This window comes from Peromyscus maniculatus, chromosome 1 (genome assembly GCF_049852395.1).
Source record: "Peromyscus maniculatus bairdii isolate BWxNUB_F1_BW_parent chromosome 1, HU_Pman_BW_mat_3.1, whole genome shotgun sequence".
Lineage (NCBI taxonomy): Eukaryota > Metazoa > Chordata > Mammalia > Rodentia > Cricetidae > Peromyscus > Peromyscus maniculatus.
Genome location: NC_134852.1, coordinates 109,181,523 through 109,313,254, shown reverse-complemented (window position 1 = coordinate 109,313,254; position 131,732 = coordinate 109,181,523). Strand labels below are relative to the sequence as shown.

Genomic DNA, 131,732 nt, shown 5'->3' with positions numbered 1-131,732 from the left:
TGCCTTTGGCTCCTGCAGAAGGCTTTATGTTAGCTTTGCTTGCTGGGCCCCCCTGTTGGGAACCCTGTGTGGAAAGCAGCCAGGGCTCTTCTAGGCCCACTAGCCGGTAGCCAGCCCATCTCCCTTCTCATGTATCAAGCTCTCCTTGACTGCTCCTCCTGGCCACAGCAGGTTCAATTGCAAGACCTCATCAGGAGATAGCTCTAGAAAAGATCCTGGTGTCTCAGAGGGCAGACGATTTCAGTGGTTATCCTTATTAGAATATATAAATACTATATAATGATTTAACCCGAAACATGATATAATATCGATCTAAGTATATTGGAAGATGGAGGAGAAGGTGGTATCAGAGAAATCTTTCATTGTTCAAAGTCAGTAGATAATGTTTGAACTTAAAATCAAGAAATAGTGTATATATCTCATTTGAAAAATGGAAGTACATTCCAAAAGACAGAGCTAAAAAAAAGTTAGTAGTTCATTGTCTCTGAGGAGCAAAGCTTAGCATGGGGAGGAATTGGACAGGAATTTATTTGTTCTTTTTATTATTTTTATTATTGTTGCTTATTTATTTATTATTTTTGTTAGTATTGTTGCTCTTATTTATTATTTATATTTATTATTATTGTTCTTTTATAAGTCTTAGAATTTTTAATATTTTATTTTGTTATTATTTTTTTTATTATTATTTAGTTTTTCAAGACAGGGTGTCCCTATGTAGCTTTGGAGCCTGTCCTGGATCTCGCTCTGTATACCAAGCTGGACTTAAACTCACAGAGATCCACCTGCCTCTGCCTCCTCAGTGTGGAGACTAAAGGTGTGCACCACCACTGCCCAGCAAGTCTTAGAATTTTGACCTTTGGAACACATGCATATTACTCTCCTTCACTATTATTATTTTGTTTTAAGAGACTGGTGCAGGAACCCTGGTGAGCAATGATGGCCAATGGTAATGCTAATGAGCCTGAGATATTCAGACTTAAAAATATTTAAAAGATTGTATTAATGCCGGGCAGTGGTGGCGCACGCCTTTAATCCCAGCACTCGGGAGGCAGAGCCAGGTGGATCTCTGTGAGTTCGAGGCCAGCCTGGGCTACCAAGTGAGTTCCAGGAAAGGCGCAAAGCTCTACAGAGAAACCCTGTCTCGAAAAACAAAAAACAAAAAACAAAAAAAAACAAAAAAAAAAAAAAAAAAAGATTGTATTAGTTACTTTTCTCATGGCTGTGACTAAATACCCTGACAAAATGGAGGAAAGAATGGCTTGATTTATGTCAGCTTATAGTTCCACAGAATGGAGTCGATCATTGAGGGGAGGCTTGGCAGTAGGCGCAGGAGGCAGCTAGTCACGTCTCACCCACAGTCAGGAAGTGGAGAGCAGCGAATGCCTGCACTCCGCTCATTTTCTTCTTTTTATTTAGGACCAGAATCCAGTGCATGAACCAGTACTGCCTGCATTGAAGGTGGGATCTTCCTGTGTCAATTAACCTAATCGAAATAATCCCTCCAAAGGTGTGATGGAGGACGAAGAGAAAGAGAACCACATAGACAGGAGCACATAGCTGGGGTTCGGGGATGATTGCCCCACAGTGAGCATTTGGATACCAAGAGTCCCTCCAGGCACCACACCCTGTAAGGGTGACTAACCCTCCTTGGGAGAAGTGGAAGGAGTTCATGGAGGGAGAGTGGTCGAACCAAGTCTTGGAGAAAGTACAAATGTTCTCAGTTCCACAGAGCTGAGCTCCAAGGTGGTGGTGGTGGGGGTCACAGAAGGGGATTCATACTACAGAAAGCATGTGACATGATGCTGTGGGGGTGGGGGAGTCAGTTGTTTTGAGACAGAGTGTCATTATGTAGCCCTGGCTGGCAGGAAACTTGCTATATAGACCAGGCTGGCCTCAGACTCACAGAGATCCATCTGCTTGCGCATCCTGAGTGTTGGGATTAAAAATGTGCGTCTGGTTCTTTAGTTGCTGACTCCTGGAAATTCTAAGATAGCATCAGGGATACTGAGAGAGCTTTGGGAGCTACTACTGACTGACTAGAGAGCTACTTCAACTGTTTAACTAATACGGTCTGATGTGACTAGCAGTCCTGTGAGCATTGTTCCTGTCTATATAAATGTACTTCTTAGTTGAGCTGTGTAGGGCTCTGTGATTTCAGTTCCATTCTCGTTCAGATTTTAGTTTTTCCTGGAGGTCATAATATCTTGTTTTCTTTTGTGTAGTTTCTATGTGCCCATCACTTAATCTTTCCCTAGACCCTTTGACAGAACAATGTGCTGACTGAATCTGTCAGGTAATTTATTATGTTCAGTTATATTGCAAGTACTATGCTGTGCTGGCTCTGGGGATTCGCCTGGGAGCAAGACATACATGGTCCCTACTTTCCCTGAGTTTATGGCATAGCGAGGGGTCAAGTATAAAGTATAGCATCCCTTGGTAGCCATGAGGGATTGGTACTAGAACCCCGACCCCAGACCTCAGCAGACACTTAAACCCACAGATGCTAAGATCATTTACTTAATATGGAATAACATTTACATATAATTCACACACACATCCTCCCACGTACTTCAAATCCTATCTAGAGTGCTTACAAAGCCTACCACAATGGAGGGACTGTGTAAACAGTTAGACTGTGTTGCGTAGGAACCAATGACAAGAAAACAATGTCTGTACATTTTCAGTGCGGATGTAGCTTTGTTCTCTGTCTGTCTTCAGTCCTTGATTGGCTGAACCTGTAGGGGTGGAACTCATAAACGTGAGAAAAAACAGAGACCATGTCTGTCTTGTTCATAGCTGAATTCCCAGTGCCAGCCTTGCGTATGACTGGAAATGATAAATTGCCCAACCGCTTCGGTCATCGTGTTGTTCTGTCAAAGGGCCAACCGTAGTTGTAATTAAGTGTTATAATGAGAGAATGTGTGGGTCCTCTGGGGACACGTAGCAGAAACACCTCACCCGGGGAGACAGGAAAGAGTGCATAATTGAAGAGTAGATGGGAACAATTTATTCGGGCAATGCAGTTATGGAGTGCCACTCGACCACTGAGAACACAGCACTTGACACAAGACAGCAAGCGACCTGCCTTCCTGGAGCTCGCATTCTAGTAAAGGGAGAGGGAAAAATCAACGCAGAGGATGGTTTTCAGCAGGAACAAAAGCAGTAAGCTTAACAGTGGTGTGATGGGGAATGGCTGAGCGGCGAGTGCGGACGGGCTCGTTTAGGCATGTTGGCAAGCTCATGTCATGGAAAGTCTTTCTGAGGAGAAAATGCTGCACATGGTATCTAAAACATGAAATCAGCTAGTCACACGAAGAGAGAGGGACCAGGAATGCAAGATCCTCGGGTGGTAGGACACAGTGAAAAGGCAAGAACATAATCAGCCCGGAGCAGTTTCTAGAGCGGAGGAAATGAATGTAAGCTCTAGGTTGCCTGTCCTAACAATGTCACTGATAAAACCCCTCCTCTGTAGGCTACTTGTCTATTTATTGTAAGATCCATCCCCGACAGCTCACGAGGGCCCCACGCCTCCCAGAAGAGCTATTGGCAGTTTAATGATTTCTGGGGGAGGGAGTCATTTTCTTCAGTGGTATAAGTACTGGTAAGTTGTTTATGTTCATTCAAGGAACCCTAAGTAAACTCAGGGGCCAGAGAGAGAGGTTGGGAAGAAAGGGTTCACTGCAAGTGGGAGAGGAATGAGAAAGAGTAATGGAGAGAATATGATCAAAATACATTACATACATGCATGAAGCTATCAAAGAATAAATAAAAATACTTAAAAGAAAAAATTCATTCCCGTTTTCTTTGTTCTCCTCCGTATTACAGGCAATGTAGAGAACTTGTAAATTAGAATTTTCCCCCCATATTCCCTTGCTAGATGGCAGTGTTGACAGGAGACTGGGAAACACACAGGCAGAAGAGGTTCTTGCTTTGTCTTGCTTTTTGGTGGTACCTCTGGAAACAGCAGCACCAGTAGAGCCCCGGGTCCTCCTAAAGTAGTAGTGGGGCCCAATGGACCAGTGTAACTGGAGGCTGGCTGGCTGGACAGGTGGGTGGATGAGTGGGTGGATGCACGGTGGCATCATCCACCCCACGTCACTCTTTTCTAGCCCAGCTAAGTCTTTTTTGGGCTCCTCCCACACACCCAGCATCTTTGAAAACAGGCTCCTGAATTAATTAATCTACAGCAGCACTATCCAGTAGGATGCTCTGTGGTGATAGAAACGGCCTAATTGCTGACCAGTACAGAGCATCCCAGCCAGATGTGGACAGTGAGCTCCTGGATTAAGTGGTTAGTGCAAGGAACTGACATTTCAGTTTCCTTTAGTAATTTAAATGTGAACAGCCACAGTGGCTGAGACAACACAATCCTACAACGATTTGTTGAGACAGACACTGGGTAGGTTAAGCAGGTGTGATGATCTGACCCACAAAGATAGGACTCTGAGAGAGCATCTGACTGGGGTTGCCTTCAGTGGTGACTTCACTGCCAATGTAAGATGAGATGCTGTGTTGGGGAGGAGCCTCCACCTCCTGAATAGATCAGGGAGCCCCAGCACACCAGGAGCTTAACCCAACTCAGCAGAGAATATTTTCTCTGCAGCACAATGGTCGGTAGGACCACTGCCGGGTAGAGCAGTCTCAATGCCTGCAAGTCCTAGAGGCCAATGCAATGGCTTCGATGGCAGTTTTCCATGTAGTGTGGGAGTGCCGGGCAGAGGAACCTCAGGCCATGAGCTTAGGTGCTTTTATGGCAAGCCATCAATCATCCTGTTTCCTTCCTCTAGGGGAGTGAACTGCTGGCACAGAAGTCATGTTATAGTCCCTTTCACCTACCTAATTCCTTTGTGACTAATTATAGAAATGACTCAGCCATAGAGTCTAGTTAAGTCTTACCCGTTTGGCACAGCTGCCAAGGACATACAGCAAACTTGGAGCTCTGTTGGATGGCATCTCTCAACAGCTAATGGTCTTTGGCATGCAAGGGGAAAGACTCGCTTAAACTACTGCTTATGAATACCTGGGACAAGATGCCTGGTGAAGACAAATTTTTGGGAGACTGAGTGATGGCTGGAAGTGACTTTAATTAATTAATTAATTTTTTGTTTTTTTGAGACAGGATTTCTTTGTTTAGCCTTAGCTGTCTTGGAACTCACTTTGTAGACCAGGCTGGCCTCGAACTCTAAGAAATCCCCCTGCCTCTGCCTCCCAAGAACTGGGATTAAAGGCCATCACCTCCCTACCTGGAAGGGACTTCAAAGATAGGGTTTTAAGGTGGATTGACTTTGACTGTTGAAAGTCTCACCAAAATAAAACTACAAGCGTAGAGTTCTAAAATCCCACCTCTAGGCGTGTTCAGAGAGCTGGAGCTTTGTTAGCAGTTCTGAGAACTCCTTTCTTTGCTCGTTTGTGGTGCTGTGGTTGAGGCCAGCGCCTTGCACAGAGTAGATGAGCTCTCTACCACGGAGCCACAAACCTAGCCCCAACTAATGTGTTTTTAAAAACATATAACATCTTTAGGATTAATACAACTGAAGCTCAGACCCTAACTTTGATCCTGCTGGCACAGCATTATTAAGGCTAGCAGAGCCACAGATGCCTCAGGTGCCTCATGTGAAAGGACAGGGAATGAGAAAGAATGGGACCTAAAATTATGAAATGAAGGCATTTAGTACAACTAAGCCAAACACAAGAATCTCGAAAGCCTAAATCCTGAAAAAAATGAGCATAAATACCTAGGGGGCAAACATGAAGTGTGATGCAGGCATTCATAAGTGTATGCATGTGTGTAGAGGATGTGTGCAATCAGAGGACAATCTCCTGTGTTGTTGGTCCTCAGGTACCTACTGAAACCTTTTGTCTGAAGCATTCTCTCTGACCTGGAACTTCGCCGTGTAAGCCAGAGTCACGGTCTCCGCCTGTCTCCAGCTCCCATCTCACCATTGCTAGGATACAGGCACACACCACTATGCTGGGCTTTACCCGTGGGTTCTAGGGATGTAACTCAAGTCTCACACTTGCAAACAAGCCCCCTTTCCAGAGATCATCAGAAGATGAATCTCTGCAAATTGGGGTGGGGCACAGGTGGGGGGCAGCGGGCCTACATAAGTGGGAGGCAGGGGACACGTGTACATTCTAGTAACTGTAATCCCAAAAGACTATTGGAATGTACAAACTCAGAATTCTTTCCAAGTGAAATGAATCTAGGTGTCCTACCTCCTCCAAATCATTCTGGCACTGTGTCCTGTCCTGTCTGCTAACTATTCTGGAGCAGGCAGGTCCATGTGGAAACACAAAATTCCCAGTCATAAATCTCGGGCTTTGAATGTCTTCTCAGCTTCTTGCCAAGTCTGATTCCAGTGCTCCTCCTGGGACCCCACATTTCCACCCCCTCATTCATTCCACGCTTTTATTATTTGTTTATTGAAACGCTCCACTGGCTGGGATAGTCTCTCCAGGAAGTAAGCCATCACGCTATTTTGCTATGGTTGGGATTCCAGGGGTGACTCTGGGGGCCCCACACAAGGCACACAGCAACTTCACTAGCGACTGCTGAGCCTCCCTTCACTGGTAAGAGCTCAGTGCTGTGACAGCACTTGGTGACTCCTGAGTCCTCTGAGAGCGAAGCAGTGACCTTGTGTTGGAGGGTGACCTTGTTCTTACTTCGAGGTCTCTCTATCTAGTGGTGAAGGCAGAAGCGTTAAACGGAGTTACAATCCCTGGAGTTCATTGCAAAGTTAGAACCAGCTGAATGGTATTCTAGGGTCCTTGTGCTGTGGGGAGGGCGTAAATCCTGAAGGGCTAGAGGGTCATCCAGGAGAGGAGGGCAGTGGGCTTGCCACTGATCCTGCAGAAGGAGAATGGCCAAGGGGAGAACTCCTCAGGTCATTCCAAGTCGCCGAAAGCTGGAGTGTGACGGGAAAGTGAGCAAAGATAAGGCTTACAGCTGTGGCAAAAGCTATTCGCAGACAGGCGAAGTGCTTTGCCTGGTGTCACGCTGCTCATAATGGTGGAGATGGGACAGCCACAGGATCTTGACCTGGACATAGTGGTGGCTGCTGCAGAGGAGCAGAGGAAACAAAAGATGCTTCCTGCCCACCCACCAAGAAATGAGAACTCCCGCTAAGATGGTTGGAGTTACTAGTCTTGGGCTCTCACAGGCTTCCCTAGGGGAAGCAGGATTGCCCCTTATGGCCTCTAGTAGCAAGGGCATCATGACAGTAGACCACCTTATAGAGGTCACCTTCTCACTGAGCCTCCTCTACAAAGGAAAAACTTTTGGGGATACACAACTGCAGGATTACAGGCTGGCAAACGAACAGCAGAATTGCAATTAGAGACGGGTAAGTAGGAAATGTTTCTTGTGATCATTCTTTTGAGATCCACAGGCAGGGGCCAACCCTAGGAATGTTTGTAGGAGCCTGCAGCTCAAGTACTCAGGCAACAATTAGATACAACTATGTTAAGTAGCTACTTACTAAGCACCAACAATTTTAAATGTCATCTAATTTAATCTTGTAACCTCCCCCAAAAGCAGTCATTCTTTTTTTTTTTTTTTTTTTTTAGGTCAGGTGGTGATGGCACACACCTTTAAGCCCAGTTCTCGGGAGGCAGAGGTAGGTGGATCTCTGTGAGTTTGAGGCCAGCCTGGACTACAGAGTGAGTTCCAAGACAGCTAAGGCTACACAGAGAAACCATGTCTCAAAAAACAAAAAAATTTTTTAAATATATTTATGTGAATGCGTATGTTTATGTACATGCATGGAGGAGGCCCTCCTCTGGCCTCCAACCCACAGGATTTATAGGCAGTTGTGAGCACTCAGCATGGGCGCTGGGAACCAAACTACAGTCCTCTGCAAGAGGAGTACACACTCTTAACTGCTGAGCCATCTCTTTGGTCCTTGTTTTTGTTTTTTACTTTTGTATTTTGAGACAGGATCTCGTGTAGTCCAGACTGGCCTTGAACTCAGTCGGAAGCTGGGGGTGACCTTTTCGGGTGCTGGGAATACAGGTGTGCAGCATTATACCGCCAGAGCAGATAATCTTGTCCCCATCTCTCAGGTGAAGCAATCAGGCCTTGGAAGATTTATCATCAATAAGTTCGAATAGTAAGAGTTCCTAATACATAGCTAACAGATAGTAATGTATTTATCACAAAGCTACATGTGTAACAGACACTGAAGGGGTTCTACCCCTTCGTTGCTAACCAAATCCTGGTTGCTCAGACATCCCTCTCTTGGGCGATGGACTTAGTCTCCGGTCTGACTAGCTAAGCTATCGTGGCAGTCTTGATTTCCCTTGTCAGTGGTTGGTTAAAGCGTGAGATGTTAGTCAGCTCTAGTTAAAGATATGGGGGCAAGAGAAAGATAAAGAGTCAGGGAGGGGCATCTAGGGAAGATTTCCTCACCTTTTTAAAAATGATTTTTTTTTGAGACAGTTTCTCTACGTAGTCCTGACTGTCCTAAGCAAGCTTCATGCTGAGGTTAGCAGAGCATAACATGCAAATAACCTGGGTCCTTGTGAACTCACTAGTCCTGAAACTCCCCTACTTCTTGTTATGAGAGATTATAAAATTTCCTTCATGGTTATAGCCATTTTGCGTCCTTGTTTATGCCTAGAAGCTGAAGACATCCTATCTGATGCACACACATTTTCTTACTTGTCACAAACCAGTGAGAACAGTGGTATTCCCTCTTTTTTTTTTCCCCCCAGGGCAAGGTTTCTCTGTGTAGTCCTGGCTGTCCTTGGAACTTGCTCTGTAGACCAGGCTGGCCTGGAACTCACAGAGTTCTACCTGCATCTGCCTCCCGAGTGCTGGGATTAAAGGCATGCGCCACCACCTCCCAGTGGCATTGCCTCTTTTACATACTATAAAATGAAGTCTCAGAGAAGTTGGATGATTTATCCAAAGTAACAAAGACAGGAAATCACAGACTACTATTGCGAACCATTCCTCAGCCACACCTTATCAGCTGCACAGTGAAAACAGTCCACCCACTTGGCTGGCTTCAAAGACCGCGATCTTTTGTTTACATTTCGTTGTCTCCCAATATCTGAGGAAAACTTTCAGATTCCTGCATCTTTGATGTGCGGCACTTAAACTATGACATGCCTCCCCTTTGAGAATGAAAAGGTACAGCCACAGAATACAGTGTAGCTATGGCAACAAGTGACACCACCGGCTGGCTTGGCTTTGGTCCCTCATTACCAGCAAGCTGGGCCTTTGCCATTTGGGCTTCAGAACACCTGGCAAAAAGGAAAAATCTACTCCATAAAGAGTAACTGTGGTGTCTGGGCACAGGAAATCCCTCTCTTGGTGCAGGCATTGGGTTCCACCTGCGTGGGCCTAGCCACTTTTCTATCCGTCCAGTGGGAAATGCCTCGGCACCATGTCCTCAGTGGGGATGTTCTAAAGAGATTCTTGTCCTCAAACACAAGAATGGATGAAACGATGCTTAAAAGCCATCCCTATGCTGAGGAGACTTAAGATGGCCTGAGAGATACCAGGAAGCCTTTTCTAAGTCTACCACAGGAGGATGGAGGGCACAATCCATTCATAGAAATATTTCGGAATACCTTGCATTTACTAGGCCCTGGTGTTCTAGACAAATAATGTCTGACCTCTGTGGTCTAGTCTCTAAAGCACATAACCAAATAGTTAAAGTAAATAGATGAAGTCGGGTGGTGGTGGTGCACACCTGTAATCCCAGCACTTGGGAGGCAAAGGCAGCCAGATGTCTGAGTTCGAGTCCAGCCTGGTCTACAGAGAGAGTTCTAGGACAGCCAGGGCTACACAGAGAAACCCTGTTTCAAAAAAACCAACCAACCAATTAACCAACCAACCAATCAACCAACCAACCAACCAAATAAATAAATATATAAATGATACCCAGGTGTGTGTGTGTGTGTGTGCGCATGCGCGCGCGCGCTCATATATGTGTATGGTTATATCTATCAGTCTCCACATTATTTGTTGTGGCAGAATCTCTCACTGAACCTAACCTGGAGCTCAAGGATTCAGCTAGTCTGGCTCGCCAGCTCGCCCCAGAAACACACCTGTCTCTGCCTCTCTAGCCCTGGGATTACAGGTTCACATGGGCTATACCTGGAAAGGGAGAAGCGGGGGAAGAGGTGGAGAGACCGAGCTCCTCGCCTGAAAACCACAGCAGGAACCATTCTAGCTGGAGCATTTGTTGTTGATAGTGAGAAGGAGGGAAGCCAGTAAAAAGCATTTTGGGGTCTTCTTGGGGGAAGGTACCACATGCCAATGCAGATAACTTGCTTTGAATATGGTAGAAAAGGGGAAGCCACTGAAGGATTTTGAAACGTGATGCATAGCATTGTGCTGTAATGCACGTGGTTTCTGCAGGCATAAGCAGAATGGTTGTAGAGGGAGATGGAGAGCAGGGATGTCAATCTGAAGGCTTAGGGGATCTCTTTTCCCTGATCCCCCCGTGAAAGCACTCTTTCTAAGACTAGTGGGTCCCAGGCGTCTGGCTTACTGCAGAAAGGCAGCCTGTGTGAGCTGGGCGGAAACTCACACTTCATTGAGGGTTGACGCCCAGCTGGGGGCTCACACATGTCAGAGTGTACACAGAAGAGGTGCTGACAGAACCAGAGGACTGGGATCAGTTACAGAGGGAGAGGACGCCAGGCTGCCAGAGCTGAGCTGTGGAGACTCATCGCTGAAGACAGGAGGTCCCCACGGAGCCTAAGGCAGCCTCCTCCGACCAGCTGTTCACAGAGTGTAAAAGCACGTCCCAGACTCTAGGAGAGCTGCAGGGCGTAGCTACTTAGAAGTGAAGGGCCGTGCTAGGATGTGAGGAGAGACGGCTAGCAGGTGAGTGGCCGGATCTAGCGACCTTCTTGCTGAATAGCTAGGCCAGCTAGTTCTCAAGCCCCTGCATGAAAAGTGCGTCTCAGTCTTTTGGCCCCGGATAGGGGTGTGGACGGATCTGTGCTGACATCTCCCCTGAGGTATTACTGGCCACAGAGAACTTCGGCCGTTGGCAGCCTTTGGGGCCTGGGCAAGCCCTTTTTCTGTGTGCTTTCAGTTTCTTTGTACTAGATTCATCCCTTACTTGAGGCTCCGAGAGTCAGTGCTGGCCTCTCTTCCACAGGCCCTGGCCAGACATGTCTCCTACACCTTTAAAACCAGCCCACCCTGCACATTTCTTCCTGATGGTCTGTGAGCACTTCGAGAATTCATGAAAGCGAGGTGGGCCTGTGAAGTCGTCACTCTATACAGCAGACCCTGCAGACGACCAATTGGAGGGAACAGGCAGAGGACGAAGGTGCTGTCTCCCCGAGGACCAGAGGCCTGCTCTTCCCTGTTTCCTGAAATGCCTGCTGTGGTGGTTTGACTGTGTGTCCCATTTTTTTATCGAGACACTGATACTAGGAAATATTTTTCTTCTTAACAAAAACCAAGAACACAAGCATGTGACAAAGGGTGTGGCGAGCTTGCCGAGTTACGAAACACTTGTGCCTAGCACTTAGGACAAACAACCCTCCGGACAACCAGAAGGACAGCCTAGGCGGGCCAGACCTGGATCTGAAAGAGCAGCCAAACAAAGCATTTCAAACCCGTATTTGGGGGCAAACAGAGTGCATAGGAGAAACCATGAAGGTGATTTACAGCCTCTGTTCTGCTGGGTGAATCTAAGCTCTTAGCTTGGAGCTGGAAGCTTTTACATTCTGACCTCAGGTCTTTTCCCTCGCTTACTTCCCCATCTTGTCAAGCGCTTCCCACGTCACCAACCTGCCTGCGGCCCCCTAGACTCTGTCTGCTCCCATCTCTACCCTCAGCATTGCTGGTCTCTATCTGCAGCAGATCCTCTCTCTGCCTGGGACCCTTCTGCAGTCTCACGGACCCAGGCCGTACACTTCCTTATGCTGCGTGCCCTGCCCTCCGCAAGGCCAGAGATGCTCTTCATGCTTTCTCTGCTCACACATTACTCTGGATCTGCCTTAGTCAGAACACCCTGGGCTCATCCTCAGCTTCTGTCATGAAGCACTCACAGTGCGCTCTTTGAGCTCATTTGCACCATCCCGGCTCCGGCGCTCGCCTCTGCTGGTAATTCACTAGCTGCTCTCAGTCCTGCTGCTTCAAATGCTCAAGCTCCAGCTCTGTCTTGTTTCCATTTCCATTTTCCCCTCCAATGAAATGGTTTCCGCTTGGTTGGCGTATTCCCTACCTAAGTTTTCAGGTCGGATACTACGAACGCCGTTCCTTTCAGGGCATCTCAGGTTGGTGAATGGGAAGGAAGCCACAAGTTTCAGATTCTGTGAAAGACATGATCAATGCTACACTAGAGAGGCATGGACCTGTGAAAGATGCTCCTCCTGGCTCACCAAGGCCCAGAAGAGGCAACTTCCATGTGGTCACACAGCTGGGAGCAGAACCTGGGTTAGAACCTAGCCTTTGCTCGGCTTTGGGGTGCCCCACCCCTGTAATTCCAGCTCTCAGGAGGCTGGGACAGGAGAAATCTGAGTCCGAGGCTAGCCTGGCCTAAGTTATTGAGGCCTAGTCTCAACTAATAAAAACAGCAGGACTATTTGAGGGATTCTCCTGATTACCAGTGGCTTCCAGCCAGCTGTTGGACATTTAGCTGTCAATCTACAGATTTCTACAGCCATCTCCACCAGTTTGTCTCTTGGAACCCCTTCTATGGAATCTGGGAGCTCGAATTCTGCTGGTATGACTGGCTGGGAATTCCACTGATCCCTGCTTCTCTCTACCTTTGGAGCAGGGTTTCCTCAGTCTACAACTGAAGACATCTGAATTCTTTGTTGTTGATGAGATTTTTATTTATTTTTAAATAAATGTGTGTATCTATATATGGGTTTGTTCAGGTGAGTGCAGGTGCCCTTGGAGATCCCCTAGAGCTAGAGTTAAGATGGTGAGCCATCCAGCGTGGATGCTGGGGACCAAACTTGGGCCCTCTATAAGAGCACAACACACTTTTATCTGCTAAACCATCTCTCCAGCCCCCAAAGTCTGAATTCTTAAAGTAAGCCCCATACATCTTAGCTCATAGTTGTTCTATTCCCATAGTTGAACACTATAATTTTCCCAATGAGGAAAATGATTTAGTGCACAGAACAATAGACTAAGATTAAAATTCTGGTTTCACCATTATCTCTTTAACTCCAGTGCCCTGAATTTAGAATTTCACAAAATGCTGGATGAATTGGATTGAGATTATTGATTACCTCCAGTTCTTCATTGTTACAAATGACTTCTGGGATTTATTTATTTATTTATTTATTTTTATATTATTTTATTTTTAAACGTGTGTGTGTGTGTGTGTGTGTGTGTGTGTGTGTGTGTGTGTGACAGCATGGACATTTTCTGGTGTCAATCCTCTCCTTCTACCTTGTTTGAGGCAGGGTCTCTCTGTTACTTGCTGCTGCGTGTGGCAGGCTAGCTGTCCCATCTTTGGAGGATTCTCCTCTCTTTAATCTTGCTGTAGGGGTGTTGGGATTACAGATGTGCATGCAACTTCGTCCTGCTTTTATGTGGATTCTGGGAATTTGAACTCAGGTCTTCATGCAGCAATGTTACCCACTGAGCCATCTCCCCAGTCCCTTATGTTTCTTGGTTCCGTTTCTTTTCCTAAGATCGATTCAAGGGTATAGATAGAGTCCTTTACGGCTGAGGCTCCGAGGTTTTAACCCAGGGCATCTGTTACGTTGCCTACATGTGTTCTTCATTGCTTGGAGTATAACAGATTTTTTTTTCTTCTGGCTTCAGTTTTTCCTCACTTTCAAGAGCCTTCTATACTGGGGAGGCAGGGAAAAAGAGAGAGAGAAAAAACTTCACTCTTGTGCATTTTTTCCAAGGAATGTATTTCATTCTGTAATCAGATCAGCAGAAAAAGATGTATCAGGTTACCCTTCCGGGAATAAGAATGTTCTCATGGGAATTATGGGAATGTTCTCTGGTCTGGTTAGGCTGGAAGTGGAAGAAACAAAGACATCTGGAAATAGAGGCTTTGAGTATTTGGGGCTGGATGGACAGCAATCAACTGTGAACCACTTAATTGTACGGAAATTTCTTCCTTGCTGCTTATACCATATTCAGGGCTTGTTGGGAGAAGATAGACATATTCATTTGTCTCCTGGAAAGCAGGATTAAGTGTTATTTCAATTAGACAATCATTCAGGAGATGCTGTTCCTAAAACAATTCCTGTGCTGTTATTCAAGGTCATCCCTTGAGACATGTTCGGCTTATCTAAGGGGATGGGTTCCAGGACCAGCCAGCCCATGGGAAGTCCCGGGAGGGTCTGGGGACAACTCAGTTCTGTCCCTGGCATGCCCATTAAAATGCCAGTCATGATGGCATTAGGGAGACAGAGACAGGGGGATCTTTGGGACTTGCTGACTAGTCAGTCCACCTAAATTGGTGGGCTTCAGGCTCAGTGACAGACCCTGTCCCATTTAAGGTGGGCGCAATACAAGAAGACAAATGGTGTTCACTTCTATCCTCTACAAGCAGAGGTACACACAGGCAGTATGGCATGCAAGATGAGGTCATTAAAGCAGCTAGAGTTCTGGAACAGAGGGAAGGCAATAACAGGTATGAAGAATGGACAGGTGGGGGGAGGGACTGACACTAAGCAAGCACTAAGCTGGGGGTTCATAAAGCAGTGGACAGAGCTAACATTACCCACTGACATATCCCACTCACCAAGCGAGGCGCTTTACATGGTTTATCACAGGATGTCTTTAAAAAAAATTCCATATGAAGGTATTGTGTAACACTATTTCTGAGGAGACACGAACAAATGTCTACCTACCTCAGATAAAGAGTGGATGACACACCAAAGTGAGGATACCACCAAAGCCCAGCTTCAAGACCCAAGGAGTTTTACTGGGGTTCCTTACAGAAACAGAAGTGACTCAAGACGGCTGTGTTACCAACCATCCCCTCCAGCACAGATGACGGTTCACAAAGCTGGAAACATGGCCTGCATCCCACAGCCTGCAGGTGGCTCCACAGGTTGGAGGGAGCCCTTTCCAGGGGGCTCAGTTGGTGCTAGCCTCTTCTAGACAGCATGGCTGGTCTTTGTTTCTTGAGGCAATTCTGCTGGTCTCTGCTTCTTCCAGGTGGCTGGGCTTGGCTGACAGTCTGTCTGGTGCTTGGTCTATCTGAGAGTGTCTCTCAGGAGTCTTGACTACTTACATACTCTTAGGGAGGGAGGGGCCTAGCGAATCTGGCCAGTTTCAGGGACTTCCTGAAACTATTTTGAGTTGTTACTTCCTGTCCCAATGAGCTTCGTAGGACGGAATGTTTTACCTCCCTTAGGACATCCCTTTGTTGTAGCCTCTCCTTTTTTTTCTTTGAGACAGGGTTTCTCTGTATAGCCCTGGCTGTCCTGGAACTTGCTCTGTAGGTTAGGCTGGCCTTGAACTCAAAGAGATACCCCTGCCTCTGCCTCCTGAGTGCTGGGATTAAAGGCAAACACCACCACTGCCTGGCTTGTTGTACCTTCTTGTAAACATTGTGTCCTAAAATACTCTGTTTCACTTCCTTTTACATCCTATGTCTTAAGAAGTTGCCTCTAAAATGGAAGGTTTTCATTTAGGAAGAAACAGCTACACACCGGAAGGGCAGGCACTGCATAACTCAGTGGTCTAGTGCTAGCCTAGTGTGTGAGGCCCTAGGTTCAGTCCCCAGCACAGAAAATTCTATACAGAGAAAACTAAGGTACCAAAGAAGTGATATAACTTGCTGGGGGGAAAAACCTATAAAGGAGGAGAATTTGGATTCAAATTCAGATCTCTTCTGATTTCCACGAACATTTTTTTATCCCCATTTGCACCTGGTACACACATTCATACTCATAAATTAAAATACTCTTTTTGAGATTTTTATTTTCATTTTACATGGATGATGCTTGCATGTATGTCTGTGCAGTTGTGGTGTGTAGTGCCTGCAGAGGCCAGAAGAGGGCGGTAAAACCTTTGGAACTGCAGTTAACAGCCGATGTGAGCCTCCATGGGGCTTCTTGGAACTGAACTCTGGTCCATGGGAATAGCAGTCAGTGTTCTGCGGACTGTTCATTCCCTCATATATTTTTCATAAAAAGAAAATTATTTTCAAAAGACTGAGTTGGACAACATGGAATTTTGTTTGTTTGTTTGTTTGTTTTTAACATACAATTGTTAGAAGCACAAACTGGTTTCAGTGTCGCAGAAAGGAACACACAAAGCAAAAGGAGTTCAACAGGGCAATTCTTTCTGCAAAAAGAGTACATCAGGCCGGGCGGTGGTGGCACACGCCTTTAATCCCAGCACTCGGGAGGCAGAGCCAGGCGGATCTCTGTGAGTTCGAGGCCAGCCTGGGCTACCAAGTGAGTCCCAGGAAAGGCGCAAAGCTACACAGAGAAACCCTGTCTCGAAAAACCAAAAAAAAAAAAAAAAAAAAAAAAAAAAAAAGAGTACATCAGAGCACGTTCCAGGCTAGCAGGCAAAGCTGGGCAGGAAGAGTACACCAGAGCATGTTCCAGGCTAGCAGGCAAAGCTGGGTAGCAAGTTCCCTTGGCTTTTGGTCTAAGGCAGTGGTCCAGTCTTCCTCCACTGGCTGGGATCCGACCTTGATGTCTTTCTCTATTGGTTCATTTGAAAAGAATCAGTGCAAAGGAACCGAAGGGAGTCGTTTCACTCAACAAAAGATTTACCGGGTGGGGGATTAAACATTTCATGAAAGTCTTCAAGGTGGGGGAGGTCAAAAGATTTGAATGCCTTGTTACAAAAGTTTTATAGCGTTCGACGGCAAAGACTAATATTTAATGTCTCTTAGACGGCAAAGACTAACATTTAATGTCTCTTAGACGGCAAAGACTAACATTTAATGTCTCTTAGACTTGAAAAGATAAGCACTTTGGGGGCGGGGGGGGGGGGAGGTGTTGCTGGTGGAGTCAGAATGGCAGGGGTGCAGCCACAGGCCAGAGGGAAGGTGCTAGGCTGCCTACAGGAAACGCAGGCGGAACGCTGTGACTGGAAATGCCTTCTCAGATTCAACATGACCTTCACTAATACAGTGATTCATTAATCTGAGCGAGATCCAGAGTTCCCAAAGCCTTAGGCTCCTCTCTCAATCTGTTTTGAGCTGGTGAAATAACTGTTATTAACACTGATTGCTTTGTGATGCTTCAGTGCAGGTCACGTGTGTGCGCACGTGTGTGTGTGTGTGTGTGTGTGTGTGTGTGTGTGTGTGTGTGTGTTTGCACATACTCAAGTGAACATGAGTTCATTTCCTTTGGTCCCTTCCCTTCCCACAACCAAGTCTCAATACACGCTCCCTGGGCTCTCCATAAGCGTGTGTTCCTTTATTACCTTAACCTTTAGTGAGGCATGGATTTGAACCACTGACCTTAAAGTGACAAGTTTAAAGCCCACAGCATCAGAACAAAGCCCCTTCAACCCACAGATGCCTGACCTGCTCTTTACTAGCTCACTTGGGAAACTACGATGCTCTCTGGGGTTTGCCAGGGAAAGACCTTAATTGGAACTGACAAGAAAAAGGACACCTTTCACCATTTCTCTGCAGACTTCATGAGTTCTCAGCATTTCTTGAAAGAGAATCTGCCTCCAAGCCTTTCCTCCAGCTGGCTGGAAAGAAGGGCTTTTTTTTTTTTTTTTTTTTTTTTTTGCATTTCATCTCTGACAAAGCCCAACAGAAGATCACAACAAGCGGCTGGAAACTCTGTGAGGTGAAGACAAGCTGACATTACGTTTGGAATTAGCATCCCCTCCCCCAAAGTAGCTGATTTTCACTTCTGACAGGGTTATTGTTTCCATCTTTAGGAACTACCTTGGACTTCGCTTTGGATAATTGCAGATTATCATCAGTCCCTCACCTGAGGCATTTTAGCACTTCTGTGAAACTCAAAAACTCCTACTCCCCCAATGAAATAGGGGGGAAAACTCAAATGTGTGAGATTATGTCTTTGTTTCTATTTTCATTTGCAATTCTCCTGGGCTGTCTGATAGTCAAGCCATTAATCAGTGTCAAGCCACGGTCTAGAGCACAGACAGTGCTTTTGCCACTTGGGGTCCAATGTGGCTTACATGGCAATGACTTGTGTCATTAAGTCTGGTACTCTGTCATGACGTACAGTGGAAATCACAGACTTAGAAACTGTTAGGGCAAAGACACCATCTCAGTGACCATCTGCGTCTTCTACCCGAGGTTGGACATCTGTTTTCTGACGTTCCAGAGTGCTCTCCACATTTTTCTGACTGGCACTCCTAGCTGAGGACTACTAAGGCTCTAACATCCCTCATTTTGCTTTTTAAAAAAGTTGCTAATCTTTATGTCTTTTGCCTCAAGATCCTGGATATTTTGTGGCTGGCTTGCAGCTTAGTTGGTAGAATGCTTGTCCAGCATGCACCAAGTCCTGAGTTGGATCCCCAGCATCGCACAACGCTGGGCATGGTGGCCCAAATGTAATCTCCTCACTCCGAAGTGGAGGTAGGAAGATCGGTGATTCACGGTCGTCCTCACCTATGTAGAAAGCACAAAGCTAGACTGGGCTAAATGAGATCCTATCCCAAATTCAAAGCAAAATGAAACCATCGGACTGCAAGCCCAGGATGGGGCTCAAGCCTGTAGTCTCAGCACTTAAGAGGCTGAGGCAGGAGGATCAGTAGTTCAAAGTTATCCTCAGCTACATATTTAGTTTGAGGCTAACCTTGTTGAATCGGAACTATGTTGATTAGGCTAGCTTCGTACTCAGAGATCCATATGCCTCAGCCTCCAGAGTGCTGGGATTAAAGGCATAAACTACCATGTATGGCCTCCACAGAATTTTTTTTTAATGGAGCCTGTGGCTGCTCTATTATGTGGCTTCTTTTCATATTAACCCTTTCTCTTTTAACGCTTCTGCAACAGATCATTTTGGTTTTTAAATTTAATATTCATCCATCCATCCAAGACAACTGTATCATACTGATACTGTAAAAAAGGCACGTGTTAACAGTTAGATCTGAGGGCCGGAGAAGTGGCTCAGTGGTTAAGAACACTGGCTGCTCTTCCAGAGGTCCTGAGTTCAATTCCCAGCAACCACATGGTGGCTCACAACCATCTGTAATGGGATTCAATTCCCTCTTCTGGTGTTCATGAAGACAGGTCATTCATATACATAAAATAAATAAGTATTAAAAAAAAAGAGTTGGAGCTGAGTTTAAATTCTGGTGTGATTGTTGACAATTTGTACTTTCCAGCTATGGCTAATATTCCTGCCAAGTCCTACTCACATTGCAGATTCGTGAGGGAAAATAAATCCTAGTGTTTTTTTGCCAGAAATTTTTGTGGTGATGTTATGTAGTAGTTGCTCAGCAGGTCAAATTTTGGGACCCAAAGTAGGATGATGCTATACCAGAACTGAAAGTGTGGTTTTGGTACTGGTGTTGGGGCTGACCTAACAAGTTTCAAAAAGACTGTCATCATAAGCCTGAGGTTTCTACAGAAAGCCATCTGTGAGAGATTAAAGGACAGCGAGGAAAATCTTGCTGGAAGCAGGAGGAATGTGAATCTTAAATGTGTAGTAGAGGAAACACTAAGGGTACTGCTACCAGGGATGATAGGGACATTTAGAAGGTACCTAATGAGCTAGCTAATTGAATTGATGTTTTCCAGGTAGTGTTAGAAGTGCTACCTGGCTTCTTGAGAAAGGAAAGAACAACCCATCAAGAACAAGAGACCAGGACTGGCTAATTTTTAAAATAAAGAGGCTTTTTGTTTTTGCTTTTTTTCCTTCCCAGCTTTCCAGATGCCAAATGATGTTAAAATTAAGAAACAGCTTGCAGGTAGAGATTAAATCTAGGGCTCTATCAGGATAACAAGGTCTAAAGACAAAGTTAAGGGCATGATTATAAAACTGTCTATAAAGACCTCAGATTGCTGGGCAGTGGTGGTGAATGCCTTTAATCCCAGCACTTAGGAGGCAGAGGCAGGCAGATCTCCGAGTTTGAGGCTAGCCTGGTCTACAGAGAGAGTTTCAGGACAGCCAGGGCTACACAGAGAAACCCTGTTTTGAAAAACCAAAACCAAACCAAACCAAACCAACAACAACAACAAAAACCTCTCAGGTTCACCATGGTGTTTCAACAGAAAACAGTCCCTTTAAACAAACATCTTAACAGTATGCTTCAACATCTTTAAAAGTGATAGAAATTTAGGGTTGGGGAGCACACCTGTAATCTCAGGAATTGGGTGGTAGAGGCAGGAGGAGCAGGAGTTCAAGGGCTAGCCTGAATTAGATGGGACCCTGTTCTCAAATAAATAAAAATTCTGTGACTATTAAGCTTATTATCCCACAGCAAGCTTACAGGAAAACTATGATAGAGAAGCGTTTCTTTGGATAAAACTTGTTGGAGCAGCTATATAAACGAGAATATAGATTCTTCAGAAACTTTTAAACATTTTAAAAAACAATCATATATTACAAATTTCGATGAAAACAGAGTGGTTAAAATGAAAATGGGCCTTTGCACCCCTGAACTTTGATGAGCAGGAAGCACGTGAAAAATCAATTGGCCTCAAGACAGCTTTTGTTTTGAAGTGGAAAAGAACGACTGGGAAAGCAGAATTCAGAAAGTCCTGAAGGTGGGGTCAGGAGCTGTGGAGAGTCACACCTAGGTCAAAACCTGAGCCTCAATCTGAGGGGCAGTTTGAGGGCGGGTGTGCTCAGCTAGCCTCAGCTGTGTGACAATCCTAACTCAGCTTTTCCAGTGTTGTCTTTGTGGCCTGTGCCACTGGTCCCAGCTCCTTTTTTTCCCGTTTGGAACAGAAGTTTATGGTGGCCATGCTATGCCAGTTTCTATCCTTGACTGTTAGACACACACGGAAAACTGTTTGCTACACTGTGTGTAAATGTGCCCCAGGAAATTTAGTTAGACCGGAGTAGGATGACAAACTTGTGGTCCTCAAGAGTAAGGCTGGGCTGGCAAGATGGCTCAGTAGGTATAAACACATTCTACATATGGCCGATGACCTTTGTTTGACCCCCAGAACCCAGGGTGAAGAGGTTATTCCCCAAAGTTGCCCTTTGGCATGCAGCTCTACACACACACACACACACACACACACACACAGTTTATTTATTCATTTTTTTTTTTTAAAAGAAAGAAACCAGAAACCTATTTTTATAATGAGGACAGCAGACTGGGAATTTTGCGTGAAGGATACAAGGGAGTGTGGGAGGGACGTGAGTTATTTTGGCTAGAAACCAGGATGTAAATAGTTATGGACCATGGAAGTTGATATTTTAAAACATGGCCAGTAATCATCCAGCTGCCAGTATTATTCCTGTAATCAGACCACTTGAAGCTGAAGTAGGAGGGTTGCCAAGAGATCCAGGCCAGCCTGGCTATGGAGTGAGATCCAGGCCAGCCTGGCTATGGAGTGAGATCCAGGCCAGCCTGGCTATGGAGTGAGATCCAGGCCAGCCTGGCTATGGAGTGAGATCCAGGCCAGCCTGGCTATGGAGTGAGATCCAGGCCAGCCTGGCTAGGTAGTGAGATCCAGGCCAGCCTGGCTAGATAGTGAGTTCCAGACCAGCCTGGCTAGGTAGTGAGTTCCAGACCAGCCTGGCTAGGTAGTGAGATCCAGGCCAACTGGCTATGGAGTGAGATCCAGGCCAGCCTGGCTAGGTAGTGAGTTCCAGGCCAGCCTGGCTAGGTAGTGAGATCCAGGCCAGCCTGGCTATGGAGTGAGATCCAGGCCAGCCTGGCCATGGAGTGAGTTCCAGGCCAGCCTGGCTATGAAGTGAGATCCAGGCCAGCCTGAATTACAGGAATGAGACCCTTTCTCAACCTTGCCTTCCTCCCAAAAATCACCCAGCTGAGCTACTTGTGATTTTGTCAGAAACTACAAACTGAGTTAAAACAAAAATATTTATTGTTTCAAGTCACTAGGGTTTGGGATAATTCATTAAGCACTAATGACTAATAAACACAGGAGAAAATTATGTAATGTTGAGGATTGTCTTAGGGTGGATAGGACAGAGACAAATGAGAACTGGTGAGAAGACCGAGTATCACATAAATGACTGTGGGGTTCAGAGTAGAAAGTAAACACAGGAAAAGGAAGCAGAGTTGAAGTGGATAACTGGAAGCCTGTAAATGTCACTCAGGTTGAACAGGTTTGGTCAGGGCGGAGGAATAAGCAACCCGGAGTAAAAAGCTTTGCTAGAATGTTGATAACTTGGTCACTGATTTCAATAGAACAACTTGAGAATGAAGTGCAAGACGTGGTCACAGAGTGAGTAGCTGACCAGCAGCAACGATGCTGAAAGGCCTTTATGATGGTGAGTGCAAGAGCAGAGGGACAATGAGGAGGAGGAAGAAGAGGGTTTGGGGAAAAAAAAACAACAACCAAAAAACCAAAACCAAAAACCAAAACCAAAAACCAAAAAACCCAAACCTATTCCACAGAGGTGCTCTCCAGAGGCAGAGGCAGGCAGATCTCTGAGTGTGAGGCCAGCATGGTCTACAGAGTGAGGACAGTCAGGTCTACACAGGTAGATCCTGTCTCAAAAAAAAAAAAAAAGAAGAGAGAGAGAGAGAGAGAGAGAGAGAGAGAGAGAGAGAGAAAGAAAGAGAGAGAGAAAGAGAGAAAGAGAGAGAAAGAGAGAGAAAGAAAGAGAGAGAAAGAGAGAAAGAAAGAGAGAAAGAGAAAGAAAGAGAGAAAGAGAGAAAGAAGGAAAGAAAGAGAGAGAGAGAGAAAGAGAGAAAGAAAGAAAGAGAAAAAGAAAGAGAGAGAAAGAAAGAGAGAGAGAGAAAGAAAGAAAGAGAGAGAGAGAGAGAGAGAGAGAAAGGAAGGAAGGAAGGAAGGAAGGAAGGAAGGAAGGAAGGAAGGAAGGAAGGAAGAAAGAAAACAAACAAACCACCACCACCACCAAAACCAAGGAAGCTAGCTATTCAGGAAGCAGAAAGTACTGAGGGTGAATGGCTGAAGTTGAGGTAGTGGCCAGATGTCTTACTGTCCTTTCTGGAGCCACTCTAGATTGTTCAAGCTCTTTTGGATGCTATTTGATTCCAGGAATGTTAATTCTAATGATCAATTACTTGTTGGCACTCTTTTTTGTCCCTAAATCCACTATCTTGATCTATTATTTCATAGTTTACTTATTTGGTTTTAGCTGATAGTCCAGTTTTCAGTACATCCCTTGGCTACATCAGAGTGGCAAACTTCTCAAGGCAAGAATCTAAGAGCAGCGTAGTACAGTGGAAAGAACTGTAGCCAGGAAGGCCACCCCTGGTCTAAAAGCCTCTTGAGACTTCCATTCCATTACTTCTTTGGACTCCTTTCTTCCTTAAATGTAGAAGTGAGCCAATTGGGGTTGGAGAGATGGCTCAGCAGTTAAGAGTGTTGACTGATCTCCTAGAGAATCAGAGTTCAGTTCCCGCGCTCCATATCCCGCAGTTTACACTTAGGTGTAACTCCAGCTCCAAGGGGCTCCATGCCCTCTGTTGACCTCCATCAGCACTGTAGTCATGTGCATAAATACACACACACACACACACACACACACACACACACACACACACATACACACACACCCATAATTAAAAACAGCCCCCCCCATTTTAGATTAATTTATGTGTATGAGTGTTTCGCCTATGTGCATGTATGTGAACCAGGAGGTCAGAAAAGGGTGTCAGATCCCCTGGAACTGGAGTTATGGACACTGTGAGCCACCATGTAGGTGTTGGGGATGGAACCCTGGTCCTCTGCAAGAACGACAAATGCTCTAAACCAATGAGCTATCTCTCTAGCCCCATGACAATCCTCTTACCTTGAAGAAATCAGTTTTAATACTTAGCTGCTTAGATAAACAAGGAATAGTTAAGGCATTTATTCTATCTACTCCTAAGCACTCTCCCAGACTAGGTGATTGTGATCCTTAAGGTCTAGCAGGGGAAATCTTCTCCTTCAGAAGTTAATCCATTTGAAATCATAGCTTTGCTCCTTTATTAATCTGTTATCTTATGCATGGTATTTAACCTGTGCCTTGTTTTATTTTCATCCACTAAAACATGGCTACTGTGATGGCTAGTCTTGGTTGTCAACTTGACTACATCTGGAATTAACTAAAACCCAAGTGGCTGGGTATATCCGTGAGGGATTTTTTTTTCCTTAACTGAATTGTTGGAAGTGGGAAGATTTACTTTTCATCTGGATCATCTGAGGTGAGTAGATCCATCTTTAATCTGAGCCACGTATTCCGCTGGCCGCCCGTAGGAAGGACACGGAAGAAGGAAGCTTGCTGTCTTTGCTTTACTTGCTCTTTCTGGCAAGTCTATTCCCTCACTGGCACAGAGCCTACTTGCTCAGGATTCCAGTGTGTACTCAAGACCAGCTGAGATACCCAATCTCATGGACTGAACAACTACTAGATTCTTGGACCTTCTGTTGGAAGACAGCCGTTGTTGGACTAGTTGGACTACAGCCTATAAGCCACTCCAGTAAATTCCATATATGTACGCATGTATGTATGTATGTATGTATGTATGTATTTATTCTATCAGTTTTGTTCCTATAGAGAACTATGACTAATGCAGTTAATATTAGGTTATAGTATGGATTAAGGAAGCTAACATACGGAACAGCACCTGAAATAGAGAAAGCTGCGAATATATTTTAGTTATTATTTTATTATGTGCTAGGCTCCCTTTCCATAAAGAGTTTGTTGTAGCTAGGAATTTCAAATAACCATAACTCTATGTTTTGAGCTCTGTAACATAAGTGTCAGGACATGGGAGTGTCTATCTCATGCTAGAGAGACTGGTAGGGCCAGAGTAAGTTTCACGAGATGTAAGGGAGAAGGGTAGTTTAAATATGATCCTTAAGAGAAAAGACCCTGGGAACATTTGGAAATACAAAGCAGTCAGAGATAACATAGAGAGGCTATGACAGCCTTAGCTACAAAATCAATATGTTTAAGAGCTAGGCACAGTGGCACAGACTTGTGATCCTAGCACTCAGGAGGCTGAGGCAGGAGGATCTCAAGTTTGAGGCCAGCCTAGAATACATGGTGAGATCTTGTCTCTAAAACAACAACAAAACACCAATGAATGAAAGGAAAAAGGGGGAAGATGTAAGATGGTATGAGCACTAGCATTGTTACTTGGGAGTTTGTTAGAACCAGGATCTGGCCCTAACTAGACAACCAGGAATTTGGCATTTTGCCAGGACTTGCATGCATTCTTGCTGAACATTAAGCTTGAGGACTACCATTGGCTGAAGGTGTAGACTCTGGATCCAAGCTGCCCAAATTTATAACAAATAAAGCTTCTCTCATTGGTGTGTATACATGCTGGAGGTCAGAGGAAAGTTTTGTGAAGATAGTTCTCCACTATCACATGAGTGGCTTCTGAAGATTGCATCCAGGTCACCAGGCTTGCAAAGCAAGTGTCTTTACTTGCTGAAACTTCTCGACAGCCCAGGCTGCTAAATTTAAAACCTTGCTTTGTCATTTACTTATGTGGGTCCTGCTTTTAAACCTGTATCAGGGACTTATTTTTAACTAGGGATATAGTTAGTAATTGTAAGGACTTATGTAAAAGATGGAGGATTAACTCCAACCGTTGTTACGCATATTTGACTTATCATAAAAGTCAGGTTTGTTTGTTTGTTTTTTTTGAGACAGGGCTTCACTATGTAACAGCCTTGGCTGTCCTGGAACTAGTTCTATAGACCAGTTCAAACTCAGAGAACCATCTGCCTCTGCCTCCCAAGTGCTGGGATCAAAGGTGTGTGCCATCACCAGCTGGCCAAGAGTTAGGTTTTTGTTGCCTTTTTAAGAATTTATTTTCTGCATATGGGTGTTTTGCCTGCATGTCTGTGCACTACATTCATGTTGTGACACTATATTCGTGTTGTGGACTACATCTGTGCAGCACCTGAGGAACTCCTGGATTATATATGGTTGTGAGCTACCTCATGGATGCTGGGAATAAAACCCAGCTCCTCTGGAAGAGGCCAGTGCTCTGAAATACTGAGCCATCTCTCCAGCCGTTTGTTACTGCCTTTTGAGACAGGGTACTACTATGTAGCCCTTGGTGTACCAGTTCCTGAACAGCTGTGCCTTCCCATTCACAGGATGGGCAAGTTAATTACACCCGCCTGGTGGAGATGCTGCAAGGGTCAAATCAAAGAAATGTCTGTTAAATTACAAAGTCTCCTATTAATATTTAATTTACTACTTTATAAGGTATTCTTAAGCAACTGACCTCACAGTGTACACCGGAAGATCAGGAGAGGCGTGTAGGAAATTTAAATGGTCCTTTTTATTCCTGACTAACCTACATCTCCATTCAAGAGAACGAAAAGACTCACATTCATGCAGTGGTCCACAATTTATTAAAAACAAAACCACAAAATAACAACAACAAAACCCAAAACGGTTTTGGTCACAGGGCCTCTTGCAGTCCAGGCTGAGTTTGAACTCCCGATCTTCCTTCTTCCACTTTCCCAGTGCTGGGATTACAAATGTAATTCATAGCGACCCATTTAGGAAAAGAACTTTCATTCACGTTGTGTATCTGAATATTTCCCAGAGTAGTTTTTGTCGTCACTCCCCTCGCCCGCTTCGTGCTAGGAATCAAATTCAGAGATACGGGTCTTGCGCATACTCTACATGCAACCTACCACTGAGCTAGATGTCCTTCCAGTGGTAACCCTAGTTTTCAAGGAAATTTGCTAACAGCAAGATGCATACTAACAATTCCTTTAGATTTGTGCACTTTCATTGCATCCGATGTTACCAGAGTTCTACATTTGGAGGGAGGACACTACACAATTTGATGGAATTTACCATACTAGAAACTAACTTTGATTTTTCGGATCGTTGTAACAATATATTGGGCCTCTTTCCATCTGTAAAACGGGGGACAAGACTTCCACAACATGGTGTGGTTAAATAATAACAAAGGCAGAACGCGAACCTACCATGTCGTAGTGCCTCAAGTAAATCCCTTCTTCCCTTTGGCAGATAGAGCACAAGATATCGCTATCTTTTCTATTTTGCACATGGCGTAACCCCAAGCCGAGAACGCTCGGATTCCCTTCTTCGACTTGCAACTCTCAACACCAAGAAGGGGGTACGGGCCACTGTGAGGTCCTCTCTCTCAGTTCTCGTAGCGTAAATAATTTCTCTTGAGGTGTCGTCTTGGTGGTGGAAGGACGCTGATGATTGCTCCAAAGAGTCTGAGAAACTGGACCTTAATCCTCAACCGTTCATCAGGGACCAAGCTGGGGTTCTTTTCACCCCTACCCTCGATAGAGTGAAGGTCGAAGCCCAGGTCCAATCACCGACGCCATTTTGGCCGGTACGTGTGACGCCACACGTTTAGCTGAAAGAGCAGCCGATTGGCTGGGAAAGGCCGGGAGGAGAGGCGCGCGAAGCTAGAGACCGGAGGGTAATGTAGAAGCCAAAAGGAACTACACTCCCAGACTTCCTTGCGTACGCGACCGGCAAGCCGCGACAGAAAGAGGACGGAGTTTGAGCTCGGACTACAACTCCCAGTAGGCCCCGCGACGCCCGTCCCTTTCTTTCGGACCGCGGTGGAAAAAGGACGACGGGGCGAATGGAGGCTTTTGAGTGCTCGTTTCTCAAAAGGCGGGAAAGGCGAACTACACCTCCCGACGAGCCGCGCGCGCTTGCGCCTGCGCTCTGGTATCTGTCGCCATCTTGCCCCTTCTGAGGCACCGCAAACAAACCTAATTCCTGGTGTCCCCTAGTCTTGGCGGAGGAGCCTTTTAGATGAGCCCCGAAAGGCCGGGCAGGTGGGTGTCTCTTAGGCGGGGTCCTGGGAAGAGCTGGCAGGCTATCCAGGGCACGGGGGCGCTGAGCCAGTCACTGGGAGCCCGGCTTGGGGCGGTCAGCCCCATCCTCCGTTGTTTCCTAACGGGATCGTGGGGCTCCCTCAAGTGGACCGAGGGGGACTCCGGCGCGCCTGGTGATGGGACACCGGAGGTCGAGGTCTGGGAACCCCGGGGCGAATCCGGACCGTCTGGCTGGCTGTCCGCATCCCTGCTTTCTCTCCGTTGTCCTCGGCACTGCGGAGAGCGCGAGGCGCGGACGCTGACCAAGGTTCCCGAGAGCCGCTGCTGGCCCCGGGGGCGCGGGCTTGACATTGGGACCGGCGCTGAGGCGCGCAGGCGGGGAGCCGGGCGGGCTGCTCGTGTTGTGGTGCGGTGAGGGAGTGCGTGTTTGGAGAGGGGGCGGGGCGGGCCGCCCGCTGACACTGGCGCGGGGCGCGGAGTCGCTGCGCCCCCGCTCCCCCGGGGCGCGCTCCGGCCCCCGGCTTTCCCTCGCTGTGCGGCCCCGCCGTGGGCTCCGCTAGAGGGGATGCTTTGGGATGCCGTGACGTGGTGCCTGATTCGGGCGGTCGCCGGCCGCCGCCGAGAGCCTATCGGGAGGCGGGGACTGGTTTGGGGAGCGAACGGATTCCTTTGGCTCTGCCCCTTCCTCCTCTCCACCCCCTTTCTTTATGTCATCCTGCCAGCTGGGGCGCGCCGTCCAGTTTGGCTGGCTCAGGGTTGGTTCTGAGCTCGGAGGACGATGGGAAATAGGGGGAAGGGGGCTCCACTTGAGGCTTAAGAGTTGGAGTTAGCAGCCCAGAGCCTGGAACGCAATAGAAGAGTTATATCGGTTTAGTGTTGGACTCTCAAGCTGGCTCATTCATTCATTCACCCTCCTCTCGTGCTAACAATCCATTTATCAGTTTAACAGATGTTCAAGGAAGGTCTACTGTGTGCTCAGCCAGTAATGTGTGAGCTACCGGTTCTGTGTCCTATTGTCCTCCAGATTAGGGAATTCTCAGTGCGAAATTCCAGGCATCTAAACTTTGGGTAACTTGTGGATTCCTGACTATTTTACTACCAAAACTTGAGAAGAGTTCTTTATTAAGTTCCATTTACCCCAAAAACATGCTCTACCCTTTGCTTATTTTATCTCATAACTTATTATTAAGGAAACTGGACACTGGTCCAAGGTTGCACAGGTGGCACAATCTATTTGGCAAGTTCTATGCCAGCCACTATGAAAGAACTTGACATGCCCTGTTTTCTAATACTAACACCAAACCGGGTGGGATTACTTTTTTTTTTTTTTCCATAAACGTGTACAAATAGGGTTCAGACAGGCCAGTTCACCAGGATGAAACAACTAATTATGTTGTAAAGCTGGAACTGGAACCAAGTGTTTGACTCTAAACCCCGTGGTTTTCAACTGTTAATCTGAGCTGAATCAGTGTGCTCAGATGGTGGTTTGACTATTTGTCAGAAACTGGCAAGCACGGTGATGAAAGAAGGTTGTGAGGTATTTTTTTCAGTTTTACTTCGTAGCCTGTGGATGGAGCTCCAAGTGAGTGGCCTTTTGCATATACTTTGGTAATTTGATTTGTTTTTCTTCTGATAGGGAGGACAAGCTCTTTGGGGCTACCAAGCAGAAGCAGCAATGCCTGTTGTGTGGCCAACCCTTCTGGATCTCAGCAGGGATGAATGCAAACGGATTCTCCGAAAATTGGGTATGAATTTTGTTGTTTTTGTTCTGAGCAGGGTCTCACTGTGTAGCGCAGACTGTCTTCAAAATGGCTTTCTCCTGCCTCAGCTTCCCAAGTGCTTGTACCACAGCTGTGCTCTGACATGCCTACCTAATGGTTTTATTTTTGTTATTTTATATTTTTCTGTAACCCTTTTCATTTTCTGTGTGGGTCATGGCTGTTGGTAGCATGCATGGTCCTCAGCTTTCTCACCGTTTTCCCAGGGCCTAGAATGATTTGTAAGTGAGATACAGGAATTATGATACAAGGAGCTATGATAAATGGGAAGCCTGGCCATTGTGGGTTCTTTTTTAAAAAATTAATTTATTTTTATTTTATTTGCATTGGTGTTTTGCCTTCATGAATGTCCGTGTGAGGGTGTCAGATCTTGGAGTTACAGACAGCTATGAGCTGTCATGTGGGTGCTGGGAATTGAACCCAGGTCCTCTGGAGGCGCAGTCATGCTCTTAACCACTGAGCCATCTCTCCAGCCCCCCCGTTGTGTATTATTAAAGTCAGCATCTCACATAATAGTCAAGCCCCAATAGATCTTCATTTTGTTTGGGTCCCCATTTTACATATGAAGTTTAAACCTAAGGTAATACTCATAGGAAGTTATGTAGTCAATATTTGACTATAGGCCAGTGGTTCTCAACCTTCCTAATGCTGTGACCCTTTAATACAGTTCCCCATGTCATGGTGACCCCCCAACCATAAAATTATTTTTGTTGCTACTTCATAACTGTATTTTTGCTACTGTTGTGAATCGTAATGTGAATATGATTCTGTGTTTTCCAGTGATCGTAGGCAACCCCTGTGAAAGGGTTGTTTGACCCCAAAAGGGGTCGAGACCCACAAGTTGAAAGATACTGCTCTAGGCAGTATTTTTGGTTTTGGTTTTTGTTTTTGGTCTCATATTAGCACACTACTAACTTTAATAGATGTGTATGTGTGAGTCATACCTTTTCTGGATTCTAAGTTTATGCAAGCTGCCTGTTTTCCCAATTAATTATTGTAATTGACAAAACACACATTATGCTTAAAGTTGATTATTTAATGTTTTTCTTTTTCCATTTATAGCAGCCCTTTTCAACGAGCATTTAGGGAGAGAAGCAAGCCCTAAGGCTAAGGCATGTGTTTTTTATAGTGAACTAACTTTTTCCTTATGTGTGAAAAATGGTATTAGTCACATGCCATTCTTGGGAATATTGAGATAAAAGAGTTACTCTAATCATTTGAATCGTTGGTTTAAAGTGAAAATCCATGAAAAATGCTATTATAGACTATAAGGGCCTTGTCTTATTTACCACCACTGTAGCCTGAGGCTAGTGCATTAAGTGAAATAAGTGACAGAATAATTTGAAAAGGAGCAGTGATGATTAATTAAATAAAAAGCCTGTCATTGTGATTGACATCTGAGAATATAGTGTTTAAGCAGCTACTTTCAGACATATTTGTAGGTCACTGAAGTTTTCCATCAGAGGAAATCTTTGTTGTGATTTCTATATGTAGCTCAGATAAAGTTGTATCTACTGTGGACCTAGTGCTATAATGTCTGCCTTTTTTTTTTCCTTTCCCCTTCCCCCCCTGAGGGTTTCAAACTACTTAACCTTGTTTTAGAAGTTTGAAGAGGGTTCTTTTTTGGGGGGTGGGGGCAATCTTTTAAACTTATATGTAAACTTTTGTCACTATTTTGGAGGTACTTGGCTATAGACATGCACTAATGTAACTTGCTGTTGGTTATAAATTAAACTCCATTTCTTCTTTTTTTTTTTTTCTTTTGGTTTTTCAAGACAGGGTTTCTCTGTGTAGTTTTGCTGCCCTTCTTGGATCTTGCTCTGTAGACCAGGCTGGTCTCGAACTCACAGAGGTCCACCTGGCTCTGCCTCCCAAGTGCTGGGATAAAAGGTGTGCGCCGCCCCCGTCCGGCTGAACTCCATTTCTTTCAGAATTAAAAACATGCTAGATGAACAGATCACAAGAACAGTAAATTGGACTGAGGTTTCTGGGTTTTAAGGGCCTTGAGTCAAGGGTTTGGGTTTAAATATAAAGTAGTAACTTTTAAGTTTACCTCTAGTTTTTCCCATAAATGACTTGGGGTGATGTATGAAAATGGCTTGATGATAAAACACTATAAAATGTACATCAAGAGGTTAAAGTTTTGGTATTCAAGAATGAATACCCATGAAATTACCCATGCCATCAAGGTTATACATGTCTGGGAAGTTACCAGTTATCAGGAAGATGCCACTTTATAAAAGCAATGTGTACTATTGATTTGTTACCATGATGGGGCTAACATGTATGGCCAGGCCAAATAGTGGGTCCAGTCACAGCATCAGCAGCTCAAAGAGAATGTTTTCTGTACATTTAAAATGCAGAGAGTAATGCTTAACTCTTGAATTTACATGTAGATTCTCAATTACTGAGTATATCCAGTGAACCAATCACCCAAGATGTGCCAGTGGACTTACAGAGCTTAGGGGGTCAGATTGACCTATTTTGGGGACTCCCCTTGCCATGTCAGAATGATCATCACTGAAGAGGATCAGGTTGTTCTTAAGCTAGAAGAAGAGGTTGCACAGGAAAAAAAATATATATATCCCAGAAGAAACCGAAGACATAGGCTCAGGGGGCAGTAAACAATTCAGCATTAAAAGACAATTCAAGTAAAAGTAAAAAATAAGTAGCAATGAATGTGTTGGTAGTTTTAAGGAAACTGTGTGGGAGATGCTGCTGGGGTGCTGCTTCTGTACTAACGAAAGCAGCCCTCTCCCGTGGTCCTTAGGAAAGTGGACCTTGACATCAGTTTGACGAAAGATTTCTTCCTCCCACCGAGTTGCTGTCATGACAGTGAACCTTTGACTTGCTTTCAAACACTAATTCCAGGCCTAAGTCTAGAGGAGATACATACCGTCTTTAAGAGTTTTTAGTTTAAGGGCTGGAGAGAGTTCAAGCAGTCCTGTCAGCCGTGATAGCAGGCTGCGCACAAGTACTTACAACTCTAGCTCCAAAGATCTCATGCCCTCTTCTTGCCTCTTTGGGCACCTGCACTCACATGGCATATTCTCTCTTTCTCTGTCCCTCCCCCGCCCCTCCCCCCATACACACCACAAACACAAAAATTTTTAAAAAGTGTTGTTAGCTTAAAACTTTGTCCTTTTAGAAACAGCAGTAAATTGTTTCAATGGAGGATGCCAAACATTTTAATTATCAAGAAATTGGGGCAGGGGGCACTGGAGACATGGCTCAGCAGTTGGGAGCAGTGGCTGCTCTTGTAGAGGGTTCGGTTCCCAGCATCCACATAGCAGCTCTTAACCGTATGTAACTCCATTTCTGGGAAATCCGTGTTCCTCTGGCATCAGGCACACACATGGTACATAGACAGACATATATGCATATAAGCAAAATATTCATACACATTTAAAAAAAAAGAAATTGGGCTAGACATTTATGATACATTCATGGCACCAGTAGCAGGTAAATGCTTGCTACTTTTTGACTGCCTCTCTTTCGCCTTATTTTTATAACTCTTGAGTTGTAACTTAACTGACTTGGGAGCTTTATGACTAAAGTATAATTGAGTGACATAATGGTTTAAATGGACCTGGTTTAGGGTTTTATAAAAGTAGGGTGGCACATCTTTTGTTTGTGAGGCATTCACATGTATTTATTATTTCATTATACTTTTTTTGTTTTGTTTTGTTTTTCAAGACAGAGTCTCACTATATACCTCTGGCTGTCCTGGAACTCTCTCTGTAGACCAGGCTAGCCTTGAACTCAGAGATCTACCTGCCTCTGCCTCCCAAGTGCTGGGATTAGAGGTATACACCTCCATTGCCCAGCTTCATTATATTTTTTTGCTACTGGAATTAGCCGTATAATAAAATAGCACCAGAAACTAAACCAACTTTAAGATATCTCAGGATCCCTATAAACATGCTTGTCAACAAATATGAAAGAAGCTTGGAAGTTAGTACAGGTTCTAATGGTGACTGGACTACTTACAGGGATGCTGGGAATTGGGTAGCTGAGGTAGTGTTTTCAGAGCCACAGTTCTGTGTGTTGGATATTTCCACCTCCCAATTTTGTGCATGACTTTTTAGTTTAGCTTCAAATGAAACTTGTAATGTCAGAAATTTTGTCATATTAAAAAGATTTTATTGCATTTTTAGCCAGGTATGGCATCTGTCTTTAATCCCAGCACTCAAGAGGCAGAGGCAGGTGGTTTTCTGAGTTCAAGGCCAGCCTAGTCTACATAGTGATTTCCAGGTCAGCCAGGGCTACTTGGTAAGATCCAGTCTAAAAAGAAAAAAATTATATATTACATTTTAAGTAAATTTTGTTTTTACTTTACGTGTGTGTGTGTGTGTGTGATGTGTGTGTGTGTGTCTACAAAAGAGCTTGCATATATGCTCTGGGGTATGTGTGGAGGTCAGGCTACAGCTTTCAGGAATCAAGTTTTCTCCTTCCACTATGTGGGTCCCAGGGATTGAACTCAGGTCGTCAGGCTTATTAGCAAGTCATTTACCTACTAGGACATCTTGCCAGCTCTATTTCTTCAGTTAATTATGTTTTCTTGAAACAGTGTGTTTTTAAATAAGGCATGGCAGCACATGTCTGTAATCCCGGCACTAAGGAGGTGGAGGCAAAAGGATCAGGATTTAAAGCTAGTCTGAGCTACACATACAAGACTGTCTCAAAAACAAACAATAAAACCTGAAATGGAAATGGTGTTTTTGTCTTTTTTCTCCCTCTGGTCTGTTTCTTTTTATGGCATTGTTGTCTTAAATATTTTGCAAAATCTAAAATATTTCTCATTTTCTTCTGTCATTTCAATAATCAGTTACTGAGTTCTATCAAATAACTCTTTAAGTTGGGATTAAAGGATTTGCTTAGTCTAACCACAGATGACTTCTGTCTCCCTTTTTCCCTGTTTTCTGACATGTGTGAGGTAAAACCTTCATGACAATTTGTCTGTTTATTTACCAGTCATGTACCTGACACACACATACCCTTTTTAGACTTTGATCTAATCATCTTGAGGATAGGGACTTTGTTTTATACGTACAAATATTTAAATATTTCCCCTAGTACTCTCTCTTACAATATTCTTTTAGTAATTTGGTTTGAATTAGTGACTGTTCAACTACAGACAAGTTTACTTCCTTTAATGTAAAACTTTTAAAAGTAGTTATTGTTACTGGAGTTTACTGAAGTAACGTGAAGCATCTCCAGCGCTTTTGCTCTCTATTCCTTTCGTAGAAGTCCGTCCCCTGACTCTCCACAGGGATAGGTCTCTTCCTGAGGAGAACTTGTGTTTTCCAACCAGATGACGTGTTTTTTCCTTTGCCTTTACCATTGTGTGCAAACTGTCGTCATTGTCTGGTGACTTTTTGACCTGTTCGTATTTTATAGTTAAAGACTTGAGGGCAGGACTTGACACTCTTCAGTGTATATGTATTAGGACTCAACATTGATTTGTTGAATAGAACAGTCCATGAATATTTTAATGGGGCATAAACATTTAATATAGTGAATTTTCGGCTGGTTATTCCTTTTTTGTAATCTCTTTCAGCTCTGGTCAGAGCTGAAATGTATTTCTTGGAACTTAATATTTGCTTTTTGCCTTTGGAGAAGCAGAGCTTTGTCTTTTGACAGACACTCCATGAGGTGTCTACATAATATGCAGTACATACGCAACATGCAGGATGCTCACACTCAGGGTATTTCAGTGGAACTAGACATTTCTGCTTCGTTTACTCAGTCCATTCCTCCATATAAGGCTTCCTTTAAAAAAAGATATATTTTTATTTTGTATGTATATGTTTTGCCTGCGTGTATGTTTGTGCACCATGTGTGTGTATGGTGACTGGGGAAGCCAGAAGAGGGTGTTGGATTCTAGGGAACTGGAGTTACAGATGGTTCTGAGTCACTATGTGGGTGTTGGTATTTGAACCCATGTCTTCTGGAAGAGTAGCAAATGCTCTTTAACTCTCTTTATCCTCTAATGCCGCCTTTTGACAGAATTGTGAATACTATGAACAGAGTGAAACTACTGTTTACTTATTGGTTAGTTTTGAGTCTGCAGGCCTACATCTATCATTAGTTAACCCACATTTACTGAGTTTCTGTTGGGCAGATAGCAAATATTTTAACAATGTGAGCATGAAGATACTTCTAATGTGAACATTTGTTTCCACCATTCTGGTTTGCTCTGGTGCCTCCTTTTCATAGTGTTAATGGCTAAAAACCCAATGTTTTATTACTTTGTTCCATCCTCTTTTTTGTTGCTGTTGTCTGACCTCTCCTGTAGCCCCAGTCAGAAGCTTAGCAGGGGACTAGGTATAGCTGAAGTGGCTGAGCCTCTCTCTCGCTGGCCATTCTTTCTGGGTTTCTTCACAGCTTGTTGATGTTATGATTCCTAGAGAGCAAGGCCACAAGTACAAGTACTTAGCAAGTATCTACATCCTATTTGCTTATATACCATTAGCCAAAAGTAGCACAGAACCTAGACGTGATGTGCAAAGACTACACAGAGATCACGCTGGGTGGTGGTGAGAGGCCTGCATATTTTGCTGGGAGGGCTTGAGGACTTTTGATTTATATGTATACTTTGGCTTTTTTGTTCTGTTTTGTTTTTGTTTTTGTTTTTTTTTTGTTGTTATTTTTTGAGACAGGGTCTAGTTTGGCCTAAGTTAGCCTCTCAAACTTATGATCTTCCCACTTCACCTTCTGAGTACTGGGACTACAGGCATGTGTTATCATGTCTGACTTGTGTGTTTGTATATTTGTGTGTACATGTGCACGTGTGCATATTTATATTTTCCTGCACATGCATGTGGAAAACAGAATAACCTCAAATGTTGTTCCTCAGGCATCATCCACCTAATTCTTTTTTTTTTTTAAATTAAAGAAAAATTTTTTAAAGTAAGGTCTTTCACTTAGAACTTGTTCAGTAGGCTAGGCTGGCTTAATGGCCTGCAAGCCTGGGGGATCCTCCTATCTCTGCTTCCCTCAACACTGGGATGACAGCTATGTACTACCATATCTGCTTTTCATTTTCTTTTCTCTTTTTCTTTCCTTTTTTTCTTTTTTAAAGTGGATTTTGGGGATTAAACTCAAGTGCCAATACATCTATCCCAAGCATGAGTCATCTCTCTTGCCTGTATCTCTTTGAATTAGTGTCTTGCTAATATCCTAGGCTGTCTTCGAACTCTCCATTTCTCTGCCTCAGCCTTGTAAGTGCTGGAATTATAGGCATGTACCACTGTACCCAGACAAATTAGTCATTTTGATGGTAGGTTTTATGTTTTAATTGCTTGGATGGTAGTTTTTGTAGATGTAAAGATCTTAGATTAAAGAAAGGTGTGGCCACCATACCTGGCTGGATTACCTGTTCTTTAGATTTTCTTTTCTAAGCATTTTATACCCTTGACTTCTGTGAGACATTGTATAACAAAACCATATAAATGATGAAAGTGACACTTAAATCTTTTTATTTGATAACATTTTTGAAAGGAATTTAAAATTTTGCATTTGGTTTATTTTTGGATTTCTTGCCCTAAAGTTTAATATTGCATGGCCACATTATTCAAAATTGAAGTCTTATCTTGATAAAATAATTTTCTTTTTCTAGAATTGGAGGCATATGCTGGAGTTATCAGTGCACTTCGTGCACAGGGGGATCTCACCAAGGAAAAGAAAGATCTTCTTGGAGAACTCTCAAAAGTCCTTAGGTAATTTGTCATGAAAGTTTTGGTGATGTGAATAAAAAAATCTAATTTTATGGGTGTTTATTTATTTTAATTCTCAAATTAAAGGACAGAGGTGTTCGGTTTGCTGGGTGCTTAGAGGCCCTGTTCCAGTTGTGTGCTTTCTGCTATAGAAGACGGGGACACTTAGTCTCTCTCTGTCATATAAGCCAATCAGAGGGTTTGGGCACCTGGAGCGGGAGGTCCTTTGACAGGTGAAAGAAAGAAGAGCTTGTGCAACTGAATTTCAGGATGTAGAGTGACATTTGTTAGAGGGAAAAGAGGGATGTAAGCCGGATCCTCAACATGTAAGTGGTTGCCTTAACTCTAGTCGACTCCTTTTCCTGAGCTAGAGTGCTACTTCAATCCATTGGACAGCTCTAGTGAAAGGATTCCTTGGCGCTTTGTCTTGATTCATTTTCATATCTTGTGCTTTCTCTGTTTTAATTTGTTTACTTTCTACATTTAAAGTCATTTTGTTCTATTTTTAGAAGTGAGAACGTGGAGAGTCTCTTACTGTTTAACATTAATATAGGAATGTAATTAAGCAGATTCTCAGTCATATGTTTTTGTTTATGTTTCCTCATAAATTCTGCTTTTAGTCCTTAAGTGTTGTGGTTTATGCTATAAATTTAGTGTTAAGTGCTAAAGAATACAAGAAGAGTGGTATTCACTGTGTTGGATATTTATGAATATAATGAATGTAATCTTTAAAAATGGTTTCATTTATCAATGTTTAATATATGCACATTCTTACCATTGGTAACATAATGTAGAAGGCATGTAGCTGGAGTTGAGTGACATTTCATTGCATGTACTCTCAAGAAACACGTTATTTTGCCACTCTTACTGCTTTTATTATATTCATTGAATATAGAATTATTAGACTCGTAAGCCTTAGAAAAGACCTTAGAAGACTTTCTTCTAAGTGCCCAGTCCTCCTGTCAGCAGTCATGAGATAAGGAGGTCCTTGAGCACCATGTCTAGTTAACAGGAAGCACTGCTAGTCTTACCATGGCCGACTGTTTCACAGATGGGAAAATTTGCATATCAGGCTGAGTTTGTCTTCCTGAGATTTTCAGATAAGTAATCCTCAGTTACACAGAATCAGCATGAAACCTTTCCTGTGATTTTGAAACATTTGAAGATACACATTAGGCAAAGTAATCCTCAGCCTCCAAAAGATGTTGACTTAAACATTAATAAAAGTGTAGAGAAGAGCTGCCTGCTTGGCAGAGTTCTATAATGGCTATTTTTTTTCATAGCATCTCAACAGAACGCCACCGTGCTGAAGTTCGGAGAGCAGTAAACGATGAACGGTTAACAACAATTGCACATAAGTAAGCCATTAGTCTACCACCCCTGATTTTTTTAAATGATGTAGTATAAAGTAGTTTTGAGACAGTCTTCCTTTTGTGTGGCAGGTCCCTGAGTCTTTTATCATAATAGTCTCTCTATACTCAGAAACCCTGCCTGTAGTGATTACTGTTTACTCCATTGATACTTTTCGTTTTTTTGTTTTGCGTTTTGTTAGGGAAGCTTAAAGTACTTAGGTCAAATCCTATTACAAGGTAATCTCTGTATAATCTAAGGCCACTGGAAGCAGAGCTCAATACCAAGTAGCATGCCTCCTGACATTCAAAGGTACTCGGAGGTTTCTTGTAATGGTACTTGATATGTATGATGCTTTATAAGCAGGCATTACAATTTTTATATGGCTTTAATTTCAGATATTTTGAGATTCAAAAAAATTATAAAATATATGTTCTCTTAAGAGATATAAATATAACTTAATTATATATTTTAAAAAGCAAACAATAAAATTATAAAGGTTTCTTATCAATTTGTTTTCAGATCGTCATAACTGACGGATTGGGTAGAGGGTGTCAGAGGACTGAGCAGAATCAACCATTAGTTACAGAGAGATAGTGCCTCCTGAAGAACAGAAAGTAATCCTTTCAGTGATAATAGAATTATTTCATAAAATGTTAAAGTGTAATCCTTTTGTTTTAATTTTTATGTTTTAATATGACGTAAAACTAAAGGAGAAAGAACTCAGCGCATTACCATAATGTGATAATATAAGGCATTTGGCAGAATTTGAATTGATTACACAGCTCTGTTGGCTTCTTGTACTTCACTGTCCCTCATTTTACTTAACACATAGAATGGGGTACTCACCTCTTTAACAGTGTAGTTTGAATGTTTTGCTGTTTGTTCTGTAAGTCTGAGATTTCTTTCGTGGTAGGTATGCATTGTAGAAATTTAGACATTCTCTATAGAGACAGCTCGTGTTTAGTTGTCAGGCTAACATAGTTGGAACACTCAAATTTAATGCGTCCCTTTTTCTTTTTGAATTTGCTTCAGATTTTGAATTGGAATGCTTTAAACTGGGTCTGAATTCTAATTTGGGAACTGGTAATAGGAAACTGTGCTAGATAATCAAGTAGCAATGAATACCTTAGATGCATTCAAATGGGATTGTGGGCAATGAGTTGTAAGTTGATGCATCAGTGTCATTCTTCAAGGATAACATTTATTTAGTCTCCTTTTCCTTTTTTCCCCTTTTAAGAATGAATTTATCCTTATATTTGGGTGAAAGACCAAGTTACAGGTATGCAAATAGGTTATTATTATTTCAGGCTTTTTCTTGTATTTATTTCCAAAATGACGCTCTCAATTATTCAGGGGCACATACTCCATTTATGAATTAACCATGCCCCTTGCTTCTCCTTCTTTTCCCTCCTCACCTTCCTAATACTGCCCGACCTTTAGCCATTTTTGCTGCTTGGGAATATCTCTAGTCAGAGGGTGGGAAGGGAGAGGAGGTGAAAATTTTTATAACTCATTTTACTACTTGTTAGTTGGCCTGAAAAATAATTGGTGCAAGAATTTACTGGTACTTGCTAAAATGACTTTTGGATAATATGTGGATTTCTTTAACCTGTTTGACCTCTCCCTTTCCTTCCTCTCTCTATTAGCATGGATAATTGAGAGTTGGCTTCTTTCCACCTTTGTTTCTCCGCCCCTCTCTTTTTTTCTGATTTCTTTAATATATGAATTTCGTTTTTGGAAAAGTTTACTTTAGTATATAATTAAAAAAAACCTTCTTAGGTCTTTCTGTACTCAGATTTTAATGTTTTATATTGTGGTTTTAGTTTGACTAGATACTGCATTTACTTGTTGAGCCTAAGAGTCAGGGAATGAGGATTGTTAGTAACACTTTCTTGCCATTGGATATAGCAGTGGAGACCCAAAGATGACCTGTAAATACAGCTAGAGGAATGCATCTGAGCTGACTGCATTCCCTCTCCTCCTCCCTCCCTCTCCCACTTGAAATTGCTGTGTAGCCCCGAAGGAATGTACTTGAAAGGTGATGGGCAGCTGAGAAGACTTAGCAGGAAAGGAGGGGAACAGAAGGAGTAAGGGTCCTGAATGCAAGAGAAACCGCACTGAACTAAAGACCTTCTGCTTCACGGCTTGACTGGGATGGTGTTTGTCCTTTGATAGCATAATTGAGTTCTTAGGTACAATAATATTAATGCTTCACATGGTTTGCTTAGGCCACTCTTTGTCTCTACAATTAGATTAAAATGATAGTTTGGAATATCAGATCTCTGTGCTTCTGCCAACTGTCAGACATTCCCAGGATACTGTGTTTCTGTGTGACGATGCCGCTTTCTTAACCGCTGCCAACTGTAGCTCATTAGTAGGTGGCTTTCTCAGAGCAGGATTTGCACCTTCCTTGTGGTCCTTGGATGAGTAGAGAGGCAGGCAAGTGTACAAACTGAGGGGACCTGTGTGAACCCTCAGGTACAATGTTTAATTTCTAAATTCTCTTAGATGACTTGTGCAGCTAACACATATTTACAACCTTATCACTAAGCAAATAGAACCTTTTAACCTAATTCTAACATGTTATTTCATTTCTCATTCACTTACTGTTTGAGCATGCTTGCATGAGTGGACATTTGGAAGACTTAGATAAGTTCTTCCTGAAAGTTGCAGTTGTTGTCTTTTTGCACTGCAAGCTTTGTCTCTTCCATAGCATATGTCCATGTGCTTCATATTCTTAATCTTCCATAATTTCTGCCACCATTTAAACAATACACAAGGTAAGTGTAGAAGGCACTTTATTTGTGTGGTAAACTCATATTAAACAAGTTTATTAGTGATAGTCTAATAAAATGATATCAGAATAGAAGTGCTATTACAGAAAATGCTAGCTTTGGGAAAGTTTACATTTAACAACTAGTAATAATGCTCTTCTATCTTTTTCTTGTTTGTATTATTCTTTGTTTCTGAAGTAGTGTTAACATAGAGCTTATGTAATATATTTGTGAGGTTGTTGGGGCCTCAGGAAGTCCACCATTCCTTATCTTATGTAGGACTGCTTAAATTGCAAAAGAGTTTAGTATAGTTTTTGCAGTAACCTAACTGGATTTGCCAGCTTCTATAAATTCTTCAACTTAAATCCTTTTCTCCGTTCTCGTTTCTTCCTTCATTGGTTCCTTCCTTCCTTTTTTGAGACAATGTTTTGTTTTGTTTCCTTCCGGTGTTTTGAGATAGGGTCTCATGTAGCCTTGGCTGGCCTGGACTTGATTAAGTAAACCAGGCTAACCTTGAACTCAGTTTACTTGCTTTTGCCAAGGGAGTGCTGGAATTAAAGGCTACAGGCATGTGTCGTCACGTCTGTTTTAAATACCTTTTAAGTTGTAATTTATTCCCTGCAGCAAAAGTTGGCAGTAATTAGACAGTAATTGCTCAATTGGTATAAAGAATAAGCTGCTCATAAAGCCCACTAGAAGACTTTTATTCTTTGTGTTTAGAATATGACAAATAATTATAGAAGCATGATATATACTTGTTGAAGGAGACATTTATTAGTTGTGTAGCCTTAGGCAAGTTATTTAGCCTCTCTGTGACTCAGTTTCTCATTCTAGAAAATGGAGTTGATCTACTATCAGCTTCATCGGATTGCTGAGAGAACTGAGTTAACACACATTTTAAGACATGTAGAGCAGTGTCTGATATGTAACATGCCCTTAGTTGAGTTTAACGACACCGTCACTGTCAACATCACCGTCATCACCATTATGGCATTATTCCACTGCCCACTGACAAAGGGTTTGGGTTACTTTGCTTGAATCTGAAGAATATTGGATATAGAGTCTCGTTTAGGATGTGCTGTAGAATCTGTGGTTTCACAAAACTTGAAGAAATATTTCTGATTTAGTGAAGAAAATTAGTTGTTTCTACATTAATTTTAAACCTTGACACTAATCATTAGGGTGTTTCATGAAGCCAAGTGAGAGATATAGCAGCTGCCTTTTGCTATTTTAACCTCTGGTCCAGTTTCTGGAACAAAACTTACTCAAGAAGTTTAAAGCAGAGAGACTTAAAAAATGTCTTAGAGAGAGAAGGTCCAGGTGCTTCAGTGCCTTCTAGAGTACAGGGCACACCATACAAATAAAGTAAAAGAGTGGTGGATTTCTTTTAGCGTCTGCAGTTCTGCTTTTTTTATTTTTTATTATTTTTTAAACAGGAAGGGTAATAATATAAAAATACAGTGCATATTATTAGTGGCACCTGCTGTTGTATACACTGCTTTCCATCTTACTAACTCCTCTCGTTTACTGCCTCAGTTTTCCATGTTTGAAAGCCTTTAGAATCTCTGGCCATGCAGGCAGTTAGAAATTTTGCAAAGATTCATTGGGCTTCACCTTTAACTGTAAAGGAAAGTCTGACTCTTAACACTGTCAGTGCTTTTACTTTCTTGGTGTAATTATAAAATTAAATTCTAAAAGTTAATTTTATTAGTAGAAATACTTGTTTTCATTTATGAAACCCAATTTCACAAATTTTCACAAAAATAATACCCATTTTCATTTTCAAAGCATAGAAAAAATTTTGAGTTGTAGTTACTCAGATTACAGAATAAAGTGTGTAAGAACCTCAGTGTGTGGCATTTCTTGAATTTAATTGTACCTAAGTTTGATCTTGCTTGCTTAAAATGAAGCCTCTCCAGAATTCAGGGTACTTTTTGTCATTGAAAAAGTTATGTTTGTTTGACTCATGTTTAGCAAGTGCAAACCCGTGTAGCAGCATTTTCTCTTTTGTTTAGTATGTCTGGACCTAATAGCTCTTCAGAATGGTCCATTGAAGGGCGTAGATTGGTACCACTGATGCCCCGGCTGGTTCCCCAGACTGCCTTCACCGTAACAGCAAATGCTGTGGCCAACGCAGCTGTCCAGCACAATGCATCCCTTCCCGTGCCTGCAGAGACAGCAAGCAAAGAAGGTGAGTAGGAATGCTGTTGTTAGAGATAATTCTTCTCAGGACTTTTCATCTATTTTTAGTAAATGCTTAAAAATGTTTTTCATTCTGAAACTAGAAACTGCCAGGTTTTCAGTCTCCATCAAATCAGATTTCTTTACTTCAAAGGGAAAATTATGTTAATCACTGAAAAAGTTTTCTCAGATGGAATTTCTGACATTTGTCTTATTTTGTTTGTTTCGGTTTGGTTTTAAGACCAAACAAAACATTGTAGCCCAGGCTGGACCCAGGTTGAGGTAGTCCTTTCATCTCAGCCTCCCTACTGCTGAGGTTACAAACATGAGCTACCATGCCTTGTGAGTGTCTCTTGTTAAAGGTGAGTGGAAGGACTTAGTGAATGGCATTAGAGAATAAACAAGATGACAGAAATACTTGCTGGATAAAAGATGCTGAACTGATGGCTCCAGGAAATAAAACTGTTTTTGTCTCTTCGAATCAGTGGTACATGTAGCCTCTCTGTTCCAGTCAATGGTACTTTCTTACTGTCACTTAAGCTAGTAATTGACATGCTTTAGACAATCTTTGAATTCTCTTACCAAGGTGATATGAAATCTGAGAGTATGCTTGGATCAAAAGCAACTCTAAAGACAATGTGTTTGCCCGATTACTTTTAAGAAATTGCTTTGTCTTGTCTAGTGGTGGGCTTTGCATAGAGTGAAACAGTTTTCACTCTTGGCTGGGCTTGGCTCTGCCAAAGAAAGCTATGTTTTTTCAGGGAAGAAATGATCTGTGCAAACTTAGCCTCTGCTGGGTTCCTGTTTCCTTCATTTTTGGCAGTTATATTTCCTCTCTTCCCACTTTGACCTTTTCCTTTTGCTAGCTGATAGAATGGGAAGAGAGTTGGGTTTCTAATAATAAAATAGGTGTTTGAATCTAAGTTTGTCATTTCCTAGCTTTGTGACCTTCAGCAAGTCTTACTGTCTGTAAACTATGGACTCCTCATCTTTAAGGGGAATGTAGTGTGAGAGTTGGTGATGGTGGAAAAGATTGAGTGTAGTATCTGGCACTCGGTACAGGGTAACTCCAGGCTGTTCTTAGTGTTCCTGAGTGGTGTCCTTTCATTGAAAGATAAAGAGGTTGAAATTTGATGTCATCATTATTTTAGTTAGTGTTGTCCCACTTGGTTGGCAAATGACCGAAGAGTTAGTTTCTCCAGTAAGTGCTTTGAAAATTGCTATGGTTAGGGGAAAGTTAATATTGTTGGTGCTGCTATTGGTATTAAAGAGTACTTCAGGTTTGTGCCTGTTGTCCAGTTCTTGCCTTATGAGAAAGGTTTTTTCTTTTTTTCAAAATAGTTTTAAACTTGATTGCTTTGTACCTCCATTCTTCTCCATTCACTGTTACCTGTTGCTAAGCTGGTAAATACTTGGGAAGACCCATTGAGTGATTTTCAAAATAGTTTCTAACCCTTGAGTCTAGTACCTTGTGCTAGCATCTAGCTTCTGATCACATGAAAAGGATAAAGTTGGCCTGCAATAAAAGTAATTGTATGTCTGGACAGTTGTGGTGAAAGTTAACAGCAAACTTTTTTTTTTTATATCATTCCTTCAGTAGTGGTTTGCTATTCCTACACAAGTACCACGTCAACCCCAACCTCTACCCCTGTTCCAAGTGGCAGCGTAGCAACGGTTAAGTCTCCAAGACCTGCCAGTCCTGCCTCCAATGTAGTTGTCTTGCCAAGTGGAAGTACTGTATATGTCAAAAGTAAGTGATGTCTCAGTGTTACCAGGCCCTCTCAACAAAATGCTACAGTCTGAGCTTTGATTAGATCTGCTTTTCTGGAATCAATCATCGGGCCACAAGCTGTTTTCAGTGGTTAGGTTTTGAAGGTTCTGAAGACTTCTTATCTGTCTATCTGACTAGGTATTTGCTCTTTCGTCAGTTCTGGGTTTGAGAAATGCCATCATGTTTTGCTCTGTGGGAAATCTGCCTTTGCATATTGCTGTCCTTTAGGCATTCACATCTTTTGATTCCTATGGAACTGTGCTTATGTGACTAGTCAATGTTTTCCCAGAATTCCAGTCTTTGCAGTGTTTTCTTGAATTATTCCATGTATCATCCAGCTCTTACATTCAGTAACTTATTCTAGAGGCTACCTTTTATGTTTCTACTTGATATAGTCTTTAAAAAAGTTTTTTATTTGTAGTTTTAAACTCCCAATTCTACTCGGCTCTAAATAATAGTCTTTTTTGAGACAGAATCTCACTGTGTAGCCCAGGCTGGCCTCACACTTGTGATCCTTTAGCTTCAGCCTCTCAAGTGCTGGGGTCACTGCTGTGCTCCCATACCTGGCTCTACAATACAGTTTGATGCCCAGGTTTTTTTCATCAATGTCTCTTAATTTTATTTCAAAAATTGTTTTGTGTTTTGTTTGCTTTGCTTTTTATCACTAGTATTTGATTTTAATTGGTCTCAATATAGTAATAACTTGATTTCCTTATAGATTTTAGAGGTGACATTTGTCTTTTTTAGGCTTCTAGGTCATTGCCAGTCCTGTATAGTGTGGTGGTACATTGTGTACCCTAATAAACTTGCCTGAGGATCAGACGACAGAGCCAGCCACTAGATTAGACATAGAGGTCAGGCAGTGATAGCACACACCTTTAATCCTATCATTCAGGAGGCAGAAATCCATTTGGATCTCTGAGTTCAAGGCTACACTGGGCTACTGAGATTGATTCAGTATAGGAGAGAAAACAGAGCCAGGTGGTGGTGGCACACACCTTTAATCCCAGCACTTGAGATCTCATGCCTTTGCTTGGGAAGCACACACACCTTTAATCCCAGGAAGTAATATGGAAGGGCAGAGAAGGGGATATAAGGCATGAGGAAACAGAGACTTACTCCCTTTGGGCTGAGGATTTTGTAGAGGAAAGAACTAGTGGCTGGCTGCTCTGCTTCTCTGATCTTTCAGCTTTCACCCTGATATCTGGCTCTGAGTTTTTTATTAAAAGAACATCTAAGATTCGAACAACAAACAGTATAGAGTCTAAAAATTGAAGCTCTAAAGACTTATATTTTATTTTCAATTCTGTGAGTCATGCTATATAATTCTTATGTATGCTCTGTAGAAATTTCCTATGTACGTTGCTTTATATATTTGTCAGATGAATTTTATAAAATCTACAAAAGAATTGAGGTTTTTAGGCTATAAAAATGCCAAGAATCATGGACTGTTAAGTTCATCTCAGGTTTCTGTAGATTTAACCAATGTGGTCTTTAGGAATGACTCTCTGGGCCTAATTTTTAAAACCACTTTTTAAAACTACTCTTAATGAATCTGAAACATGAAGAAACTATTTCACAAACTAATGCACTTTCAAATTACAAGAACTATATCATTAGTAGTTTTTATCATTCATTCACCAACTTTGTGCAAGTCACTAAACCAAGGGAGACAAAACAGACTTTGTCCTTCTTGTCTGAGAGCTCATTAATATGGGAGATGTGTAGACAGTTATATTGTCATGTGCTAAGTGGTACAGAACAGGATGTATAAAGTACCTTATGGACTCTGCTCAGAGGAGAGGTGGATTAGCTCTGCATTGAGGAAGGGGAGGCTTCACTGAGAAGGGGGCTTACTGGATGATGATAGCAGGATGAAGAAGGGGTCTTTGAGGCTGGTGGTGTTCTTCAAAGAAAAATACAATATACAGACTCAGATAAGAAGGTGCTGAAGCATTTTTGGGCAATGGTGAGAAAATTAGTTGCTCAAGATTTTAGAGGAGCACAGAGTTAGGGTAATGGTTTTTTTGTGTCTGAAAAGATAGGGGCTCTTGAATTTTGGTCTGGTAGGTATTTTGGGAGGATAGGGAAATACAGACTTAGGGGATTTTAGGCTGTGCATCTCAGTTATGAAATTTCCTGACTTGCCGTAGCATAGACAGTATGGAATAGAAGTGGGAAGATGCAAGAGTGTCTTTTAGGAGGGTATTGATAAAATCCAAGCAGGAGACAATCTCCGAATGGAGTGGTAGTTTAAGGAAAAGATGGTGGGTGTTCAGAGAGACAACTTTTCTGAGGGAAAATTGTAGAACTTTAGTGGTAGATTGGACATAAAAGAAAGGGAGAGGTGGGACTGGAGAGATGGTTCAGTGCTTAAGAGGTCTGCTCTTCCAGAGGACCCAGGTTCAATTACCAGTACCCACATTAGGCAGTTCACAACTGTCTGTAACTCCAAGATCTGCCACCCCTCACACAGACATACTATGCAGGCAAAACACTAATATACATAAAATAAAAATAAGTAAAGGGAGAGGCAAAGGATGACACATTTTACAGAATAAAGTATAAGAGGCAATGCTAGTTTTGTGTGAGTAGAAATACTATTACTGTCTTTCAGGTGTCAGCTGTTCAGATGAAGATGAAAAACCCAGAAAACGCAGGCGAACAAACTCTTCGAGTTCTTCTCCTGTGGTCCTGAAAGAAGTTCCAAAGGCCGTTGTTCCGGTCTCGAAGACCATCACTGTGCCTGTGAGTGGCAGTCCCAAGATGAGCAACATCATGCAGAGCATTGCCAACTCCTTACCACCCCACATGTCACCCGTGAAAATAACTTTCACCAAACCATCAACACAGACGACAAACACAACACAGAAGGTATGTGATGCAAGGAGTCTCAGTTGTTCTGTCTCTTTCACGTAGTGTGATTTAGAATTGATGGTCATGTATTGAGTGCTTACTGTGCACTTGGCATTATGCTGGGAATGCTCACACCTCTTGTTCAGTTCTGCACATAAAACATTGGAGATAGGTATTATTCACATTTTAAAGATGAGGCTTAGGTGCCAAATGGTTTGCTCAAGGTGACAATTAGCAGATGTGCTTCTGGACTTATGTTGTATTTGGTAATTGTAATGCCATTTTGGAACAAACTAGAAAAGTTTTAAAGTCTTTGTTTATGTGGTCTTATGTGTAGGAAGTCAGCTTTTGCTTTGCCAGTAGAGTTAAGTGTTTCTTAGGAAAAAGAAGGGGTATAGGTAAGTCAACAACTGTTATTTTCCTTTTTATTCCTTGTATGCTGTTATGCATTCATTTCTGACCTCAAGTTACTGGTATTCTGTCAATTTCATGTTCTTGCAATTCTAAGTCTTCACATTAGTCTGGATTCTGATGACCTGAGGCTTATTTTACACCTGTGTTTAAACCTGTGTTTCTGGAGTTTCCTTTTTAGCATCTTTCTATCCTTCCCTTTTTATTAGTTTATTTTGCTAAAGCATGTCCTTTAGTAGCTTCCCAGTGTATTAGTTGCTGAGAAGGTTTTTGAGACCCTGGGTGGACGAAGGAAATTTTTTCCCTGTGAGTTTTGAAGACATTCTTCACTTGGTTTCCAGCTTCTAGTATTATTTTTGGGATACCCGGTGCCATTCTGGTTTTTAGCTTCTAGTTTTGTCTTTGGGAACTCTTTAGAATACTGAAACAGCAAAGACTTCAGGACCCTTAGATTGTGTCGTTAGAGTTTTTATCCTGTCCACTCATGCCTTCAGGTCTCATCAGTTCTTGGGTTCACTCTTTGATGTACATTTCCCTTGTGGATCTCATATTGAGAGTTTAGAACTTTCTGAGTGGATCTTTTCATTTTCCTCATACTATTCGTTCCTATTTGCCATGCTCTCCCTACCCTCCAACTGGAGCATAGTGGCTTGGGGTATGGGTTTTGGAACTAGACTTTCTTGATTTTAATTCCAGCCTGCCACTAGCTTTTTGACTGTGGGGAAACTAAACTTTGTACCCAGATTTTCTCTGTGAAATAGAGGAAAAAAAGCCCAGTGTTTCTATAAGGTCTTTGGGTATAATACATAATATATGTAAAGCTGTTAGAAGAGAGCCTAATATGTAAACGTGTATCGTCATTTTCTATACCCTTGATCAGTATCCTATATTACTTGCATGGAATTGTTCACTTTTGCCATCATACTTTATTTTTCTTGGTGAAATGATCTCACTATTTAGTTCAGTCTGGCCTGCGACTTACTATGTAGCCTTGGCTGATCTTGAATGCCTGAGTGCTAAGGATCACAGGCATGCATTAATACACTTGACAACCATCATACTTTAAACTTCTAATAATTCTTCCTTCTTCTGTAGATGTTCCTTGTTTTTCTCTTTAAAAAAAACATCCTGCTTTTTGGTAGGATGATTGTATTCTTTTATTTGATTATATTCATAAGTCTTTTGGTTTGGTTTTCTTTTTTCATGCTTTTTATCTTACTTGTTAGTTCATTTTATTACTTGATGTTTTTCTTTTCAGAATTTCCTTAAGTGTCTGGCAGTCAGCTTACATAAGAAACTGATACGTTAATTATTCTGTTCCTCTGCCACTTGTCTTAGGGTGGTTAGATTCATCAGGCAAGAACCTTCCAGTTTCCTGCTTTGAGTATTATAAACTTGGGTGCAAGTACTTTGGAGTAAATGGTGGAAGGGTGCTGTGGTATCTGAGATAATAAGTGTTTCTGAGTCTTTTCTAATCTCAGGGACAAACAAGAGTAATGCCAAATCAATAGATTTTTATAAGGGTTACGTGAGATTGAGTATTTAAGATGTGACATAGAGCATGTACCTAGAACATGCAGAGTGTTTTTGAAAGTCAACATTTCACTAATTTGCTGGTAATAATGTACTGTTATAAATATATGAATCCACTGGTTCACTAAACCTTATCCACTAATCTGTTGAAATTAGCTGTTTTTGATGATTTCAGTGTTTATTGAACATAATGTTTGCATTTTTACTTGATTTCAAGTAAGCATTTCTGAATGCCACTTTTTACACAGTGTTATGGTTATTGTGTGTGTGTGTGTGTGTGTGTGTGTGTGTGTGTGTGTGTTGGAACCCAGGGTCTTGTATCTACTGGACAAGTACTCTACTACTGAGCTGTATCATCCTTAGCTCTTAATTATGCTTTCTGAGCTGGCCTTGACACCAACTGACTATTATATGACTATGCTTCAGGTTATTAAATCTTACTGTAATGTTTTTACTGCCTTCGTTGCTGGATCTTACGGCTTTTTTAATCTTCTTCTTTTTTCATCTACTTAAAAATGATTTTAGTATTTAAAAAATAGGATAGGAAAGCCATAACTAAAAGAGTACCTACATCTCTTTCTGTATTCTTTTCCTAGTGTGTGTTTCATTTTTATTCATTGTTTGTTAAGTAGTTGATGTTATAAATGACAAGTTTATTTTCTATCTCTCCCATAGACTGCTGAGGGTAGCTTAGAGCTCTGTTTTATTCATGACTCTATTCCCTAGTATTTAGAACAACGCCTTGGCATATACTAGATGCAAGTTAATATTTGTTGAATGAATGAATTAATAAATGAACAAATTAATACACACATAACTAGATCTGACTCCAGTACTCTCTGGTCATTTTAGGCATGCACTTTCCCACAGAGCTGTGTCACTGGCCCTTTGCTAACTGCTTGAACCTGTTTCCTTTTAAGATAAAAGTAATAATAGTACTTCTTAAGAGTTACCAGGAGAATTCGATGAGATTATTCACTGAAAATAATTATAGTCCATACAAAGAGTGTTTAATAAATGTAACCTACCATCATTAATTTTCTAGATCTTCTTTGGTAGATTTACATAAAAAAGGTTTGTAACAGATGGGGTTCCCTGTAAGTGGAGTCTGAATGCTTTGTTTTCATTTTCTTTTTTCTTTTTCCTTATTGACTCTTGTTTTTATCTTCAGAATTTTGAAGTGAGAGTGAATATTTGAAGTTGTTAGACTCATGCTTTTAAGAAGGCACATTTATTTCCAAAGTCATATATAGGCCATATCATGAATTTTCAGATTCAGAAATTTAGATTGACTTGTGTTTAAAAAAATAAACATTTAAGGCAAATTAAATAAAAAAATAACTCATTTGTTCCACAAATAATTACTGAGCATCTACTGTGTTCCAGTTGTAAAACTGTTCTCTTACTTCATTCCTTCTCTGCCATCTATTTTTAAAGATTTTTGGACAACTAGAGTATGGTTAGGACTAATAAATACACTTTCCATGTTTTGTTTTGTTTTCCATTTTCTGGGTAATTGGATTTAAAATATATTTTTATCCAAGGCTGTTATCATAATTGTATTTACCTTGGATTTCTCACAATTTGTATTTGTCAACTTAGCAATTAATTATTATAGGTAAAGTGACTTTACATTAAGTGTAATTGTTTCTGATTTTGTAAACGGTATTCACATTTAAATAGGTTGTGCATTTTCAGCATAGATACATTTCCACGTATGTTAATATGCCTCATTTAAAACAGCATTGATGCAGCACTAATGCAGACAGAGCAACAGAATATAGCTTTATGCTTTCATGTGCTTGATTGATATTTTTCATTTTGTCCTTAGGGTGCAAGTCCCAGCACTCTTAAGGAGTTTTTGTGAGTGCTAGAAGGTCAGTAATTTGAATTATGGCCTGAATAAACACTGTGTGGTTCATTTGGCTTCAAAACCTTTTAATCTCCCCTGTTGTAATAAGCAGCTTTAAAGTGTAAGTGATTTCTCCAGGGTGGAACTCTAGTTTGGGAAGCCTCTTTACAGATCAGAAATCATTTGTGTACTGAAATCTCCAACTATGTTTTATCATTTGTATCTGTAATCTAAAATGTTCTCCTAAAGACCCTAGATTTATTCTTTTCTTAATGTTAGAATCCTGCTTTCATTCTGAAATTTCAAATACTTGAACTGTGCACACTTGCCCTTCCATGCCCAACATTGCTAATTACCTATGGCATACTTTCCTGCCAAGCCTGGTGAATCCTCTTTTGTACCGCAGTCATCAGCATTGTATCTCTTGAAAGCTGTGACTAGTGGTTCAGGATTGACAAAAGTGAAACCCAGTTGCCATTAGTGTCTAATTAGTTTGGGTCTGGGAACTATGAATTCTTTGTATACTCAGGGATATCAGAATTAGACAGGGAAGGAAAGAAAATGTTTGTAATGAAACAAACACAGTATATTCAATATGATTTCTGGATAGAAGTGATCTGTAATGCTTTATTCATATCCATCTAACATTAAATAGGAATAGTAAGCTTCTAGGAAGTACCATTTGTTAATTGTCAAATATTGACCACCTGCTATGTGCCTAGTAGATGCTTCACAAGATTATATCATCTAATCCTTATAATGATTTTGTAGGGTTGGAATTATTATCCCTATTTTATAGAAAAAATAAATTGGAGCCTTAAGATTTTAACATGTCTAGGGGCCTATCATTTGAAAGTGGCAGACAAGATGATCTAAGTGCAGGCTCATTTGGTTCTCAGGCTTATGACCTTATTGCTGTACTGGTCCACTTCTCAGTTTGTATAATAGTTTCTTGGTCGTTTTCAATAATATTGCATATTGTTTGCTAATCCAGCCTGCTTGTGATTATACTGACCAACTTTCTACAAATGTCTGCTGGTTAAGACATGTCTTGATTGCTAAAACAACAGACTCCTTTAAGTAATAGACTAGTACTAATGTCTTAAATTCTTTGTTGTACTGAAAATGTGTAGTAATGGTATAGTGATGTTTCCTTGATGTAGATACCATGTACAAACTCACTCAGAAAATTTTTGACTGATATAACTTCAGACTTTCTTTAGGACCAATGTAAAACTGAAAAAGAATATCTTCCATAATTTCTTTGGATTTTTTTCAAAACAATTTGTTCTCTCCTAGGTAGGCACAAATAATTTTAGTCAAAGAACTGGGTATCACTATAGCACTGCTTACTCACCCCAGAATAAAACTGTGATGCATACTACCAAAGTATAAGTCATTTTTGTGTTCTTCACTGTGAAATGGGGATAATAATAGTATCTGTGTCATGGGGTTTGGGGACAATTAAGTAAGATCATGTCTGTATCAGCTCTTGGAGCTTTTCTGGGTTCTGCTCTAGGAACCCTGCTGTTGTCATTCGTCCACAGGTTTTAGTTTCTCTACTTGGCACAGTAATTTGAATCGGATCACTCACCTTTCTTTGTGCTAACATTCCAGCCCAAGAATCTGCTGTCACTTCTTTTCTGGCCTGCTGTAGTAACTTCTACTCTTGCCCCTCACTTCGGGGCAACTAGAATGATCTTCTTAAATAGGTTCATATCTTGTTTCTGTGCTTAAAAATCATTCCATTTCTTAATATGAAATCCAGGTACTTTAGTCTGGCTTTCATATTTGATCCAGCTTCTGCTTTTAACCCTCTTGGCTGTAGGCTTTCTGCACTGCTTTTCTTTCTTTTTTCCACACATTGGGTGATTCTGGCCATGGCTCTTTTATTCAGTGCTCTACTCTGTGAAATGCACTGTTGCTAAGTCTATGGTTTCTCAGCCTTACTGGCTAAACCTTGACTTCTCTCTCTTTATATCTGTTTTCTGTACCCAGCTAGGAGCACATCCTGCTAGTTTACCTATAAGGTGTAGCTAACAGCTCCCACCAACATGTTGGTCACTGCCATTTCTGCTGGTTTGTAAGAACTTCTTAATTTGTCTCTATCTGCTGTCACCACCCTGCTGTAGCTCCCATCTAGCAGATAGATACTCTTCAAAAATAGATTCAATTTTTAGCAGTTTTAGGTTTACAGAAAATTTATAAACGTTGCATACTTTACATCTCTTTCCCTGTTAATAATTTTCATTAGTATGATGCATTGTTTTAATTAATAGTAATAATGCATTATTAATATTAACTTAAGTCCATAGTTTATTTGAATTTCTTTGGGTTTACCTACTGTCCTTTTCTGTTCCAGGATTCCCACCCAGGATGCCACATTCAATTTACCTGTTTTGTCTCCTTAAATGCCTCTCACTGTCAAAGTTTCTCAGGCTTTCCTGTTTTTTTTTTTTTTGTTTTTTTTTTTTTATAACTTTGACAGGTCAGGTGTTTTAGTAAGATGCTCCCTCCTAGAGTTTGCTTGATGTTTTTCTCCTTGTTGGATTAGGGTTGTGAATTTTATGGAGGAAGATCACAGAGATGGACAAGAACTATCATGACTTTACATTTTCTAGTCCTCCATTACTTCTCAATAGTTGTGTGCCTCATAAATGCCAATCTGTCGGTTAGATCTTTAAAGCTTCTTGAGCATCCAAAGCTTGCTTTTGTCTTGGGGCCTTAGTTTCCTACTCCTCATGCCACTAAGTGCCCTTCTAAGTGTTAGTAGCACATGGTTCATACCCTGACCTCATTCTGATTTCTGCTCAGATGTCATCTTACAGAGAGATCTTCACTGAATACTTTATTTAAAAAAAAAAATCAACACTAATCATTCTTTTTTTCTTTACCCTGGTTTATTGTCTTTTCCATTTGTTTCCACATGTCATGTATTTTTTGTTTCTCTGCACTAGAATGTAAACTCCATGCAAGTAAGTTTTGTTCATTCTTCTATCCTTAGCATCTAGAACCATGCCTGGCACATAGTAGATGCTCAATAAGTATTTACAAGTGAACACATCTCCAGATTACTTTCTCATGTGATGGTGTGGATTTATCCCCTAAATGGTGTGTGGTGTATTGTGATGTTTACAGAACCACATCATGCACAACATTGAACACTGCCTCTTAAAATACTTGCTGAAAATTGGTGTTTTTAAGTAGTTTTGATAATTGCTGGTAAAGAAAAGTGTTCATATGCTTTTAATTAACTGTATATTTCTCTCTGTTGAATTGTTTTTTCTATTGCAAAACTTAGGTTTAAATTGTATGTAAGTTTAAATACACTGATAGTATATAGTAGGTACATGAAAATAACTTATTTTTCCTCCTCTAGGTTATTATAGTGACCACATCACCAAGTTCAACCTTTGTGCCCAACATTCTCTCCAAATCCCATAACTATGCAGCAGTCACTAAGCTTGTACCAACATCAGTCATTGCTTCCACAACTCAGAAGCCACCTGTTGTTATAACTGCACCACAGTCCTCTCTGGTCAGCAGCAGCAGCAGCAGTGGCAACAGCAGTTCTACGCCATCACCTATTTCTAGTACAGTAGCAGTAACAGCCGTGGTGTCTTCCACACCATCCGTGGTCATGTCAACAGTAGCACAAGGTGAGTGGTGAGCCACTATTTAATTCTGTCCCTGTGTGGAGGGATTTTGATGACAACGGGGGTAGAGTGGGGAGTGAGTGTGTGTGTGTGTGTGTGTGTGTGTGTGTGTGTGTGTGTGTGTGTGTGAGGTCAGTGATGACTTGCCTGCTCCTTTTCCCTTACCTTGAAAATGAAAGTGTTTGCAATTTTCGCTTCTCTGTAGCTGCTACACCTTGTTCTGTTCTATCCCCCCACCCCCATTCCTTTCTAAGTTCTTCCATTTGTAAACATGGAAGCAAAGAAGACACACATTTAGGCTTTTCCTTAGATAAAAGTTAGCAGCATATTGTACATGTGGTTGTGCACTTTAATGTTTGGAAAGGATAATTTATAATTTGGTGTTTAATAAAAGTTGGCTGCTGGTATCAGAGAGAGAGGTGTGAATTGGTGTGTTTTGTGTGTATTTGAAAATAGTTTATTTTTAGAGGACTGCTTCTTATTTGGTTCTTCCAAATCTTTGCTCAAGATTGGAAGCTGTAACTAGCCACTTGGTTGTCTCTCAGGTCTGTTCTTTTGCTCTCCAAAACAAAAGAATGGACCATTGCTAATTACTTAGGCTGATTGCATTTTGTATTCTGTTGCCATCATCTCTTAGGTTGTAAGAAATTTTTTCCTTTCATTCTATGCTTTTCTCATGTTTTCTGTGGACTTCATGAGTTCCTTTCACAATAGCGTGACAGTCTTCTGCTGACCTTAGTTCTTCTACCCTGAGCCTGCTTCAGTTTACCTATATGTTGATTCCAGTTAGGTTGTACCTGCTAGTATTATTGCTCCCTTCATTTTCTTTAGACCAATTTGAAGACATCTCTGTTCTCCTCTCTTACTCCATGAGATTCTGTCCTTGTCAAATTTCCCTATCCTACCAGTTTTATGATGGTCCACATTTAGCATCTAAGCAATGTTTTTAAAGTTTTTAAAACCTGAAACCAGTGGATTCAGGAATTTTAGAGAGTGGTAGAAACATTTGAAAAGTCCACCAGTTGCTCACAGCCGTATTGCAATACACTTCTTTTTAACAGATTGACCCTTTTACCCACGCTGGCAGTGTTGTTTATGTTTCTGTAATATAAAAAGTTCAGACTTCACTTGATAGCATTTTCCTACAGTTTTGCATCATTGACATGTTTCTGCTTTCTAGAATTGCCTCAGTTATTTTCATTGTTGTTTAATTCTGTTGCTGTTGGGCAATTTATTACTCACTTATTATTTAGATCATTTCCTGGTTTGGGTATTCTAGATTAATGTCTTTGTGAATTTTCCTGGGCCTCACTAGCACTGGAGCAAGAGTCTTCAGTGGGAAAAGGGGGACTTCTGGGAGTGTCCTATGTGCACACTTGATCTTCTTGTATTAGATTATTTCACTAATACGTGGCTAATAGTAAGTCCTTGTTATCTTTTTTATAAAACAATGTAAAATAAAACAACATTGTAGGGGAATGATTTCTTCCTTTTTTAAAAAAATATTTATTTGTATTGTGTGTGAATGCGTTTTTGTATATATTTGTGTGGGCATGCACATTCATGACACACATGTGAAGGTCAGAGGACAACTTGTGGGAGTTGGTTCTCTCCTACCACAGGGGTCCTAGAGATCCAACTCAAGTCCTCAGGCATGGCAGTCCCCTTTATACTGCTGACCTATCTTATAGTGGCAGTTAATGAGGCAATTTCACATACTTTATCTGATAGTCCAAAGGGGTTTATTTTGAGTCAGCTTACAGCAAGCAAAGGGGTTGGTTATGGGATCCAGGACAGGTGAGGAACAGTCCAGTGCAGTTCTCTGGAGAACTCTGACTTGGTCTGCAGTCCAACATCCAGGATCACTAGGTAGCCAAGAGAGTGAGCATAGATGAACTTCAGTTCTTACAGGATCCCCGTCTCCACCAGTCCGTGTCTCGGCCATGCCCCGGGTGGGGGCAAGTACTTAGCAGTTACCTGCTGCCCACTAGGGTGGTGCTTCAGGGGTGAAGCACAGACAACCACTCCTATACCATTTCACTAGCCCAAGAATCATTTATAAGATTTTTTTAAAAAATTGAAATTGCTTAAACTAGTATGTTGTCCCATTCTTGCTTTTTCCATTTGGTATTTTCTTAAACACACAAAGCGAGCAGTACTCTTACTTTTATGTGTTATCTTTCTTCACTTATCCTTTATTTTTATGGGTGTGTGTGTGTGTGAAGGTGTGCATGGTGCATGTGTTAGTTACAGAGTGTGGCGGTCAGAAGCTAGGTTTGTGGAGTTGGTTCTCTTTTTCCACCTTTATGTTGGTTTTGGGGATCAAACTCAGATTGTTAAGCTTACACAGCAAATGTTTTACCCACTGAGCCATCTCTTTGGTACAACTTATACTTTGTTACATAAAAAGGGTTTTTTTGGTGTCTTTTTTTTTTTTTTTCCCCAAGATAGGGTTTCTCTGCGTAGTTTTGGTGCCTGTCCTGGATCTCGCTCTATAGACCAGGCTGGCCTCGAACTCACAGAGATCCGCCTGGCCTAGTCTCCCAAGTGTTGGGATTAAAGGCGTGCGCCACCACTGCCCGGCATTGGATGTCATTCTTTCTCTAAAGTTCATGTTACATATTTTTAACTATTTTATATTGTAATTAGTCCATTTTTTTATTTGGTATAATGAAGTATTTCAGGTTGGGTAACTTTATAGTGGAAAATGATTTTTTTTGGCTTATGGTTCGAAAATCCAAGATCAAGAACTTGCATCTAGTAATGACTTTCTTGCTTTCAGAGCTGTAGGATGGTGCATAGCAGTCATATGGCAAGAGACAGGAGTGCATTTGTGTGCCTTCTCTGAGTTCTTTTTCTCTTAAAAAGCCATTGATATTCAGTCGTGGGTTCCTCCCTGACTACCCTGCTTAGTTTTAATGGTGTTCTAAAGATTATACTTCTAACCTATAGTCATTAAATTGGATGAAGTTTCTAGCTTTTTAAGGCTTTACATTGGGGATTGAATTTCAACACATGGGCTCTGGTATATACTCAAACCATAGCACATATTTAGTCAAAATTACCAATGTAGCTTCATTCGTAATTCTTCTAAAGATGAACTAATATGTTTAATTTAGTGGTATTCCCTGTATTCTTTTGGGCATCCAAATGTACAATAAATTAATTATTCTGGAATCTGGCTGGATTAGTGTCTAAATTTATTTGCAAAATGTGATGAGTGATTGAATGAATGACTGCCAGTAAATAGGTGTTGGTTTTTAAGTAACTTTATTATTTCAGAACTTCACTGTTGATTAGATGAGTACATTGTAGATATCATAGCCAGCCATGAAAATATCCAAAGGAAAAAGAGAAAATGCCTTTTTGTGTAGCCTTCCTAGAAAAGAGAGAAGACCTTACCTAGATATTCTCCAGGAAGAGATTCCTCTCATAGTATGTTGGCTATAACTAGTTTTACCTTATTGCTGGAAAAAGTAATGGAGTACCATGGCAAGCTTAGATCAATTGAGAATTACCCTCTAAAGCTGACTTAGGGACAAGCCTCCATGCACATGTATGTCAGTGCCCAGGAATGTGGATTCTCAAGGGGAAAAACATGGTTTTGTTAGAAAGGAAGAAAAAAATTAGACTAGCAACCAACAATGGTAATAGAATTAAACTACAATGGAAACAAGTAAGATGCTTACAGAAAAATTAGAAGCTTGTTAATGAAGCAAGACTGTAACCAAGAGTGGGCATTGTAATTAGTCTACTTAGTAGATGTTTTTTATAACAGTTGACTTTACATTTGATCCTTTGTGTTCCCAAGATATTAGTTGGCTGATGGAATGGTCCAAATCCTCCTTGTTTTGACCCACCCACAAATCCCTCCTTCCTAAATCTTCTTTACTTTTTTATAGGTGTATCCACATCAGCAATCAAAATGGCATCAACAAGACTTCCTTCCCCTAAAAGCTTAGTGAGTGCCCCTACCCAGATTCTTGCACAGTTTCCTAAACAGCATCAGCAGTCTCCTAAGCAGCAGTTACATCAAGTGCAACAACAGACACAGCAGCCAGTGGCCCAGCCTTCCTCAGTGTCTCAGCAGCAGCCCCAGCAGTCACCATTGCCACCTGGTATCAAACCTACCATCCAGATCAAACAGGAGTCAGGTAACTGGAAGATGTGCATGAGGTCTGCTGGTATCCTCAATTTGCAGTTTTCCTGGTCCTGTAGGTCATTTGCATAGTGTGTCTTCCTGTTTATTTAGATCTTCGGTGTTCTATGGTTTCCAGTAGGACATGCCTATAAATGTTTTTTTAAACTATAGCCCTAAGTGTCTGATTTTCTTCGAGTGACTCTAAATGGTATCATGGTTTTAATTTCCATTTCACTTGTTTATTGTTGGTGTGTAGGCAAGTAACTGAACTTGAATCCTCTTCCTAGCTTGGTGAACTTTATTATTTATGGGAGTATCTACATAGATTTCTTGGATTCCTATGTATGCAGGATGTATTTCATTAAGTCATCTGTACATAAGGACAGTGTTTTCCTTTCCAATCAGTATTCCTCCCTTATTTCCTTCTTTCTTTTCTGTCTTAATTCACTAGCTTGAATGTATAAGTAGGAGTGACTAGAATAGACATTCTTGCCTTCATTTCTATCTGGAGTAGCAGGCATTGGGTCTTTCAGCGTTGAGGGGGAGGCCTGTTACAGTATTTTTGTAAGTGCTTTTTGAGTTGAGAATGTGACGTTTCCACTTTCCTGGAGCCTTTTATTATTACAACATGTTAGTTTCTGTCAATGTTCTCTCACGTTTAGGTGCTGTGACTACCAAAGATCTGAACTCAGTTCCTCAGATCATCTGCCTTGGCGGATGTTGATAGATAGTTGTCTTACAGTTTTCTTTGCAGTGTCTTTGTCTAGTTTGGTTATCAAGTACTACTGGCCTCAGAATGAGTTTGAAGTGTTAAGTTTTCTAGAAGAAATTAGGGAAGACTATATTAATTCCTTAACTATTTAGTGGACTTCAATGAATCACTGGTTTGGAGATTTTTATTTTTGGGAGCATTTAAATTATGAACTTTAACTTTTTTTTAATGGTAGGAAAACTATTTGGATTAGCCATTTCATCTTTGTTGAGCTTTGGTAGTTTATGGTTTTTAAGTTTATTCACGTTTAAATTGTCAAAATGATAGTTACCACTATCAGTTCTTATTATCCTTTAAATGGCTACAAGGACTGTCCTAATGATATTTTTCTTTATCAGGCTTTCTAGGGAGTTTCATTATTATTGAGGTTTTTTGTTTTTTTTTTTCAAATTTTCATAGTTTTGCTTCATTGATCATTTTCTGTCATTTTTCAGGTTTTGGTTTCATTTTTTTTTGTTTTGTTTTGTTTTCTTTTGCTTTGTTTTGCTTTTCTAGCTTCTTGAGACTGGAATGTGGATTATTGATTAAAGATTTTTTTCTATACATTTAGCATTTAGTTCTACTACGTCTATATAACTATGCTTTGATAAATCCTCAGCACGATTTTGTCAGCATTCTATGTATTTTTATATATTGTCATTTTCTTAAAGTTTTTGTTCTGAAACCTCCCCTGGGACTTCCTCTTTGATTTACTTAGAATTATGCTATTTTATTTCCAAATGTTTAGAGGTTTTTTGTTTTGTTTTGTTTTTGTTTGTTGTTTGTTTTTGGTGATCCTTTTGGTATTCGATTCTAGTGGATTCTACTATGGATTGGAATTATTCTCTGTGGTATTTCAGTTAGCATTAAGCACCTGTGAGGATAAGCTGAAATCCTGTTTTTCCTGAAAAGAATGTCCTCTGGCTAAAAGCTATGCAGAAGGGACCTAGCACTTTATGACTGTAGCAGTTTGGAGTAGAATCACCAATTTACTGAGCTGAGTGAGGGAAAAGAGAAATGGTCTTGGCTCAGATGTCACAGAATTTGACTTCAGCTTTTAGGTTTGGTGGGGAGATGTTTCTTTGTTTGCTATTTGCCATAAGACCCCTTTCCAGAGTGTCTTAATTAGGGTTATTGTTGTGAAGAGACACCATGACCATGACAGTTTTTATAAAGGAAAACATTTAATGGGGTGACTTACAGTTTCAGAGGTTTAGTAAATTATCATTATGGTAGGACATATCAGCATGCAGGCAGACATGGTGCTGGAGAAGCTGAGAGTTTTACATCTTGATATGCAGGCTACAGGAAATGGTTTGTTTCACTGGGTGTAGCTTGAGCATATATGAGACCTCAAAGCTTACCTCCACAGTGAAACACTTCTTCCAACAAGGCCATACCTACTTGAACAAAGCCATACCTCCTAATAGTGCCACTCTCTTTGGGGGCCATTTTCTTTCAAACCACCATACAGAGCATTCTCCTTTATTGCATTGTATTTATATTTTGTGGGTACATGTGTGTATGTGCACATGTGCTGTGTGAGAGCATCCATTTGTGCATGCATGTGTGCCATGTTGTGCATGTGGAAGTCGGAATACCCCTTACAGGAATGGGTTCTCTTTCCACTGTGTGGGTCTTCAGGATGGAGCTCAGGTGGTCAGGCTTGATGTCAGTTCTTTTACCTGTGGAGCTATCCTGGGGTCCCCAGAGCCTTTAATGATGGTTGCTTTATAACTTCCATTAGTTCCATTGTTCATTCTATTGTGTGGATCGAAGAGCTCCTCATGCCATTGCACCAGGCATGGCTCTGCAGAATGGTTTAGTGCATTGAAATGACTGTCCTTTGGAGGGCAGCTTTCTAGGCCTGCCACTTTCTGAGAGGGTTGGAGTTCTTAAGAACTTCTTTGGAAATTTGTTTATTTGATTTGCTCTCTTTCTCATGGTCAGTTTTTAGAAATAATATTTCTTGAAATATTATTTGATACAGATTATCAGTTGATTTGCATAGGACTGAGTAGAGTTGTCTTTTGATTTTGTGAATTTTTTCTGTGTGGTTATTTCTTGGAACTTCTTTCTGCATGAGCGTTATACAGGATTATGGTTCATTAGTAAGAAATACTAGAAGTAATTTTTCCTTGTATAACCTCACTGCTTATGGTTCATTATATTCAGAACTATTTCCACAATACTTATTGAATTCTTGATGTGTATTAGATACTTTACAAATTTATTTAATCCTTACAATAGCCTTATAAGGCATATACTGAATGATTTTTATTTTGTAGATAAAAAATAGAATCACGAGAGTTAAGTTACTTAACTAATTATGCCCAAATACCATAATTTTAATTTCTTTCTTAGCTAATAGTTTATAATTACTTAAAGCTACTAAATCTGTAGAACTATTTCTTTCCTTAATATCTCAGCTTAAATCCCCGCCTGTATTAGATACTTCCTTGTTGTTGTGAAAGAAGCCATTTAGGAAAGGAAGAGTTTACTTTGCCTTGAAGTTAGAAGATCACGGTGGGCAAGTAACGGTGGCAGGAGCTTGAGGCAGCTGGGCACAGTGAGTCTGAAGTGAGGCAGCAGAGGGTGGGCAGTGCTCCTGCTTGGTTCCTGTTTTCTTTTTAGTCAGGATCAGAGTCCATGGGACAGTGCAGATCTCCCCTCCTTAATCTAGACTGGAAAATCCCTCCAGGCATTCCCAGAGGTTTGCTTCCATGGTGATTCTAAATTCTGTCAAATTGACAGTCAAGATAAACTATCACACTACACCAAAAATAATACAATTCTTAATTTTCTCTATGAGAATGTTTTATGTATGTCTTCAAAAGATTAGTGGTGGAGAAATGCCACTAAATTTTTCTTCTTTAGTTACCACTGATTTAGAACTGTAACTAGATCTCATACTTTTTAATGAATACTTTATGTTTGGAATGCCAATGTAAACATCATAGCATTGTAAATATAAAAATTTTTAAATGTTAAAAAGTCCCAACATCCATAACATTTTTATTGTATTTATTGTATATTACCTTTGAGTTCTTTTTCACATGCATGTTTTATATAGTTACAATACATGGATGTGGCCTTTTTTGGCATTCTATATTTGGTAAAGCAAGTTATTAAAATGCTTCTTTAGAAAGCTATTTTAGGACTTTAGGATATAGCTTAGTGGTAGAACACTTACCTAGTATGTCTGACTCCCTGGGTTCAACAGTATTAACAACAAACAAACAAAAACAAGAAAAGAACTTTAAGCTGGGCATGGTGGCACACATCTGTAATCCTAGCACTCAGGAGGCAAAGGCAGTAGACTCTGTTGTTCCAGGTCAGGCTGGACTACTCACTGAGTTCCAGGCCAGCACTGGTTATATAATAAGACCCTATCTCAATACAAAACAAATGAAAGATGAGACGGCCATTAAAAAAAAAATCAAACAAAAGCTGTTCTTAGCCTGTTAAGTTTTTATCAGCTTATTATGTCAGCTCTGAGTCATGAAGTCTTGGTTGCTGAGAATCTGGAAGGGCTGTGTGGACTGCTTGTGATCGGCCTTATGCTAGTCTCTTCTTCTCAAGTGTTTGTATGGAACAGATTTGCTCACCGCCATAGATAAAAGTCCAGATTTAGTTTTCTTTAAGAAATCTGTTGATATAAAATTATAGCTGCATTCTTGAATTGGGAGAATTTAGGAAAGAGGCATTTGAGCAATGAAAGCATAGAGTTTCATCAGTGTTAAAAAAGGATCTCTAGAGTAAGACTCAATAAATGTGTGTGACTATTGCCCTATTGGGCCAAGTGACATTCTTTGAAAATTATTTGTACTGAGATTTATCTTTTTTCTTTCAAAGGTGTTAAAATCATCACACAGCAGGTTCAACCAAGTAAAATCTTACCCAAACCAGTGACTGCAACTCTACCCACCAGTAGCAATTCCCCTATTATGGTGGTTAGCAGTAATGGTGCAATTATGACAACTAAACTGGTAACTACTCCTACCGGTAAGTCTCACAAGCATCAGTCCATTCAGTCCTAAGTCATCAGATAACTTCCCATACCAGCGGTGTGTTGACATTGCATATCTAAAAGTTCATGAGACAGTTCTACAAAGAAGTCTTTTTTATTTTGTTTTGAGACAGAGTCTGTGGCCTAGAACTCTGTATGTAGCTGAGGATGACCTTGAACTCATATTTGATCCTCCTGTCCCCACCTTCTGAGTACAAGGATCATAGGTGTGGGCCACCACACAGGTTTATCAGGTGTATAGTTTTCAAAAGGTCTTTCTTGACTCCCTCAACTCCTGTCCTGACCCCTGAAGTTAGCTCTCTCAGATTTTTTTTCATAGTCCTCTGTTATTTTTCTTTATTGCAGTTACTCCAGTTTCTACTTATCTAGTTGTTTGAATTGTTTTATCTGTATTAGACAATAAGCTTTATGGGATTAAGGGAACAAATCCGTTTATTCCCTATATGCAGGTGCTCAGTCAGGATTTGCTGAGTAACTGAAAACATACCCAACTCACAAGGATGTTACTCATAAAAGTCTGTGTTCCATTACAGTGTAGTAAGGGCTGCCTAGACTGATGGAAGCATGCCGTCATTCCCAGATAGACAAGCAATCAATTTGTGCTAGAGGTAGTAACAAAGAAGAGCATTTTAAATGACCACTCTTTGTGAACTTTGTTAGTGTTAAATGATATCCAGTCAGGAGCTAAGGAGATAGCTCAGTGTGTAAAAGCACTTGTTAAAATGCAAGTGTAAGGACCTGAGTTCAAATTCCTAGAACCTACATAAAAGCCAGACCCATAGCAATACTGGGTCATGTTTCTGTGTTTACAGTGCAACAGTGTTTCTTCCTTTCTTTTTTTATTTTTTAAGTAGAAGTTTTTGTTTTTGTTAAAATTCAAAGCATTCAAACTTTATACCCCTGTACTATGTACTTTACTTTGCACTAGACTTTTTTTCTGGTTCAGATATATTCTGTGATCAGACTAATTCTTCTTAATGTTCCTCTTATGCTTATAGTGGTTATAAGTTTTTAAAGTAAGTGACTTCCTAACCTAAAGGTATTTTTTTCTGAGGTTGGGTATTTTGAAAATGTCTGTTACAGTGTTCTTGGAATCTCACTTCAGTTTAAGCAAATGCCATCTTAGTCTTTTCTCCGTTTCCTCTTAATTTTTCTTGAGGCTGATTTTTCTTATAGGACTAGTCTTTCTGAGTTACTGGGTTTATAAGAAACTGCAAAAGACTCATCTGATTAGTTTTTAATCCTTTGTGAAAGAGAAAAGTCATAGAAATAGTAGGAAAGGGTATAAAATCTTTTGAGAGAGATGGAAAGATAGATTTCCTAATAAGTCAGTTAAAGTTGAGGAATTATGTAAATAGAGATAATTTTAGTCTAAAAACTGTTCCTGGCAATTCTTGGCAGTTTCAACTATATCTCTAGTAAAATGATAGGATGATCCTTTAAAAGATGGAAATTTCACTGGGCGGCGGTGGTGGCACACACCTTTAATCCCAGCACTCGGGAGGCAGAGGCAGGCGGATCTCTGAGTTCGAGGCCAGCCTGGTCTACAGAGTGAGATCCAGGACAGGCACCAAAGCTACACAGAGAAACCCTGTCTCTAAAAAAACAAAAAATAAACAAACAAAAAAAGATGGAAATCTCTTTAGAGAGTAGCAGGTAAAAAACAGAAAAGTTATAAAATTTTAAATAAATATTGCCTTATTTGCTGAATGGTGACATTAACTTTTGCTTTGGGCCAGTATCAGCCAGACACAGGGACCTTAAGTAGCTGTAACAGAGACGCCTACAGTGCTCTGGCATCAAGATAGCAGGAGAAGGGGGAGGAGGGCCTACCTTTTCTTGGGCTGGTAATTTGATGCTGCAACACATCACAAAGTTTTATGTGTAAAATTAATTTGAATCAACTTGGCATTGGTTTTTGCTATACACATTGAAAACTGGCTGTAAAGTTGTAAATGAATTTCTTGACACCTTACAATTCCATTTTCAAGTTAAAGTGATATATATGACATTGAACTATAGTAAAATTGTACAATTATCATTCTTTTTATAAGTTAAACATTTTTGATAAATTGTCTTTTCACTACTTTTCTTCTTATAGGTACTCAGGCAACCTACACCCGGCCAACAGTGAGCCCATCCTTAGGTCGAGTAGCCACAACCCCTGGAGCTGCAACCTATGTGAAAACTACCAGTGGTAGCATCATTACTGTAGTACCCAAATCATTAGCTACCTTGGGAGGCAAGATAATTAGCAGTAATATTGTTTCTGGTAGGTATGTCTAGAATATGTTAAAAGCATGGTGATTTTCGGTTGGAAGAAAAGCCAAGTTTCTCTACAGCAGGACTCTATTAAACACCAGGTTTTGCTTCAAAATTTGACACTTTGTTTTCAGTCCTTATAATGTAATGATTAAACACAGCTTTTGGTAAGTCTAAAGTTGAAAGAGCATTGAGTTTTAAGTCACAGTGCAAAATTATGGTTTATGTTTGCATAGGGATTTTTCATTTAAAAAATAGTCTCACATTTGTCAGCCCTTTTAGACTCTATATAACTTGAGGTATCGTGCCAACTTTACAAATGGACACATGAGGATTTAGAGGTAACATGAAGCTGTCCCATGTTTGCAAAAAGGATCATGGAAGAACCTGTATTTGCATCTGAATATGTTTCAGGAACATAGTTCGGATTTTCAGTTACTAATGTCACTTTAGCTATTAAACATAAAATATTTGAATATCTTTGTTTTTCACCATTTGTGATGTTTACTTTTTAAAAATATTACTGAGATAGTAAAACCAGCTCTCTGCCTATTTATTGGTATGTTGGAACAGTACCTGGTTTTTATTGGCTCGTTAATCTTTACAGTATTTGGGTTGTAGATTCTGAAGTAGAATGTTAATGTGGCATTTGTTTTCATTGATTATTATTTTTAATTAAAATTATGTAAATGATCTGACTAAGCAAGCTTTGTGGATTTTCTCTGTCTACTATTTTTGTAGACTAGTCATGTTTTGTCTGCCCCGGGTGAGTTGTTCTAACATTTTTAAAATGAAAGGAATAAAGTTTCTGGCAGTATTTGATGTTGCTGATAACTCAGAGAATGGAAAAAAGCAGAACAGAGCATGGTGTTGGCATAAAGCTCTGTATTCAAAGCTGTTAATTTTGGCTCCACTCTTAAGTGTAAGTGAGAAAACCCAGTGCTTGCCAACCTGAGGAGGGTGAGAAGAGAAGGGAAGGATCATTGTGCTGTAGCTTTTAAGTGGATATATAAGGAACACAGTTAATACTCTAATTTATCATTTGATAGTATCTTTAAATAGTCTAAAGCTCTTGCTCAAACACATTTCAGAAAGTTGACTTCATTGGAAGGTAGCTTTTTAAGACCTTGAACAGATTTTTACATTTATCTGAGTTCATAGTACTGTATAGCTTGCAGGTATGTTTAGATATCATGAGGTCTCTTTTGGGACCTTATTCATGGTGTAGCTGTTCTGTACTAGATTAGAGTCATGTCAGTACATAATCCTAGAAGCAGAGGTTTGATCTAATATCTATGTATATTCTCTCTCTCTCTCTCTCTCTCTCTCTCTCTCTCTCTCTCTCTCTTTCACACATACACACACACACACACACACACACACACACACACACACATATGCACTCACCTTTGTATTAAAGATGAAACTGCTCAAGGTTAGTTGCTATTTCAAAGTGAATGAGTGGTTCTACATGAGTAGAATTATTAGAATTCTCCAGCTTTCTAACACTCTAGGATATATTGACATAGAGTTAAAACAGTTTAATTTGGTGTCAAATACTTTTACCTACTGAGCCATCTTTCTGGCTCCCATTTCCCAATCTTTATTTTTAAAAAAAATAGTGCTTTTCTTTTCTTTATATTCTTGCTCTCCAATGACATTGAGATCATAGTATAGTAATTTTAAAAATCTACTTATCACCAGCTGGTAGCCTGGTTGAACAAATTTAGATAATTTTCCACCTTCATCTGTGAGCAGGTGGTGGATTGATTTTTCTCTTCCCCACACAAAAGAACTATTTTTGCTAAAACATTCTCAGACATTCAGCTGTAAGAATAGAAGACTTTAAAACAAAAACAAAAGATTTTTCCTCTCATTGTTGGGAAATTTAGAAAGCTGCAAGCAACATTAAGATTTCATAATGTTTTGTGTAAATGTTTATATTATAATTTAAAATTTTATTTTTTTATTAACAGTTTAAATATTTTCCCATATCGGTAAATGTATTTTAATCACCCAGTGGTTATGTAATATTTCCCTGTGTACCATAATTTAATCATATTCTTACTGTTGAGTGATTTAATTGTTTACAGATGTGGGGTTTTTGGCTTTTAGATTTTTTTTTCTTATTGGTTATTATAAATAATCTTGTGGTGAATATATATATTTTTTGCGAAGCTCTTGCTTCCTTTGTATAACACATTAGGAGGCAGATTAATTTTTCCATAGTACTTTCTAGAAAAGTTGTATTTTTATTTTTATTAGATGGAACAAATGGAAACTATGTTATTTATATGCATATATATCAGATAACTTTCATATATACACACATGTAGTGAATATTGTTGAATTTTGATTGTAGAAACATACTCATTTTATGCAGAAGTTTGGTTCCTTCAGAGATGAATTAATTGTCTTAACTTTAAGGGCATTTTGAGCACCTGGGGCAAGACTTGCTTGTGACTCATAATCTTTCAATGTCTAGCAAGGAGCTGCTGTTTGTATACTTTTTTGTTTATTTATTGAATTATTCTTTGGGCAAAGCAGCATAAAACATTACAAAGAAATCAAGATAGAGTGATTTAAGAATCTATGGATAGTAGTATCTAAGCCAATCAATTTGTTAAGTCAGCGTACCATAGTATTCACACACATACCCCCCCCCCCTTGGGATGCCTAGCAAACACCTTGCCAGTGAGAAGCACTCCTCAGTACTCCTCTCCCCACCCCATTCAGCGTTATATTTTGAATCAGGCTCTTGCTGAGTTGCTCAGGCTGACCTAGAACTTGCAATCCTTTTGCTTTAGTCTCTGGAGTGGTGTAAGTTTACACCACCAAACCTGGCTATAATCGTTTTGATTTTTTTCACAATTTGTTGTTACTGTTGGAGACAGGATCTCATATATTTCAAGCTTGCCTCACACCAGCTGTATAGCCTGAGCTGTCTTTGAATTTGCAGTTCTTTTTTCTCTGTGGTTTACAAGCATCCCCTGCTACCCCCACCTCCAAAAAAAGAAAAGAATCTTTGGAATTCATCATCAGAGAGCCCATTGTGATCCAAATGTGATTGTTACTTGGTTCAATTTTATTTATTTATTTATTTTTACCCTTTTTAAGTATAGTGTCTGTTGGTAGGTTCTCTGAAATGCCAGATTCTATCTGGGGTACTGTGATACATAAACATGTACACAGGATTCAGTATGTGCCCTAAAAAAATGCTAAATGGGTCGGGAGGTTGTGGTGCACACCTTTAATTCTGGCACTCAGGAGGCAGAGGCAGGTGAATCTATTTGAGTTTGAGGCCAGCCTGGTCTACAGAATTCCAGGATAGCCTCATTGTAACACAGAGAAATACTGTCTTAAAAAACAAAAACAACAACAAAAATATTTGGAGCTGGAGAGATGGCTCATTGATTAAGAGCACTGGCTGCTCTTCAGAGGACCCAGTTTCAATTCCCAGCACCCACAATGGCAACTCTCACTGTAACTATTTCCAAGGTGACCCAACACTCTCACACAGACATACATGCAGGTAAAACACCAATGCACATAACAAAGATTTATGTGCTCCACTTAAAATATCCACAGAAGGCAGGTGTGGTGGCACACACCCTTTAATTCCCCGCACTTAGGAGGCAGAGGCAGGCAGATCTGAGTTCAAGGTTAGCCTGGTCTACAGAGTGAGTTTCAGGATAGCCAAGGCTACACAGAGAAATCCTGTCTTCAAAAACTGGGGGATAGCCGGGCGGTGGTGGCGCACGCCTTTAATCCCAGCACTCGGGAGGCAGAGCCAGGCGGATCTCTGTGAGTTCGAGGCCAGCCTGGGCTACCAAGTGAGTCCCAGGAAAGGCGCAAAGCTACACAGAGAAACCCTGTCTCGAAAAACCAAAAAAAAAAAAAAAAAAAAAAAACTGGGGGATGGCGGTAGGGATAGGAGTGTTGAGGGGGTGAGGAGAGAATGCTAAATGGACTACAGATGAAGCTCAGAGGTAGAACAGTTGCCTAGTATGAGCAAGGTCCTGGGCTTGATTCCTGGAACTACAAAAGAAAACAAAGTTTAAAAACCCAACTAAAGAAAAACAAGGATGCTAACTAGCTTCTGCAGGTTCCATTGTATTGTGGAAACTATAGATCCACTACTATGAAAGCCTAGCTTTGCATAGATTTCTCCTTAGGTGAAACATGCACACTGGAATTTCATGCATTTAGTACTAGTCATTCTAGAAAAGGATGGTGTTCCAGTTTATTAATATAATGTTATACTTATTATTTCCTGTTAGTCCTTTTTCTCCCATTTTGAATTATTGTCTCCCCCAACCCCCATTCATTAAACTGGTAGACTTTATTTATGACTGTCTCCTAAATTGATAAACCTTTATAATGGAAGGGGTAGATATTTTAGTACATATAAATAAATCCAGTTGCTAAGCAAGTTTTATCTTAAACATAAGTAGTGGGAAGCCTCATAGTTTGCTGTCAGTTTATGTTGCCTGTGAACAGGAGGAACTAATATTGTTAAATTGGTAGATTAAGGGCCTGAACCAGTGTAAGCTGCTATTTTTGTTTATTGGTTTTAATATTTGTTTTGAGGGATGGGGTACTGAGATCAGAGGACAGCTTGCATGAGTTGGTTCTCTCCTTCTACCCTGTGTGGCCTAAAGATTGAATTAGTCATCAAAGCATGGCGGGCAAGTGACTTAGCCTGCTGTGCCATCCTGTGAGCCCACATGGAGATTGTGACATTCAAGAGTGAAAGTTGAAACTAGATGTAGTGGGGATTGGGAATACTCTTTAAAATCAATTGAAGCTGTTTCAGATTCTTGATGTAAAAGGTTTCACTTAGGAGATTGGGTTTGGTGTGGACTATCAAAACTGTATGACAGAGAAGCTTGAGACGGAGAAACAGGGAGGAAGAGGAGAGCAGTGCTGACTGCGCTTGCATGGACACCATTATTTATCTGTTTGTTTGTATTTATTTTTTTACGTTTTATAAAATCTTCATTGACAAATAATTCACATAGTATACAATTTGCCTGTTCGCACAGTTTGATAGACCTTAGTCCAGCATCCTCATAGGCCCATGACAACATCACCACTTTCTATTTTAGAACATCGCTGTCTTCTATTTCATACGCACATATAATGTATGGTGATTACATTCCACCTTATTTTTTTTAAATGAACATAATATTTGCATTTGTAACAATTTTTAAGTTCACAATTCAGTGGCATGGATTATATTCATTTTTTAAAGAAGATATGTTACTGATATACTGAAATCATTCATAGATGTAATAAACAATTTCAAAGTAATTGCCACCCTCTGTGCTAAACACCGAGCCATCAGTGACAAGAAAAGGTCACATGTTGTCAGGTGCAGGGAGTCAAGACAAGGCAGGAATCCAAGGTTTGTGCCAGCTCTTCTAACTTGGACAGTTAGAATATAGAGCATAAATTTGGTAGTAGATAGATTTGATAGATGGGAGAGAAGCAGACTGTAGAGGAAAGGCCGCTAGATGTTTTTGTCAGTAGATTTATACACTTAGAAAGTAGATCTTTTATCTATCTTATAGAAAATTAGGTTTCATTACACCATTTTCAAACAAAAATTACTTGTGTTTCTTTACCCTCTTGTGTCCCATCCCTGTCCCTCCCTTTACCCTCCTACTCCCAGTAGTAGCCCCCTTTGCACTTTGATGTCCCATGTGACCTTTTGTTCTTCCCTCTGCCTTTCTTAACACCTGTTCATCCTCACAGCCCCTTATTTTCATGCATCTAGGATCCAAATTTGAGGGAGAGAATGAGATGCCTTTTTCTCTCAGACTGAATTACCTCATTTACATTATAAGGAAGTAGATCTTAATGACTGAAAACAATTTTACCCTGTCAGTCGACTTCCTCCTTGCAGTCTCTAGAGTTGTGCACACTCAGAAGCACATATTGACTGCCACTTGGGCTACACATCTGTGTTCACTTTTTTTTTAAATTCAGTTTGGTTTTCTAAGGTTAGGCTCTCACTCTACAGTATAAGCTGGTTTAGAACTCACAGCCCTCCTGCCTGGACCTCTCAAATGCTGGGATTACACACGTTCACTACTGTACACAACTGTCTTTTTGTACATCTTTTTGTACATTTTTTCTACAATTTAGTGAATCTTGATGTTTGCCTTTAATGTTCCTATTTTGAAGAGCTTTTCCATCATGCTGACCACATAAATTTAATAATTAGATTTGAGGGAAACACATGTCATAAGATTTTTGTTTATTTTTAGGAAAGAGTGTTGATAGGGAAATGGACAGTGATATTTTTAGATTTGGAATTTGGTGTGTAGGTCCTCAGATTTTCAAAAGAGGATTACTTTAAGACTCACTTCTTGCTGGGTATGGTGGTACATGCCTTTAATCCCAGCACTTGGGACTCGGAGTTAGAAGCAGGCAGATCTCTCTGGGTTCTAGGTCAGCCTGGTCTACATAGTGAATTCCAGGCCAGCTGGAAACCCTGTCTCAAAAACCTTAATAATAATTTTTTTTAAAAAGTACATTCTTAATATTTATCATTCTGGGGTGATTCAGAATTTACTATTCCAAGCCTTCTTTTTTGTCCTTAGGACCACATTCACGTCACCTAAAGGTGACATTGTTTAAACATATTACTTGTATACATCATAAACAGGATCAACCAAGTATCACTAGTCCTTAACTCAGGCCTCCTTTTCTTCCCACTTCTCTAAGGAACGACTACCAAAATCACTACAATCCCAATGACTTCCAAGCCCAATGTGATTGTTGTACAAAAGACTACAGGAAAAGGAACGACCATTCAAGGCCTCCCTGGCAAAAACGTTGTCACAACATTGCTAAATGCTGGAGTAAGTAAGACCTTGAACGCACTAAGTAATCCACTAAGCATTTTTTAAAAATTATTTATTTATTTTATGTTCTTTGGTGTTTTGCCTAGATGTATGTCTGTGTGAGGGTGCTGGATCCCCTGGAACCAAAGTTACAGACAGTTGTGAGCTGCCATGTGGTTGCTGGGAATTGAACCTGGGTCCTCTAGAAGAGCAGCCAGTGCTCTTAACTACTGAGCTATCTCTTCAGCCCTCCACTAAGCATTTTAAAGGCCATCTATACAAACATTTTTTTTTAAGAACATCAGAACCCCGTAGTGGATGGAACAGCTTGATTCTCTAGTGCTGTGATAGAATAACCTTTATCCATCATCAACTGATGACATTTTTCACAGTAATCTGAAAGCATGTTGCTCACAGCTGCTCATAGCAAGGTGGCTTGTGACCATGGTTTGAGTGCTTAGTTTCATTCAGATGGAGAATTCCACTGGCTTAGCTGCAGGAAGACTTGCAACAGTTTTATTCCTGCTTATGGCCGGTAGTAGATAAGCATTTGGTTTAGGCTAGACAAAGAAATATTTGAGTTTAAGATAAAATTGATAGATTGGGGTTTGTTACTTAAGGTTTGTTGCTTATTCCTCCCTCCATTTCCCCCATTTTATGCTCTAAAGGCAATTGTGAAGAGGCTGGAGTTAGACACATTTAGGCTTTGTGTCTTACTATTTTATTTGACCTTGGGTGGCTTATTTAACCACTGTAATCTTTTATTTCTTCATGTTTACATTGGGGGTGATGGTGGGTGTTTTGAAAGTGCTTAGAACAGTGTCTAACAACACATGAGAAGTTCTGTCATTGTTTTCTTACTGTTCTTGGTATTTAAGCACTCAGGCTACTTTTCTGACCTCACTAGAAGACAGAGATCTTTCATATAAGTAGATTATAAAAGCTTATGTATCACAGTCTTTTATAATGCTGAAAGTGGTCCACATTAGGGCTCTTTTGAATTTACATAGCAATTCAACAGGAAAGCCAGAATTCTGTAGTACTTGGATTTATAGCCGTGTGGTGGTAGCTCACACCTGTAATCCCAGCACTTGAGATGCAGAGGCAGGCAGATCTCTGTGAGTTCCAGGCCAACCTGGTCTGCAAAGCAAGTTCCAGGACAGCCAGAGTTGTTACCCAGAGAAACCCTGTCTTGGAACCCCGCCCCCCTCAAAGGGTATGTTATCTGCTACGAGAGATCTAGAGTCATGTGCGAATTTTGTCTAGTAGATGCTTGAACAGCAGTTTGGCAGGCAATGCTAGTAAACCGAATAGATATATCTATGGGACCATTGTTAGCAGCACACAGAACACGTGTTTACACTCCCCACCTGCATCCATGCAGGCCTACTACACATGAGAGGAACTTTCTCAGATGACATCCTGGTTTTGTTTGGGTCACAGTACTTGGAGAGGCTGTCAAGCCATTTACAGGTCAGCATGCCACATACTTGCAAACTGGTGGCTGTTGGAAGACAAATCAGAACTCTTTCTGGGAACACTGCTGCAAACAGTATGTGAGAGTTGAAATAACCACCTGATTGGAAACACTTTGTTTCCTTTTGATAATTGTAGCTGATAGTTAGGTTTATAATCTTCAGGCTCAGATTTAGATATGAATTCTCAATGGTTGCTTTTTTGACAGCTCACCTGGTTGCTTTCAGTTTACCAACTGCTCAGTTTGAAAAAAAAAGCTGCACGTCTATGATGATGATAGCTAAAAATTAAGAAAATCGCTAATGTGAAAACTGCTAACTCTTAATTTTATGAATTTTAATTTAAAATTATTGATAAAATTACTATATTTGAATTTAATTCAGTTAAATTCAAATAGAACTATGCTGAGATTAAAACTGTCATCAGAAAATGGTACTTCAGAAAAAACAAAGGGCGAGGATATGGATTAGTGGTAGAGCATTTACCTAGCATGTATGAAGCCTTGGGTTCGATTTCTAGCAACACACATACACCACACACACACACAGAGGGAGAGAGACAGACAAACAGAATAAAGCAGGTGAAAATTCAGAAAATGGTGAAAGGCTTGAATCTGTAATAGACTAAAGTGATATTAGTAACATACTAGTAAACCATGAGAAGTGCTTTATGTTTTCCCCCTTTCTTCCTGTAACCTTAGAAAGAATGTTAATTCTTTGCTCTTTTCATCTTCCCCATACTTCTTTTTATAGACATCCTGCTGTATACCTTTATAATTTCATATATGCTCGACTTATTTTGTATGTGTATGTTTATCTGCTGATATTCTGCACAGTTTTTTATTATGTAAATATTGACTTCAGGTATATTAAAAAGTGAAAATGAGTGTGGGAGATGACCTATAATTTCAGCTTTCAGACATAACAATTGTTAACATTTTAATATATGTTCTTCCAGACATTTGTTTTAATATATGTATTCTATGAATGGGATAGTAAAAGTTCTTAGATATTCTTAGATGTGGTCATTTTAAAAAACTTAACCAACAGAAATAATTTCATTTTTTTTTTTTTTTTGGCTAGAAAGTTGGTCAGATGACTTGTAATATTATTTCAACTTAGTCCAGGATTTTTTTAATCACTTAAGAAATCGTGTACTTTGTTGCATAATCTATAGTCCTTTTCCCATCCTGGCAAAATCTTTCTGTGCTTTTTCAGTAAGTGGACTGTTGTTTGTTTTTTTAATCATTTAACTGCGTATAAATATCTTAAATAATGATTGACTTCAATTTAGGGAGAAAAGACTCTTCAGACAGTGCCAACTGGAGCAAAGCCAGCAATCATTACTGCTACAAGACCCATCACCAAAATGATTGTAACACAGCCCAAAGGAATAGGTTCCACAGTCCAGCCGGCAGCTAAAATCATCCCAACAAAAATTGTCTATGGACAACAAGGGAAAACACAGGTATGCTGTAAGATATGCTAACTTTTCTTGGCTTTTGAATATTTAAAATTCTCAGGTAGAAATTTTCTTCCCTTTTCTTTCCTCCAGAAGACCAGAGTTTCATTCCATGTACCCACATTGGGAAGGTCACAACCATTTTTAACTCCAGCTGAAGAGGATTCAAAACCCTCTTCTGGCCTCTGAGGCACCATATGCATACACAGACACATTAAAAAAAAAGAAGGAAGAATCATAACTGTAGTAGTTTGGCATGTCCCATTTAAATTATTGTACATAGCTTAGCTCTAGTTCATCTGTGGATTAAATTAGTCTTTGGTAAGCAATACTGGGCCAAAAGCCTAATAATAAATATACATAATGGTAATTTCTGTGCCTGGAAAATGACCTCTAAGTTTAGCTTTTGTTGTTTGTTTCTTTTTGGGACAAGATTTCATTCTAGCCAAAGGTGTCTTTGAAGTCGAGGTAAACTTCCAGCCTCTCCCAAGTGCTGGGGTTATAGGCATAAACCACCATGCCTGGCTAGTTTAGCATTTAAATGGCATTCTGAAATTTCATCTGGGCATATTTCTGATTTTCTTCTAGGTTCTCATTAAACCCAAACCAGTGACATTTCAAGCTACAGTTGTTAGTGAACAAACAAGGCAACTGGTAACAGAAACGTTACAGCAAGCATCTAGGGTAGCAGAGGCCGGTAGTTCATCTGCTCAGGAAGGAAAAGAAGAACCCCAGGGTTATACAGATAGTAGTTCCTCTTCCACGGAGTCCTCCCAGAGTTCCCAAGGTAAGAATTACTGTACTTCTGATCACACAAATACTGATGACATCATGCCTCAGTTCTGAAGCAGCCATTACTTCTAGGGATTCCAAACCAAACTTGTATGCTGGTAGTTCTTTTGATTTGATTTGATTTTTTTTTTTCTTGTTTAGTAATTGAGCTGAGATTTTATTTTTGATATAGATTACCATTCTTACCTTGTGTCATATGTTCATCAAATCATTGATAGATTTTAGATGATGGTTTTTAATCAGGTAAGTAGTGTTGAGCTGGGCACAACTGTAGTTTCTAGATGGTAACTTTTGTGTTTTTCCTTTTTGGTTTGGGGGAAGTACAAGTATCCAAGAAAAGGAATGTGTTTTTCAAATTGATGATTGCTAAAATTTGAGAAAGAGTCAAGGTGGCCAGAGGTGAGCTGTAAGTGGGTGGCTGTAGTTTATGTTTGCTGTCCTTCCTAATTATGAAGAACATTGCCTTTAACTCTGAAAAGTATTCCAAATGGTAATCTGTAGTTATCCCATTTATTAGAAGGTGAACGCCACAGCAGGAGATAGTTTTCAATATTGTTGTCATTATGACATTTTACTAGGAAGTCTCTTACAATATACACTCAGGGTCTACTCTGAAGCTCTGAGACATTGTCTTCTATTCATGTTACTCAGTTATCCTGACTGCCCTTATTGGGTGCTACAAGCTGAGGATCCTGTCTGAAATACTTGGGATGAGAAGTGTCTTGATTTCAGATTTTGTATATGTGTGTTAGTGTTTGTGTGTGCATGTGTGTGTGTGAAAGAGAGGGCGGTGGAGAGAGGGAGAGAGACTTTACAGATGGGATCCAAGTCTAAACATGACATTCATGCATGTTTCATATAACCCTTATACACTTAGTCTGAGGTAAGGTTTTTGTTTTTGTTTTCCCTGCACCTGTGTTCTGACTGACTGTCATGTGAGGTCAGGTGTAGGATTTTCTGCTAGTAGTGTTACTTTGCTTAGAAAGTTTCACATCACGGAGCATTTTGGATTAGAGTCTTTAGCCTATGTTTATGGATTAGAGTCTTTAGCCTATGTTTATGTCTGTGCTTATGCACTCTGATGCATCTAAACACAAATGGTCTTCTCTTCCTTCTCCTTGCTGCTTCTATAGTAGCCTTAGTGGTATGCTGCTTTTTTTTTCTTTTTTAAGCACTGTTAGAAAGCACATTTTTTTTTCATATTATACACATTATTTTTAATCTTCAGTGATGCTTTCACATTCATTTTACATAGTTTACATTGCTGCATGTTATTTGTTGACAATTATTTGTCGGTTTGAACTATGTAGTAAGAATTGTGTTAGGCCCTATAAAGGTTGAGTAAAATACAGTTCTTGCCTTTTTTTTTTTTTTTTTTTTTTGCCCCCCTTAAAGATAGAGTTTTATAAAGCCCAATCTGGCTTCCAACTCTAGTCGTGAATTATCTTGAACTTCTGATCCTGCTTCCTTTATCTTCCAAGTGCTGGGATTACAGGTGTGCACCACCACACCTGGCTAATTGTTGTGCTGTAGGAGCTTAAAATTCAGACTAGGGGATTTTAAAAAAATTCATACTCAATTGCAGCATAAAAATTTTCATTAAGAGTGAACAAAATTATGCCAAAGGCTAAAAGCCCATATTCCAAGAAAATGAGTAACATTCATTCACAAAGCAAGTAGAATTTAAAATGGTCTTTGAAAGCTTGTTAATTTAAAAAATAAGCTGTTGATTTTGGTTAACAATATAGTACTTACTTCAGAAAGTGGATAGTTTTCCTCAACCTGCTATCAGGGATAGTAATATTTTACAAATCATTTTACAAATATTTTATCTTTCTGCTGATTGTAAATCAGTATGTAAACTGTTTACAGTATGTGACTCTTATTAGCAGTCATTCCTGTTTGCTTATATTTTATTCTATTTGCTCAATTGGTGGTTTCATTTTTCTAAATTTGATTCTTTATGTGTATGAGTGTTTTGCCTTCATGTATGTTTGTGCACCACTGTGCCTGCCTGGCTCTGGAAGGGGCTGAGAGGGCATCAGATCTTCAGGGACTAGTGTTACAAACAGTTGTGAGCTTCCATGTGGCTGCTGGGAATCAAACCCAGACCCTCTGAAAGACTAGCCAGTGTTCTTAACCACTGAGCCGTCTCTCCAGCTCTGGTTTTATTTTTGTATTGTATTTTTGGTTCTGAGGATGAAACCTGTAGCCTTATACGTGGCTAAACATACACTCTGCCACTGAACAATGCCCACAGCCTTGCATTTTTGCTTTTGTGTATAGTTTCTTTTCTGTTGTACCCATTGTATGTGTGTACAATTTTAGAGGTTTGTAGCCTTTAGTTGAGAGTAGTTACAGGTACCAAGTTCTTTTACCTCTAAATTACATTTTTAGGTGTCTATTTGTTATGGGTTGTCCTTTTTACAGCTAAATTACCATTATCAAAGTCAAGAAATGTAATTTCATTAATAGTATTATTTTTTTTTTTTTGGTTTTTCGAGACAGGGTTTCTCTGTGTAGCTTTGCGCCTTTCCTGGAGCTCGCTTGGTAGCCCAGGCTGGCCTCGAACTCACAGAGATCCGCCTGGCTCTGCCTCCCAAGTGCTGGGATTAAAGGCGTGCGCCACCACCGCCCGGCCTCATTAATAGTATTATTATCTAATTTATAATTCATGTAGACATACTACCAATTGATAAGTGATGTTCTTGATTGCTTTTCTCCTAGTCACATTTCAACTCAGGGTCACACATTATACTCAACTATATTATATGCAGCTATCACAATATTGCCATCATCTTCCTTTTCTTTTTCCTCCTCCTCCTCCTCCTGTCACTGTGTAACCCTGACTAGCCTGGAACTTGTTATGTAGACCAGGCTGGCCATAAACTAAAAATACCTGCCTGCCTCTTCCTCCTGAGTGCTTGGATTAAACGTCTTGCCTTCCTTTTTAGTTTTTTGAGATAGGATTTCATTTTGTAGCCGAGGCTAGCCTGAAACTCATGGAGATCTTTTTGCCTCAGCCTCTCAAGTACTGGCATTAAATGTGTGAACCATCACTTCTAATACCATCATCATTCTTTATTCTCTTTTCCCCTTTGACTGTGACATTTGAAGAGTTTAGATGAGTTATTTTGTAGACTCTTCTTCAACTAGGTTTTGTCTGATTTGATTCAGTAGGAATTGCACAGGTAGATGTTTCTCGGCTTCATCAGGAGATGCATAAATGTCCATTTGCCACATTGATGAGTGAACAGTAGTCACTCAGGATGATTGCTTCTAATTTTCTCTACTGTGAAGTTAACCTATTCCTCTATGAGATTAATAGTGATTTGGGAGGAGGTACTCTGAGACCATAAATATAGCGTTTCTCATTAATCACTTACCCACGTTTTAGCATCCTTTTCAAGGGTTTTTCCTGTATGTGCTCTGGAATAAGGGTGCTTTATTTCAGGAGAATGCCTTGATTCCATTTGTAGTTTCTAAGGTTCCTTCTTGGTATATCCACCCCCACAAAGAGACATCTAGGCCCCATATCTAATTCCTGAACTGTCTCTTCACAGGTAGAGTAGAAAGCCTTGGTCATCTTCCTGATTTGAGACTTGGCCACCCTGGCAGGGTCCATCACACCTTATTATAACTTCTGATATTGCTTTTTAAATGTTAATCACTTTGTTTTGTACTTTTTATTATTATTTTTATATTTTATATTTATTATCTGTTAGTGTCTCAAGGATAATAATAACCAGGGAATGATTAAGCTTCATGCTTATAAACTTATTTTAATTGCCTCATTCCAAACCATTGTTCCACCTCTGTAGTTTCTCCTAACCATGGAGGAGCTTTAGACTGTTGCTCGGATCCTGATAGACAGTGAGTTAATCAAGACTGTTAGATCAAAGACATTTTCCTAGGTCACTCATGAAAATCACACCATATGTTTTCTGAAGCTACTGTGCCTTTTCTCCCCTTCCTACATGGTCCTTCTGTTTTTTTCCTTTCTTATAAAGGGTAGCCTTATTGATTTTTCAGATTTTTTTAAAAAGTATTTTTTTTTTCATTTATATCCAGCTTTATCTCTAAAAGTTTTTTTCTTTCTTTCTTTTTTTTGGGGGTGGGGTGGAGTTTTGTTTTGTTATTTTGTGAGGAGGTTTCAAGACAGGGTTTCTTTGTGTAGCCCTGGCTGTTCTGGAACTCATTCTGTAAACCAGGCTGGCCTGAGAGATCTGCCTGCCTATGTCTCCTAAGTGCTGGGATCAAAGGCATGTGCCATCACTTCCTATTTAAAAGGTTTTAAGGTGGATTAAATAAAGATTATATTAAGCAAACCAACAGAGAACTAGGAGAAGAGATTTAAAGAAACTGACCATGAGGCAAATGTGAAAACCAATGTCATAAAGACATTGTTTCAATTCAGAACTCAGTTTTTGGCAGCATTTTTCCTGAAGATTCATGATCTTAGGAGGTCAGAGTGAAGATGATTTAAAAAAAAAAATACACAGGTTGTACAAAATACTCTTTTTGAAGAATTTCATTGGCTAATTTATTTGGTAATATATATTGTTTAAGATGAAAACTAGGAGCAGGGCAGTGGTGGTGCACACCTTTAACCCCAGCACTCGGGAGGCAGAGCCAGGTGGATCTCTGTGAGTTCGAGGCCAGCCTGGTCTACAGAGTGAGATCCAGGACAGGAACCAAAACTACACAGAGAAACCCTGTCTCAAAAAAACAAAAACAACAACAACAAAAAAAAAGGATGAAAACTAGGATATAATATATATATAATATATATATATATATATATTATATAAAATGTTCCTCAGTGTTTTTGACTACAGAACTCTTTTTGTAGAAAAATTTGTATAATTGATGTTTTCTAGAACATTGGGGCAGTGCTTCAGAGAGAAGGTTTATATTGTAACATAGAAGGATTCTAGATAACAGTGTAGAAGAGATGGCTTAGGGAGGTAAGACATCTGGGAATCATTTTCTGTGAGGAAAGATTGGTGGGGATGAGTTGGCTTGGAGTGGTCTGGGAACTGTTAGACATGTTGAGGTCTGTGATATAGATGAAAGTGAATTGGCCTTTGTGGATATGTGGACAGACAATAGTACTGTTGTAGAAATCGCAGGAAGATCTATTTCTACTTTCCGTAAGAAAACTGTGTATCATAGTTGTACAAGCAGAAATGAAAAGAAACTGTTAGAAAGCAGTGGGTTTTCTGATGATATTTGCATGTGGGAGTCGTGTAGGGTGGATGATAACATTGACCTTTAAGTTCTCTTCTAACTGAGAGGTCTTGAGAGTATGAAAGTATGATAGAGACAATTTATGATAAAGGCAGGAAGTAGTCTTCCATAGAGATTCTTGGGTTTGCCTTTGAATATAATATTAAAGTATGTATTTCTGATACCTAACATGTAGTAGACATCCAATAAATAAATGTTAAGTAACCTAGAAGGAAAATCTGCAGCAGGCCACTATCCTTGAGAAGTATGAAAATCTAGTTCTAGACATGCCAATACACTGTAGACCACATTTTCATGTTCAGATGTCAGAAGGCTGGACACCTGAATGCACATTGCAGAAACAGGTAGTAATAGTCAAATCAGACTACTAGTGTCATGCGATCAAATAACCCTTAAGTCTGAGCCTAAGCCAGAAGAGTAGAAGAGGGGGAGACCATGAAGAGTTTACACCTAGGTTCACACTTATACTTTCTATCATAACTGTTGGGGTTGCTTTCAGATACTTGGTGATCGTCAGCTGCTCTGTATGGACAGAAAGAGATGGCACAGTCTCCCAGTCTCTTTGGGTTAGTTTTATTTGAAGAGATGTTATTTGGTTAGCTCTTTTGAAGAGAAATTTGTTATCCTTTTCCACCTTATCTTTACATAGTCCCTATTCTGAATATTCAGTGTATCTCAGAGTTGGGTTGCAGAGACTCTCTTTGCCTATATCATCCATGAGAATTTGTTTTTGAGACAGAGGCCCGGATAATCTAAAACTATATGGCCCAGATTATATGGCATCCAATCTGTGCTCATCCTGGGTGCTTAGATTATAGGTTTGTAGGCATACTATTCTGTCCCACCTGCCAGCTACCAAATAACCACATGGAGACTTCTTATTAATTATAAAAGCTCAGCCAATAGCTTAGGCTTGTTACTAACAAGCTCTTACAATTAAAATTAACCCATATTTATTAGTCTAATGTTGCCACATAACTTGTGGTATTTATCTGTCCTCTTGTATGTGTTGCTCCCTCTCTGTCTCGCTGGTGACTCTATCCTTCTTCTTCCCAGAGTTCTCTCTGTCTGGCTGTCCTGCCTGTACCTCTTCCAGCCTAGCTATTGGTCATTTAGCTCTATATTAAACCAGTGAGAACAACACATTTTAACAGTGTACAAAAAGATTGTTCCACAACATTTACCCCTTTTTGTCTGATTATGAAAAGGAAGGTTTTAACTTTAACATAGTAAAACTATATACAACAAAACCAGTTATCAAGTAAGAATTTGATATTTGTATTTGGCAGATTTAGAGAAAATACTATATTATATATCGTATCTTTGTGAATCTAAAGTTGTATACCTAATTTACTTTTTATCATAACTAAGGAAAACTATAAGTTTAACTATTTAGTCTTTAACTCCATCAAAGACCCCAGAAGGAAATAATTTTACCTAATGACAGGGACATCTGGCTGCCTTGACAGTCACCCAAATTTCCTCTACAATGTTGGGGTATCCATCTTCAACTTACAGGCCTAGAATGTGACAGACTTTTCTGAGAAGCAGGAAATTTTGAAGGACTATCCTACCTTGTCTTGATAAAGTTCAGCAGTCGCTTTCTTTTGTATTCTATTTGTCCAGTTTGGACAGCATACTGTCAACAGTTGAAGCAAGGGCAGTTTCTTGCCCAGATGGCTAGCTTTTGCCACAAAGAAAGTTTGCCAAACTCCATACGGAGGTTCTTCGATGCTCATAATCTTCTCTGAAGTAGATTGGTGCTGTGAGGAGCAGACATGTTTCACTGTCATGAAAATCCTCAGGTTACTAAACATCTTAAATTCCATATTCTGTAAGTATCTGAAGTATTTGAAGAAGACCATCTATCTATCTACATATATCTGTTTAACCTTGAAAACATACCTAATATAACTACAGGTTTGATTATTATAGATGACTAACTACTAACCTGTATCTCTTAATTATACAATAAATTTTTAAGTGAGCTGCATAAGCACAATACCCCAAATAAGAGTAGAAACATACATATAGTATAACAAAAATAACTTTACATTTATATCAATAAACCAAAATCCATACCAGTGTAAAATATTTTGAGATTAATAGTTGCTTTTTTGATTAAAGAATATTCAATAATCAACCCTTCTCTCTCATTTCTATATTATATCTCCCTTTTTTCCTTCAGAAGGAGATCCTTGAATCTTAACTCTTTTGTTTAGCTTTTTTTTTTTCTGACCATGACCAATAACAACTTGTAACCAACATTCCCTAAATGATGACAGACATCCATAACCCATCTCTTGGGAATGTAGATGTTACTTTCTCTAGACTGCTTCCTGTTGGCTAGAGGTGCTAGCATCTTTGGGGGACCCTGAGAAATCAGGATAATGGTTAAGTCCTGGCTATAGTAGTCTGTGAGGATGGACCATTTCCAGCAGCCTTGAAGCTGTTCTGGATGCAGACCTCTTGAGGAAACTGCAACAGAGGCACCCTGAGATGTTGGATCACTTAGACCATTCATTTTTATTGGTGTCTGGTCCCCTTACTCTGAAAATACATAAACTTTTAAAGGTAACATATATATCTGCATTAATATAAGTATACACTGTGCATTGTACACAAGTCAACCAAAGATTTTTGTTTGTTTTATATTTGAGTAGGTAAAATATACATCACCTGTTCTGTAGTTCTTTTAGTTTTTTTTTTTTTTTTTAATGTCTGTAGCCAGGATTTTCAGAGGATCTTCCTCAATCAAACCTGATCTTCTTCAACCTTGAACAGATCCACAGCCTTTTGTTTTCTGTGGAAATAAAAGTATAACCTCTTCCCCAAAGCAACATATCTTTTGACTTCCATTTTGGAGTCAAGACTCTTTTAAAATATATAGGTTGGTTTAATCCAGCAGCCTTGATAATTTAGTGTCTCTCAGCAGCTATCACTCATTCATCAGTCATCAAAAAATTTAAAGTCAAGCTGGGTGGTGGTGGTGGTGGCGGCGGCGGCGGCGGCGGCGGCGGCGGCGGTGGCGGCGCACGCCTTTAATCCCAGCACTTGGGAGGCAGAGGCAGGCGGATCTCTGTGAGTTCGAGGCCAGCCTGGGCTACCAAGTGAGTTCCAGGAAAGGCGCAAAGCTACATAGAGAAACCCTGTCTCGAAAAAAAAAAAAAAAATTTAAAGTCAGTACAATATCATACAGGATGCATACTGCCTGCTTCTTATAAACACCATACAAGTGCTCAGTAGCAGGACCTCTAAAAAGAGTCATGCCTCTGTTTATCACTAGCACTGAGCCTACCCAAGAGAGCTCGGTTGCCAGGAAGCCACGTTTTATACTGTGTTTCAAACATTTTTAAAAAAACTTTCTTAGGCTGTGTGTGGACCCATGTTGGATGCTATTTGTAGGCTGAATTTTCTGTCCCACTTGCCAGCTCCCAAACAACCAAATGGAGATTTCTTATTAATTATAAAAGCTCGGCCAGTAGCTTAGGCCTGTTATTAACTAGCTCTTACAGCTTAAATTAACCTATATTTATCAATCTACATATTGCCACATAACTCATGGCATTTACCTGTTCTATTGTATGTCTTATTCCCTCTTCATCTCACTGGCAACTCTGCCCTTCTTCCCAGAGTTCTTTCTGTACCCGCCTAACCTCTTCGTAGCTATTAGTCATTTAGCTCTTTATTAAACCATTGAGAGTAACACATCTTCACGGTATACAGAAAGATTGTTCCACACCATAGGGTTGTGTTCATCATTCTTGTTTTTGTTTTTGTTTTTAAAGATTTATTTATTTATTTATTATGTATACAGCATGTATGCCTGCATGCCAGAAGAGGGCACCAGATCTCATTACAGATGGTTGTGAGTCACCATGTGGTTGCTGGGAATTGAACTCAGGACCTCTGGAAGAGCAGTCAGTGCTCTTAACCTCTGAGCCATCTCTCCAGCCCTCATTCTTGTTTTTAAGAGCTTAAATTATATAAAATAATGTTTCCCTAGTATAATCAGTTCTCAAGTTAAAATTTTTCATATTGGGACACTAGGGATATATCTCAGTTAAAAAAGTACTTGTGTGGTATATATGAAGGCCTGGGTTTGATCCTCAGCACTATATTAACAGCAAGATGGTATACGTCTGCAAATCACAGCACTTGGGAGGTGGAAGCAGGAGGTTAATGAGGTTAAGGTCATTTTGGCTGCATGAGACCCTGTCTCTAAACAAACAAAATTTCTTGCATATCTTCTTAGAATATATGAAGAAAAATTGCAGTATTCTTCACATGGCCTTTGGTATTATAGGCTAACAGCCGGTCTTTCTTTCACATGTGGTTGGAATCTTAATAGAAGCTGTATGTCTTTGGTGTGTTGTTTTCAACTTAGGAGTTTTTGTTTGTTTATTTTTGCTTTGGGAGTAGGTAGTCTGTTTTGTTTTGTTTTTTAAAGACAGGATCTCATATAGTCCAGTCTGATCTCAAACTCCTGTTCCTCTTATTTCACCTCCCATATTCTGGGCTTACAGGCCTGTGCCACCACATATGACCTGTTTAATGGTGATTAAACATTCTAAACCTCTTGCTTACTGTTTTCTTCAGGAAAATTGTTTCATTAGAAGAATTGTTCCCTTGCTCCAATATTTTTGGACAGCCTCCTGACTTTCAAAAATATAATGTTTTTAGAGGGTGATTCTCCATCTTTTTTCTTGTATTTTTGAGCCACTGGAAGACCTTTCTGATGCTTTAACTAAGCAGCACAATGAAAAGCAATCTCTTTCCTTGTTTTAATAATTTGATGTGTACTTGAAGATGTGAAGCTGTCTATCACTTTTTATTGCCCCCATTACAATATCTAGATATGAACATTAGGGAACATATCTTTGTATCCTTTCTATTTTCTTATGCACTGTGTTAGACAAAGTGCTCCAACCTATTTGTTTTATAGAGAACTCTTAAGTATGTGTTGCTTAATCCGACATACATTTTGTATTTACATGTGTGCCTTTACAGCTTGAACATTAAAAAAAAAAAAAAAAAAAAAAACACCTTTATATTAGTGCTGGAATTTATTTTCAGACCAACTTAAAGTCTTAGAATTTAGTTTTCAGTTACCCTCCCCGCAACACCACATTTCTACTGACCTTGATAGTTTATAAAGATTATTTATATATCATCATGCACCTTATAATATTTATTTTGCTCTGCAGTAGACTGTAAATATGTGATGACAGTTATAGGGCGTGCTGTATAGGACGTGCATGTATATAGATATAGCAAGCTAATTCTTCTAAGTAAGTATGCTGTCACAATGACAGCATTGCCTAAAGTATTTCTCAGAATATATTCCTGTCATTAAGCAGCACAGACTATCAATGCGTTATACCCACAGATCTTGTTCTTATTAAACAATAGAGCTAAGACCTGAAGAATCAACTTGCTAGTAACTGACAAGGTTGAAACTTTCACCTGGCTTTGACCTCTGTTACATTTGTGTTACATCATGGTGTTTCTATTTTGTCTCACTTTTCTTTTTCTTTTTATTTATTTATTTATTTTAAAGATTTATTTATTTATTATGTATACAATGTTCTGCTTACATGTGTGCCTGCACTCCAGAAGAGGGTGCCAGATCTAATTCCAGATAGCTATGAGCCACCATATGGTTGCTAGGACTTGAACTCAGGACCTCTGGAAGAATAGCCAGTGCTCTTAACCTCTGAGCCATCTCTCCAGCCACCTCTCTTTTCTTACTGTCAATAATTCAGCCAAATAGTCCTAAATACTCAGGCTGTTTATAGAAACCTTTTCATGTGCATTAGGGGAAACTCAGTCTCCTAGAACATTTTGTTTTTAGTAAACACAAACAAGCATTCACCTAAATAGATGCACACCTGTATAGACAGCAGTTAGCATATTGAATTGTACTTTGTCTTTTTACTTGTTTGTCTCTTCAAATGAACTGTGTGCTTTTTGAGCATTCTTGGATTATTCTGTGAGTTTCTTGAAGTCCATTAAATGTGGATCCTGATACACAGGTGTCTAGTGTAAAATAAGTGATGAGTGAATAAATGAATTCAGAAGTGAGAGACAGTATGCCTTCTGGTAGCTTACAGTCTTCTTAGAAAAGTCAAGTTTGACGTTTACATTAAATACAAAGATAAACAAAAATTTGCTTTATTTTAAGAGAAACTTTGTTTATAGGGTTTGTTTTTTTTTAACTAATATAAAACAGATTCCCAGCCTGTAGTTCATGTAATTGCTTCCCGGCGTCAGGATTGGTCAGAACATGAGATTGCAATGGAGACTAGCCCCACCATAATATATCAGGATGTATCCAGTGAATCACAATCAGCTACATCAACAATCAAAGCTCTGTTAGAACTCCAACAGACAACAGGTATGAATTCACATGCTCAACTGAATGAAGCATGTTTTCTCTAGAGACGGGTTGTGCTAAACTACACCACTGTTGCATAGTTTTTGTACAGTTCTCCCCCTCTGGACTTGTCTATAATCATTGGTACAGTTTATTGTTCTTTAAGATGTATATAGGAGTATGAAGCATAGATGGAGAGTTGTCATTCGAAGACAGATCGAGTAGACAGGGCTGACTTCTATTTAAAATGGACAATCCTCTTGCCAGCAGAAGAGAGTGGGCTTGTTACTTGTAAGTACAGATTGAAGGGTCCCTGTTGTCCTCACTGATACTATCAGAGTAATTTTGCACAATAAAATGGAATAAGATTTGCCTTGTAAACATTCACGTTTGTGGGCCAGGCGGTGGTCGCGCACGCCTTTAATCCCAGCACTTGGGAGGCAGAGGCAGGCAGATCTCTGTGAGTTTGAGGCTAGCCTGGGCTACAGAGTGAGTTCCAGGAAAAGCTCCAAAGCTACACAGAGAAACCCTGTCTCCAAAAAAGAAATTTTAAAAAAAATTCTCATTTGTTCTCACCTTATTTTTATACTTATTTATTTATTTTTGTGTAGGTTATCCACTAGAGCATCTGTGTATAAAATTCTATCAGTGTTTCTAGTTACTAAATCTCTTTTATAGCTTCTAGGACAACCTTATGTAAGTTATACTGAGTTTTCTGCTATAATAGATCAACAGTTAGGGACTATTTTAGGGGTTGTAGTGATGATCTCATCTAACCCTTTCATGTTTTAGAGAAGCTAGCTGAGATTGAGAAAGGTTACCTACTTCGTCAGTGACAGGATGGTGGCCAGGGCCATCTTTGCTTGTGGGTTCACAGAGGGATTTGGCTTCTTTGTTTAAAATGATTGTTCTGCTTTGTCACATTCTGTACTTGGTGGGAGCAGTCTTTTAGTGGACTTAGTTACTGAATGCTATACTTTATACTTACATTTGGTATAAATTATAAATCTACTTCTATTATTTTTAGCCTTGGGCACTTTTTTCAGCTGCTTGTTTTTGACAGATTCAACCATTTCCATCAATCATTTATATAGACTGGAATGTTGAGTGAAGAGATTTTGTTGAGGAAGTGGTAAGATGGTAAAAAAAATGCATCTATACATATACCACTATTAATTACAGGCTGTTTTATCAGACATTTTAGACATACAGAACAGAGCACCTATTTTTTTTCCTAACAGTGAAAACCTTTAAGTTGTATTCTTTAAGAGTCATTAAAGACTTGTAACAACTTTTTGTGGTCATATCTTAAATTACACACACACACACACACACACACACACACACACACACACACACACACACACACACACACACAGGGTCTTTGCTCTATAGCTCAGACTGGCCTGAATATAGCCCAGGTCAGCATTGAATTCAGCAATCCTCCTCCCTCAGTAAAGGCTATATGAATTTTCCCCTTGTGCTGGGGGTTAAACTCACAACCATTTGTATGCTGGACAAGCATCAACCTCTGGGTAACATTCCCAGACCCTTGGATTTTCAGTAGGTCAAATGAACTTATCAATGGGAAGTGCTATTTTGGGATATGCCCTAGAGCAGATCATGCTGTTGTGAACTGAGGATACCAGCAATTGGAGTGCAAAGGAAATGACATCCCAGGAGGAGTATATAAAGAAAAACGACTGGCTGTCTGTAGTAATAGGGAACTTGAGTATGATTAAATACGAATTATTATAGGCTTCTGGGTATGGTTATGCAGGTTGTAGGCTATGCAACCATACTGAGCAGTCTGCAGTTTTCAGTTCATTGTCTTGTTAGTCACTGCCAATGTGGCATCCCAGAGGTCTGGTTCATTATTCCCATAGACAACTCTGGTTTTAGTATTTGTTTATAATAAAAGTTAACTTTTCCCCGACTTTTTTATGCAGTAAAGGAAAAATTGGAATCTAAACCAAGACAACCCACTATTGACTTGAGTCAAATGGCAGTACCTATTCAGATGACCCAGGAAAAGAGACATTCTCCTGAGAGTCCATCCATTGCTGTGGTAGAGTCAGAACTAGTTGCTGAATACATCACTACTGGTAGGTGTCCTCTTAAAACTTAGTATTAAGGTAGTGCTGCCTTGGTGGATTTCATGGGATGCTCATCTGGGGGGAGAACATATCTTTATATTTTAGCTCTTTTCCTGTTTGTTTTCAGAGCAGATTGACATCATCTTTGGGGTTTCCTTGACCTTAATCTCAATCTCTCTCTCTTCTCTCTCCCACCCCAGCGTGTCTCTCTCTCTCTCTCTCTCTCTCTCTCTCTCTCTCTCTCTCTCACACACACACACACACACACACACATACACACACACACACACACACACCAGATTAGATATTTAACTATGGTCCAGCAACAGAATACTTATGAGATTTTGGGGATGGTACCTATGGAGAAGCGAAATGCTTTGTCTTACACTCAGGTGAGGCCACACCTGGAATACTGCTTTCTGTTGTGGATATTTCATTAGCTTGAGATCTGTCAGATGTGAATAATCTAGGGGTGAGGAGAGTAGAGGCAAGCTCCTGGCATGTGTTTGTATAAGCAGTGATTAAAGGAGAATGTCAAGTTTCAGGTATTTGAAGGTTCCAGAACCATAGAGAAAAGGGAGTTCTTTAGCATTATTGAGGAGATACTAGGAATGATGGTTAAAACTGCCCAGAAAGAAAATCCAGTGAAGATAACAGAAAGCTGTCAACTTCACAGACACTTAGCAGAAAGCCAGTTGGTGCAGAGGCTGGTATGCTTGGGAACTGAATGTTAGCCTCTCCAGTAGCCTAGACTAGCAAGTAGTAAATAGATGAAAGACCTGTGATTTCTTCCCTTACTTATCCTTTTCAGAACGCACTGATGAGGGGACAGAGGTTGCTTTTCCCCTTCTAGGTAAGTGGTGTGCATCCATTTGTAGTATAATGAAAGGTAGATGATGATTAATTTGGGGAACTACTTAAAATGGATGCGCTCTGCTCTGCTCTGGTAGAGGGAAGGTAAGCTCCACTAAGGGAAGGAAATGTTATCTGCAAAGTAATGGGAAAATGAGCACTTTGGTGGGGAACAAAAGAAGAATGTTTAAAGAAATGAATGACTGTTAATGGGGCTCCTGCGGGCCAGCCAAGGTTGTGTCATCTGTTTCACAAATGTTCTTTCTGTGACCTCCTTTATCAAGCATTTGCTTTGACTTGAAAGCCAGCTGCTCTAGGCCCTGTTCTATTCTGTGGTGGGTGTTAGTTTTCTTGGGTTTCACTGAACTTTAGTAACCTACACTTGTGGCATTTGGGATGAAAAAACTTATAGGCTCTTGAAGGAGAATTATTTTTACATAGTGTTATTTGATCTTTTGTTAAGTCCAATTTGTTTCTTTAATTTAAAATGTCTTACTGTTGGGGCTGGAGAAATGGCTCAGCAGTTAAGGGTGGATGCTGCTTTTCCAGAGGACCTGAGTTTGGTTCCCTGTACCCATACTGGGTGGTTCACAATCACCTGTCACTCAAGCTCCAGGTTATCAAATACCTTCCTTTAGCCCCTATAGGCACCTAGATATATGTGATGTGCACATACACACATACACCCAAATAAATGAATTAAATGAATAAATAAATCTAAGAAAAACTTACTGTAATAATTATGAAAACTAGTATGGGTGTCAAAATTGTCTATTTAATCTGACAATTTCATCAGAAATTTATTATTATCTTTCAGATGTCATTCATTTTTGATAATGCTTTCATTTAAAATTTTCATTGATTTACTTTCTTGAGTTTAATGTCATAATTTATTTTTCTCCCATTTATTCCTGTTGTAAATGATTTCAGTAGTTGTTTAAATGTAAATCCTGGGTCTTTATAGGGTCTTTATATTAAGTCATATAATTTAAAATATACATAAAGCATACTGTGAAATGCAGTGAAGTAGTAGAGTGCAGTATAAAAGGAGTCCAGGTGATCCTGTCTGTAATCTCATGGTACATAGAGCTATATTTATAGTTAGAGAAGCGCTGCATTTGTGAATGTATACAGAAAAGAGCCTTGTAATCATAGTTGTAGCTGGAGTTTAGTCCTTAAACCACCACACAGATACTTTGATCTGTAGGTGGAGCTCACTCTTGAGCATTCAGCTGTTTCTCAGTATGGAGCAGGGATAAGCTACATAACCTTACAGTTATGGCTTATTGGAGGAGTTTTCATACTCTCAAAACCCTTAGCTCATTTACAGATTTGTTTTTTACCTATTCTTGATAAAAGGGTTTCCTTCCCAGTAGCTAAAGGCATTTGGGTGTTGTATGGGTTTGGATGTGGCAAGTTGTCTATAGTGTTAAAACTTGAAGTTGAGGCTGGTAGGGGACTAGAGATGGCTCAGTGGTTAAGGGCACTGACTGCTCTACCAGAGGACCCGGGTTCAATTCCCAGTACCCACATGGCAGCTCACAACTCTCTGAAACTCCAGATCCTAGAGACTGAACACCCATGGCAAAACACCAGTGCATATAAAATAAAAATAAATAAATAAATAAAAGAAGAAATTGAGGCTGGTAAATGATGATACAGATTGGTACCTATGTGGATGGGTAGTTTGAATGAGCTCTGTGACGAGAGAGGAGGAAATGGGGTTGGTTCCTACAACTTCACTCTTGCTGGTCTATTTGAGCTAAAACTGGTGTGGCAGAACAACCTGTTTTTCCAGTTAACCCTTTATTTATTTAAGGGCTGCTTTCAATCCATTTTTTCATTTGTCTCTTGTAAGAAAAAACAGCAAGATTTTATTATCCCATTCAAACACAGGCAGAGTCAGGCTCTGAGTTTTGGTGCTTTAATAGAAAACAAGTGGCTTCAAAGTTCACAGGAGTGGTTGGAATAGAGTAGGACAGGATTCCTTGTGCAGCATCATTTTGTCCTCTGACATTGTCAGGAACTATAAAGCTATGAAACAGTCTCTCTTCATATAAAGGAGCAATGCCAGTGTTTGGATTGCATTCTTTTCCCACTTTCCTTAATGATGTGTCTGGAGTTGTGGAAATGTGACCTCAGTGGGCTAAGAGTCATTGGAGAAAACCCAACGGTTCACAAGAGGGTGCCACTTGAAAGGCACATTTTCACAGTGCCTCTCTACACATTCCCTGTCGTACAGTAGCTCTGTTGTTGCCATTTTGCAGATGAGGAAACAGTTTCATAAGAGGCTCTTAGGGTCGCCCAGTTCCTAGACGGGCGGGTTCTGGTCTTCTGCCTTTTAGTTTGCAGTACCACCCTGTGGGATACAAGCTCATACTCATGTTTAAAATGATCACTGCTTGTAGTTGCTGTGGTGATTTCTGGAGAAACATCACCACCTCCTCTGTTTTCAGTCAGCCATCGCTCCCAGCCCCAACAGCCTTCCCAGCCCCAGCGGACCCTGCTCCAACATGTGGCTCAGTCACAGACTGCAACACAGACTTCAGTGGTGGTAAAGTCCATCCCAGCGTCTTCCCCCGGAGCAATCACCCACATTATGCAACAGGTTGTATCTCTTCTTTTTCTTCTTACCTTCTGTAACCACTTTATTCCTGAAATCAGGTTCAATTTTATTTTCTATTTGAAAAAGGAGATATACCTGAATTGTAGAATGTATGATGTATGTGTAACTCATCCATCTGTGAGGAATGAATAGTCTAAACTGAGGGTCTAAACACCAGGAAATAATTAGAAGGCAGTTTTTTTTTGTTTTTTTTTTGTTTTTGACATTCTAAAGACATAGCTTTTCAGGAGGGTTGGGCTGTCTAGGTGAGTCTCCTAACATTAGAACTGATCACTGTTCCCGTGTCTCTTATTATTACAGATGGATTTACTAATGGTATTAGTAAGATTTTTCAAAACAAAATAGCATTTGGCTTGTTTAGCTGTTTGATGCTGTTTGTTTTTGCCTTTTATACTTTATAATGAATCTTTACAAGACCATTATGAACAAGAAAGGAAATATTTTACTCCTTTAGTTATATATGACCAATAAAAGAAGACTCAACAGGAAAGAAATGAACTCATAGCAGATAAAAACCCCTGGTATTAAGGCTAGTGAGGAAAAAGAAAGCTATGTCGTTCAGTTGATTTTTATGTGGCACCATGCTTTGAACTGTAAGTACGCCTCACTGCCATTCTGAAAGATGGGTGTATCATCGTACCTCTTACTAGCCAAAGTCATGTAACTTGCTCCAGGTGGCAGAACCATGATTTAAACCCATAGTGACATTTATGCCACATAGCTTCATTGTGGTTATCAGGTTCAACCATGTCTCTCCTTAGTATTCTCTTCAATCCTTGTCACTTGGCTGCCAGCAGTTCAACCTGACTGTATGTGGCCTACTGAAAGACAGTAAAGAGGTGTTGAATCAGAACTGTGTGTGTATCAAGTCTTGATCCAAGGGCAGGTTCCAATTTTGAAGTTAGTAGTGGCATAGTGGTATAGGAGCAGGAGAATTAGGGATAAGGTGGATTTTGTTGTGTCCTGAAGGAAAGCAACTTGTCTCAGATTTCAGTGGGTAGCAGATCTTAGTCTGTTCTTCACTGGTAGGTCCTGACATTGATCTTTCTTAAGACACACAAAGGTGTGTCTTAACAGTGTCATGCGGAATGATTTCTCCCCCAGTGCTATCTTAGCTGACCGTAGGCAGTCAGTCTCTTTTCCCATGAAGAGGAATGACTTGTCCCCTGACTCACTCCCTTCCAGGAAATAGGTCTCTAGGAAGCTGTGGTCTAGTGAGTCTGGACTCTGAGACTCACAAACCTTGGTGGCACATCCTCTCCTCAGAGAGGCCTGCTGTGGGGATCGGGGTGGACACATCTAGATAGTACAGCTGACCTTTGGGACCACGCATGCATGTGACCAAAGCGGGCTTTCCCGCGCCTTCGTTTTTCTCTGGATGCCTCTCTCCTCGGTTGCTGCCTTCTGTCTTTAGACAGGTGAGCGTCCCTCACGCACAGCTGCAGCATGACTCCTGAGCTGGGGAGCTCCTCTAAAAGTATTGTAATGAATCTCTAATATTTTCCAGTTCAGGAAAAATGTGACTCTGTATGTGTTTTTTCTTATTTCATTCTTACTTTGTGTCTCTTTTACTTAGGCATTAAGCAGTCATACTGCTTTTACCAAACACAGTGAGGAACTTGGAACTGAGGAAGGTGAGGTTGAAGAGATGGACACATTGGATCCTCAGACAGGTCTGTTTTACCGGTCTGCCCTGACTCAGTCACAGTCAACTAAGCAGCAGAAACTTAGCCAGCCCCAGCTGGAACAGACTCAGCTGCAAGTGAAAACTCTGCAGTGCTTTCAGACCAAACAGAAGCAGACCATCCACTTGCAGGCAGACCAACTCCAGCACAAACTCACGCAGATGCCCCAGCTCTCCATCAGGCATCAGAAACTGACTCCTCTCCAGCAGGAACAAGCACAGCCCAAGCCAGATGCACAGCACACACAGCATCCCGTGGTGGCCAAAGACAGGCAGCTTCCTACCTTAATGGCACAGCCCCCACAAACTGTGGTCCAGGTGCTTGCTGTGAAAACCACGCAGCAGCTTCCTAAACTGCAGCAAGCTCCAAATCAACCAAAAATCTACGTGCAACCCCAAACTCCCCAGAGCCAAATGGCTCTCCCCACTTCATCAGAGAAACAGCCGGCAAGCCAGGTAACAGAAATTTGATAGCTTGCAAAGTTACTTCTCTGTTCACGGGGGCTGGGGGTAGGTGAGGTTTTTTTAAGGTTGTCATCAGAGCCAGCAGTGCTTTCTCCAAACAAGGGGAACCCAAAATCCTCATAATGCTGGTGTTGGTATTAGGGGGAAAGCCCACCTACTGATAGAGAGGAAAACACAACTCTCAGAGTGTGCTTTCCTAGGCAGTTTCTGAAGAAATCACTTCAGCAGTAATCAGCAGTGCATGGAAATGATAGCTCCATACCTCCATGCTTATAAATGCTTACTTTTGTGGCAATAATGCTAAGTGAACTGCAGTCTTTTAAGGAACGTAATTGACCATCTGTCTTCCTTTCTGGTTTATATCATTACCATCTAGATGTTGAATTTACCCTCTAGATTTATCATCTAGATAACAGAGGAAATAGATAACAGAGGATAATCAAAAGAAAATTTTCATTAGCACTAATTGATGGGACTGATGTGTGTGTGTATGTGTGTATACATATATATACATATATAGAATATGTTTGTACAATTGTACTTCGAAGGAAAAGATTGAAAAAATTCAACTCACTTTTAATTTTAAAAGCAGATTATATGAAATCATTTGACCGGGTTGAAGGTATCTCGGGATGTAAATCTCAGGAAAACTGGGCTGCTGTGATTTTTTTTTTTTTTTCCTTTACTGCCTCAAAGCTTGGCTGGCTGAACAAAGGTTCTTTCAACCCCTCCTCTTTCCCTAGGTTCCTTAAAAGAAAACAGATCCTTCCCATCCAGCCCTCTTACTAAACATCGAGCTTCAAAATGTCTTCCTAGTATACCGCACGAATGTTTCTTTTACCATATTTTCTGGAGTGTTTGATTAGTTTTTCCTCAAAGAGATGTAGCTATAATACACACAACCCCAATTTGTTTTCAGGTGGAGCAGCCAATTATAACCCAAGGATCCTCTGTTACAAAGATAACATTTGAGGGGCGCCAGCCTCCCACAGTTACAAAGATAACTGGTGGCAGTTCTGTTCCTAAGCTGACGTCACCAGTTACAAGCATATCTCCCATTCAGGCCTCTGAGAAGACAGCAGTGTCAGACATTTTGCAGATGTCTTTGATGGAAGCTCAGATTGATACAAATGTAGAACATATGGTAGTGGATCCCCCAAAGAAGGCTCTAGCCACCAGTGTGCTCACCGGTGAGGCAGGAGCTTTACCCTCCACCCACGTGGTGGTGGCAGGGATGGCGAAATGTAGAGAGTCCTGTTCAAGTCCATCTGCTGTTGGCCCTCCCCTAACGACCAGAAAGATCGAAGCAACAGGAGTGCCTGCGGCAGGCCAGTTCATGCGCATTCAGAATGTAGGCCAAAAGAAAGCTGAAGAGAGCCCAGCAGAGATTATCATCCAGGTAAGACCCGGAAGGAAGATGAGACGTCTTGGGTAGGTGGGAGGTTGTGGGTTTGATACATTTTGGGGTGTCACAGGACTAGTCACTCCAATGTGGTAACAAAATGCAGAGATTATTTTTGAGTTGGTTTAGAAACTATTACAGTATACAAATTTATATTTAGTTTTGTTGTTGTTGTTATTTGTTTTGAAAATAATCATAGAAACTTGGTATATGTGGTCAAACAGCATACTGTGTGACCATGAGGACTGTGCCTGTGTATTAGCTTGATTTGATGTCCACATCATACTTGCAATGTGTTGACTTAGTTCACTCAAAAGGCCAGTCATTTCCTAGGCTCACATTTTGGGCTGCTTGATCTGACAAACTGGAATATAACTGTTTGTACTTCTGTTCAGCTGAATTTCAGGGACACTTTGTAAACATTTCTTGTTCCTCATCTGAATTTGTGGTTCCTAGAATAATCCACTTGAGCTGACCGGAATGTCTGCAGAAACACATTCCCCGTGTTTTACATCTAACTTGGCATTAACCATAAACTTGTTTCAGCTTCTTGTGTCAGTTGTTATTTGATCATCTTGTTAAGGTGTTGTCACCACAGTGGACAGTTCACTGGCAGGCTACCGGCTCCGTTCATCCTCTCTGTTCTAAAAACCATCAGTTATTCTGTGTTACAGGTTAAGATTGATGACTAAAACTAGGCCAGACTAGAGCCCTTAGGAGTTGTGTTTGATTTCCATCTCTCAATGCAAGATATTAAGGTTTTTCCCTTGATATTGGCAGTTTTTATTTCCTCCAAACTGGTACATAGTTTACCAAGTATCAGAGCAGCCCATTTTAGTTCATTGAGAATTCCCATTTATAGACCTATGGATAATTTAGAATTGGCACAGAGCCACTGTTGTGTGCTTCAAAGTTCATACAATAAGCTTTTCATTTGTAATGATGTTAAGCTATGAGAGAATACTAATTAACCATTGTTAAACCAAATGAGACATAATTAAATACTTGATAATTAAGATGAATCAAAGTAGCCATTAAATTATTCAAATATTTTTCCATCTGTAACAATGAATTTAGTGAATTACATATTTCTTAACAAAAGGTTTTGTTGGGATTGCTGGTTTTTTACCTGAAGAGATAGGCTGTTTTGGGAAAGGGATGGGTTTCTGGTTTTGCCATTTACTACTTTGGGCTGGACTGCTCAGGTGACTCTTGTCTCAGTTTCCTTATTGGTAGTGGGAATAAATAATGCCTGGTTTGTAGACTCTGTGTAAGGGTTAATAAAATTAAGCATCTAGCACAGTGACTGCCTCAGGGTTTGTCCAACAGATGATAACTGCTACTGATTTACTAAAATGGATTGGGACAACTGGGGGCTTAGATTGCTGTACTCATCTGGGTGGTTTAGTTGAAAATTATTTTTCTGCGTTGTATTAGCAGGAATGAAAATGCAGTTCATTCATGTCCAGGATTAGGAGCAGAGGTGTGATATAACTGATATTCCTTGTTAAAAGGTATCTATAGCCAGGCATGGTAATGCATGCTTGCAATCTCCACACTTGGGAGGTAGAGGCAGGAGGATCAGAAGTTTAAGGTCATTTCAGCTACATAATCTGTTCAAGGCCAGCTTGGGATACCCTCCCCAAACCCCCCAAAAAAAGTTAGGAAGAAAAAAGAATCTGGTAGGACCATAAATCACCAATAAGTACTTAGCAAGGGGCCCTGCCAGTGTTCACCTAGACATTTTTTTTAGCTGTTTAAATGGCAGATTTTTGGCATTCTCATATATTTGAATACCTTTACTACTTAACTGCAGTAAAGGTGTTTGTGCTATGACTAAACAAATTGGTTTCCTCTTTGAACCACCAAAGAGGCTTAAAATGTATTGTGTGTCAGCAACCAGTCATTCATCTTGAAGATGAAGAACAAAAGTATTGTATAATTCAGGCTCTGTGTGATGGAGCATGCTTTTATTCCCAGAACTTAGAGGGAGAGGCAGGTGGATCTCTGTGAATTTGAGGCCAGCCTTAGGTATATAGTGGTTTTAAGCCAGCCAGGACTTCATAGTAAGATCCTGTCTCAGAAAAGAAAACAAAACTGGTAAAATTCAGGTAAGATGAAAGCATTCTTTAAAGCCTGCCTTGGAAATTGGCAGGGGCCATTAGCCTTCTTTGTTGAAGAGGTCCCATACAGGAGTACAAAGACCACTTTGAGTTGTACGGAAGTTGAGGTTGAATCCAGCATTGACCTTGACAGCTGTGTGACCTTGTGGATGTCTCTCACCTCACATTTGCTCACTTGTAACAAGAGAGTGATAGTTTCCATGCAACATTGCCACGGGATGCAGTAGACTGCCATGTGGGAGATCTAGTGCAGTGCTTGTTTGGAGGTTGTCTGGTCCATGCCAACTTTGTTTTCTATGCTTAGTTCGGGGGCATTCTCACATGTCCTTTTTTCACTATAAACATACTCTGCCGCATCTTCTCTTCCAGGCCATTCCCCAGTATGCTATTCCTTGTCACTCCAGCTCCAACGTGGTAGTGGAGCCCAGTGGGCTTCTTGAACTGAACAACTTCACCAGTCAGCAGCTGGATGACGACGAGACAGCAATGGAGCAGGATGTAGACAGTAGCACGGAGGATGGAACTGAGCCCAGCCCCTCTCAGAGCTCTGCTGAACGGTCCTAGTATTCAGACACCAGAGTGCACTTTAAAGCCTGCTTGGTTACCAAGTGTCCAGGGAAACCTATGATTTGTTGTCTAAAAAAAGCACTTTGCTCATATTTAGGCTATGGACCTAGAAACACGGTGTTTCAATGAGATGTTGCTGCAGGAGCAGCATTTTAACAAGATAAAACTCACAGAGGAATGTACTTAAAAAAATGGAGAGGAAAACAAAGAAAGAAAGCAAGAAAGCATGCAGAGGAAAAGATGCACACCCGTGGAGACCTGGCACCTTGCTGGAGCTGGGCAGTGCCAAGTTTGGCAGTGGAAAGAGACTTTCCTATGAGTGGTTCTCAGCTGCTTTTCACTGCGCAAATGCCACCAGAGAATATTAAAAGGAAAAGAAAGGAGAATGTGAAGAGTTTGTATTTTTGAAATGATGTATCTGAACATTTTTTAAAATCGTGTTTGTTTTTGCATATCCCTGGAAGTGTTGCTTTGGTTAACATTTTACATTTGCTCAGTTCATGGTTAGTTTATGAATACCTAGGAAAGTTCTGGCATTAGAGAGTCCTTGCTGGAGGGTAAACATTAGATCACTAACCAGGAAGTGTTTGGGGTAGCTTGTATATGCTCTGTGGTTGTATACTAATTTATTGTGGTGTTCCACACTTGCTTATTTATTTAATGTAAATGTTTCCAAGCAGGCTGAATCCCTTTTCCTACATGTCCTAGGAAGCTGGATGGCCTGGCCTTCCCACCTTCCCTCCCCCCCTTTAAGAAGCTGGATTAGAGAAGGTTTGGTGGGAAGCAGAAGAAAAGACCTTTCTAGCCCAAAGGAAATGTTGAGTTGTGTTAAGGAAAATGAACTCTGTTCACTGATGCTCTCCTGATACCGAAGTTGCACACCTATGTGGGACTGATAAGACTCTGAGAATAACTTCTACTACTTTTCTTTAAGCCCCTTTGAAATGTATGAAAAAGTTCACTTACAGTTCTAAATGTAATGTTTTTAAGTTTTTACTTTTTTAGGGAGCAGTTGTTTACGTGCTGTTTTGGTCTTGTGATTGCTGTCTATCACAAGTTGAGTGAAGGGTAAGGGATGGGAGGGTACGAATTTTGACAAGCTGTGGCAGAAGAAACTATACTTTTCATTTTTAAAAAGTGTAAATAGAAAAATTTTTAACGGTTTTATATGAATTTCACTATAAATAAGCATTTTAAGACTGACAAATGTTGAACTGTATATACATTTATCAGCATAACTGCCCAATTTTTTGGTGCTGAAGTACTGTAAGTAGAATTTATCACCCGCCTCCTAATTTTTGCGTCTACACCTGGGAAGAAGAAGCTGTGATGCATCGTTAATAAACTCACACTAGAGTGACACTGAACGTCTCAGCAGGAGCATCCCTGAGACAAGCTTGCTCTTGGTTGGTGGTTGTACTCATTTCTACTAGGTGATAATTACTCACCAATAGATGGAGCTGTTGGATAGCATTTTATTGTACAGATTTGTTTCAACCACTTTGTGACTGTTCCTAGCTAAGAAATAATTTAACCTCTCTTGGGTCATAGATGTCTACCAGAATTTGACTAAACTATGAACTCAATCACCAAAAATATACACATGCCAGTACACATGTTAGATTTTGCATACAATATTAGGGGCTTGTGGGCTCCCAAGAGCATCTGTGTATTCCAGGGTAAGCCCTGTTATGGTCAATCTATTACTTGCAGGTGTAAGTTTTTATAAAATAAAATATCTTTTGAATACACATGGATCAGGAAACAAGAACAAACTTGAGTAAGTTATGTTTCATATCTTCTATCAGGATAGCATACCCATGTCCCTCTCAGAATTTAGCCTTACTGTGTTCCAGCAGCTGAAATGCCAAATGAGTCTTATTTAATCTACATTTCAAAAGTTACATGCACCCACACATAATATACACGCATGAATTATCAAGTAAGATTGATTTTTTTTCCTTTTAACAGTTCTAATTCTAATTAGAGCATGAATTTCTGAGCAGATATTATTCATTCCTTTTTTATGTGCCAGGTCCATAAAGAATAATGTAACCACCAAGGATAGATATTACAGTGAGCAAATGGCAAATCCTACCCATCTGGAACTCACAGACAGGGCTTCCTGCTTGGGAAGGAAGCAGGGAGCTCCAATGATTCTGGAGTTCTTTCTCTTTTTTTAGTGGGCACATATTCAGTGTGTGTAATTGTGGTTTTGTCTTGTGTATGTGGAGGGCAGAGATTAACCTTAAGGTTGTTGCTCAGAAGCCATCTTCCTAGTTCCTGGTTCTTTTTTTTTTTTTTTTTAGGAGCTGAAGGACACAGCTTGTGGGAGTTGGCTCTCCCACCATCCTACCATCTTGGTCCTGGGAATCTGACTTAGGTAGTCAGGCCTGGCAGCAGATGACTTTACCCACTGAGACATCTGGTCCCCACCTTATTCTTTGAAACAAGGATCTGGAGCTTGCTGACTAGTCTAGACTGGCTGCCTGTCTCCATTTCCCCAGTGCTGGGGTTATAAGCACAAGTCATGGCCTGGCTCTTCCTGTGAGTGCCAGTTTTCATGTTTATGTGGCAAGCACTTTATTGACCTATCTCCTCAGCCCCAGCATGTCAGCATATATATCATGGTCTTTGACCATATTCCTCAGGTCTCCACCCCCTCCCCTTTATTTGACATATGTGAGTGTTTTGCCTGTATGTGTGGTGTACCATGTACATGCAGTGCCCATGGATCCCCTGGGACTGGAGTTACAGACAGTTGTATGCCACCACGAGTGCTGGAAAGTGAACCCAGGCTCTCTTAGAATAGCAACCATGGCTCTAGATGGTTCTTAACCACTGAGCCATCACTTCAGCCACTTTTCTCTAAGTTTCTTAAGTGGAATGATGATAACATGTATGGATCCATCACCAGACATGCTTTTGCTGAAATTGATAGCATTATTTGTTTCATGTTTAAGTCCGTAAATTAAAAGTAATTGTAAGCTGTCTCTGAAGGATATTTAGAGATAATGATGCATTTCTACAAAACCATTAGAAATCTAATTTGGTTTTGAGTTGGAGATGTAGCTCAATTAGTAGAGTGCTTGCCTAGAATGCACAGAACCCTGAGTGCAATCCTTAGTACCACAGAAAAACTAGGCACGGTGGTGGATACCTATAATACCAGTATTTGGGAGGTAGAGGCAGGAAAATGAGAAATCACAGTTACTCTCTGCTACATAATATGTTTGAGGGCAAACTTCTTAATTTCAAAAGATTTGGTTTAAAGTAAACTTTTAAAAAGTACCTATTGTTACAGGTGTAACTTGTGAATTTAGAAGACTTTATAGTTTTTATTTATTATTTTTGAGATGAGTCTTACTATGTAGCTCTGACTGACCTGGAAGTCACTATGTAGACCATACTGGTCTTGAACTCAAAGAGACCCAGTTTTATTGAGTATTCATGCCATATACTTAAACATGTAATGTGTGTGGCTTAATGGTTTCTAGGATTTTTCAGATAGAACACCCATTACCAAAATCAGTTTTAGAACAATTTCATCAGTCAACAAAAGTACCCCAAACAGCATCACCAGTTACCTCTCCAGCCCTGGAGGGCTGCTCATCTTTCTGTCCTTATGGACTTCTTGCCCTAGATACCTCATATGAATAGAATACAGTTAATGGTCTTTTGTGATGTCTTTCATGTGGTATCATAGCTCAAGACTTTTCCATATTGCAACAAGCATGTATCAGTGCTTCTTTGTTTATGGCTATTCCAGTACATGGATGTGTCACACTGTAAAAATGATCAGCTGATGGGCATATGCGTTGTTTTACTTTGTGACTACTATGAGCAGTGTTGCTGTAAATGCCTATGCACAAATTATCTTTAAGGTTCAATTCTCTTGAGTAACTACCTTTGGTCTTTTAAGAAACTGGCAAGATTGTTTGCCACAGAGACCAGGTGTTTTTGCATTCACTCTACCTGTGCATGAGGGCTTCTTGCCAACACTTGCTATTGGCTCTTTTAATGTAGCCAGCCTAGTATCTACAGTGCTACCTCCTTGTGGTTGTGACTTTCATTTCCCTTACAGCTAATGATGAACACTTTTCATGTGTGTCTTAGTCATTGGTTTATCTCTGGAGAAGTATCTCTTTGGTCCCTTTGCTTCTTTTCAGTGGTATTAACTACAATTGAGAATTTGTGATGTATAAGAAGCATTACTACTATTAGGAGGATAGTAATTCTTCACCATTAAAATCTTTTGAGTCAGCTCTAGTTCTTCCTCTCTGATGTAGCATTACTTAACATTTTTAAACTGTGTCTTAGAATTGAAAGCTTGTTCTTTGAATGCATTGCTTTCTAAGGCTCTCACAATAGGCTGCTTGGGCAGAGGGTGGCAAGAGACGGTACAAAGGAATAGTGGCCTGGATTTGAGTCCCTGGCGGCTCCTTTGGTTATTGCTTATGTGAACTTGAGTCCATTGTATTCTCTCTGCACTTCCCATAACATAAAGTCTAACCTTGGGACTCTAAAGGCTGGACAAACAGTAATGTAAAAATGCCAGGCAAGGAGTCAGGTATTGGGTGTGTTTTGAGTAGTCACACCATTCCATTTTATACACAGATAACAAGGGCTTGAGAAGTTAAAGGAAAGAGAGTTCACAGATACTGCAAATGGAATTGCTCTGCGGCATGCCTTACTGCTTTCTCTTGCTTTCCTCTTGCATGTTTGTGCCGTGCAAGAGGACTGGCCTCTGGCAGGGCAGAGGAACTTGGCTGTGTAACGTTCATGATTCTTAGGCAGCTTCTCACAGAGCTCCTTGATTCAGGTTGGTTTTTTGTTTGTTTCTGTTTTAGTGTTTCACAGATCTGTAAGAGGAAGTATGTGGAAGGACTTTTCCAGAAAGGTTAGTGAGAAGTTGGCTGCCTCTGCGCTGTGGGTTTGCAAGCTTCTGAATTAACCCGTGTACTAGACCAAGAAAAGAAACAGGCACATATTTGGACTTGTGAGAAGGCTCGCTCTGCCTTCTATGCTTGCAAGTCGAGGGTTTTTCTGTAAGGCAGGTGAGTCTGGGCTTGAGGCCCAGTATACTACTTGAATGTAAGTTCCAAAAGGCTGAAGACAGCAGAGGTTGGAGTTCTTGCCCTGCATTACCTGATTGTTTCAAGAAGACTTCTGCTACCTATGCAAATCCACACCCAACCACCATGGTTCTTTGTAGGGTCCTCCTCTTCTTTTTCTTCCATGCATCTTTGGAGTACATATGCAGAGGTTGAACTTGGAAACAGCAGTTGAGGGTGGAGGTGTCCCATACTGGGGAAGTTTTAAGCTAGTAAGGATGCGTTTGAATCAAAGCACTACAACTAGCAGTAAATAGTAAGAATGATGGTGGAAATACTGAGTGTTTAGGAAGGCTGTAAACGGGGCTGCTCCAGAAAGGGTCCCTCAGAGAAGTGTGGGCTATAGTCTAAAGGAAAAACGAGAGTTTAGGCAAAGAGGAGGAGGCAAGCTAGCTGTCCAGGGACAGCCCAACTCAAAGACAGGGTGATGGGAGCAGAGAGTGGAGTTACAGCAAAGGGGGTGTGTGTGTGTGTGTGTGTGTGTGTGTGTGTGTGTGTGTGTGTGTGTGTGAATGGGAAGTCAAAAGACTCCTAAGCTACCAGAGCTGGCAGGCATAGAGAACTAATTTGGTCACAATATTTAGTTGTATTGGTGCATAAGAACAAAACTGCATTTCCTGATGTCACTCTCAGTTCCTTGCATCATTTTAAAAACCTCTTCAGTGGTTCCCTAAAATAGTCTTCATTCCTCACTCATTTTTGGGTGTACATATTAAGGATTTTTATTAACTTTTAAAATGACATTTATTTGGAAGGAGGGGGGGGTGCATGTGCCATGGTGCACCTGTAGAGGTCAGAGGACAACTTAAAAAGACTCTTTCCCTTTCACCGTGTGAGACCCATGGATTGAACTCACGTAAGGCATGGAGAGTTTACCCACATTCTTCTAGGATATTTAGATGTTTCCATTGTGACTACTGTGGGAATTATAGTGAGTGTTCTAAATATGTAGCAATCCAGTTTGAATCAATACCAACTTAACTTCAAAACTCATGTTCCTGTATAGCTTCTCTCTCTTCATGTTATCACAAAGTATATTTTTATGTACCCAATAACAGATTTATAATCATTTTTATACATTTGTCTTTTAAGTCATGTAAATCAATGTCTTTTAAACCTTCTAGGTTTCTCTGGGTGGTGGTGTTTGTTCGTTCTGGAAACAGGGTCTCTGTGTGTAGTTCTGGCTGGCCTGGGACTCACTGTGTAGACCAGGTTGGCCTCAAACTCACAGAGATCTACCTGCCTCTGCTGGGATAAAAGGCATGCACACCGAGCCCAGGTTTTTGTTTTTTTGCTGGCCAGCTGTTGAAGGCTGTAGCAATCCATTTGTTTGGTGCCTTTTCCTGTACTTGTCATGGATTGATTTCTTCTCACATGTGGTTACTGAAGTCTGTGTTCCTAGCTGGTGTTCAACTAATATTTGACAGATTTTCTTGGATCCCAGGAACTAAACAAACAGACAAAAATCTTTGTAAATTGCTTTTCTCATCTGGTCCTTCAGCCTTACTCAGACTTCCACAGATCCTAGGGACCCAGTGGAGGTGACAGTTTCAGGTCTTTTGGAATGAGTGTTTTCAAGTTCCCTCTCCCAAGAGGTGCTTTTGAATGTCTGCCTCCCCAGCAAATTCTCCCCCACCTTTTCCTCCAGGGCTCAGGGTGAGTTCCCTGTGTTAGACCCAAGCAAGTCTTACCCTCGGCATCTGTGGGCTGTCCAGTCTTTAGGACACTGTCAACCCTAGGTAGGGCAAAACAGGAGAGTGTACCTGGCACCTCTGTTCTGCTGCTTCTGTAGCTGGGGACCAGGCTCCCACAGTGAGGACATGAGCTGGGCGGTGTCACAGAGTGCCATCAGTTGTCCCCCTCTCCCTCATGTCAAAATATACATAACCTAAGATTACCATTTTAACTGTTTTAAGAATATAACTCGGTGGCATTTAGTGCATTCACAATGTTCAGCCATCATCACTGTCCGTCACTAGAATTTTTCCATCAGCCCAGCTGAAACGGGCCTCTTTACACAGTGGCTTCCCTTCCCTGCCTCCACCAGTTCCTGGTAAGTACCCTGACGTTTTGAAGTTACATTTTTTCTTTACTGAGTATTTGCTATTGCTGTAACTGTTTTCCAGAACTCTGATGAGGCTGCTTCTCACAGTTTCTGCTTGGTTTCCGATGCTTGTTGGGGGATGGGAGTATAGAACATTTTAATGATGTCACTCAACACCAAGGTATTTATTTGAACCAGGCACCTTGGAAGAGTAGAATGGCCATTGAATTGGGAAAGCTTGGAGTTCTCGTATCAGGGAGTGAGAGCAGGACTGAGTTAGGCACCCATTAAGTTGAAGATGCTTACTAGACATCAAATGGAAAGGCCAGTGACCGGAAGGACAGAGGTTGAATGGGTGAGCTCTAGGACAGTGCAGTGCATGGGGGTCAGGATGATGGGACCAGAAAGAAGATGGAAGGGATGGCCAGAGGGTGGGAGGTAAAACTGGACACTGGTGTCCTAGACACAAATAAAGAAGCAATTCATTTTCAGGTTATTTTTACATTTAGAGGGAGCCAGAGAGAGAACAACTTTCAGGAGTCAGTTCTCTTCCTCTACCATGTGGGTTCTGGGTGTCAAAACAGGCCATCAAGTTTGATGACCTTTTACCAGTGGCTGAGCCATCTCACGGCCCTAAAAAGAATTTTTGCAATTACATCAAATACAATGTCCTTGACGTTGGCCCCAAGGAAGTCATTGGTGACCTTGGGAAAATGATGAAATTTGGAAAAGCTATAGGAGAATGGAGAGAATTGGAAAACACAGACAATCCCATGAGTCACTATAAACAAACAAAATAGGTCGTTGTTGTAAGGTTAAGTGTAGTCAAGAGATTTTAGAAAACAAATTTATTGAGAGTTTTACTATGTGGCCCAGGCTAGTCTCAAACCCATAATCTTCCCATCACAGCCTCTCAAGGGCTGGGATGGAAGGCATATGTCACACCATACATAGCTGCTTTGGGGGTGTTTGCTTGTTTATTTTGAGGTGAGAGATCTTACTCTTGTCCAGCCTAGTTGTGAACTCTTGATTTCAATTGATTCTCTTGCCTCAGCCTTTCCAGGCAGCTGGAACTACAGCTGTGCACTGTACCTGCTTCTATCATTTTGCTTGGCTCTGTTTCGGTGTAAGGAATTGTTCCGGGTGAGATCCCTCTAAGGAGGATTTCTCATATGGGGGAGTACTGCCAGTGCACTGGCCTTGGATGACAGGAGAAGGGTCCGGCTGGTGCTGGGTTCCCAAAGAGGAAGCTGTACAGGTTAGCACATTGCTGAGTAGATGCATTGGCTTCAATTTTCTAGTGACTCAAGTATGTACCTGTATGCTCTCTTCTGTGAGCAAACCCATTGCCTCGGGTATTCACAGTTGATTTCCTGAAAGTACTTCAGCCTTAAACCGTCCCAACCAAGATCAACACCTGTGGTTCCATCTGACTCCTGCTTGCTAACCCCTGACCATGGCATCTTGTCTGTGCTGGGAAGAAGGGGCAGTATTTTGAGTCAGGAGAGACTACAAGAAGGCGGCCCCCTGGGGCTGAGGTAGCAGATGAGGTTGATATTCCCTGTGTGGGTAGAGAGGTATGGGATATGCTACAGCCAGAGCATCCAGAGGTAGAAGGAAACAGCTTAGATGTGACGTGCCCGCAATCAATGGCCTCAGAATAGTCAAGAAGCCACCTAGATAAAGGCTGTCACACTCCCATCTACCTACAAAGTATTGTCAGAATCTCTGGACTTAGCAACGTGATTGAAAGGGCTGCTTGTTTCGGGTTTTAATTTCATAGCACTAGCATTGTCTTGCTAGAAGAATCTGACAGGCTCTTTCCCCTACTTGCTTCTTCCTCATTCAGTGCATCCACCTTGTTTCTTGAAGCAGGATCTCTTACTGGGAGCTGACTGGGGCTCTCTGACTAGGCTAGGCTAGCCAGTGAACTCCAAGGATCCTCCTTTCTCTGCACCCCAGTGCTGGGATTACAAATGCATGCCACCACGCTTGGGTTTTTTAAATGGGTGCTGGAGATCCAACAAGTTCACATGCTTACATGGCAAGCACTTGGCAGACTAAGCCATGTCCCAGCCCTTGACCCCTAATTGTTTATGAAGCCCTCTTTAATCTTCTATCTCAAGTCACCTCCCAGGACACTTCCTATTCTCCCCCTTAGCCTTCTCATTCACATCTTCTTTCTGGATGTTTTCACCTGGGACCACAACTTTCACTCTGAGAATCCAATTCACTTTCCTGCCCTTGGAGCAGGGCCTGCCTAAAGGAAGCACCAGCAAGTTCATTAATTGACTATACAACCCCCCACAAACCATCTCGGTCTTTGGTCTGCACACAGGTGCAGTGCTTCCTAACTGAAGGGCACAAGCAAAGAGCAGCAACAACATCCTTAGTTTGGGTTGTTTTTAGATGAGGATGTTATTGTTGTGAGATGTTATTGTTGAGATGATGTTTATGTAGCATCCATTCTGGACTCGGGGGACAGTGCCCATCTCTGCTGTCATTTGTTCTGTCACTTCAAAGGACAGGAAGACCATGGGTGGTGATTTTAGGATCATATTCAGAACCTCAGGGAATGAGTCATTCGGGGGGTTGACGACTTTTCCGGTGACTACAGCACAAATAAATGAAGCCACAGGACGTTGTTGATGTTGTTATTGTTCATTTGAACCATAGTACATAACTTCCAGAAATGCACTCTCATGATCTCTTGCTGTGAGACCGTTATGTTGAGCGTCGTTCTAACAACTTCCCAGCTTGGCAATAAGAACGCAGCCTTGTGGGAGGAGGAATAAAAGGAGTAGGGTTCGGTGCTGTCACTAGGAGGCCCCGAGTCCAGAGAAGATCTGGACTAGAATGCAGACCTAAAGTAGACAGCTGGCCTGCCCTAGAGGTTGCAGGAGTGAGGGAGAGGTTGAGCCTAACCCTTGCTGCAGTGTGCTGCTTCGGCTGTGTTTTGAGACGGGGTATCCTACAGTAACTCAGGCTAGCTTCAACCTCACTATTTAGCCAGGCTGGCCTCAAACTGGAGACATTCCTCCTGCTTCCCCAGCCTCCCAAGTGCTGGGATTGCAGGCATGGGTCACCATGGAGTCACCCGGTGACAATCTGACTAAAGGAACTAGTAAGAAGGGTTTCTTGTGGCTCAGTGTGAGGTCAGGCCTTCCTGGTCAGAGGAGTGAGGGCAGGGGTGAGGTGGCAGGGGTGTGAGGACAGGAGGGTGAGGACAGGAGGGTGAGGACAGGGGTGAGGGCAGGGGTGAGGAGAGGAGTGTGAGGACGGGTGTGAGGACAGGGGTGAGGAGAGGAGTGTGAGGACAGTGGTGAGAGGACAGTGGTGAGGAGAGGAGTGTGAGGACAGTGGTGAGAGGAGTGTGAGGACGGGTGAGGAGAGGAGTGTGAGGACGGGTGAGGAGAGGAGTGTGAGGACAGTGGTGAGAGGAGTGTGAGGACGGGGGTGAGGACGGGGGTGAGGAGAGGAGTGTGAGGACGGGTGAGGAGAGGAGTGTGAGGACGGGTGAGGAGAGGAGTGTGAGGACGGGTGTGAGGAGAGGAGTGTGAGGACGGGTGTGAGGACGGGTGTGAGGAGAGGAGTGTGAGGACGGGTGTGAGGACAGGGGTGAGGAGAGGAGTGTGAGGACAGGGGTGAGGAGAGGAGTGTGAGGACGGGGGTGAGGAGAGGAGTGTGAGGACGGGTGTGAGGAGAGGAGTGTGAGGACAGGGGTGAGGAGAGGAGTGTGAGGACGGGTGTGAGGAGAGGAGTGTGAGGACGGGTGTGAGGAGAGGAGTGTGAGGACGGGGGTGAGGAGAGGAGTGTGAGGACAGGGGTGAGGAGAGGAGTGTGAGGACGGGTGTGAGGAGAGGAGTGTGAGGAGAGGAGTGTGAGGACAGGGGTGAGGAGAGGAGTGTGAGGAGAGGAGTGTGAGGACGGGTGAGGAGAGGAGTGTGAGGACAGGGGTGAGGAGAGGAGTGTGAGGACAGGGGTGAGGAGAGGAGTGTGAGGACGGGGGTGAGGACGGGGGTGAGGAGAGGAGTGTGAGGACAGGGGTGAGGAGAGGAGTGTGAGGACAGGGGTGAGGAGAGGAGTGTGAGGACGGGTGTGAGGACAGGGGTGAGGAGAGGAGTGTGAGGACAGGGGTGAGGACAGTGGTGAGGAGAGGAGTGTGAGGACAGGGGTGAGGAGAGGAGTGTGAGGACAGGGGTGAGGTGGCAGGGGTGTGAGGACAGGAGGGTGAGGACAAGTGTGAGGACAGGAGGGTGAGGTGGCAGAGGGGTGAGGACAGGAGGGTGAGGACGGGTGAGGTGGCAGGGGTGTGAGAACAGGAGGGTGAGGACAGGGGTGAGGTGGCAGGAGGGTGAGGAGAGGTGTGAGGTGGCAGGTGTGAGGAGAGGTGTGAGGTGGCAGGAGGGTGAGGACAGGTGTGAGGTGGCAGGTCATTCTGCATCTGCAGTCACGCAATGACAAGCACTGTCCTCTTGAATCTTTTTCTGCATCTGTGTGCATTGTGTGGGTATACCACGTATTCCAGTGTGTGGAGGCCAGTGGTCAGCCTCAGACATTGTTCCTCACAGCCCAATGTTGATTTCTTATTTATGTGTATTTCTGTGGGCCCCACATGCATGCTTATATGGGAGGTACACATGCATGTGGGGACAACCTTGAGTGTCATCCTCCTCCACTTCCTTGGGGGCAGGGTCTTTCATTGGCTTGGGGACTCTGTAGTTAGGCTGGACTAACCTGGCCAGTGAACCCCAGAGAGCCTGCCTTTTCCCAGTGCTGGGATTTCAGGGTGCACCACCACATGCAGCATTGTTATGTGGGTTCTGAGGATTGAACATGGTCCCGATACTTGAGAGGCAGACACCTTACTGACTGGTCTGTCTCCCCTTGTGTTTTGAGGCAGGGTTCCCTAGTGGGAATCGGGCCTCACCCACTAGACTTACCTGGCTGGCCTGAGAGCCCTGGGATCTCCCATCTTCATCTCTGTAGTACAGGGATGCCAAGTGCTGGGACAGGCATGCCCTCTTTCAACCGAGAGCTCTTGGAAGCTGGTCAGAAGTCCCCTCGGGGCTCATGCTGAGTTCTGTACGTCAGCCCTGGCACTCATCAATAACTCCCAGAAATGTTTCCTCGTGTGCTGCCTTCTCTCTGCCGCGTCCCTACTCATAGTGGGGCTCCCGGGGGCTCCTCCTAAGCTTGTCTGGAGAGTTGCTGGGGAAACCAAGTTAAGCCACTTCTTCCAACCATTGTGCCATTTCTCTGACCTACCTACAGCTGAACTCACATGCCTAATGTTCATCACAGTGGAAGAGTGTCTGTTAAAGTCACACTCTCTACCACCGCATCCCTCTAGCTTGCTCAAGGATTTCCTCCTGAAATCATTCCTTTTCTTTTAACAAAGATATATTACTTTCATGTATATGAGTGTTTTGCCTGCATATGTGCCCTGCACCATGTGCATACAGTACCCACACAGGCCAGCAGAAGCTGTCAAATCACCAGGGACTAAGGATACTTATGAGTTGCCATTTGGATGCTGGAAACTGAACCTAGGCCTTCTGCAAGAGCCCCAAATGCTTGTAACCACTGAGCCATCTCTCCAGCACCAGACGATCCAATATGATCTCCCTTTCCTCTTTTTTTCTCCTCCTCTTCCCTCTCTGTCCCACTCTTTTCCCTCTCCATCTCCTTTCCTGATAATCCTGACTTATAAACATGCCTCAACATAATCCCCTGGGCCTTTGCCATTTAATTCTGATCAGTGCAGAACAATAGGTTATGGATTTTCTCTTCTGGGCCAACAATGAGTGGCACAATGATTTTCAAGACGCTGGACATCAAGCACCAAAGGCCAGAATTCTTGACACCCATAATTGCATCAGCATAAGAGAAAGCTTGACTGCACAGCACAGGGAGCAGAACCTAGGCAGAGCCTAGTGGGCTCCATCAGTGAAACAGGAAGCAGTGCAGAGAGACCCAAGGGAGCAAGAATATGCAAGGACCTTGCTCCTGGGATCTTCAGACTCCTTAAAAGGTCAGCAGGGACCTGTGCATCCGTATGAGGAGGTCCCAAGACTCAGAAAAGAAGCAGCATGACGGATTAGAGGAGATCTCAGCTGGTCAGGATGGTGCCTGTTCCTGCCAGTCACCCAGAAAGCGTCCTGTTTCACAGGGCCAAGGGCTAGAGTGCCCAGAGTCTTGCTGCTCTAGTCCAGCCAGCATAACAAGAACTATCCAAAATGAGACAGTGTAAGAATATTTCTTTTTTTTTATTTTATGAGTTTCGGTGATGTGCCATGGGTGTCAGGTCTCCTGGATCTAGAGTTACAGACAGGTGTGAGCTGCCACATGGGTGCTGGGAACTGAACCCAGGTTCTCTAGAAGAGCAGTCAGTGCTCTTAACGACCAAGCCATCTCTCTAGCCCGAAGAATATACTTTTAAATGAATAGAGCATCAGTTAACTGGGAGACAATATCAAGCAATCTGGCCTAGTGTTATTGGTGTATTAGGTAAATAAAGGATTTGGTAAATTATACCAAGATACTTCATAGTCGGTCAGCTCAAGGCAAATGATAAAGAGAAAATCTTAAAAGCATTTGAATTTTCTTTTGGTTAATGTTTTATGACATATTGTTTCTATTCTTTTACTGTTTGTTAGTTTGAGACAGTCTCCTGTTGCTCAGGTTGGCCTTGAACTTGATATATAGCCAAGGATGACCTTGAATGCCTTATCCTTTTCCCTACACCTCCTGGTTGCCAGAATTACAGGCATGTACCACCACACCCAGTTTTGGGGGTGCTGTGAATAGAACTCAGGGCTTTGTGCATGCTAGGCAAACATTCTACCAACTGAGCTAACCCCCCCCCCCAGCCTTCTATTCTTTTGCTTTTAACCTATCTATATCTTTATGTCTAAATGAGTTTCTTGCACATAACACAGGGTTGTTGAATCTTGCTTTTTCATCCAATATGACAATCTCTGTTTTGATTATGTATTTAAACTACCTATATTTAATGTAGTTATTGATGTGGTTGGATTTAAGTCTACCCATTTTGTTAGATTTTTTTTCCCCATTTGTCTTTTCTGATTCACTTTAGCCACTGAGCCCAACCCTCATGGCTGGCTAGGTCCTAGGTCCTAGGAAAGAACCTAGTACTATTACTCTGCTAAATGGACACAGTATTGAACTGCCCCTTAAGTTCTTGTCTTTATCCCTATAAATGACTGTGTCTCTTTACCTCATCAGAGAAGCTTCTATTTGTGTAGATGGTCACTAATACTGAGACCCCCAACTGGTCATAAGAGACTTCAGAGTGCTCAGCTCTACCTATCACACCCTTCCTCACCAGGCTCAGGGATCATGAAGGAAGAGGGGGCAGAAGGGTTAAGATTAAGAGAGCCAGTGACAGTGGCTGACTGGAGCAAAACAGTGTTTCACCAGAAGGGACAGGCTTGTTGCACACATGAACTCACAGTGGCTGTGATGGCATGCCCAAGATCTCCACAAGGCCAAGCCAGCCGAAATCCCAGCAGGGATGGGAAGGGCTCATGAAGTCCCTTCTGTCTGAGGAGCTATTGGCAAATGGCCTTTTGAAAAATGTTTATCTTTAATTTATATGAGTGTTTTGCCTGCATGTACATGTGTGCACTGTGTGCCTGTGGAGGCCAGAGGGAGTGTGGGATCCCCTGGAATTAGGGTTACCAATTGTAGTTGTGAACCAAACCCAGGTCCTCTGGAAGAGCAGCAAGCACTCTTAACCATGGAGCCATCTCTCCAGCCCTGGCAACTGTCTTTTCTTTTTGATGGGTTGTCAAACACTGTCTATAGGACAGTAGAGACTGAAATAGTGGGTCTCCTGTTCAGGCAGACTCTTGGTGTAGAGGAATCAGTTCAGGGAGGACTTGAGTTGGGCTGGCTTTGCTGTTACTGTGGTCATCTTCAATGCAGTACGGACTTGCCATTCCTCGAGCCTTGGATTTTATCTGTTATTAAGATTCAAACTGGATAATGATGTTGGGAGTGGGTTCTCAGTAATCCCTGGTCAGGCTTCTGCCATCGATACCCTTCTGCAAGGGGCTGAGGGTGTATATAGCTCAGCCATAGAGTATGTATTTAGCATGCACAATGCCCTGGGTTTAATCCCCAACACACACATACACACGTACTCATGCATGCATGCACACACGTTCATGTGCACACACATGAACACACACACTCCCAAAAGGAAAAGGCAGGCTACAATTTGAGTCTATCTGACTGTGACAAAATAACAGACATCAGTTGGGTGGTGATGACTCACACCTTTATTCCCAGCCCTTGGAAGGCAGAGGCAGGTGGATCTCCAAGTTCAACGTCTGCCTGGTCTACAGAGCAAGTTCAGGACAGGGCTACACAGAGAAACCCTGTCTTGAAAAACAAAGAAAAACCAATAAATAAATAAACAACTGACATCAACTTGGGAAGGCTTATTTTAACTTATGGGTTCAGAGGTTTCGGTCCATGGTCACCTGGTCTTGTCATCTTGGGTCTATGATGAGGTGGAACAAAGCTGCTCACCTCCTAGATGCTAGGAAGGAGGGAGGGGAAAGGGAGGGTGGAGGAGGGAGGGGAGAACTCACCCCTGAAGGGCGTACCTCCAGTGGCCTACCTCCTTCAACTTGGCTCCATGTCCTTTAGTCCATTGCCTCCCAGTGGCCCATCAGCCAGGGGGCAACTCCTGACCACATGGGTCCTGGGGAGACATTTAAGTTTCAGGGTGTAGCACTGGCTCTTCTTGTTAGAAGGGCAGCTTTCTGCATCGACATCCTGAGCAGTAGCCAACCCCTTCCTGTGTTCTTAGAAACCCATCTCCCCTCTTTTGCCAGGTCCTTCCCCTTCTGCCTCCCTCTGGTAGGCTCCTCTCTGCCCACTCTCCAATTCAGTTCTCCATCACAAAGGGAAGATACCCTTGCCATTGCAATACCCGCCATAGGGAAAGGATGGAACCGTGAAGAAAGAGTTGTTGGAGGCCAGGACGCCTCCTATTTTGATAATTGTGTTGAGTCAGATTTTGTCCTTTAGGGGGTGGAGGGATGACTCAGTGGTGAAGAGCACTTACTCTTCTTCCGGAGGGCCCAGGTTTGGCTCCCAGCACCCACAGGATGGCTCACTAGTTACTCTAGCTCCAGGGGGATCCCTTGCCTTCTTCCCCTCTTTCTTTTGGCTTCTTGGATACCCACATATTCTCTCTCTCTCTCTCTCTCTCTCTCTCTCTCTCTCTCTCTCTCTCTCTCTCTCTCTCTCTCTCTCCTTCCTCCCTCCCTCCCTCCCTCTCTCTCTTGTCTCTCCTCTCCTTTCTCTCCTCCCTCTCCTCTCTCTCCTCTCTCTCCTCCCTCTCTCCTCTCTCTTCTCTCTCCTCTCTCGTCTCCCTCTTTCTCTCCCCCTGCCCTCTCTCTCTCACACACACACACACTCAAACACACACAACATAAAATCATAACAATATGCCTTTTAAATAATAGTAGCAGCCGGGATAAGACATGACTACTCATACAGGATTCTCTGCAGTTTTCTCTCTGCTTTCCTTATTGCTAGAGGAAAGTCACAGCATAAAGCACAGCAGGAGAGGGGAATTGGGGAGAGGATGACAAGGGGTCGGATAGTTTGGGGATGGAATTTTCCAGGAGGTTGAGAGAGAAACCAAACCAGGCAAAGAGCAGAAGTGGGTGGGAGAAGGGGGTTCTTGGAGTGTTGCATGGGCTGTGTGCTTGCATGCATTTTTCCTTTTCCAAAGAATGTCCTGTTTTAATGGATTCATTTGGGTGTACTTTTAAGTCCTTTGCTGTTATGAGGTCTATGCGTGTCATCATGGCCTCAGGAGGGTTACACCACCAGTTTCCTGTGGAGCACTCAGGCCAGACACGGCAGTGACTTGTCCCCACACCACATACCTAAAAAGTGACAAAGCTTGTATTAAAACCCAGCCAAGTCTGACTTTAGCTCAAGAATTTTCAGTATTTCTGCTCAACAACTGTCCCCTGGTCAGCCACTGAACCTCAGTTCACCCCAACCCTCTCTTCCCCAATACTAGGGATAGGCCCTGTCTCCAGGTCTGGCTGGATCTCTGTCCTGCCGAACTCTGCCACATTAGTCTCTAATCATACCTCCTGGCCCCATCAACGAAGAGAGAAAGCTCTTAGCTTTCTGATGTTCCTCAGGCAGCCAGGCCTCAGGGCTCACAGCCAAGCACACCCCTCTGGGTACCCCCAGCCTGGGCCTCCAGTATACACTCCATCACAGCCCAGGAATGTGGGCTTCCAGACACCAGCAGCCAGCCGAGCTGGGGCCCCTAATAGCTGACAGAAGCTGACACACCATTAAAAAGGAGGGCTGGGTTGAGGGGCAAATCATAGTACCTGGACCCTTTAGATTATCACCAGGCATCGATGAGAAAACCATTATTGCACTTCCGGATGGTATTGCCTACCTCACCCCGTCTCAGGGGGATCTGAGGAACACACTGTATCCTCAAGTTGGCAAGAGCACCACTACCAGGCTCCAGACCCTTTTCTGTAGTGAACACCCCCCACCCCCCACTCCCCACCCTCCACCCCCCACCCCCCATGCGCCCGCGCTGCCCTATAAAGGAGGATGGATTCCTGCATGGGGGAGGCCAAGATACGGCTATGCTAGTTCAAGGACCCCTGGATGGGGCATCCAGGCTCAGGGCTGTCACTAACACAGTGGCAAACAGGACAGAGGATTCTCCTTTCTCAGCCTTTCTCCCACGATGGAGCAATCCCTGAGAGTGGAGCTCTTCTGACTGTGATAACGCACTGTGAACTCACAGGCTCTGTCAATGTGCAGCTTCTCCCTCGCAGGCTAGGGCGGGGCTTGAGCCTGTATCTCCAACAAGCTCCAAGACTGCTGGTGTGCTGGCCCTGAACCAGCCACCACATCAGACATTTGGTGGCTTTGGGACTCTGGAATGCCCCCCTTCCTCATCCCAGCCCCCATTTTTGTTCTGAAGTTCACAAAACGCACTGGGAACATGGCCTCCATTCTCCAGGAATCTCTGTCCTTCCTGCCTCACTTTTAGGATCCAGAAGTCTGTGTGAACTTCTTGCTTCAAGGGGGCCAGCCTTCTGCATCAATTATTTTTTTTTGTTGTTGTTAATTGTGTGTGTGTGTGTGTGTGTGTGTGTGTGTGTGTGTGTGTGTGCACCTGCATAATAAGCCTGCATATGTGGAGGCCAGAGATAACCTTTGGGTCTTGTTCCCCAGAAGCCATCCACCTTGGTTTTTGAGACAGAGTCTCTCACTGGCTGGAGTACTAGGCTGGCTGGCTACCATGCCCCAAGGATCCACCTGTCCCCTCCTCACTGGCATTGGGATTATAATCATTCTCCTCCATGCCTGGCTTTTAAATGTGGGTTCTGGGGGTTGAATCCAAGTCTTTATGTTTGCACATTACTGACTGAGCAATCATCCCCATTCCCCAACAGCCCCCTTCCCGAACTGCTTCTGGTAGGAGACATGTCCCCGTCTCTGCTGAGCTGATGGGAGCTCCACATGCAGCTTCTTGCCTCAAGTGCAGATAGGCTCGTGAGAGAGTGGTACCGCTCACTTTGGTGTCTATCTCAGAGCCTGGCTCTCTCTTGCTTCCTGCTCCTCCCACCAAGCCTCTCCCCAGCAGCTGCTGGAGTGAGATTTATGTGTGTGCCATTGGAGTTGTGTAAAGGAAAGAGGGTGTGTGTGCATAAGGAAGGAAGAAACTAGCATTAAGGGTCCATTGTGTGACAGGCACATTGGAAAACATCACTTCCAGCCAGGCCTGGGCCCTGTGAGGTGCCCTTGAAGCACCCCACGTGGTGGGGATGAAGCAGACGGGGCGTGTTCAGCTCCTGGGTGACTGACTCATCAGTGGTATGAGGAGTGGACAGAGGCCAGCCTGGCTTCAGAGCACAGAGAAGGAGGCTGGGGTGGGGGTCCGGTTAAGAAGGGCCAACCGACTGGGGGAGTGGGGGTAGAGCTTGACCTATTTCTGAGAGCAGTGGGAGGCAGGCAAAGGGTCAGGTGAGCCTGGAATCAAGGCAGGTTAGCTGTGTCCAGAAATGCAGTGTGTCCCTTGAGTGGAAAAGGAGGGAGCACACTGGTGGGGGTCAGAGGGTCCCAGAGAGCCTCCTTCCACCTCTGGGTCTTAGGCTATGTGGCCTATGTGGCTTGTTTGTCTCACACAGAGTTGACAACATTCATACTGCCAACGTCCCCTGCCAACGTCCCCTGTCAAGATCCCCAGGAGAGAGCAGCAGAAGCCTCAGTCTTCCCCTTGGAAGATCAGGTCTAGGGAGCGTTAGAGACTTCCCCAAGACCACCCCTGAATGAGCCACTGGTTTGGTCTGGAACCCACAATCCTCTAAGCTGTGTAGTTGTTAGAACTCTGGGTCCTGGTGGGGAGAAAGGCCATAAGGCCAGGGCCCAGTCTGGGTCAGCCGGGGTTCATTATCAGGAGCACCGCCCAGCCAGCCCGGCTCAAAATAGCTTTCCAGATGCAAGGACATATTTCATCCCGTTCTGTTTTCCCTGCATGCACGCACACACACAAATAAACATCCCTGCATCTCAATGGGGCCAGACTCTAGAGAGGGGGAAGAGGGACCGGGGCATGGCTGACCGCCTACTGAGAGGCCCAGGTTTTATCGTTAGTTCCTTTCTAGGGGTCAAGACTTTGCTTCCTGACGTGAGTATGGAAACTCATGCTGGTTTCCCAGAGGCCATTGACTTGTTCTTGGGGTCAGGCTGCCCTTTCCCTCAGGGTCATATTCTTCAGACATCATGACGCTGATGGGACAATGGAAGGGACCAGGCATGGGGGGAGTTAGGAAAAATACAACACAGCTCTGCCTTGGAGGGGCTTCCCAGCCACAGGGAGACCTGCTGGGCTTCCTCTATCCCCAAGAAACTCCTGGAACCCTGGGAAGTGAGAGGTGTCTCCTTCACAGAAAGCTGGGCACACACCAGCCACTTTCACAGATTGTCATCCCCTTGGCCCCCAAACTAAGCTGTTGAGGTATCGGGACATGATCTGTTCAGGGTTTTGCCATCAGGACCAGTTTTCCATTCTTAGCTCAAAGGCCATACTGGCTTCCCAATGCCCACTTGGAGACTGATAGGTAGATTAAATGAGCCCAGGGCTACTTGTGTACAGCAACTCAGTGTTCATAAGATAAAGACGAAGCTAGATAGGTTGAACTGGTCTCCCCAAAAGACATATTTGAGTCTTGTGCACTCTGGTACTCACGAATGTGATCTTACCTGGAAACAAGGTCTTTGCAGAGGTAAGCAAGTTAAGGTCATGAGGGAGGGCCCTAGCCCAAGATGACTAGTGTCATTTTTGTACACACACGTATATGTGTGTGTGGAGGCCAGAGTCAGTTGCTCCTCCTCTGGCCCATGTTTATCTTGTTTTTGGAGACAGTGGCTCTCACTGGGCTAGAGCTCATTAAGGAGCCTAGACTAGTTGGTGAATGACTTCCAGGCATCTGCCTGTCTCCCCCTTCCCCCTTCCCCCTCCCCCCCACCCCCACCCTTCCACCCCCTGCTTGGGGATTATGAGCACAGTCCATTGTGCCCTTGGCACTTCTATGTAGGTTCTAGGATTGAATTCGGATCCTTATGTTTTAAGGCAAGAGCTTTACCAACTCAGATCCTTGAAGTCAAGATAAACACTTGGCCAACTGAATCATCCCTACCCCTCATCCCACCCCACTCACCTCGGGCCCAGCGACTGGTACTCTTGTATGAGAGGGAAGCCTAGTGCATGGGTGCATATGGCAGGTAGCACAGACCTGGGATCCCAGGACTCACTCAAGGAGGCTTTGGTGGATGGATCTCTCTGTAAGTTCAAGGACAGCCTGGGCTGTTACAGTGAGATCCTATCTCAAAATCACGGAGAATAAAGAAGAGACACCACACATTTTGTTGCTTTGAGCATCCCAGTGTGTGGAACTTTGTTACTACAACACTAGGGAACCCACAGGGTGGGGTGCCTCCTGCTGCCCCCAGCCTCTCTGGAAGCAGGCTGAGCTGGGAGACTCTCAGCTCAGTCCATCTGCTCTGCCCCGAAGTGAGTGCAGGGCACTTCCTGGGATGTGTGCATGCTGCGAACTTCTGTTTTCGTTTTTGAAAATAATGTTGTTGTTGTTGTTGTTTTTAATCACAGTACTAAAAGAAAGGCACCCATCTTTTTTGTTAAAAAAAATTCTAATACTACTTTTTGCAAGTATCGTTTATTCATCTGGAATTGATTTTTATGTAGGTTTGGGTCTATTTGTTTGCTGCGGTAAGGTGTCTCTGTAGGCCCAGGCTGGCCTGGAGTTTCCCGTACTCCTGCCTTATCCCAAGAGCTGGGATCACAGATGAGCACAAGCGCCTGGCTTCCTTGAAGTCTGTGTTGCTGGTGCTTCAGTCACTTTACCAGGTTACATCTTAAAAGCTGGCAGAACAAAGCCCTCCTGTCTTCATCCTGCTATTCTGGGATGTCACATATGTGACCTATATGGATGTGTGCGTGCGCGCACACACATACACACACACACACACACACACACACACACACAGTCATTTTCTCCCCCACTTCGTTCCTTCATTCTGAGGATCACACCCAGGGCCTCACATACACCAGGCAAGTGCTCTACCATGGAGCTACATCCCAGTTTCTTACAATTTCGTAACAGTTTCCTTACATAAAAGGTCTCTCAAAATAATATTAATATCACTATTAATTTGAATGATTTACTTTGAAATTTGTAAACCATAACAAAGAGAAGATCCATAGTTTAGCATGTGTTCTGTGAGAAGCTCTCATTCAGTGTAGACAGCAATATATACACAATGTATTTATAAGTAATTATGATGTTGTCTTGCTTCACATACTATTTTAACTTTTTCACTTATGAATCCATCTTAATTTGTGTGGACCTGTTGACCCAGCACTCAGGAGGTAGAGGCAAGAGGATCTGGAGTTCAAGATCATAGCAAGTTCAAGGCCAGCCTGGGCTACATCACAAACAGGACACTATCGATTTGCGTGGTGGAAAAAGAGAACGGCTTAGTTTTTAAAATGATATTTGCAAAGATGCACACCTTAGATAGATCCTCGCTCACACTCAACCAATTCCTGATGAGATGCTTTGGTAGAATTTCTAATGGCCCATTTTAAAAACAAATTTTGTTTCCGATGCCCCCCAAAAGGTTGTGCTTACTCGTCCACCCACTGGCATTGTGTCTCACTGACCACGCAGACACGGGCGCAGACCATCACGCACTGAATGAAGCAGCTGAGCATGCGCAGTTAAAGATACAGCAAAGAGGGAAACGAGCATGTTTCCCACGTCCTTACTAAGTTAGCTCTACTGTGCTAGCCCCTTAATCTGCTAATGAAAACGATTCGTTTTCAAACTTTCCTGCTGTCGAATTCTTTGGTCGGAGAGCATGGTTGATACGACACTGCGTCACTGAAGTTTGTTCATATTTGCTCTACGGCTTAGTTCATTATGAGTGCGCCGAGGAGGTCTCTGTGTGCTTTGGACACACACTGGGATGAACGGCGTAACAAACCAGGGTATTCTGTCAGCAATTACGTTGACTCTCATGCTCAGGGCTAGACCCCCAGCCCTGAAATATTTGGAGACAAATGATATTAACCGTCTCGTCTCACTTCACACATAACTACTTCACCAAGTCTTTCCAAAAGATCCAGGCGCTTCAACACCCCCAGATAGATAAATAGTGGTCATCTAATAGAATCACACATCTAATATGTCAAATGTCCTTGGCTGCCTTTTAAATAACGGTTGATAAGATTGGAGAGAAGATGTCAGGAGGCAGAATACTTCAGTCGGTCAGCAACAGCTTTTTCTCATCAGGTTTGCAGAGCGTTCCTTGGTTTTTCGAGGATGGACTCTTTCTGCCTTACTCAGTGGGTTGTCACCTCTCGCTGTTATTGTTGGGATGCACTGAGCCTCTCCACTTTGGCCTGGTGTGGGGGTGGGGGCTTCAAACTGGCTTCTGCATCCCTTGAAGAAATCCCCATCATTCTCTGAGAATGTCCTTACTCTGGGCATTACAAGCTGTTCCAAGCTAAGTTTTGTCCTTTTCCTGTCCCCATCCTGTAATCAGGCATCCTCTAAGGAAATGCAAAGACGGCGATTTCTGATTATATTGTTCTTTATTTATTAGCTACAGTTCCTTTATTAAAGAAAACAACAACTTCCTTTCCACAACTACGAGTTCATTTCCTTAAGGTTTACTTTAAACAGCAAGTCAGGATGAATGTGTCTCTCTCTTGACTCATCAGTTTTGAGATAGTCGTGGGGTAGTTTCTGGCCTTCTCCAAAGGTGACCGATGAAGGGTTTCTCTTCAGCACTATGACACACTATCTTCATGCCAAACTGTTTGCCGTCATTCCTATTGATGTTCAGATTGCCTGGTCCTTGGCCAGGGAAACCTGCTTTGGACGTTTGCTCTTCTATACAGATCCTGAAGGAACAAACCCACAGTCAGTTTTTCTCCCAATACAACATTCTCTGGCAATCTCATGAGAATTGCATAGACTCTGTGTGTATCTACAGGGAGAAAGGATGTCTTCGTAGCATAAGGCAAACTATTCATGAACATGGTATACATCACAGCTTATTTAGGATAACTTCAGAGATAGATAACTTCAGTAAAAACTGTATTGTAAAGGGGCAAATTGACTTTTGTATGTTGATTTTACACCAGGCAGATTGTTAAACTCTGATTAAGTCTGACTTAAAGTCATTTTGCGTTTCTATGTAGAAAAACATATACTCTGGAAAATGACTGCTAGCTTTCCTTTGGTTTTCAATCTTTACAATTTTTTTCTCTCCTTAATAATTCCCTGGAGCTTCTGATATATGATGTTGAATAGAAGTGGTAATCCCAGTCGTACTTACTTCTCTCATTACTCAATTGAATTACATCTATCCATCCACCCACCCACCCATCCGTCCATCCATCCACCCACCCACCCACCCACCCACCCACCCACCCACCCACCAACCCATCCATCCGTCCATCCATCCACCCACCCACCCACCCACCCACCCACCCACCCACCCACCAACCCATCCATCCATCCATCCATCCATCCATCCATCCATCCATCCATCCATCCACCCACCCACCCACCCACCCACCCACCCATCCATCCATCCATCCATCCATCCACCCACCCACCCATCCATCCATCCATCCATCCATCCATCCATCCATCCATCCATCCACCCATCCATGTGTCTGTGTGCGGATGTGCCTGCCACCGGGCATGTGGACGTCAGAGAACTATATCAGGAACTGGTTCTCTCCTCTACCTTGTGGGTCCTGGGAACCAAGCACCTCTGGCCCCTGTGGTATCTTGACAGCTCTTATTCCTGTTTTTGAAAGCAATACTGCTAACCAGACACTGTGGTTCACACCTGCAATCCCATCACCTGGAGGACTAAAGCAGGAGGATCTCATGTTCAAGGCCTGCCTGAGCTATATACAATAAACAAACAAATCAAAGAAACAAATACAAACAACTCTCAGAATTGTAAATGTTTGCTACAGGGTTTTAATGGGGGGTGGAGGATGTTAGATATCAAATTTTAAGTTTCAAATGTTACTTGCTGGGAATTTTAACTAAACATAGACAGATATTAATTTAAAATCAATTTTTAACATAATTCATAATTTTGCCCCTTACTCTCCTAATACAAAAACAATTCATTTTTAGATTTTCCTACTCTTGAATTCTTTTGACAGAGAGCATGATTCACTTGACACTGGGTCTTTGGGGTCTCTTAGGTTTGCTTTACAGCTTAGTTCATTATCGGTGTGCTGAGGAGGCCTGTGGGTGTTTTATATAAATGTGGCTACCTAGGGCTGGTGATACTGCTCAGCTGTTAAAAGCATGTGCTTACTGTTCATGCTTTTAGCTTGAGTTAGGATCAGACTCCAGGGGATCCAACACCATCTTATGGATTCTGTGGGCATCCACACTCTGGTGCACATAACCACACACACACACACACACACACACACACACACACACACACACACACACACTAAAATAATAGTAATTACTTTAAAGGCTTTCAGTTTGGCTACGTTTTCCAGGCACTGCAGTCTGGTTCAGTGTCCACACATTTGTCCATTTCTTTCTGCAGTTGTTAAAATCTCACAGGTGACATTTTGTCATCTGGTCCATCAAACCTTCTTGCCCCTGTCTGATAGGAATTTAACAGTTTTGTTTCTTCATGGTTGATGGAATCCTTAACGGGGTCACTTTATATAGACACTGTAGCAATGTTTCCACCTGTTTACCTAATAATAATCTTCCAGTTAGTATCTATCTAGAACACTTAGTTTTATTCTTTGAACTGTCCTAAGTTCTTCAAGTTGATTTTTTTCGGGGGAGGGGAACTTTGACAGCCTTACTTGCGTTATTGTGGTGAGTGATGGATCCAATTTGTTTCTACCATACAGCACATAGTAGGGGCCCAGGCAAAGAGCCATTGTTAACCCTGCACCCCACAGAGGTCTACCAGGGTGTTCTGTGAGGGAGTGTAAGTCCTCTGTTGGGGTGTGGAATGTGTGTCATTATCATCCCACTGTCCAGAGGACCCACATCACCCCACTGTCCGGAGGACCTACATTATCACCCCACTGTCCGGAGGACCTACATTATCACCCCACTGTCCAGAGGACCTACATTATCACCCCACTGTCCGGAGGACCTATGTTATCACCCCACTATCCGGAGGACCTACATTATCACCCCACTGTCTGGAGGACGTACATTATTACCCCACTATCCGGAGGACCTACATTATCACCCCACTGTCTGGTGGACCTACATTATCACCCCACTGTCCGGAGGACCTATGTTATCACCCCACTATCCGGAGGACCTACATTATCACCCCACTATCCGGAGGACCTACATTATCACCCCACTGTCTGGTGGACCTACAGGACATGTTTTTTCCCCCCGAGAAAAGCCTGATGTTTCCAGAAAGATCTGGCTGAGAAAAACCAATCTTGTCTGAGGCACATGTCTGTTTCCTAGAAACTAGATGTGAGTGAAACCCGGCCGGTGCCCGAGTCACAGTGTACATTTCCTGTTTTTCACCCACTAACCAATAAAGTTATTTCCTTCGTGTGCTGTGTGACTGAGCAGGAAGGCCCCATGGCTTCAAGGCCTGAGGCCAGCTGTTATCCACTGCCCAGCTCCAAGTGGGGGGCGGAAGTGGCCTGGGCTCCCCAGGGAGGAACTTCCTCTCCATCAGGGTTGTCAACCCCTTACTCTCCTGTCTGTCCTATCCCCCCGCTCCCCAGCAGTCACGTGGCACTGAGACATCACCACTCTCTACCCTGACACCTTCCAGGCTCTGTCCCTGGCCTGGAGTCTCCTGGATGTCTGACCAGCACTTCAGGCCCCTTAGGTCCTAGATGGACTTTCTTTTCATTAAATTATATTATGTTGGATTGATAGAAACAGGGTCTTATGTAGTCTAGGCCCACGTCAGACTGACTGCGTGGCCAAGGGTGACTCTGAACTTCCTCTGCCTTCCTCTGTAGGGCAAGTACTACAGTTGTGTGATACCACACGTGGTTCTTGGGTTGCTGAGTCTGGCGCCCATGCTTCATGCACACTAGGCAGGCACCCTGTGAGCCGAGCTCTATCCCCAGGTCTCCAAATGAACCCTGGCATTGCCTTGTCTATGCTCCTTGTCTATGCTATGTGTTCCTGGAGCCCACAGCTGTCGGTGTTGGTTCTAGGTGCCCAGCAGCTCTGTCATTATCAGTAAGGCATGTCTCCGCATCTGCCCCCAGACTCTTTGCTCTGCCCACCCAGCCCCACCTCAGGTTCCACTCACAGCAAAACGGCCTGGCCACAGTTCTGCCCTCTATTTCTGGGCGCTTCTCCAAGGCAGATGCAGGCAGGTCAGGCTCAGCTCTGCACCCCTGGTGCCCTGCCCCAGGTGTGACCTGGGAAGACTTCTCAGAGGCTGTCCAACAAATGAATTTTGAATGAACGAATAAAGGAAGGAAGACATACACAGACCCTCTGGTGTTTTCTCCAGATCAACACCCTGTATCCCAGCTCCCCAACCATCCTCCCTGGTTACTGTTCCCAGAACCCTCTGCTTCCTTCCCTCAGAAGCCAGAACAAGCTGGCCCTGAAGGCAGGTCCCTGGTGGCCAGAGAGCAAGAGACTTGAGCACCAGGCTGCCACGTCACACTAAGTGCTGTGTGGCTTTGGCCAGCCCCTTCCCATTTCTCCTGTGCCACTTCTTTCTGGTGTCTAGAAAGTGTCCAAAGGGGACTGTCTCCACAGCGCGCTAAGGCGGTCTCTATCACTGACTGGCCTCCTGAACTCACCGGGGCAGAGAGACTGGGTGTGGATGGATGAGGGATCCTGGTGCCTCCGGGACTGCTGCCCGGTGAGTGCTAGTGTGTACTTGTCTGCCGGCACATGTCTCTTGAGGGCTGGGATTCTGGTTTGCTTTCACACACTCAGGCATTCTTTCAGTCATGCGTTCGCTCACTCACATTTAATTAACCGTTGTCTGTGCGGGGCTTTGTACTGGGCTTGGGAGAGGGTCACAGAGATGCATGGGACTTGGTGCCTACCTGCCATGGTTTCCCAGTCTGTGGGAGATCAGAGCCAGGCCTAGGTGTAAAAACAAGGATGAGATGGCATCCTGTTGTCCTCAGCCCTGGAGAAAGTGTGTGTGTGTGTGTGTGTGTGTGTGTGTGTGTGTGTGTGTGTGTGTGTGTGTGTTGGGGGTGCCTGTGGTGAAGGCATGTCACAACAAGCTTTCTGTCCTGGGAAATGAGTGAGGGAGAGGAGCTGGCCTGTGAGGTGCAGTGAGGCCTATGGGGAAGAGCCGAGCTTAGTCCTTAAGGAAGCGATGGGTTGCCGGTGAACACCTCATGATGGTGTGTGTGGACCACTGAGGGCCGAGCTGCACTGGGAGCCTGTCTGTCCCTCAGCCGCGCACTTCCTAGCACCTGTTGGAACAAAGCGAGCCTCAGCAGCTCGGCTGTGTGAGGGACTTCTTGAGAACCCCTGAGATGCTTATCTTTGCCTGGCGGTGCTTCTCGGAAAGGCCTGCAGCTGGAGTCTGTGCAAACCCTGGAGGCCAGGCCCCTCCCTCCAGGTCCTCTCTCTAGGGGACAGAAGGCAGGTGCAAGGCTCCGAGTGGGCTAGTCGGGGGCGGGAGTGTATTGTGTATAGCCCCAGCAGGGCTGCAGGAGACGGGGAGCAGATGGACTCATCTCGTGGATGATGGAGGGAAGCTGAAGGATGATGCCATGCTGTCCAGCCCCCATGTTGTTCTCACCGGGTCACCCCACTACACCCCACATACAAAAATATGCACAGGCACATGGATGGCCCTGGTATTAGAATACAATTCCCATTTCACAGATGTGGAAAGTGAGGTCACTTGCTAAGATCACATGGCTGATAGGTGACTGGTTGGGAGTTGGCTGCCGGTGCAGGTGATGGGGGGTGGGGGGGGTGGGGGGGCTACCATCACACTTCCTTGACTCATAACCCCTCTCCCTCCTGCCTACCTGTCCTGTCCTCCTTCCGTCTGGCACCTTGTTCTTTCACATGGGCCTTAGGATTACAGGGCTCGGGCTGCAGAGACAGCTCAGCAGTGACGAGAACTTACTGCTCTTGTAGACAGCTGGGGTTCAGTTCCCAGCACCCACACTGCAGCTCACAACCACCATGAACTCCAGTCCTGGGGCATCTGACACCCTTTTCTGGCCTCCTGGGACTCCTGCATGCACATGGTGCATATAAAACTCACAAAGGATTATACACATTCACATAGATGAAAACGTAATAAATCTTAGCCAGGTAGCAGTGGCACACACCTTACACAGTTCCCAACTTGGGTTCATCCTGCCTGGCCACACTGCCTTTCCTGGTACTCCACCAGCCCAGCTCAGACCCCAGCAAATGGCACCCCCATCCTGCCCCACAGTCACTCAAGCCAGGAGCCCCAGAAAAAGCCAAATGTTCGCTAGTCCTCCCTCCCCGACCCATGCCTCCACTCCATCTTCCTTGCACCAGCTCATTCCCTCTCAGATCCGGAAGATGCCCAGGCACCATTTCTAAACAATCGTGTGGACCCTGCCGTCGTCACTTAGGACTCCAGCTCCGGGGATGTGGCTGGGCCATGAGCTTTGTGAATCTACCTCTTCTGTGCCCAACAAGTGCTGTGGTCCTCCAGGGGCCTTGCCCTGACTTGTCCCTGAGAGCGAAGAAAAAGCTTCACATTTCCAGGGCCAACGCCCAGACAGTGACCTGAGTGAGTACCCAGTCCCGTCCCCCCTCCTGGACCCTAGTGCCCCATCGGAATCACCGACATAAAGGCCTGCAGGCCAGCCTCGTGAGTTTTCCTGGCTGACTCCATGGATAGATGGAGCAGGACCACAGGTGAAGGGCTGGGATGGGGGGGGTTGGGGGGTGGGGGGGTGGCCAGATGAATGAAGTGGGCCCCACAGGAGAGTGTCTTTGGCCCTGGGAAGATAAACACGACATGTAGACTTCCATGTGCCTCAGGGGCAGGTTCTGGCCGACACCTCGGCCTCTCAGAAAGTCACACGGCCTTGTAGCCCTTCCATTCTACCAGCTGAGCTACAGAGGGGTGGGTCTGCCACAGTCAGTGGGGTGGCTTTGGGACACTGGCGTCTTGGTGGGGACGGAGGAGAATCTAAACGGAACGTTCTCTAGTCTCACTGTTATTACCCTCTTGTCTAGCAGAGGTAAGAAAAGCCCCATCCCGGCGGTTGCCAGGACAGGGCGGGTGGCACCTGACACTGGGGTGGGGGCGGGGCGGGCGGCACCTGACAGACACTGGGGTGGGCGTGGCACCTGACGGACACCACCTGTAGCAGCCTTTGATGGGGAAGGTGAAGCGGAGAATTGCCTCTGAGCCCTCTGAGCCCACCGCTTCTCAGTCTCCCACTTCTCTGTGACGGATAGGTGGACGAAGGCCCCTCCTTGTGTGTGCCATGCCTGGCTTGGCAAGCCTGGGCATCCGTGAGGTCAGTCAATCCAGCCACGCCAGGTGGAATGGGCTCCGTCTCCGAGCCGGGAGCCCTGTAACAAGCGCCCATCTTGTTGCGTGACTTTGTGCGAGTTTCTTGTCTTCTCAGCTGACTCACTTGCCTTCTTCCCAAATAAGACAATAGTTGCCTCACGGGCTTGTTGGGAGGCCTGCTGCCTCCGGGTGTCCAGCCCAGGAAACTCCTGGCACAGAGTTCCATAGATCCCGGATCTGTCTTCCTGGGAAGCCCGAATCCTCAGATCGACCTGGGTTGTCATAATCCTGTCATCCAGTGCAGGGGCCATGAGTGGCTGGTGTGTGTTTGAAAAATAGTCAGTCTGAAGGGGAAGTCTTGAAATTATAAGATGCCCACGGGATGACCACAGAATGCAGAAGAAGAATGGAATTTGTCGTGTGTCACTTTTAATACTGACCACACGCTGGAATGAAGTCTTTATGTATTACGCTAAATAAAATAAATTTAAATTAATTAAGTTCATCTTTTTCTTATTTTCAGACTGTGGCTACTGGAAAACAAGATGCGAGTGTGAACCTCAGCTGAGCA

At 42.1% G+C, this 131,732-nt stretch overlaps 2 protein-coding genes and 1 long non-coding RNA gene across 28 annotated transcripts in view; 2 read left to right on the top strand and 1 right to left on the bottom strand.

Moving 5' to 3' along the window:
- Positions 1-26,359: 26,359 nt before the first annotated feature.
- Positions 26,360-28,936, bottom strand: LOC143270205 (uncharacterized). Its single transcript, XM_076559219.1, has 4 exons — positions 28,903-28,936; positions 28,537-28,644; positions 26,967-28,429; positions 26,360-26,612 (listed from the first exon to the last, which is right to left on the bottom strand). The coding sequence occupies exons 1-3, from the start codon at positions 28,934-28,936 to the stop codon at positions 27,777-27,779; spliced, it is 795 nt and encodes a 264-aa protein (XP_076415334.1). The 3' UTR covers positions 26,360-26,612; positions 26,967-27,776.
- Positions 27,666-102,666, top strand: Emsy (EMSY transcriptional repressor, BRCA2 interacting). Of its 26 annotated transcripts, XM_076547870.1 has the most exons (23): positions 28,391-29,340; positions 29,440-29,548; positions 37,203-37,302; positions 38,583-38,657; positions 39,890-39,931; positions 43,442-43,617; positions 45,205-45,357; positions 47,996-48,252; positions 55,410-55,689; positions 59,589-59,840; positions 64,434-64,583; positions 66,710-66,880; positions 73,603-73,739; positions 76,491-76,664; positions 77,247-77,445; positions 88,933-89,097; positions 91,026-91,181; positions 91,984-92,025; positions 94,481-94,632; positions 96,227-96,790; positions 97,719-97,797; positions 97,846-98,198; positions 100,694-102,666. In XM_076547870.1, exons 1-23 carry the CDS (start codon positions 29,323-29,325, stop codon positions 100,886-100,888), a joined length of 3,999 nt encoding a protein of 1,332 aa, XP_076403985.1. In that variant the 5' UTR covers positions 28,391-29,322; the 3' UTR covers positions 100,889-102,666. The 26 variants fall into 26 exon arrangements, 24 of the variants coding, with proteins under 24 accessions (XP_006982234.2, XP_076404025.1, XP_076404032.1 ...); XM_006982172.4 differs by lacking the exon at positions 28,391-29,340 and adding an exon at positions 27,666-27,803 and having other exon boundaries at positions 97,719-98,198; XM_076547852.1 differs by having other exon boundaries at positions 45,208-45,357; positions 97,719-98,198.
- Positions 102,667-131,009: 28,343 nt separating this feature from the next.
- Positions 131,010-131,732, top strand: part of LOC143267818 (uncharacterized) — a 950-nt gene continuing 227 nt past the window's right edge. Inside the window, exons 1-2 of the long non-coding RNA XR_013043366.1 lie at positions 131,010-131,165; positions 131,685-131,732. The exon at positions 131,685-131,732 is cut by the window's right edge and continues 227 nt beyond it. This is a non-coding gene — a long non-coding RNA (uncharacterized LOC143267818). The remainder of the gene's footprint in view (positions 131,166-131,684) is intronic.

Bases quoted from the DNA above. Each gene is read 5' to 3' on its own strand.
- Emsy (XM_042279994.2), top strand. The intron at 55,690-59,588 runs GTGAGTGGTGAG...ACTTTTTTATAG, and splicing joins CATGTCAACAGTAGCACAAG to GTGTATCCACATCAGCAATC. The intron at 94,633-96,226 runs GTTGTATCTCTT...TCTTTTACTTAG, and splicing joins TCACCCACATTATGCAACAG to GCATTAAGCAGTCATACTGC.
- LOC143270205 (XM_076559219.1), bottom strand. From the start codon at position 28,936: ATGGAACTTAATAAAGAACTCTTCTCAAGTTTTG. The intron at 28,645-28,902 runs GTAGTAAAATAG...ATTGCGTTCCAG, and splicing joins AGAACTCTTCTCAAGTTTTG to GCTCTGGGCTGCTAACTCCA. The intron at 28,430-28,536 runs GCGCGCCCCAGC...GCCTCCCGATAG, and splicing joins TGAGCCAGCCAAACTGGACG to GCTCTCGGCGGCGGCCGGCG.